This window comes from Sceloporus occidentalis, unplaced genomic scaffold (assembly GCF_023333645.1).
Source record: "Sceloporus occidentalis isolate IW3139 unplaced genomic scaffold, rSceOcc1.0.p SCAF_7, whole genome shotgun sequence".
NCBI classification, from domain to species: domain Eukaryota; kingdom Metazoa; phylum Chordata; class Lepidosauria; order Squamata; family Phrynosomatidae; genus Sceloporus; species Sceloporus occidentalis.
This window is the reverse complement of record NW_028316987.1, coordinates 66,428,079-66,572,257: the sequence shown is the minus strand read 5'-3', so window position 1 is coordinate 66,572,257 and position 144,179 is coordinate 66,428,079. Positions and strand designations below refer to the sequence as shown.

General features: G+C 43.8%; 2 protein-coding genes and 1 long non-coding RNA gene across 3 annotated transcripts; 1 reads left to right on the top strand and 2 right to left on the bottom strand.

Annotated features, from left to right (window-relative positions):
* Positions 1-31,469: 31,469 nt before the first annotated feature.
* LOC149309871 (uncharacterized) lies at positions 31,470-104,096 on the bottom strand. Its single transcript, XR_016281855.1, has 3 exons — positions 103,995-104,096; positions 41,672-41,935; positions 31,470-35,331 (listed from the first exon to the last, which is right to left on the bottom strand). It is a non-coding gene; the product is annotated as an uncharacterized LOC149309871 (long non-coding RNA).
* Positions 94,512-102,459, top strand: LOC149309872 (homeobox protein Dlx6a-like). Its single transcript, XM_089531378.1, has 3 exons — positions 94,512-95,127; positions 98,341-98,534; positions 101,271-102,459. Exons 1-3 carry the CDS (start codon positions 94,512-94,514, stop codon positions 101,520-101,522), a joined length of 1,062 nt encoding a protein of 353 aa, XP_089387504.1. The 3' UTR covers positions 101,523-102,459.
* Positions 104,097-120,410: 16,314 nt separating the features above from the next.
* LOC149309870 (homeobox protein DLX-5-like) lies at positions 120,411-128,032 on the bottom strand. Its single transcript, XM_089531377.1, has 3 exons — positions 127,555-128,032; positions 124,501-124,685; positions 120,411-121,358 (listed from the first exon to the last, which is right to left on the bottom strand). The coding sequence occupies exons 1-3, from the start codon at positions 128,030-128,032 to the stop codon at positions 120,999-121,001; spliced, it is 1,023 nt and encodes a 340-aa protein (XP_089387503.1). The 3' UTR covers positions 120,411-120,998.
* Positions 128,033-144,179: the final 16,147 nt, after the last annotated feature.

Below are 144,179 nucleotides of genomic sequence, written 5' to 3'. Positions count from 1 at the left end.
AAGAGGAAGCCCAGCCAGGAGGACGTTACAGTAATCAAGTCGTGAGATCACTAGGGCATGGACCAGGATCTTGGCAGTAGAGGAGGAGAGATATGGTCGGATTTTAGCAATATTGTACAAAAAGAATCTACAAGCCTTGGCTGTGGTCTGGATCTGAGGGATACACGACAGAGAAGAGTCAAAGATAAAACCAAGACTGCGGGCTTGCTGGACTGGTTGAATAGAAATGTTGTCCACAGAGACAGAAAAGGAATATTGAAGGGTGGCCTTAGGAGGAAAGACAAGAAACTCCGTCTTGGACATGTTGAGCTTCAAACGCCAATGGCGCATCCACTGCGAGACAGCTGTGAGACATGATGAAACTTGCTGTTCAAGTGACATGCACAAGGTTTAACTTTTTAAAATCTTTTTTTTAATGTAAGTTTTTTGGTTAATAGTCTAATTCAGTTTTAATGTTGACTTCTAGTCGTAATTTAATTGTAATCTTTTAAATATCTAAGCCACCTTGAGTCCTAGCAATGGGGAGGAGACCAGATATAAAGATGATGGTGGTGATGATTATGATTGATAGATTCCAGGGATGGTTCCATGGATGGTCCCTTTCAAGTTCAGACTGAAACCCAGAGTGGATTCACCGCTTCATTGCCATGGAAGCCACCAGTTGCTACTGCATGGAAGATGAAACTGGACTTCAAGTGTTGTTGGACGCTAACTCCAATCAACCCCAGCCAGCATGGCCAATGGTCAGAGAGTTATAGTCCATCAGTACCTGGCAGACCACAGGTTCCTCTTCTCTGCTATTAATGGTTGGTTAGGATTTGATCCAGAGATCAGTGAAACGCTCATTGAGTAGGCATACAGAAAAGAGGGAAATTAAAGATTTACAGTTTTGTCATGGTTTTAATGGATAATACATTGCTTATCTGATTTAGAAAAAATAAAATAACAAGGCTTTTGTCAAAAGGAGATTGGAGTCTATTTGTACGGTTTGGCTTCAGCCACTATATTGTCTTGCCAAATGTTAAGGTGAATTTTCCCCCATTACTTCTGACACAAATTTCCAATTGCTAGTGAGGGTGTGTTATAAATGGCTTAACCTCATGGCTGGAAGCTGGAAATGTCAGGTCCTTTAATCAAAATTGTTATTTTATAGATTTATTGCTATTGTCTGCTGCCATGTCATTTCCAACTTATGGCAACCTGAAGACGACCCTACCATAGGATTTTCTTGGCACCATTCACAACAAATTTGCCATTGTCTTCCTCTTAGTCTGAAAGTGTGTAGCTTTCTCATGATCCATGGTTTCCCTGGCTGAGCGGGGGTTCAAATCCTGATCTCCAGGACCCAGAGTATTAGTCAAACTCAAACCACTATACCAGGCTTGCTCCTTTTATTTAGTTGTTCCATTTACATCTTGCTCTACCTCAACAATGAGCTCGAGATGGTTTATGCGGCTCTCTTCCTCCACACTTTCTCCTCACCATAAGTCAGTAAGGTAGGACAGGATGACTGAGCATGATTGGCCCAAACTCACCTAATGAGTTTCATGGCTCAGTGGGGATGAGAATCTGCATCTCCCAAGTCCCAGTCCAAAACTTTAACCACTGCACATTATTGCATCTCATCGAGTTATGTATGCCCCATGATGAGCTTTTAAGGAGCTACCATTTGGCAAAAGCCCCATGATATGAGATGCCAATTGTTCCCATTGCCTTCTTTTCTTTTTTTAAAAAAGACGGGGGGATTCAGGCCTTAGTTCCCATTTACTTCAATAAACTGGGCCCGAGGTGTCTCCTGACTTTTGCTATCAACATAGCGCTTGTTTTGCCGAGCTAGCAGTATTCTTTCTAACAAGTGTGTCCGGAACAGCTCTATCCATCCTGTTCCAACTCCCTTAGGGAATAGGACATGCTTCAATCATGTTCTTAGAGGAAACACCCTTAAAGAGTTATAATTATAAACATACATTAACCCTGTTTACAAGGCAAAAATATGCTGTGGAGGGGGTGGGGGAGAGAAAAGCGAAGGTATCAAAGCAACACTGCAGTCTGTCAAAGGAGACATTGTTCATGATATTATAAAGCTTTGTTGGAGAGAATTAAAATTTCACAAATGGCTATTGTTACTGATCCTTGCCTCATCTTTCCTTGTAACCCCACAAGCAGGTTGTGGCCTGCAGGAATGTGTGGATGAGAAGAAGAAATTCATGGTCCTCATTATTCCCAGCCCCCAACCCATCTTTTGGATTATCTTGAGGTTTCTTTCCTCCTCAGAGACTTTAAAAACAATACCCTGCAAAATCATCCCTGTAGGTGTTTCTCTTATCAAGTCCAGGTTGTAATAGTCTCATTGCATCCTGGAGATCCCACAGCTGGATAAATGGTTAAAAAACCAAAAACTATAAACACCACACACCCATTGCTTAAACCAGCCATTATAGGTGAAATGGATTGATAATCTAAGTTCCAAGTCAGGTTTGATTGTCTTTTGATTTTTCTCTGTGCATAATATTCCTCTGCTGTCAACACCTTTTGTGCATATTTCTTGACAGGAAAGGATCAAACAGCCTTCTTTGTTCTACGAAGATGACATGATAAGGACTCTCATTGTTGTCCCTTTCTCTCTGTTGTCAACTTGTGTCAGGAGTGATACCTACACTACCTACAATATAAGGTGAGTAGTGCCCAAGGCTAAGCTATTTTGGTACCTAAGGCAGAAGATCACTGGCAGTAAAAATGAAGTGATAGGAAATGAAATAAGCAAGCGTTTCATAAAGAAATTTGTTAAATAACTGCCCTATTGTGCAGGGCTTGGAAAAGTTACTTTTTGAACTATAAGTCCCAAAGTCTCCCAGCCAACAGAGCCATTCTGGGAATTATAGTATGAAAAAACAATTTTTCCAAACACTGCTTTTGTGATATCCAAAATCAGCTAGCTGAGGTAGCTGACTAACAATAGAGCCAGCCTTGCCTAACTACAGTGTGCTTAGTCTGATACTTTCTTGTCAAAGTAAAGATTACTATCTGAACAATAGTAATATATTTTAAGCTTTTGTACTGAGGCCCTGAAAAATATGTGAAAGACTGGAACTGGTGGGACGCATCTTTTTCAGTTTAGGAAAGGAACAAAGGCAGAAAGAGAGCTCTCCATAAAGCCATTCAGGACTTCTAACTGTGCTGGTGGCCCAAGAACAGAGTGACATTTCCATTGCCTGAGAGACTAGGATGGGCTGGCATGCTTTGGGCTGGCTGCCTTTCCTTTGAAGGGCAGTGAAATCCTAGTTTTTATTTTCTTGGTGAATGCATGTAAGGACTCTCCTATTTTTGACCCCATATGGAGTCCTATAATCTAGTCTCACCTGGGGCACCAGAACCTTTTAGGCCATCACTGCTGAAATTGGTACTGGAAGGAAAAATAACATCTCTTGGAAAAGTCAAAAGAGACTAAGAGGAAATTCTCAGAAGAGAAAAAAGAAGGAGGGAGGTTTGCTGCTGTTTCTTTTCTATACTCTCTCATTCAAAGTTTAACTCTTTCCCATTTACAATAATGTAATCAGTTTAGGTTTTGACTACAATTTTGTCTAGATTGAATCGCTGTCGGCGGTGCATACACGACATGTTCATTGGAAAATAAAGTCTAAACCACTTTAGAGTGCTTGAAAGAGAGGTGAGCTTTTGTGCAAGAGTCTGATGGGATGACTAGGAGAGACAGTTGATTTGTTTGGGTGAACTGGAAGTGGCTGTTCTTTTGTCATCATTGCTAAGCTGTTGCTTGATTTTGTTATGATTTTCCCTTTGGCAGCTGTAATGAATTTGGCTCTGGTGATGCAAAGAATGGCAAAGGGAAAAAAAGCATTATGACTTTTATTTGGGTTGCAGTTCTGTACTGACTTACCTGGGCGTAAATCCCATTGAACCTGATGGGAGTTACATCTCAGTAGATACATATCAAGTTACATTATGACTTATGTATTTTATCATATGCTCAGCTGTCAAAGATAAAAGGTCTTAGGACTCATGAGTTGAGCAGGATTTATGAAATCTTACCTGAGGTCTGATACTGTCATTTTGGACTTCTGGTCTTGGATTTGCTTTTATATATTGACAATGAACATTCTGCAAAATAAAAATTTTAAAAAACATGCCCCTAAGGTATTTTATGTTTAGGGTGATAATTCTTGAAAAATCTAATCATGGACTTGTAGTATAATGTTCAGAGCTTGTAAAGTATATTTTTGGACTATAACTCAAAGAATCTCCCAGAGTGTGACCATACAGACTGACATAACTGATATTAGGTTGAGCTTTTATTCAGAAGGAACATAGTATTTTTGTAATGGGAAGTCTGTATGTCTTTTCCAGCCTTGGAGAAACACAAGCATGTTTGGCTTCATGCTTATGGAAAAGGAATACAGAAACTTGGCATGCTTCACAGTGCTTGGCATATTTAATACCCTGCGGTATTATTATTCCTCTGCTACAGAGAGGCGGGGGCTTGTATAAGATTGTCTGCTATGATGAAGTGGAGTTTAGACCTGAGATCTTCCTGTTCCCATTCTTAGCCAACCCCTGGGCAACATCAGATCCTAGATGTCAAGTTATGGAAAGGAGGCCACAAGGTTACCAAATAAGAATGTTCCTGAGTGTGTAGAAAATGGTTGCCAAGCTGTCTTACTGGCTCTCGTTATTACCCAATGATACGTCCATTACAGTTTACACATGAGACACAAACGGGAGAAGCATGTGGGGGTGTGATAATCTTCCCCCTAATCTTGCTATTACCACATTTTAATTACATTTTAATGACACTTGCCTCCTCTGTGTGAAAGAGCCGATAGGATTAATCAGGAGTTTCCCTACCAAATCAGGATAGTGGGGGTTATGTATATATTCAGTCAAGAAGAAACTTTATTTAGCAATCATAAAATAAGTACTGCCCCACACAATGAACCTCCTTTCCTCCAAAAGGAAAAAGTTGAAAAAGTAAGAAAACAGATAAATTGAGATTGTCCTTGCCAAATTGGGACAGTTGGAGAGTATGGGCCATTACAGACCGGCACTTTATGATGGCCTGGGCCTGAACTAGGGTTCAAATAGGGCTGAGTGGGCACGCTCAAAGGCCTTCTGCCAGCATCTGGGCACCTTCTTGGCACATGCCCATCCATATGGGGCACGCCATGATGACGCATGTGTGGCACAGCACCCAAATGGCACTGGCCGGAAGAGGTGTCATCATGGCGCGCTTCTTTTAGGGAGTGGGTCAGTGCTGCAGCCCGGGGCATACAGGGGCAGCGTTTAGCCACCTGTCTGTACTGCCCCTATGTCCTTGTTGTATTGGAGGGTTACATGGTCCTCAATGGACCACTGATCTGTTAAATTCACAAAAGATTTACTCCTGATTTAGATTTTAACAAATGTTCAAATTATTTACCATAGATAAGTGGTTTCCACTTGATGCTAGGAAAAGTAGCTCCTAGAATCTTAAACTGGTCATTTTATGTGTTTTGGAATATAATGTGTTCCTTTTTTCTTTGCAAATTCCAAATGTTCCTGCATGCTAAGTAAGTGGCGCATTATGCTATGTTTGTAATGGGTGTGCATGTTATGTGTATATTTATGCAAAGGGAGAGGTAATTTTGGGTTACTTTGAATTTTGCTTTGCTGCCTTAATTTTGATTTTAATGGGTTCTTATTTTAAATTGTATTTAATTTTGTTTGTCTGTGTCTTGTATGCCATCTAGAAAAGTTGATATTATCATTAACTTTTCAGTCTTTGCTCCTCCCCTTAATAGAGTGGATCTCTTCAAATAGTGGTTCAAATTCAACTTCTCACATCAGATTAGAAGGTTATCTGACCTTTAGTGCTGGCGTGTGTGTGTTTTCTCCAGAAAGTCCTACTCTCATTGTAGTGGGTGATCCTGGCTCATCTAAGGAGGTGCCCGCTGAGCAGTAAGTTTCTACCAGACTGATACAGCTTCAAGTACAGCCTCTGCCATTCAAGGATTAGCTGACCAAAGTACGGAATGACTCTTCATCAGAAAGCTGATGACCAAGTGATGAACTATGAACATGGTAGTGGTGTGGAATAGTTGATCTACATCAATGGAGGAATTACTGACTGAGCATGCACAGGGCTAAATCCAATTACTAGCCTTAACTAGAATAGCCCCATTAGCTCAATTACTGAGTTACAAATCAATGCTTATGTAATGAACCCTCCAACTGTCCCAATATGGCAGTGACAGTCCCAATTAATCCTCTGTCATCCCACTTTTTCAGCCGCTTTTAAAATGTCCCAGTTTCTCTCTCCTTCTTCCACTTTGCTTCTTTGTCCTCAACTTACTTCAGTTGCTTCAAACTGAGTTCAAAGTGCAAAAGAAGTTCACACTCATTTTACTCAGCAGGAGGGAGAGGAAAGGAGAGGGTAAGATTTTGTCCTTTTCAGTTGTCTCATGCAAAAAAAAGCAAACTGCTGCAGCATCTCCTAGTTTATAAACTTACATAGATTTGTATGATTCTTTCTTTCTTTCTTTGAATAATTTACATCAGACTTTTCTACTCACTAGATCTGTGCTCAAGGTGACTTACAACAACTTTTTTAAAAAACAAAATCCCAGAAATGAGTACAGGAACAAGTGAAATAATTAAAAATGAAAGCATATCCATAGCATGGCAATTAATTAAATAATAGTATAGTTTCAACACGACAAGGCAGAAATGTGTACCTTTTCTGTGGGTGGCTGTGTTTTGCTTTAGAACTGACAAACACTCTAGATTTGTTTATATATTCATGTATGCATATGTATGTGCATTTTTCTAAGATAAAACTATCATTTTTGAGCCAATAGGAATAGGTGAGGCTTCTGTCCTAAGAATTAAAAGCAGGTTTTACAAGTCACTGCAAGTTTTCCTGTTTCGCACATGCACACCCAATTGTACAAAAAAGACAGATCTAGCTCATAATTCCTGCAAGATGACAGTCATTTGTGAGCATTACACCAAGGAATATCTGGGCAAACATGTTATGGGAGGGGAAGTCATTTTTCTTTTTTACCAGTTATAAATCTATTTCAGTTTGCTTCTCCCAGGTGACAAATAATAATTTTTCATTGAAATCCTTTTGTGTATTAGTTTCTTTTATGCTCAGAATGCACATTTGCACAAATACTTTTTAAAAGAAAGAAGGAACGAACCAAAGAAGGAAGAAGAGAAGGAAGGAAGGAAGGAAGGAAGGAAGGAAGGAAGGAAGGAAGGGAGGGATGTTAATCCAAAATTTGTAACATCACTGATGCTGATCCTGATACAAAATATATAAAGTAGTCATGCTAACAGGAGGTAACTGAACAGTATGTATGTTTATGCCCAAAGAAGATGCTTGGTTTAGCATGAAACACCTCATATTTTCTGTTTATCCATTGGTTCAGCATACATATATTTTAGAAGCATATGAACAAATAATACATATATCTGGGAATGATTGTATTATGGAATCTGTCTGTCACAAGCTGTCTTTCTGCTTTTCCAGACATCACCCCCCCCCCATTTCCCCCTTCCACATGGTGAAGCAAACCAAAGCATCACTCCTGATGAGCCATCCAGGTGAGTCAAGCCATAAAAAATAGGCAAAAGCTATCACTTACCATTGCTCATGGATGTGTAGGTATTTCTTCTGATTAGCAGCCACCCATGAAGGGAGCTGGTTGCTAATGTGCTTCCCTATGGCTGCACACATATTCGATTCAGAAAGTTCAGCTGAATGTTTCACTAAAAGACATCCATTCACAGTTCTGTGCTCCAAGCTTGATTTCACATGGCTGCCATTCCCCTATCGCTCAGTAAAGTTGTGGGGTTAGAGTGATGGCTGTGTCCTTCTTTTACAGTAGATAGTCTTTCTTTGAAGGCACCTTGCTTTGAAAGACTGTGCAAACCAAGTCTGGTTTAAAAGTACAGAATCATATGTCAGGAGAAAGGGGGCAACTTTTCCACATCTAGGTGGTGCACTGAGCAGATACGTAGGTCAGCTCATCACTACCCTTTCCCACAATAGTGTGGTAAATTGCATTTCCATTTAAATTATAACCATGGACCGAGATCCTACATCACAGTCTCTGTTTCATAACTTTAAAAATCTGTAGCTATGTTGCCAAAGTTCAATTAAATGCTGCTAATTAAGTCCAAAGATGTGCATTGGGGCAAGAGCACTCTAGTGTGCACCCGACACTTCTGATGTGCACTCAAGGGCCACTTTGGATGCTTACTGGGCATGTTTGATGCATATCAGGTGCTCATGTTCTGCTCTGGCACTTCCTAGCTGATGTCCAGATGCACATCAGGGAGTGTCCTGATGCTTATCAGTGCCCCTTGTGCATCAGGCCATGGCACACCAGTCACTCCACTGGCTCCCATTAAGCAATCTGTTTTAATGTCACAGCATCTACTAGGTGAATATGGACACTGTAAAACAACTCAATTTGATTTTGCACATACATAAGGCCATGTTGTTGTTATTGTTGCTGTGTGCCTTCACGTTGATTCCAACTTATGGTGACCCTAAGCTGAACGTATCATGGACTTTCATGGCAGGATTTATTCATAGGAGGCTTGTCATTGTCTTCCTCTGAGGGTATCCAAGGTCACCCAGTAGGTTTCCATGGCTGAGCAAGGATTCCAATCCTGGTCTCCAAAACTGTTGTCTAACACTCAAACCACTACACCATGCTGGCCTTCATAAGGCCATTTATGAAGATGCAAGTCCCAAGCAGAATACCAACTATCATTTCTCAATTTGCCTCAATGCATACAGTGGGCTCTTGGTCTCCATTGAAGTTTGGTTTCAGGACCCCTCTGTGAATACCAAAATCCATGGATGCTTAAGTCCCATTAAATACAATGGCATAATAAATGATGTCTCTTATATAAAATGCCAAAATCAAGGTTTGCTTTTGGATTAAACACATGTATTATAATATTTTTAAACCCTGGATCATTGAATCTGTTGATAAAGAAATTGCGTATATGGAGAACTGACTGTAAAAATTAGTATATGAAAATTCTGTGCAAATCAGCATCCTCTCTTTGTCTCCCCAGTTTGGTGAGGTATTAATGGCAATCCTATGTGGGATGAATGTGAAACCAAAGAGGATAAAGTGTGTGTGTGTGTGTGTGTGTGTGTGTGTGTGTGTGCATGAATAAGAGAGAACATAAAAGTGCAAATTGACTTCAGAGTTTTAGAATGAAATTGAGGGTTAGTTTCTAGATGAAAAAAATTAGCTCAGTTTTTGAGCTCAGCACTTTTGCATAAGAATGCAATAGCAGTCCATGGTACTGTGTCGTAGGACCATTTTTAATGACAGCCCTGTAGAATCCAAAGCAGGTCACATAAGAAAGCTCTGGACACATTGCTTTATTTTATTGCCCCCAAGTACTTTAGTTGTTGACATTCTTATTTCTTTATCTATTTCCTCATATTTTATAGCAGGATTGGGGAATATGTAGCCCTCAAAATGTTGGGCCACAGCTCTCATCAAACTGGTGAGGCATCGGGAGATACATTATTTTCTGGAAAGCACTCTCTTGGAAGCTAGTACAAGAAAGTGAGGGATACAAACTCGACACAACTAACCAACCAACCAGGATTATGCAGAACCCTGCTTTGCTAGGACAGGAGACAGCTGAGTGCTAACATTGCTTCTGTTGAAAAACAAGAAGAGCAGATTTCCTCTGAGCTCAGTCTGTAGGAGATGATTGTTTATCTGCTGAAAATGTGGTGAGTGCTTTTCCACAGTGGGATCACTAGCAAAGAGACATCTCTGCATACAAAGTTGCTTAAGATCACCTACCAGGAATTTCTTCTGCCAAAAAGAGTGGTACAATTACATCATTTTTAAAAATGCAAAAATCCAGTTACCATTCACATCAATTGCTGGCATATTAAGAAGTTTGTTTAAGACATTCCCCCACATTTCCACCTGTTTGTTCCTCAAATCATAACTTTCATGGTCTCTGTATCATCTTTTGTTGTTGTTGTGTGCCTTCAAGACTTTTTTTATTTATGTTGACCCTAAGGTGAACCTATCACAGGGTTTTCTTGGCAGGATTTGTTCAGAGGGGATTTGCTGTTCCCTTCCTCCGAGGATATCCTATTTAGACACCCTAAAAATTTGCGTGAATTTTAGCAAGAAGTCAGAAAAAGAAAAAAGGCTTTCTTCAGCCTTTTGCTATTTATTTTGGGCCTCCAGTGCCTTTAAAGAAAAAAAAGCAAACTTTTACTCATCAAAAAGGCATGCACACAGCTCCCTGTAAAAAATTTCAAAGCCACTGCCTCATTTGACCCAAGAGTGTGGTTTGTGAGGGACATACAGAACAAATCCTGTAGTCTCCACTGTGTTGATCAAATTCCTTAAGCCTGGGAGAAGAAATTCAGATTCCACAACTAGATGTCCTGCTTGCAGAGAATTACATTTAGTCTACAGACATTATACTGAATTAATATATGTATCCCCTTGATTGAAATTAAGGTCTATCCCTTCAGGTTGTTCAAATCAATTTAATAAAATTTAGATGTAACATTGGTGTACAATCTTGCTTCCAGCAATATGATGTTCTAGTAATGAAATCAAGCATGTCACTGTTGGGATGTCCATGCAAATGGTTTGTGCATGGCCAGTGGCATCCCTAGGGGTGAAGGGAATGTGGACCACACCAATTGACACCCTCACGGGAGGTGACACCACATCTTTCCATACATTTGCTTTGGGCCAGAAATGGACTGTGACATTCACCTGCATCCCTTTCAAATGCTGAAGAGATGGGGTGAATGGGGTGAGGCTCAGTGGGAGAAGAAAGGAGAAATCCCAGTTTTTTGTTTTTTAAAAAAATAATAATTTTAAAAAACATTTTAACATATTAAAAAATATTTTACATTTTTCTTTAAAAACACCGAATCTTGCAATTTTCACTTTAACCACATGAAACTATATACAGGCCAATACATTTAGGCTGTGTGTATGATATTGTAATTTAAAAGCATAATTTTAATTTTGCTAGCTGTTTTATGTTACAACTATTACCATTGCATTCAGTATTATATCAGAATAATGATTTATGAATAACTTTAGTACAAATAAATTACTAAGGATTCTGCATGGTGCAGTATTAAAAGAGGTCAATGGGTTACACCATGGGTTACTGCACTGGATGATGTCAACCCTAGTGACACAACTGCACATGGCCATCTTTTTCTGCAGAAGCACATCAGGGATAATGCACCCACATTACTACACAGATAACTGTTGTCCTCTCTTCATACAGGCCTTCCTTGGCATCTGGCTTCTTCATCGGAGCAGCATCTAATGTAATCTTTAAACAGGCAGAACAACTGTATGTCTGGGTTGTTATGGATATGAACCCCTGGTATGGCCCTGGAGATGCTACAAGTAGTATTCAGGATAGATTCCTATCTACAGTATAATAATAAGACAAATGACAAAACAACAACAAAAAGAACCAGCCAGATTCCTTTTGGTGTCTTACACAAACATAGGTTCACCTGTGAAAGCAGTTTATCATTTTTGTTCAGTGCAGAACATCTACATTCAGTTCAAGATTGCAGAGGTAGAGTTGTGCATGCAGTGCCATTTAATATGAACATTATGTACAGCTAGGGTTGCCATCCCCGAGGACCTCCAAACCGGGACAAATGTAGGACAATGTTTTAAAATGTAGGACCTTTTAAAAAAAAAAAAATCCTGGCCAGGAAATTTTTAAAAAAAGGTCCTACATGTCAAAACATTGTCCAAGGCCTCGCTGGGGCCTGGGAGACAGCGTCTTGCAGGCCCCAGCGAGGCCTTCGAGGACTCCGCGATTGCGGAGCCCGTTTCCAAGGCTTCGCCGGGGCCTGGGAAACAGTGTCTCCTAAGCCCTGGCGAGGCCTTCCAGGGCTCCGCGATCGCCGGCCCAGACTTCCTCCCAGGCCGGGAAAGAGGCAGGGGCCGCCCCTCATCGCGGCGATTGCCGCGGTGGGAAGCGGCCTCCTCCTCCTCCCGGTCTGGGAGGAAGCCTCGGCCGGCTCCCAGGCCGGGAAAGAGCTGGGGGCCGCTCCTCATCGCGGTGATCGCCGCGGTGGGAAGCGGCCTCCTCGTCCTCCCTGGCCTCGTGGAGGCCTTGTAGGACCCCGCGGCAGGAGCTCCGACCGCAGAGCCGCCTCCAAGGCCTCGCTGGGGCCCAGGAGGGAGCGTCTCCGCGGCTGGAGCTCCAACCGCGGAGAGCCCTCCCAGGCCTCAGCAAGGCCTTGGAGCCGCCGCGGGGGCTGAGGTGGCCACGGTGGACGGGGCCGTCCCGGTTTCGGCGCCAAACCGGACCGGGACTGGGATGGCACCGCCCAAACTGGGAATGTCCCGCCCCCCGGCGGGATATGGCAACCCTATGTACAGCAAACTACTTTTGCCCTTTCAACTCAGGTTACAGTCTGAACTTGAGGAGAGAAATTCAAATTCCACAACTAGATGTCCTATTGGTGACAGCATTCTGGGAATTGTAGTCCAAAACCAGTATTAACAAACTTCTTGAACCTTTGTTGAAACTCCATGGATGAAAATGATGGTTATCAATCTGCACATTCAATTTAAAGGATTTTATCTATAAAAATTAACATTGGAGATGTTTGGGGCAAGACGAGAGAAGACTGAAGCCAACATTTCAAGGCCAAGTGTCTCCTAATTTATATTTTTATATAATTGTTTTTCTCAGTTCGATGTGAGAATTGACATTCATAATTTTTCCCCATAAAGTAATTTCTCAGTTGCTGATGAATTCTGGTGGCAACTTAACCTGTTGTTACGTGTTTTCATGTCATTTCTGACTTATGGCAACCCTAAGGTGAACCTATCATGGGATTTTCTTGGCAAGTTCCTCCAGAATTTGTCATTGCCATCCTCTGAGGTGGAAAGAGTGTGACTTGCCCAAGGTCACCCAGTGAGTTTACATGGCTGAGCTGGAATTGAACCCTAGTCTCCAGAATCATAGTGCCATGCTCAAACCACTACACCATGAGTACTCTCTAAGTAGGCTTCAAAGGGACCTAATGCAATCCTCTGATCTAGGAGAAATTGCCCTCCACTGCTTTAGATATTACTTTGCATTATCATTTCACTTATTTCAAACAGTGGTTGAGACAAACAGCCACAATGGGGTTGGCAGGATTGTGTTCTGCCCATTCTGTTGAGTGGGTCCCTGAACCTCTGCCCCAAAGCCTTGCCTTGTGGCACCAGGTACAGAAGTGGCTTAATACCTCCCTTACTCTCTGGACTTTTATATCTATCTTTCAATGGGTACTGCCAGCATTTTGTCTCTATAAAGGAGAGAGAGTCAGTTCCTATGTGAGCCTTTAGTAGCTCTTATTTATGTGCGGATTCCCACTAGGAGTACTCAAATGCCTAAGGGTTTGCAGCAGCGAGCCAGAAAAAAGACTTGCAAGATTTAGTCTTCCTGTCGTCGTTCCAAAAAAAATACATGTAGAGAAATCTAGAATTATATGTAAGTCCATTTACTTTTTGATATTACCACATCATTTCCACTTCTGGCAAGGAGACTTTGCTGAGGTTAAGGCTGGGCACCGTTTCAGCGAGCACATTGGCACCCTTCTGTAATGTCGACAGAGGCCTCATTGAGGAGAATAGCCATGGTGAGGCGACCCTGCTGCCCTCAGAGCTCCTCACAGACTTATTTGTTGAGTCTCTCAAGATGCTGTCTGAGCACATAAACATGTTGCACAGACAGCACATTAGATGGAGGTGAAATACACATGATTATATTTAAGGGCTTACAATAGTCATTAAGAGCTCTTTAACCACAAGCCCTGGCTAGGCAGAAAGCGAAGGCTTTGACTGCATGTTTTGGCTACTCTTTCAACTGACTTTCTCTTTCTTCATTACTGAAACCTGGCCAATTTTCTCAGCCTGGTGGCAATGAAGAAGAAAGAGAAGGGGGAGTTATAAAAAAAAAATACCAAGAAAAACATCCAGGCCCCTGTTAATAGGATTATAAGATTTGGGGAATATGATGTTGTTGCTTTTGATTTATTTTGAAAGTTGATTTTGTTTTAGTGAAAACAAGCACTGACTCACACACAAGGGAGTTCCAGCCATCATGCCAAATACAATCATTTCTGGTTTGAAAGATGTGATTGCCTTTTAATGTGGAAATTTTACAAGGTTACAGAGGGAGGGGGGTGAAGAGGAGGAGAAGAAGGTGAGATTGAACTCCTTTATTTTATTATAACAAAGTCACTTTGAGATATGTGCTACAACACCCTGACAGTGTCCAGATACCCTTCGACTCCTTTGTGTATCAGAACAGAAGGAAAACGTGAGGTTCACACCACCTCCTCAGCTACAACTTCTGTTGCAGCTCTGAAAAAAATGAGAAAAAGAGAACAGACCAGGAGGAAAGGGATTAAGTGGATGATTTAAAGAAGAAGAAGAAAAGAAAGAAAAATAAATAAATAAATAGACCTGAATTGCATGCCACACGCGAAAGCACCAAGGGGACAGAGATAGAGAGAAGAATGCAGTCAATCCTATCAAGCAACCGGGACAAAATAATCTCCCTCGTTCTCGTTGATAGCTCAACGGCCAAACTTGACAGCCCACAATTTGGCATATTCAAAAGGAGCTTGGTTTTTGAGGCTACTAGACATCCTTCTTCAAATTGGTCAGGAAAATAAGCGATATTAATAATAACCATAATAAAGAGGCCTGTCATTTTAAAAAGCAATCTTCCTAAGGACATAAAGAGAAGGCAAGGAAGGGTGGTGAAGCCCTCTTTCATCCTCCTTTTAGCAAATGTCCATTTCTGGCTTGGTGCGGGGGGAGGCAATCCTCTACTATAGACCTAAATATTGTCAGAAGGGGAAAGCTCAGGAATTGTCTGATTTCTCTTTCGCTTGTTCTTTCCCTTCGCCTCCTCCTTCCCATGGATGAGATCTGACACAAGCACAAATTGTTTTTATTCCTAACCTATGGCTTCAGAATATTGATTTTATATCAGTGTTAGGAATTTTTTTTACTAGGATAAGTGGGTTTCATAATTTCATTGGCAATATTCTCACCCCCAACAGTATCTACTAAGGGCACTCTACTTGTGCATTTTTATACAAAGTGGACCCTTGTTATATGCTGGGGTTTGGTTCCAAGATCCCCCGTGGATAACAAAATCCGTGGATGCTCAGGTCCCATTAAATATAATGACATAGCAAAATGGTATCCTTATAAAAAATGGAAAATCAAGGTTTGATATTTGAAACTTATACATTTTTTAAAACTTTTCAAACCATGGATGCTTGAATCCGTGTATAAAAAATCCATGTATAAGAAGGGCTGAATTCTCACTTAAATTCTTGCTTAAGCTAATTTTTAATATGAATTTGTTAAAATTAGACCTGAGTAGATGCTAGCTTTAGCCAGTACAAGATTTATTGTTGTCTGACACAAAATGAGGCCTCCTTCCATTCTATATACAGAAGTCCACAAGACTGAATATAATCCCATTATATTTACTATTCAGCTAGTGATATCTGGAATGGCATAGCTGCCCAACTCTTTTTTAGAGTCCTCCTGTTTTACTGTCATGTCTGCATTTCATTTGCCTTGTTTTATACCCAAATACTTTAAAAGCACCAGATCCCATTTGATCTTGGAAGCTAAGTGGTGTCAGCCATGGTTAGTAGCTGGATGGGAGACCAATGAATACCAGGTGCTATAGACTATATTTCAGAGAAAGGAACTGGCAAAACCACATCTGAGTATTCTTGGCCTGTGAAAACACTGAAATTCAAGGGGTTGTCATAAGTTGACAGGCAACTTGAAGGCACACACTTGCGTGTGCACAGTTGTTTTACACTTGGTTTAGTGTATGTGATTTTTAATGTTTTATTGCCAATTTCCTTGAGCACTTATGAGCACAGGGATGATTCAGAATTAAATCCCTAACATTTGGGCTTAAGAGATAAGAAAAATCTGGTTGAGTTGGTACATTTATACATATGTGATGGAGCTATCTTAAATTCAAGTCACATTGGAAGAGAACTGAATATATGATTAGCTATTACCATCAACAATCCATGTTTTACATCTGGAAAATACTAAGAAAGCCATAAATAATTGCATCTAGATTAATCAGTGGATGTCCATGGGAAAATATACAGTTTGGCCTTCAGTTATTCATTAGAAAGTGTCAGATCTCTGAATAATGGTTTTCAAAAATAAACAGCATTTATCAATCATGGGGAGTGTAGTGCATGGTCAGCTTTTAAGACAGATGGGTATCTTTTTGCAAAACCTAGAAAAAAGATGGCTTACCCTTTGGTGTCACCAGATCTGGATATGTGGTAGGGCGGGGGGAAACCTCACAATATGATTTTTACTGATTTCATTTAAAAGTTTATTTTTTTAAGAAAAGAACCTCAACACATATTTTCCTTATGAATATTTCCTTCTTTCTGTCAGGATAATGCAGGTTTTTTGTACATATCAAAATAGTACACTCTTCATGATTTACTGTATTGCACCCCACAAACCTATGCCTACCTAAAGCACAACCAGAATTGTAAGCGAAAGGAACACATAGGTGTGGCTTACATATGGATTATCCTGTGTGTTATCCAAAATGCCAGAGCCCCAGAGGGCACCCATAGCAAATATTTGATAGAGGGAATTTTATTAGCTCACTTAAAGCTGCTGAGGAGGTCCTAGACTACTAAAAGCTAATTCAGAAAAACAGAACTGCAAAGTCCAAATGTAGTTTTATTTATACAGTGCACCCACGTCATACACTTTTTGCAGCTCCTTTTTGCACCCTCAAAAGGCCGGATTGGGGCTGCGGCATGAGGTTGTCATGGCCCCGATCCAGCTAGGAAAGGGGCAGCATCCTGCTGCCCCTTAGGGGCTGTATGTACAGCCCCTCACTCACAGCCATTATGTTGCTGGTAGAGAGCAGAGGGGATTATAGTAGCATCTAGCTGTTTCCATAGTCAAATGTAGGCCAATGACATCCACTGAGACCGCCAGAGGATCCCAGAGGATCTCAGTGGAAAGCAGTCTGTGTCTAGCTACAGGGACATAGCCAGGAACTTCTCTAGTCTTTTCTGCTCTCCATTAGCAATGGAATGACTGTGTGGAGGCTGCAACAGCTAATTGGTGAGTTGGGGGATGTGATAAAGGTAAAGGTTTTCTCTTGACATGAATGTCTAGTCGTAACAGACTGTAGGGAGTGGTGCTTATCTCTGTTACTAAGCCAATGAGGTAGCATTGTCTGAAGACAACTCTGGGGGTCATGTGGCCAGCATGACTACACCAAAGGCTGTTACCTTCCCACCAAAGTGGTACCTATTTATCTACTTGAATTTGCATGCTTTTGAATTGCTAGATTGGCAGAAACTGGGACTAGTGACGCAAGCTCACTGCATCATGTGGCATTTGGGCCTAATACTGCCAACCTTACAATCATCACAATTGGCATCTTAACCACTAAGCCACCACATCTGTGCATGATAGGGCAAACATAATAGAGCTCCACATGTGGAACTCTTCAGCTACATGCAGCCATGTAGGATCTCAGCCAGTATGTGCCAAGTGAAGAACTACTAAGCTAGAGTTCATAATATTTTGACAAGGTACAGCAATAAATGATGCCTCATCTTCTCTGAAGTACAGGGTATTCATGGCTAGTCAAATTATCTTGGTGCTTGAGGCAGACAAACTCACAGGTGACTCTCTCTATCCCTGGAATTCTAGGACTGGTAGTAATTTTGCCAAGTTCTGGCTCTGGCTAATGGTAAACCTGTCCCAGACCAAGTCTTTTGCTTACTCTTAGGAGTAGATGGAATACATCTGTGCTAATTTGGAGTTAAAGGATCACAGGCAGACTGTATGAACAGCCAGAAATGAAGTAGAATGAAGAACAGAGGAATTAACACTGAGATCTGGGGTGAGGAAGGGGCTGTATGTCTGTTTATATGCTTCAGATACTCTTTCAATACAATAAAGAATATTTAAGAGTATTTTGTTTTATTCTTAAATAGAGAGTATTTAAGAATATTTAATACATATAATGAAATGTCCATATGTAGAATAAAGGGTAATTATATCTAGTACCTGCTTTGTATGGCCTTTCATCAAAGGTTCTCCTACCGACCTACAACACCAAAGTGGTCATTTAGAAGGGAGGCATAAGAGGGGCATAAATGATGTAGCCCAAATGTTTCCTTGTAAGAATGGATTGAAATGACACATATGCCACAGAACCTTTTACTTTTCCATGTAATTTGCTATCATTACGTTGGTATGGTGCATTCGGAATGCATGTCAGCCTGTTCTCTTTTTTAACTCGGAGGAGAGGAGAAGGTGCTGTTATTGCAGGGTTCCTTGCAAAAAGCCCGGCAGACATTGTTATTATGATATCTGCTGGGCACAGCACAGAGAGCACAAAATAATGCATGTTTATTAAGAGGACAGAATAAGCGTGAATGAAGTGCATTTGGCTGTTGTTAGGGAAGCCTGGGGCTCAGAGGCACAGGCAGGGAGCTTAGTGCTATAAAAAGAAAGAGAGTGAGAAGATGATTCCAGTTTTTTTATATAATACCTAAATGCAACCATAAGCCTCATTTCCTCAGCCTCTGGAGGAATAGTGTGAGTGTCAGGTACTTGCTGACTTTGACATTAGTAAATATGAAGGAGGCTTTCTATCAAAATAGATCAAGTAAGTGGCCTGCAAATATTTTTAGGACCCCAGTTTGGGTGACCTTGGATGAGTCACACACTCTCAGCCCCAGAAAACCCCATGATAGGATCACCTTAAAGTTGCCATAAGCCAGAAATGACTAGAAATAACACAACAACCACCAAGTGCCTCACAATGGCTGCTCCCACATCCAGTCATGTCCTAAATATACCAGAGTTTCATCCATTTTTTTCCTGCTTAAGGTGTGGTTATTCATTGTGTGGGTCAGGTTCTTCCCTCCCCATCAGTCCTTCTATGAACTCAACACTTCTGACCCCCATGCTCCATCTCCAGAATCCATATTCCTGGCTTGTCATGTTTAATTTAAAAAAAATATTTTATATAGTAGTACAAATGTGCAAGAGGAAATAGGATATACAACTTAAGCATTTTATCTGTAGAAAGTTGAAAAAAAGAAAAAAGATTTTACTGTGAATACAAAGCAGCACAGAGGAAGTGTTTAACCTGTTAACAGGAATGTAATGAGGGCATTTCCGTGGCAAAGATCACACCTCCTTTCAACAGCGCATCAGTGGGACCACACAGGAGTACAGAGGCAACTAAAATGATGGATCCAGACATCAACATTTACCCCTTGCCTTACTGGAGATTCTTCGGACAAAAAAACCACCCAAAAACATCTCAGCTCTGAATTTAAAAAGTGGCAGCCAGTCCCCGAAATTGATGAGAAATAGACAGGGACAGGAGTTACATCATATGGATTTTTTAAAAAGGTAAATCCAGGTATAATTTATGCTGCATCTTGAGACTTTGGGACAACTTGGATGAGTTGTTGATCATATTTTTTAAGATGCAGCCTATGAGACCTAAATTAATCAAGTAAGCCCTGTTGCAAAAGATGTCTTTACTGTTGCCTTATTCTCACTTGCATTTTTTGCATTTATATGCCATCAGTGCCAACCTGGGCAGCATCCCAAGGACTCCGGAGCTCCGAAGCCTCCTGGGCAGCAGGCCGTCCAGGGGTTCCGGGAATGGGGAAGGAAATAGCCAATAGCTCTGGCGGAAAGGAAGCTGAGGCAGAGCAGCCTTTGGGGAGGGAAGGAATGACAGAGGAGGAAGGAGGACCTGACCAGTGGTGCTTTAGGATCACCATAGGTCTGAAACAACTTGAAGACACACAACCCACCCACACACAAGGTGAACCCTATCATGGGAGACTGTTACTCAAGTAAGTGCAGAGGAGGGCTCTAGCATAAAAACCCACTGGGTGGCCTTTAGCAGATCACACTCAGAGGATGGCAAAGGCAACCCCCCTCTGAACAAATCTTCCAAGAGACCCCCATGTTTTCTTAGGGTGGCCATAAGTCAGAAAGGACTTGAAGGCACACAACAACAAAGAGGGAGAGTTAGCCTGTCTGAAAACAAGCCAGCTAGCTCTGCTGCAGGGGAGAGAAACCCGGTCCTGGCTTTTCCAAGAGGGTCAGAAAAGAACCGTCCCTCCTCCTCCACTGCCACCCCCATCATCCTCTGATGCCTGTCCTCCCTGGCTGTACCTGAAGGCGCTGAAGTGACTGGAAGGGAAGGAGCCCCTCTGCCTGAAGCCACAGATTTAGGCCACTGAGGAGCCACAGAGGGAGGGAGGGGGAAAAAAACAGAGAGGAGAGATGACAGAGACAGACAGACAGACACACACACACACACACACACAGAGAGAGAGAGAGAGAGACTGAGAGAGAGAGAGAGAGAGAGAGAGAGAGAGAGAGAGAGGAGAGTGGGTTTATTTTCCCAGCCAAACCTTCAACTCAAATGGAGGACCTACCAGCAAAAATGGGGGATAACACCCACACACACACACTAAAAACACACATATAAATTCATGCTTCCTAGTCATGCTCAGAACAGAGGATGTCTGGACAAAAGGTTGGAATGTAGGTCGGGTCCTGGGAAAGGAAGACCACCCTAAGGCAACCCTATCATGGAGTTTTCTTGGCCAGTTTCTTCAGAGGAGGATTTGCCATTGCCATCCTCTGAAGCTGAGAAAGTGGGATTTGCCCAAAGTCACCCAGTGGGTTTCCATGGCTCAGTGGGGTTTCAAACCTTGGTCTCCAAAGTCCTAGCCAAAGCTCAAGGCGCTACACTAGCCTGGCTCTCTACTTGGATATAAATCCCCCTATTGCATTGGCACTTACCCGCAGGTAAGTGGTTATTACGACTGTGGCATTGGATACTAGAGGAACCCGGAGCTCACAGAGAGGGTCTCCCTAGCTAAGCGGGGATTTGAAACCTGGGTCCTTTGCTGGCCGGGCCTTCTCAGGGGTTTGATGGGGCTGGGTCGAGGAGCGTCTCCTTGCCACCACCACCACCATTCAAGTCAGGGCTGGCAACCTCCAAGCGGCCTCCTCTTCACCAAGAGGCCAGCCTTAGTGAGGCTACGCTGGGACTTGGCTTTTCTGAGGGCAGGGAAGGGACCCCACAAAGAGACAAATGCCCTCATCGTGAAGGAGGACATGACACCACCAGCAAATGAGAACATGGACCTGCCAGCAAAAATGGGGGACATCACACACACCCAAAATCTAAAAACACAGCATATAAATTCATGCTTCCTAGTCATGCTCAGAATGGAGGATATTTTGGAATTCCTTCTGGACAGAAGGTTGGAATGTAGGATGGGTTCTGGGAAAGGAGAGGGGGAAAGATGATGGATTTCCTAAAAACCAGGGGCAAGATGGGCTACACCCTCTGCCAGCCCTCTGCCATTAGTCCATCCCCTCCAGTGAGACGTGATTCAGGTCCATCGTTCCTACTTGCTGAACACGCTTTCTAATCGAGTCTTTTCAACAGAACCACTTTTTGATCCATCTTTTAAAAAAGCAATTCTTTTGCATTTGCCTCACTTCATCATGGCTCAGACAAAACATAGGTCTGAAACTGTTTTCCAGCTTGAACATATAAACATATAAACCGATCAGCAAATCGGTTTAAACCATCACGGGAACAGGCTCTCTAAATAAGATAGGCTGCATCTGCAGTGCTGAAATAATGCAACTTGGCACTACTTTAACTGCCATAGCTCAGTGCTATGGAATCCTTGGATTTGAGGTTTTAGGAGATATTCAGCTTTCTCTGTCAGAGAGCTCTGGTGCCACAACAAACTACAAATCCCCAGAATTCCATAGTACTGAGCTATGGCCATTAAATCAGAGCCAAGATGGATTATTTCTGCTCTGCAGATGAGCCCTAACTCTGGATCTGAGAAGCTGCCTTGTATTCAGTTTGATCTTTGGTCCATGTAACTCAGTGTTTTCTACACTTACTGGCAGCAGTTCTCTCAGTTTTCAGGTGGAAGCTTGTTTTCCCTAGAGACTGAACCTGCAAAGCATGTGTTTATCCACTGAGCTATGGTCTTTCCTTTACCAGAATTGCTCTCTTTGATTGTCCCAAAGTGTCACCCAATCAAGTTTCTAAGTGTAGCCAGCCCACTGCCTTCAAGAGCTCTCAAGCAAGGCATGATAGTAGTGACCACCTCTTTTTCCTTGATTTGACACCCAGAGGTCCACTGAATAAAGAAATGAGATGTAAATTCCTTCATTTCTTCAAATGGCCTCTCCTTGGTCAGGTCTCCAAAAGCCACTGAAGCTTTGCCAAGGCAGTAACTGCTCTATGATTTATGTATGTGTAGACCTCAATAACCCAACTCCTATTCCTTCTGGAATCGATCTCACATCCCCATCCAGTCAAGCATATTATAGTCAGTCCTATACTAACCAGTAACAGACTGATTGTCTTTTTACTAGGACTGGCTTGTCTTTGCTGAGATGATTAGAAGCAGAGCCCTTGTGGTACGTAATATTATATGCTGGCCAGGCTGTGGCTTAAAATGCATGGAAGTTACAGGCTGTTCCAGACTGGTCTGAAGAAGTGTGAGTTCTTGCGATATCAATCTTTGGCCTTTCCTGGATTTTTATCACTTGTTGTTGCCCCTGTGTTCACTCATTCCATTATTTTGGCAGGCTGTATACAGCAATCTCTTAGATCTCTTAGATCTGCATGACGGCTCTTTTAAAGTGCTTTAAAAACTAGAGCATGGTTTTCTGTGGTGGCCCTATGTTTTGAAGGGCAATTTTTTCTCCTATTTTTTTTTAATTGCTGGATCATATTACTATCAGAAAGCATCACAGACTTGGAACAATCATTAAAGAAGGTCAAAAAAGAAAGTGTAAATACAGGCGTAATACTGAACCTAAAGGGGGGGAAATGACCACAGAGGACCTACACACATTCAATCTAGACAATGAGTAAATCAAAATAGTAAAAGTGTTCCCATGCCATGGATCAAACATCAATTAGAATGGAGACTGCAATCAAGAAATCAGAAGAAAGCTAGGAATGGGAAGGGCAGCCATGAAAGAGCTAGAAAAGATCCTAATGATTAAAGTTATACAACTGAGCAATAAAGCCAGAATTGTCCAAGCCATTGTATTTCCCATCACCAGGTATGGACATGAGAGCTGGACAAGAAAGCCAACAAACACAAACACCTGGACAACTTCAACAGGAAAAATTAAACCCTGAAAGTAACCAAAATTTGGCTACCAGTTCTAAAAAACACCAAAATCAAGACTCAACATGTGCAAATGAACATCACCCAGGGTCAGGGGGTTTCCCCACTGACAATGGATTGCTAATTAAATAGACACACATATCCTCCCACCCTGAGGCCTTGCCATTCAACAACAGACCAACACAGATTAACATGTAAATCACTTCCACCCAACCAAGGGTCACACAGTATATATACCCCACACACCTCCATGCCACCATTCTCTCAAGATGCCAGCCAAAGATGCAGGTGAAACATCAGGAATAAATTCTTCCAGAACATGGCCAGATAGCCCGAAAAGCCCATAAAAAATTACAGAAATAGATATCCAGCCACTTCTTTCTGTTTTTTGGCTGGAAATGAACATGTTCCCACCCTCTTCTTTCATTTTGAGTGCCTATCATTTGCATCAAGAGAATTATGAGATACTAATTTAAAAAGAAAGAAAGAAAGAAAATGAAGGAAATCCAACAAGCCTGAAATTTTCCCCTTCATGCTTCACATGCTAACACCCAGTTACAGCTGGTGGTTTCCATGTCAGTGGAGCAATGAATCCATTCCAGATTTGACTAGTTTTTGAAAGAGCTGTCCATGGTGTTGAAGGTGTTTGGGGAAAACTCCTTTGAAACCTGGATTAAAATCTGGGATAGATTCACTGCTCTCCTGACATGGGGTGTACCTATAACCTCAGCTGTAAAAAAGACATTACTATACAATAGACACACAGCAGTTGTTTTCAGTGCCAGGGCTACATTTGACATCAGTCTGCAGTTTTTTTAGGCCTCTTAATTCCCAGTAGCCCCCCCCCCTTCACGCTTCATGAATGAATGAAAAACATTCATTAAGATGTTTTCAGGAAAGGTGATTCTCTTTCAAAACAAAATATACATGAGCCAGAGTGATATAGTGATTTGAGCAATGGATAACTTTGGAGACCAGAATTTGAATCCCTGCTCAGCCATGGAAACTCACTAGGGGGCTGTACAGATGGGGAGTAGGATGCTGCCCCTTTTTGCCCTGGATCTGTGCTACAGCAGCTGCATGCAGCATCACCGATCCACTCCCTTTAGGGAGCAAAAAGAAGCTGCTCCAAGCAGCTTCCTGGAAGGGGTGTCATAAGCATTGCGGCACGGCATCGTGACGCCCCTTCTGTGCAGCACCGTTTGGATGCTGCACACAATGTGCATCATCATGGTGCATGCCGGGTGTATGCAAGATGGTGCCATAAATTGGAAGCAACTTGAAGGTAAACAGCACACACAGCAAATGTAATCCTTCTCTTGTTTAAATTCAGCTGCTAGAAAACCTGGTCTGTGATAATGCAGATATAGAGTTGTAGTGTTTTAGTTAGGCTATCCCAGCACATAGCTCATGGGCTCAAGTACAGAATTTGTGTATGCTAACCCTAAATGGCTAGAGATCCTGATACTTGGAGCAGTGCTTAGCTGTATGTACATTTGCTTGAATACTGAGATCAGAGAGGCAGGAAAGGGCCTTCACCGCTGTGGTATCTTTGTTATAGATTGCCTTCTTCTTCAAAGCCCAGTTGGTACCATTGATTGTTTCAATTCAGAACTAAATTTAAAAAAAGCTTCTGGGGCACAGGGATCAAATTTAAGCTCAATTTGTATCATTTTTATTTGTTTTAAATCTTTTGACCTTTGTTGTTGTTGTGTGCCTTCAAGTCATTTCTGACTTGTGGAGACCCTAAGGCTGACCTATAATGGGGTTTTCTGGTACTGAGAGTGTGTGATTTGCCAAATACCATCCAGAGGGCTTCCATGGCCAAGTGGGGAATCAAACCCTGATTTTCAGAGTTGTAGTCCAATATTCATACCACTACAATATGCTGGCTCTTTTTTGACCCTTACATTTTTAAATTATTTTACCACATTTTTCTGTTGTCTGTGCTCTATCCTGAGGTTTTATGATATAAGGCAGGATATAGAGATCTTAATAATCCAAAAAAAGCAAATTCATTTACCCAATCCCTCAAGCCACTGTTTTGCACCTAGTTCCACTTCCCACTTTCTCCTCTGGCTTTAGGTTGATGAATTTCTAGGTTCAAGTGAAAATCAGAGTAGCTTTCACAAGCCTGGCATCTGCCTGTGCTTGTAATAGACACATTTAATCCCTTCTCTCGGCACGTCTATGGTCAAGTCACTGTAGCCCTATGGCTTTTTAAAGTGGTGGTGGTTTATGTCTGTCCACTTTCCTCTCTGATAACTGTCTGACAACAAAGAGAAAAGCCCTGATGCACAGTGCTGATGACGATCCCTGCAATGCTCTTTCCCAGAATAATAGCCTCACTGCATGTCATGTCAACCAGGGAAAGACCATGCCTCAATGCCAGAGTGCTTGTTCTGCCTGCTGGAGGCCCTAAAGTCAGTTCCTGGCATCTTTACATAAGGTGTGCAATGATCCAGAACTTGAAAAATGTTACTTTTTTGGCCTGAATCACCAGAGATTCCTCAGTCAGCATGGCTGCTGGCCATGCCAGCTGTGGGAGTTTGGCAGTTTTAGGCCAAAAAAGGTAAATTTTCCAAGTTTTCAAAATGTTCTAATCAGAAATTCTGACAGCCACCACAATCAGTGATTATAGTACTGAACCTGATGAACCAATGCTCTGATAATATATCCAGGGGTAGCTAAGTCGGCCATGTAGCAAAGTACAATAACATCCAAAATCCACAAAGCAGTAATACCTTTACTGGGCCAACGAAAATGAGAGCCACCATCAGTTAATGTATACAGTACTGAACTAGATGATAATATAAGGCAACTTCCTAGGTTTCTCTTGAAATGAGGGTCAGCCAGGTTAGAGTTTGGAAAGAGGGGACAAAATTGATGTGAGGTTTTGTCATGGTACCCTGAAAAGTTGTGTGTGTGAAGTCTTTTGCTCTAACTCTCAACTCTCTGTTTCTCTCTCCCCTTTCTTCTCTCACCTCCCCTTCCTCTTTTCCTTTGCTTTCTCACTCTCTCCTTCAGTAGAGAAGCCTAGTTTGCCTAATGAAAAACGCAGCCTGGACGGGCGACCACAGCTCACAGGTTTCTCCTGGCATGACAGACGATCGGAGGCCTACTGTCAGCAAGAGGCTGGACAAGAAGCAGCCTTTCATTGGGTTTGTCTTACTGAGAGGAAAAACAGCTTTGTGCAATAACTTTATGGCAAATGTTGGCAGAGGATTTGCACAGCATACTGAAAGAGAGACATTTCTAACCACAACCCGATGAACCGCACTTGTTTACTCTGGCATCCAGCCATGAGTTGTTCATAGGCTTTCTGTCTCTGCTCAACATGTTCCATTCTTGGAGGTTCAGTTATTGCCAGTAGTTTCCAGGACATTCCGCTAGGCTAAGCAAAATTGCCCTGAGCAGGAGTCAGAAACCACGGGGTAGTACTTTTTAAACACAGGCCATTTTCAGAAATATGAAAGATACCGAAGATCTTCCCTGCCTAGCTTGTGGGCTCTCTAAGTGTTTTTAAAGACTATGTAATAGAAGAGATTAACATCCTTCATCCTAGAGATGCAGAGGCACAATATCACATGGAGTGGCAAGCACCAATGAAGCTACAGAAGCTTTGTATGTAAGGCAACAAGAAATAAGAGCATCCAAACTTAATTCGATTTTCTTGATCCATTTCAAACAGGCTTCAGAACCGGGTATGGGGTGGAGACTGCCATGGTCACTTTAACTGATGACCTTCGTCTAGCCATTGACAGAAGGAGCGTGACCCTGTTGGTGTTGCTGGACCTCTCAGCAGCATTTGATACAGTAGATCATGATATCCTTCTGGAACGCCTGAGAGAGTTAGGAATTGGAGGCACTGCGTTGCAGTGATTCCGCTTCTTCCTCTTGGGCAGGTTCCAGAGGGTGATGCTCAGGGACAATCGCTCTTCAAAAACAGGATTTAATTGTGGTGTCCCTCAAGGCGCCATCCTGTCCCCGATGCTATTTAACATCTATATGAAGCTGCTGGGAGAAATCATCCGTGGATATGGTGCCGGATGTTATCAATATGCTGATGACACCCAAGTATATTTCTCCATGTACCAGTCATCAGCGACAACAACAGATGGCATCTCTCCCCTCAACCAGTGTCTTCAGGCAGTAATGGATTGAATGAGGGAAAACAAGCTCAGGTTGAATCCAGACAAAACTGAGGTTCTTATGGTAGGGGCCCCCAAACCAGGGATTGGGCTGCAACCTCCAGTCCTAGAGGGGTTCATGCTCCCCTCAAAGGACTGTGTTCGCAGTCTGGGGGTGCTTCTTGACCCGTCGCTTCAGATGAGGAATCAGGTGAATGCGATGGTCAAGAGCACCTGTTACCAGCTTCGGATGATACGCCAGCTGTGCCCTTTCCTGGAACAAGTGACCTTGAAACTGTAGTACATGCACTGGTACCCTCAAGACTTGTTTTTTGCAATGCACTCTACATGGGACTACCCTTGTGCCTAGTCCGGAAACTCCAGTTGGTACAGAATATGGCAGCCAGGTTGGTCACAGGAACAGCAAGGAGTGACCATATAACACCAATATTGAAGTCACTCTACTGGTTGCCTATTAGTTTCCGGGCACAGTACAAGGTGTTGGTTATCACCTTTAAAGCCCTACATGGCTTGGGCCCAACCTATCTAAGGGATCGCCTGCTTCCATATAATCCGCCCCATACAGTCAGGTCCTCTGGGAGAAATTTATTACAGCCCTTAAAGACCAGGTTGATGGCGACCTCCCAGAGGACATTCTCTGCAGCCGCTCCCAACTTATGGAATGGCCTGCCGGACGAGATCCGTCAAATCACCAATCTAGAGAGGTTTAAAAAGGCCATTAAGACGGATCTCTTCCAGCAAGCCTTCCAGAATAAAATGCTCGGCCACAAATAAGACTTCCCATCCAGTGAACTCTGCCCATGATGACTTTTATTTAGTTTAGTCAGTTTTAATATGTAGTTTTTAATCTTACATTGTTTGATCTTGTTTTAAGGGGGGGGGGGATTATGTATATATGGATGTATTTTAACCTGTTGTACACCGCTTTGATTGCCTGGCAAAAAGCAGGATAGAAATAAATTTTTTATTATTTATTATAATTCTCTAGGTTACTTTCAGTTCCAGCTGACTAGATGAACAGTATGTGTCTGACATGGTGTGCAGGTAACTCATAGACTGATAGATGCATGGAGCTGGAAGGGAACCCAAAGAAGAAGCATCTCTGAGAAATGGTCATTCAACCACTGTTTAAAAACCTCCAACCTGGACTCATCCTCAGGTCAATTGAGGGAGTTGCTTATTTTCATCATATTCAGCTGGTGCTAAACTTTATATCATTATCCTTTACTCTCACCTATGATACAGAATAACATATTATCACATCAGAGCTTGTAAAAGTTACTTTTTGGGCTATAATGCCCAAATCTCTCACCCAGCATGGGTACGGGGAGTTGTAGTTCCAAAATATTCTGCAACTTGTCCAAAAAGATTCTGGCTTTCTGGGGGCTGCAAACCAAAACAGAAACTTTTCCAAACATTGGATGAAACTATATCAGAGACAAATTGGCCTTGTCAAAGAGATCCACACTTCTAAGAGGTGCATTTGTCTCTGTATATACATATATACAGTGCATTCACATTTTTCACTGATTTAAACACAGTTGGTGTCTTTTCCTTCATTTTTCTTGAAGACATCTAAGGAGATGAACAAAATGCAGTAGTAGAACATATACTTCATACGCAGAAGGTTCACTGTTCAATTTCTGCTTACTCTCCAACTGTTCTGATATGACAGGAACAATCCTGATTAATCTTCTGTCATCCCACTTTTTTAGTATTATTCAGCACTCAGTAAGCCTCATGTATAATGGTGGTTTGGGTAGCAAGCTCTGCATGTTCTCCAACTGTCCTGATCTGTCAGGGACAGTACAGATTAATCGTCTGTTGTCCCATGTTGTCAGCTGCTTTTGAAACGTCTCAGGCTCCATTCACACTATGAAATAACCCGGTTTGGAAACTGGGTTATTTCCCTATTGTTCAGACTTGTACCAATTATACTTGGTGCAGTTTGCAGGGGGGGGGGGCAACCGAAAAGCCTATTTAAACCAGTCCATTTGCCCCCAGATCCCTTAGCGGTTCTTTTTTTAAGAACCGCAACAATCCACATCTCCAGTAGTGTGAGTAAGCTATAAGATCAATTCAGAATGTGCAGCCACTGTTCAGGAAATGGAAGTGCTTCCATTTTGATCTGGAACGGTGGCAAATGGAAACTTCAGACCGGATTTAAATGCCACGGAGAGATTTGCTGCCTTAAAATTTAGTGAGAACAGTGAAATGATTTTGAATTGATTCGCAGATGTGAATCTCTCCGTGCAAAAAATGTAAGTGCGACTGGCACCTCAGTTTCTCTCTCCTCCCTTTTCCCTTTTTGTCCTCATCTTACTTCAGTTGCTGCAAAGTGAGTTCAAACTGCAAAAGTAATTTGCGCTCAATTAACACAGCGGGGGGAGAGGAGAGATTAGATAGGAGGGCAGGGGCAGAACCTTGCCCTTTCCAGTAGCCTCTGGTCAAAGAGAGCTGCTTCATCCTGCCCTATCTTGTGTGTTCTTCATCATTAATAACGTTTATCATCTTGACCATACTCTGAGGTTGTTTGGTGACAAGTGCCCCAGTTTCTGTCTATGAAATGTTTCTGGCATCTCCAGGGTATGTTTCTGGCATCTCCAGGTAGGGCTAGAAAAGAATCCCACCTGAAACCCTGGAGAGCTGCTACTTGGACCAATCTAGTATAAAGACAGCTTGCTATTTTCAGACCATTGAAACTACTAGACAAGGTCTGCATCCTGTTATAATTTATGTGCACATTGAACCTTTTTTGGATCAGATGCAGAGAGGTATTCCCTTGCCTTTGCCCACTTTCCACCATCCAGCATCTGTAAGTCCAAGGACAAGGTACTGCTGCCACAAGACAGGGTCCTCTTCCTCCTCCTCCTAGTTTTCTTTTTCTTGCCAGTGCAAAGGGAAGAGAGGGCAAAGATAATTCAGACCATGAAGATCTAGCTGCTCTGAGCAACTAGGGCATAATTCCCAAACTCTGGTGTTTTAGGTGTTTTGGACTTCAGCTCCCAGAAACCCAGACCATTGGCCAAGATAACAGAAGCTTCTGGGTGCTGAAGTCCAAAACACCTGGAGGACTTGAATTTGGGAATCACTGTCCTAGGGGAAGGAAAAGGTGGGTGGACTCCATTTGAGAATACACCTTCATTTCTTCACCTCCCTGACTGAGTTGAGACAAGCTGCTAGCTGCTAGATCAGTGGTTCCCAAACTTTGGTCTTCCAAACATTTGAGACTAAATCTTCCAGAATTCTTGACTGTTGGCCAAGCGGGCAGGGGCTTCTGGGAGTTGAAGTACAAACATCTGGAGGGCCAATGTTTAGGAATTACTGTTCCCTGCCTAGCTTATGGTCTGTCTGAAGTCTCAGCACACTCCATGTAAAAGCCTCCCTAACAAAAAATTATGTATTAAAATTATATATAGATAGGTACTTTATGGAGGTATGTTCTCACTGAATGGTGGTGGAAGAATATCACATGGTTCAGGCGTTGCTTCACATGCTCTGTTATGTATGTGACTGTAATGAGGTGAGTGTGTTTTCTACCAAAGGCCAGAAGATTGTAGCATTTATTGTATTTAAAGGAAAGTCAAAGGAACTACAGCAGTCACCTTCAAGAAACATGAAATGAATTATCTTTTAAAATTGTAACTATAATTGCTCACTACATTTTGGAATGACAGAGTAACTAATACTGTAATTAATTATTTTTCAAACATATATGTCAAAGCTCTGATGCAGTTTCCATTTTAGTAAGAAAACCAATTTCCATGGAAAAGAAGAAACAGGGGTGTTTGTGGGTGGACAAGAATCAACCAACATGAGTTCATATTTCTTTTACTTGAGGACTCGAAGAGGCAAAAGCTACTGAATGCACGCAGACCTTTGAATGTTCTGTGTCCCAGTGCTTCTTGAGGCACCAAAGCTCAAGGAAATGCAACTTATTCCCATTTCTGAAAGTACTGACACTAACAGGCAAAACCAAAGAGTCAAGCACATGTGCCTCTGCTTCAATTTTTATTCACATTAGGTATTTTTATTTTCAAAAGTAGACAGCAGCAGAGAAGGTACATCAAACAAAATCCAAGGGAGGCCAAGGAAACATTTGACACCTTTCAGCTTCCCTCGCTGTTTTTAATTTCACAAAATCACTCCCATCTGGGAATTGTATACTTTCTCCCAATAACATAATGTAGAAGTATTCCAAATGTCAAGGAACATCCATCTGATGTGTGTTTAATGTTTGATAGGCTAGAAGCATGAAGGCTCTCTACTCCACCCTACAATGCTGTCCCCTAGCATCTCTTACCTAAGGGAAGCCATCTTTCTAATGGCAGGAGCAGCCCTCTTAAAAATTTCTGCGAAACAGGACAGACTTAGGTTAGGAATCTAAAAATCAGTAGAGACAGAGGCAAGTGATTTTACCCTGGGGAGGAATTTCACCTCTGAATGATCAGACATAAAAGGCTTGGTATCCATCTTTTAAACTCTGAAGCCTGGTTATCTCAGCATGTTCTCAGACAAGCAATGGAGAACAGAGGCCTTTCCATTGGTCTGGATGTTTCCCTTTGTCCTGTTAAGGTAAATGCAGCAAAATTTAGCAAACAGGAAGCTTTAGTCAGCACATGTGACCAACGCTTGGTAACTTTGCTATGGGTGAGTTGTTGTTGGTGGTGGTGATTTGTGCCTTCAAGTCATTTCTGAAAAATGATGACCCTAAGGTGAACATATTGCTGAGTTTTCTTGCCAAGATTTGTTCAGAGGGGTTTGCTAATTGTTATTGCCTTCCTCTGATGCTGAGAGACTTTGCTTGTCCAGGGTCATTCCATGGGTATCTATGGTAGATGTTGTTGTTGTTGGTAACTGTCCTTAAGATCAACTCATGCCAACCCTGTAGATGATACATCTCCAAGCCTCTCCGTCCTCAACCTCTCAATCTGGGAAGATGTTTCTCATTGCCCATAGTAGAGCCAGTATTCAGACCCCAGTCTCCCAGAGTCCAAGTCCAACACTCAAACCACTACACCACAGTGGCTCTCTTTTCCAAGGTTTGTGTTTAATGAATAGTTTTGCATGCCTTTTCTTACATGGGTGCATGCATACTGGATTTCCAAAAGGCAGTGGTATATCTATAAGGAAATTCCATTATGTTTCAAATTGCCTTTAGGACACCAATTGTGAGTTTCTTTCTCTGAAACAGAATCCTCATGTGTATAAACAGACACAGTGATCCATGCATCTCAGGATGATCTCCCTCCAGGCCAGTGTGAGGAAACTAATTATGAAGAGGATGAGGTGTTGTTGGGATACTAGAAGTAGCAAAGTGTCATCCAGAACTACTCTAGTGGTTTGTATTTCCTAGGAATCATTGGTAAACACATGGCATAGCGTAAACGTGTGAAGAAAGAGACAGAGGAATTTCTTCCCCTTGAATTCAAATGCTAAAATATCACAGGTTCTCCTTAGCAATGAGCTGACAAGCTCCTGTTAGCCCAGGCTGTCTGTGATGTTAGGACAGCAAAGCCAATGTCAGTGAGAGGTTTCATGTGCCTATTGGAACTCATTGTGATGTCACAATTGATTAGTCTCACTGTTGTTGCTTCTGACTTATGGTGACAGTCCTGGGAAAAGGGCAGGATACAAATAAATATAATAAATAAATAAGGGGACCCTCTCATGGGGTTGATTTGCGGGGCGAGGGGGGTGGGGTTTTTTGGCATGTTTCTTCAGCAAGGGAATTTCCATTGCCATCCTCTGCGGCTGAGAGACTAGAGTGTGATTTGCCCAGGGTCACCCAATTGGTTTACATGGCTAAGCAGGGATTCAATCTTCAGCGCCATAGTCCAGCACTCAAACCACTACAACATGCTGGCTCTCTCACTCACTGTTAGACAATACTTTTAAGCAGTTAGGCTGTGAATTTGCTAGACCAAAACTGACCTCACTGAACATCTAATTTAATTTAATTTAATTTTAGAAAAACTATTATCCTGTCTTTCTGCTGCTTACACACCACCCAGAGCAGCTAACAAAAACTAAAAAGCAAGCATACATACAAATTCCCAAATGATGACACTAATATAAAGAGAGCCAGTGAGAGTCAGTGTGGCATAGTGGTTTGAATGTTGGACTATGACTTGGGAGGCCAGGATTTGATTCCTAGCTCAGCCATGAAACCTACTGAGTGACCTTGGGCAAGTCACATGCTCTCGGCCTCAGGGGAAGGCAATGGCAAACTTCATCTGAACACATCTTGGCAAGAAACCTCCTTGATAGGTTTGCCTTAGGGTCACCATAAGTTGGAAACAACTTGAAGGTGCAACTTGAAATTAACAACATAATAAAAGGCAGTCAACAAAACTCTTACCTCAAGAACAAAATGGAATCAAAGAAGGTCCCAACGTAGCCTCCCAGGGCCAAGAATCCCACAAGGTATATCGTAGTTGTATTAAATACATTTCCCAAATATATGATTAATTCTTACTCTGATGTTGTGAAGGCATACATACATTATATACCTCATTCATTGGGTTTTACAGCAGCTTGAAATAGAAGCACTCTGATCCATAGGTGGTGGTTTTAAACAGAGGAAACAACTGGGAGGCTGAGCTGTCCATCCAAATCTGTGCTTCATTTGTACCACATACTGTCTGGGTTGCATTTGTCTCTGCTCTGTGTGGGCTTTGTGCTTCCTGAGAAATTATGAATCTGTGTGTAACTGTTTGCCATTATATTAACTAAAGCAGATGCTGCTCATTCCAATTTCTGCTATCCATTTGTTGCCACATTTGAAGCAGCTGTGAATTGGTAGCATGTTTTGTTTGAAATGAGCAAATAAACAAACATCACTATGACCTTAGCTAATGATATTTATAATGAATTGTGTATAGTTTGTTAGCTAGGTGTTAATGATAAAGCTTCAGAGTATTACATTGCTACCAGGCACTCCAGAAGAATAAGGTCTTTTTACATACAAGGCATCATATCAGAATCAGTACGTATTAATATATACATATATATATATATATATATATATATATATATATATATATCATATGGGAATAATAAGATAAGTTGTGAATTAGCATTTCTGCACAATTTGGTCATTGTTTCATGGAGACATATTTGTATTAGATTTTCTGCCCATAGCTGTCTATTATCTGTCCTCCGACATACTCAAGATGGTATATCTGTCTCTCCTCCTATCCATTTTATTATCACAATAGCCGTTTGAGGTTGATCATCCTAAGAGAAAGTGCAACTAGGCATCCAGTTAGTTTCATATGGGAAATGCAAGTTTCTCTACCCCTGCTATAGACCAGGAAAATTGACAGTTTCCAGTAGATCAAGAAGCTGGACAGGTTGACATGAATAATACATGCTTATTACATGCATCAGCTCATACATATAGAGGACTGGAATTTCAAAAATCTATAATCTGAGAAACTGCGCTTTTGATGCCCTGATACTGCAGATGTATGGGCCTTTAAATATAATGACACCAGATTTAGGCAACATCTGACCCAATAAATGCTTTTTGCAGGGCAGCTTTCATTGTGTTTGAATCAGGCCTTATGGCCTATTGACAATTTCACATACCCATTGTCCATATCATTTCAAGTGACTTGTATAAGCCACAAGGTGGCTATTTTGAAATCAATACAGCTCTATAGATTAACATTAAGTGAACAGAAATAAATATATAAAAGCAACTTCATTGGATAAAATGCTGCCCAATGTATTTCTCATTTTTAGGGGACTTGAAAATATATAATTTATTCTCCTGTATTGAGATGTCATAGAACCAGACAGTGTGAACATTTGGAAGGAGTGACTGAAGAGGATAGATGTTGTGTGTCCAAAACCAGAGGTTTTTTCCCAGAGAAGCTGTAAAAAGAAAAATAAGAAGAATGAATGAAAGAGGTTACACATTTACTTTATAAAATTATAGTTTATTTACTTATTAAATTATATTCTGTCTTTTGACTAATAACAGAACATCATGTGGCTGGTGAAAATATCATCATCACCGTCATCATGATTATCATCAAATTTAAATGAAAGCATACCCAACAAACCCAATTAAAAATGCTATTGAATATTCAACCACTGAAACAAATAGCACCCTAACACCCGAAAATGAAGGATAGGGAAATTTATCATAGAATCATAGAGTTGGGTCTTCATGGGCCTTGGGTCCAACCCCTGATCAATGGAGGATCTCCAGCTAGAACATCCCCAGCAGGCAGCTGTCCAGTTTCTTTCTGAAGACATCTACTGAGGGAGACTCCACCACTTCTCTAAGCAATTAATTCCTTTGCCAAATCACTCTTACTATCAAAAGGTTATTGCCAATGTTCACATGCAATCTACTCTCCTGTAACTTCCAACCATTAGACCTGGTCCTACCCTCAGAGGCAGCAGAGAACAAGCCTGCCCTTTCCCCTCTGTAACAGTCCTTGAGGAATTTAAAGAGTGTGATCATGTTGCCCCTTCATTTTCTCTTTCTTCTGCATTGGCATTTTTAAAACTATGAGTTCTTTCTGTCTTCAGTATAACACTGTCTCCAGTATAACAAATGTATATATTTTGGCACATTCTTTAAAAATGAAGTGATTTGAAAGGCACCAAAAAATTTAAACAGGAAGTGGCTTTCAGTCCACTTCTAGTTTTGGTGTTTAAGGTTCAAAGATTTGGAACTGCTGCCTTTTTTGCACACACACCCTTCAAAAAGTAATCCACACAAAAACATAGAGCAGGAAAATTGAGGGAAGCAAATGGAGAGTGGTCTAGGACCAGCAAAATGACTTTGTGATCATGTCTAGGCCATGGGCTACCCCTGCTCTATGTCATACAAATCCTTCCTTTCTCTTCAGTTGAAGTGAGAATTGTCGGTGGCAAACCTCCTCTGAACAATTCTTGCCAAGAAAACCCATGATGGCAACGTTAGGGTTGCCATAAGTCATAAATGACTTGAAAGCATGCAACAATAATATAAGATAGTGCTGGTCCATCTAGCTCAGTGTTGTCTTCATAATAGGTAGAGGCGGTTTGCCCTCTAATAAGTGTTACTAGATTGTGACTCCCAACAGACCTAGCTCACATGGTGGATGATGATGGGAATCATAATCTATCAATATTAAGAGGGGTCACATCCATCCAATCCCTAGTCTTCATTGGCTCCCAGATTCTTCAGAATCTCAGGCATGTGTCCCGCCTAAGCTGGAGATACTAGAAACTGAAGCTGGGAGCTTTTACATGCAAAGCATTCCCTCCAGCTGTCCCAATTTGTCAGGGACAGTCCCTGTTAATCCTCTATCATCCCACTTTGTCAGATGCTTTTAATATGTCCCATTTGCTCTCTCCTCTGCCATTTCCTCCCTTTGTCCTCAGTTTACTTCAGTCACGAGGACAGGGTAGAATCTTGCACTTCCCAGTAAGCTTATGCAAACTGCTGCAAAGTCTACTAGCTTGTGTCTCCTTCCTCACTAATAACCTTTGCCATCTTAACAACACTCTGATGTTCTTGGCCATATGCGGCCCAGGTTTCCTCTGTGAATTGTTGGAGGGTATGCATGGTGTAGTGGTTTGAGCACTGGACTGTGACTCTGGAACCAGGATTCAAATCTCAGCTCAGCCATGTAAACCCACTGGGTGACTTTGAGTACATCATACTCTCTCAGTCTCAGGGAAAGGCAATAGCAAACCTCCTGTGAACCAATCTTGCCAAGAAAACCACAATCAGTTTGGCTTAGGGTTGCCATAAGTTGGAAAAAACTTGAAGGCACACATCAACAACAACAAATGCAGGGGTATCTTACAACAATATATTAACACTGAGGAAATCCACCATAGTCCCCAATATAATGGGAATTGCAGTTAAACTCAGAAAAGAAGCCTGACTCTGATGTTCCTTGGCCATATGTGTCCTGGATTTCATCTGTGAAATGTTGGAAGGTGTCACAAAGCAAGTGCTGCACCACAGAGCTATGTCCCTTGCCCTGAATTACAGCACTGAATGAGATCACCTTATGCTGATACATCTGCTGGAAAACAACCTAAGTGGCCTATGGTACAGCCACTGTACCTGGCTGTGTGAGCACATCATCAGGGTCAAAATGCAATGCCAATTGGGTAGGTTAGATGTGCAGGGGACCTAAAACTGAACAATAAACACAGGTATAGTCTCAGTAAAGTGGCTCAAGTTTTGCAATCTCAGCTTAGTATTTAGGGTGAGGAGAAGGGAATACCATCTCTCAATAAACTCTAACTTGTTGATGTCAACACTGATTGGTGATGATGCTGATAAAGAGAATGTCACAGAAGAAAGACAAGCATTGACTGACAAAAGCACTCTGTAGATGTATTCCCCACTCTCTTTTTCCCAGAAGGATTTTGCCTCTTTGAAAAACACTGTGCTTTGATGAAATAATGTATTCATTCTCGCCTCTTCCAGAGCTGTGCACCCAAATGAGGAGGAGCTATCAGCTGCATGATCTCTTTGAAACAGCTGTAAGTCAGATCAGATTCACCTGGCAAAATCTTTCCCTCACAAAGATCCCAGAGGCATCTCATGTCCTCTGATCTCAAAACTGATGTCTCAGATATGGAGTTAGTGATAAGAGCTGACAAGTGATGGATGTTTCTCAGACAGTCAGGCTATCATGTAACAGGGAAGAAGAAGAAATAATCCATCCCTGTGAATCTATTTATTCAGCAAGTTTTCATGTCTGCCTGATGGCTTGGTAAAGTTCTTTAGGAGGCTGAAACCACCAGAATCCCCCAGCCAACATGCCCACTGGCTAGGAGAGGCTGGGAGCAGTAGCCCATCAAAAGTAACTTTCCCAGACTTTGCCCAAACCCAGGCTAATTTCACCTCAAAAGCAAAACTTTTCAATGATGGCAGTTCACAAATACAAATTTGTGCACATTGAAGCGAGGGGCTGTGTGCCCCCCTCCACCATTTCTGGGTGTGGTATCCCACTGCCACACATTTCAACATTTCACAAATGAAAACTCCAACACATGAGGCCAAACAACAACATCACACTGTGGTTGGCTAAAGTTATTAATGTAGAAGAAAACACATGCTAGGAGAGGTTTCAGCAGTTTGCTTTTGCCTGAGTCTCCAGGGAAGGTCAAGATTGCATTCCCTCTCCTCCTCTATTCCTGTTAATCAACTTCAAACTGCTTTTGCACCCTGAACTCAGTCTGCAGCCATTGAAGTAAGCTGCAAAAGAAAAAGGGGGAAAGTGGAAGGACGAGAGACAAACTGGGACATTTTAAAAGCAGCAGAAAAAGTGGGTTAGCAGAGGATTAATCAGGACTGTCTCTGCCAAATCAAGACAGTTGGATAGTATGCACTGCTTGCTTTCCAAGCCACCATTGTGCATGAGGCTTGCTGAGTGCTGAATAATGCTTAGCTGTTGAGACACCGAATTGTGTGTGTGAGAATTTATCCTGAGTTAGTCACATTTCTTGGTAAGGTTCGTGTAAACCAGACTAGAGCCTTGGTATATAAACACTTTAAAAATAATAATACAACAAATATAGTTTGAGAATCCCTATTTTAGCAGAAGTGCTATCATTCAAGGGTCAAGACCCAGAGCCCTTGAGGCATTGCTGTTCGGAAGAGAATTCACATCAGTTGAAACTAATGTACATTTCTGTAAATCTGAGGACTTTTATCTGTCCCCCTCATGTCACAGTTTTCTCATTGTCCTCTTTTAGACATGGAAACTAGACTGATTGTAGCTGCTCAGCTGAGAGGCATGGCATTTAAATTACCATTTGCTAAATTCTCCACATTACATGAATTTGTAACCAGTTTTTAAAAGACTCACTTAATCTTAGAAATGATTAATGATAAGATATTTGCCTAACTTGTCAAAACATATGACTTGCTGAAAGTGAGTAGGTACATAAACTTTTTTCCCCATCACACAATAGCTTAGCCTACACAATTGGTTTTACATAATCAGCTTGCTAAAAATCTGCTTTCAAGGGGGAGGATTGTTATTTTCTCTCCACAATCTCACCCACGGTTTGGGGGGTGGGGTCAGTGGAAATGAGCAGGTTTCCTGGAAACTTTTTTAAAAAGCAATATCATCATACTATTTAAAATGAAGCTTGAGAAACTGCTGTTTTTTTCCTTCCTCCTCCTCTTCCTTGCTTCCCTTGACATATAATTTGTCTAGTGAATCAATAGTAATTTAGAAAATAATGAATGGTGACTCTAGCCATTGTCAGTGCCATTTGCCACTCCTTCCTCCTTCTCTTCCTCTTCTGCCTCCTCCTCCACCACTACTTTATTCCTAGCTATGGGTTTATATACCCATGGCAATGGTGCTTACTTCTCTGTGATTATGTGTTGAACAATTCTACCAGTACTTACCATTTCTCTTAGGCTGCTGCCACACTGCACAGTTAATGCAGCTTGACACTGCTTTGACTGTCATGGCTCCATTCTACAGAATCCAGGGATCTGTAATTTGTGGTGACATCAGAGCATTTTTGACAAAGAAGGCTAAATATTTCACAAAACTAAAAATCCCAGAATTCCATAGCATTAAGCCAGTGCAGTGAAAGCATTAATTCTGTAGTGCAAATTCAGCCTTGGTTAAGCTGGACTAGACTCACAAAATCCTTGCGATAAGACCCAGCTGCAGTCTGAATTACACTTCAATTTGGAAAAGGTAAACCAGGTTATTTAAGAGATGTGATAAGGTCCATAGCTACATGCATTAGAAGGCTGAAATCTGTAAGTAAGTGAATGATACAACTGAAACTCACTATCTCAATTGTACTGTTCCATTAGCAAAGAATAAAAAGTTACAAAGTGACCCATTGCAAGAGTTGCACTGAAAGAAAATTTTAGTCAGTAATGCCGACAGTTTTGGAATATTTCACAGTATTTGCAGCCTACAGTGCCTGCAGCCATGTATTTACAAAGAAATTCAATCTTAATTTTCAGTCTTATTTCTGGACTGCTGTGGGAGTTTTTTATGTTGTTGTTGTTTAAATTAAATTTCACTTTCCTTTTGGCCAAATATTCAGTAGGCTTTTCGTCTCTGTCAAAAGTACAGCCACAGATTTGTGCAATCTAATTTTTACTTGGAAACGCAAAGCGGTGGGCATGTTGACATGACATCGAAAACCTGTCCATGCCTCTTAGCATGTTGATTCCTTTCCTGTGTCAAACTTGTCACAGAGATGTAGAACAGTGGCTAAATGATCGTGATTATTTTGAAGTGCCAGATCCTGATCTTTCCCACATGATGCCCCATGCAGGATGAGATTTTCCTAATGCATAAACAATAACTGTGATTATGACTTTTGACAATGAAGGTGTTGGAGTAATGCTATTTTTGTGTAAAACCTGCTATTTGGGGAGTGAGAGGGACAGAACATGGTATATATTCTTTGGAGTTTTATTCCAAAAAGTCTGTGACATCTTTAGCATCATACAGACAATGTATTGTATCATTTGAAGTATTAGTTTATTATTATTACTTCTAAGAACTTCCAGATTTGGAAATGCTCTGGACAAATTGTGCATGGTGATTGTTTGCCCAGCCGTGCAACCCCAATAACTTACTAGTTGAGCAGGTTGCAACATCAAATGCAATCATGGTCTCACTTACCTTCGGTGTTCTAGCCAGTGCAGGGTGATCAGATATCCTACTTTTCCCAGACACATCCTACATTTCAACCTTCTGTCTGTGAGACAATCAAAAATGTCCTCCATTTTGAGCAATTTAATGGCTCAGCCAGTTACTGAAATCTTGTATAGATCAGCATAGCATTGTAGTTCTACACATGGACTTATGGAAGGCTGAGCCGTATAGCATTTCCCTGCAAGTTATCATACAGCCGCTGTACCACCACCAACATAGTAATTCTCTGCTTCACGGGCAGCAGGCAGAATCATAGAAGTGTCTGGCTATGTCTCCATAACTGGATGCAAAATGATTACCTCAGCACTGAGATCCACTGGGATCCTCTGGAGGTCTCAGCACTGCTTTAATCACTTCAGTCTGCCTAAGGGGATATAGCCAGGTGCTCCTCTGATCCTACCCCCACAAGTCATGGAATGACTGTATGGAGAGGGGGCTTCAAAGACAGTACAGTAAGTTGGGGGTGGGGTGAGGATGGACACTGTGAAGAGAGGGGAGGAAATGCCACAGCACTCAAAGAAGACATACACACACATATGTTTCTGTTATACCTGCACATGTGACTAAAAGGACACCAACCACTCATGTTTCTCACGGGGAACTCTTGATTGTAGCTTATGCCTTGCAACTGAGGGAGAGGCTTAGCCACTTCTGTGGGTGCCTCTCTTGGTTAGCTGTTCCTCATTCAGGTGAGCTGCCTTGTCCAACAGCAGAGGGACCAAGCTGGTCTTCAGATGTCTCACTGGATGGCTGTTGGGTTTCCTCCCATTCATGTTGGCTGGGTAAGTCTTGTTCCAGGTCTGACGACAAGTCCTCTAGAGGAAGCATGACAATCACCACCCACATGAGCCATGTCAGCTACAGTGGTAGTAGCAGTGGTAGGTTTTGGTGAACCCACAGTATTTGCCTCACCATGTTGGATGTTGTTGCCAGACCTGATTACTATAATACATCCCCTGTTCTCTAAGATGTTTCATTATTCAAGCACAAATCCTGACTCAGCCATGAAATTCACTGGACCAGTTACCTCCCCACCTTCCACCTGACCTCATAAAGTTTGTGGGGAGTGGAAAAGGGGAGCAATGCTATGTTTGCCACTGTAAACCCCTTGGAGGAAGCTGATGGTACAAATATTAACAGTAATCAACTTCATAAGTTGTAGATTTGAAACAAGTGCTTCCTCTTCCTATGTCTGATACTTGAATAGATACAACACACTAGCTCTTTAACTTCAGCTGCTCAGAGCAAAACTATTCTAAAATGTTGAGAAAATGGGTGGATTACAGGTTTGCTATAGTCCAGAGCATTGTTTTCAGAGGAGAGTATATGTGTTAAAAAAAAACATTTCCACACTTACCACCCATGTCTTGAAACCAATTACCTAACTCTAAGGGCCCCAGGGACTGCTTTAAAAGCATAGGAGTGACAGTCTTGTTGAAGAGAACCACGTCTAGTCAGATCAGCACCTGGGAATGGTATTCATGTCAGTTTGAGTTTCATGATAGAAGAAAAGCAGGAGGAGGGATGAAGAAAAGCTATTTACTGGTAAATGTAATTATACCTTTGATACCTGATTCATAGCCTAATCAACTAACAGCTCTTACACTACTGAGAGTTCCCATCAACTTTCCCCATAAACCTAGGTTGGGGATAATAGGGACTATAGTCTAGCATAGCATTTCTTAAATTATCTGATGTAGGATACTGCATTTTTTTCTCAGTATGCCAGGGACTGACACCATACTAGTATCCAGTGATCACAATGGTGTCTTTCTTTTCTAGAAACAGACTCACAGGCAGTAGACTGAGGACTAGGAAGGCACCAGGTTGTGGAAAGTTGGCTTACATCTTTCATGACCATGCATGGGGACATGATTATTGGTGTGCTGATCTAATCATTGGTATCCAGTGTGGTACACAGACATTGCCCAGTCACATCTTAATAGCTAGATGGAAATTCCTATTGTTTGCAGGTATGTGCTTTCCCAAGTTACACAGAAATATAAGAGGTAGAGGCTTTCCAAAGAAAATTATGAGAGAGCTCAAGATTTCATGCACCCACATTGCCCATCCCTCCTTCCTTAGGCAGACCAATTGCTCCATGTTCAGCACTATGGTGCACAGTCAGAGGACCAGGGTGGGCTAAGCATGGACTTTCAAGGATCAGACTATCAGACTGCAAGTATACACTCTTTGAAGACTCATTCCTAAAGGGATGTGTTTGGGAATCCAATGCCCTGTGCTGCATAATACTTTAGAAGAAGCGTGGGCAACTGGGATCTTCCAAGAGTTTCTTAGCCTGCCAAAAAGATACCATTACAATGAAATAAACAAACAAACCTGGAATAAGCTGGAAGTATCTTTTGCTTTTTAAAAAATGTATTTTAATGCTAAATAGTGCAGGAGGCACAACAACCTATTTAAAAGGTGTATTGTCATGAATGAAGACTTCTATGAGAGACTGTTCCTTTTCTTGAAATGGTAATAAAACAACTTGCTTTACAAGCTATTTCATTACAGAGTTTTAACAGCCATGACCAATGCAGATCACTACTGCATAATTTGATTCCCATGCTAAGGTAACAGGCAGTTTCACCCAGGGTTACTAGAATGAAGGAAGGGAAGGATGATAGGAAATTACAGAATGGGTGACTTTGGAACTGTGCTATAAACATACTTTAAATAATTTTATAAACAGTTAAATGAAAAGAAAAAGAGGTAAACTGATGCAGAAAACAGTGCTTTCTTGAAGAAGCATGTTCCTTTTGCCACAGTTGTTACTAACTGGCAAACATAGCCTAAGCCCTGAGCCTTGGCAAACCACATCAAAAGTCTAGTTCAAGACCTCACTTCCCAAAGTGGCCAACTCACAAACAGGAACATATGGAGAAAATACGCTCTAACTGTTGTACCCCAGTGATCTGAGTGGACTACAACAGTTTTGTAAAAAATTAATAATTATATAGAAGGGCCATGCCAAACGCAGATCTCAGATAAGTTGGTTTTCTTGTTGTTGTTGTTGTTGTTGTTGTTGTTGTTGTTGTGTGCCTTCAAGTCATTTCTGATTTATGGTGATCCTATGGTGAACCTATCATGGGGTTTTCTTGGCAAGATCTGTTCAAAGGAGTTTGCCATTGTCTTCCTCTGAGGCTGAGAGCATATGACTTGCCCAAGGTCACTCAGTGGGTTTCATGACTGAGCAGGGAATTGAACCCTGGTCTCCATAGTCATAGTCGGATTTTCAAACCACTAAATCATGCTGGCTTTTCAGATTACACATCCCAGTATTCCCCAGCCAATATGGTCCCCAAACATGTTACGGGGAGAATTCTGGGAGCTGTAGTCCAAACTTGGATCAAATAGAATAGGGTCCCTTGTTGCAGGACATTGGCTTCAGAAGCCAATTAGCTTCTGTCTTTCCCTGCAGAAACATAATCAATCTGTTTCCTTTTCTTCCTGGAATGCTGAAGCTCAGCAATAACATTTAAAAAAAATGACTGTACCACAGCACTACCGTTTTGAAAAAGGGCAAGGGCTAGAGGAAGAAATATAAAAATGAAATAGTGGTGCAATGGAATCTCAGGGTGAAGGAAAATTACTTTCTACAAGCTGTGTAAACTTCTGTTAGGAGAGAAAAGGCTCTGTTTCTCTTTCTGATACAAGACATGCTTAGATTGCATTCTCTTGATACTGGAGATGAAACAAAGAGAAGAAACACTTCTGCTGCTTGAATCACAGCTGTGGAGAAAGGTGAAAGGCAGACAAGCATTAATGTATTAGAGATATAGTCACCGCAGATGGTAGATACTATGGAACCACAGTAGCCCTGTGTATCCAAGTCATTCCCCTTTTTTGGAGAACAGAGCCATGTGTACCACCAGTCCAAACTTTGAAGGAGCTGTCCAGGGACCCAAACCTATGAAGTTAGCAGTGATGTAAATCTTAGTGCAAATTTCAAGTCAAATCTCTACCTTCAAGTCTCAAGTCCTTGCAAGATGCGTTCAAGTCAGGTCTGAAGGCTGGGAGCCAACTTTTCACAGAAGAAAAGGAGATGAGGTGTTCTCAGAGGGGAACAGCAAGTGCATTAAGCAATGGGCTTTGGGAGGGGGGAGGGTTGAAGTCTGGTTGGCAGCCTCTCCCCACTGCACATCAGAGGAGCCTTCTGAAGCTTATCAAAAGTTTTAGAAGGATCCTTCCACCTCAAGCCCATTGCCTAACACATTTGCTATTACCTTCCAAGTAATGCACCCCATGCACTAGGAACCGATCTTGCCGGCTGCTCAAAATGAATTACGCCAGAAAGTCAGTTGCTAAAAATATGCAAGTCACAAGTCGAGTCAAATCAGTGCGTCATTTATTGCTGAGCTGAGTCCAAGTCAAATCTACTCGAGTCTACATCAGTGGCTGGAAGCTGGTGTCTCTAGATTTGAGGCTAAACTTTAAAGCAGCCATCCAGTTTCCTGTCTCTTGTAGGGTAGAGTTCTATGGTAGGTGGACAGCACCTATAAAGGTCAGATTAGAGCTGCTAGCTTTCTGAATAGGTTCAACACATTGGATAGCTCCTATAAAGTTTGGACTAAACACCAAAGTGGATTTAAAATCCTGCTGACATGGGAGTCAGTATCAACAATTCATGTAATTTTTCACACCCCTCAGCACACTATTTTGCAGCTGAAAATTAGACAAAAATCATAACTGGAGGTCAATTGTGAATATAATTCCTGGTTCCTCGAGGGGAATAAATGTGATCTGCTCCTCCAAGAGTGTCAGATGATTGATTCCGGATGAAAAATATTTCCCCACATGAAATTTAATTTGAGTAGAAATTTAGAGATTCTGGGTGCTCCAATGGGTAGTCCCCCCCCCCCAAAAAAAAAGGTTGTAGTTGTTATGTGCCTTCAAGTGGTTTCTGATTTATGTTGACCCTAAGGCAAAACGATAATGGCATTTTTTCGGCAAGAGTTGTTCCGATTTTTTTTTGCCATTTCCTTCTCCTGAGGCTTAGAGCATGTGATTTGCCCAAAGTCAACCAGTGGGTTTCATGGCTGAGTGGAGAATCGAACCCTGGTCTCCAGAGTTATAGTCCAATACTCAAATCACTACACTACACTGACTATACAAGACTCACAGGCTGCTAAATGCCCACCCCTGGGTTGAAGGCCTGTGCAAATCCATGAGGAACTCTGAGAAGTAAATTTGACTACTGGAGTATTCATTGAAGTATGTTTTGGGTTATATCATTGACTGGAAACAGATGCTCATAACTGAAATGTATTTCCAAAGAAAATACAGCTATTGAGTCCTTGTCCAAGTCTCTCCATTCTTAAATCAGAGATTCCTTAGACCCCACCCTCCCCTGGTTTTGATGACATATGATTGTTTTTCATATCATATTGTCTCTTTAGCTTATTAGTTGGTGGGCCTTTGGTATCTGCTGGGATTTGGTTCCAGGGTCTCCTATGGATACTAAAATCAGTGGATGTTCAAGTCATTATTATTATTATTATTATTATTATTAAACTTTATTTCTATAGCGCTGTAATTATACACAGCGCTGTACAAAGTCGGTAAAATTAGGAGTAAATAAAAGCCTGCCCAAGGCGTACATTCTAAGATAATAACAATTAAAAGAGGAATAGATAAAATTACCATATAGAAAGGAAAAAACAGATTAAAAACATCAAATATCAAACAAATCACATCACATCAAATATTGTCAGACAGCCAGATAACAATCACAAATTCCCTGAGAATGCTTCCCTAAACAATATGGTTTTCAGCTCAGCTTTAAAGCTGGTTAGGGAAGTGATGAGCCGTGCATGCAGAGGAAGAAGGTTCCAGGAATGAGGGGCAGCTAGAGAGAAGGGACGGATCCGGGACGGGGCAGAGAAGATCCTGGGTTGAGAGAGGAGATTTTGGCTACCAGAGCAGAGAGTGCGAGTAGGGATGTAGGGAGAGAGAAGATCAGTTAAATAAAGAGGGGCCAGCCCATGCAGGGCTTTAAAGGTGAGTAGCAAAAGTTTGTACCTGATGCGGAAAGGAAGAGGGAGCCAGTGAAGGGAAGACAACAGAGGGGAGACATGATCATAACGGCGAGCGAGTGAAATAATGCGTGCAGCTGAATGCTGAACAGAAATTAATGGGTGGAGGTGAGAGAGAGGAAGCCCTGCCAGGAGGAGGTTACAGTAGTCTAATCGTGAGACCACTAGGGCATGGACCAGTGTCTTTGCGGTAGAAGCGGAGAGATATGGACGGATTTTGGCGATATTATAGAGAAAAAATCTACAGACTTTGGCTGTTGTCTGGATCTGTGGGATAAATGACAAAGAGGAGTCAAAGATGAAACCGAGACTGCGGGCTTCCTGGACCGGCTGGATAGAGATGTTATTGACGGAAATAGAAAAGGAATAGTGAAGGGTGGGCTTAGGAGGGAAAACAAGAAGCTCAGTCTTGGACATATTGAGCTTCAGACGCCGATGGTGCATCCAGTGGGAGACAGATGTTAAACAGGATGACACTTGCTGCTCTAGCTCTGGTGAAAGATTAGGGGTGGAAAGGTACAGCTGGGTATCATCGGCGTAAAGATGGTAGGAGAAACCAAAAGAACTGATAAGTTTGCCAAGGGAGAGTGTGTATAAAGAGAACAGAAGGGGACCCAAAACAGAGCCCTGAGGAACTCCAACAGATAAGGGGACAGAAGACGAGGTCTGACCACCCGAGACCACTGAAAAAGATCGATCTGACAAGTAAGATGTGAACCAATCGAGAACAAGGCCCGAGAAACCAAGGTCAGAGAGTACATCTATTAGGAGACAGTGGTCCACGGTGTCGAAGGCCGCAGACAGATCGAGTAGGACAAGGATAGAATAAAGGCCATTCGCCTTGGCCCGCAAAAGATCATTTGAGATCTTAGTAAGGGCCGTCTCTGTGGAGTGCCGTGGGCGAAAACCAGACTGGAAGGGATCCAGAATGGAGTTGGTTTCAAGAAACTCAAGACAGCGTGAATAGACGACTCGTTCCAACACCTTGGAGAGAAAAGGAAGAAGAGAGATTGGACGATAGCTAGCCAAGGAAGAGGGGTCGAGAGAGGGTTTTTTCAGGATAGGGGAAACTAAGGCATGTTTGAAGACTGAGGGGAAGGAACCCGAAGAGAGAGAGAGATTAAAGATATAGAGGAGGGAGGGTAACAAAGAGGAGGCTATAGTCCCATTAAATACAGTGGCATGGTGAAGTAGTGTCCCTTATATAAAATGGCAAAATGAAGGCTTGCTTTTTGGAATTGTATCATTTTGGAATATTTTCAAGCTGTGGATGATTGATAAAGAATCCATGGATATGGACAGCCATATGTACATACGGACAGTGGTTTTACTAAGGTTGGCATCACCCGGTGCAGTAACTCCTGGTGTTAACCTGTCAATTGACCTCCTCCCATCCCACACCACACAGAACCCTTAATAAAGTTTTTTGTACTAATGTTACTCACAAATCGTGTGTAGTTTTTTGCCAGAAGATCAATTCAACTAATCAGCTTATAATTTCTGAGGTTCCTTAGGCCTCTTTTTTTAAACAGTGGAATTAGTATGCTAAGCTACCAACCAGTAGAAGAACAGTCTGGAATATTTATATGGGTGAACAGGCCTTCCAAAATGTTGCTACTGGGTCTTTTGGCCAAGATTTTGTGTTTACGTATCATCCTGCCTCAGAGGGAGAGAAGAACCACTGGACTTGATCCCCTTCCCACCACCATTTCCTTCTCCTTTTGTGTCATGTCTTTTTAGATTTTAAGTGTAAGGGCAGGGAATTGTCTAATTTAACCATTTGTAAGTTGCTCTGAGAGACTTTGTGACTGAAGAGCAGGGTATAAAATAGGCCTGCACAACATACAGCACGTGGGCCACATGTGGCCTGCCAAAGGATTTGGGGTGGCCTGCAAGGATGTGGAATAACTTCAAGGCTGAGGAGAGGGCCGTGCAGAGGAAGAGGAGGGGAAAAGGCAAACACTCACCCCAAAATGTTCCCGATGCAAAAACATGGAGACTTGTTGAGGAATCCATTGTTCTTTGCTGACAAAGAGGCCGGTGACCTCACTGGAATGGAGACATATTGGATTGCAAAAGAGGGGTCCCTGTTGAGATGCAAATAGACTTTAAATTTCCTGGACTTTGAAAACCTCCCTGCATGGCCAGAAGGAGGAGGAGCCTGCCTGCAAAAGATATCCTCCCCGGCATAACATCTTTACTAAGGACTGAAACAACATGCAGGCATCTGACTAACATCTCCTATTGTTTTGGGGTTTTTTTTTTCCTCCTGTTTGGTTTGTAACATCTTGCCTGATGAATCCCATGGAGCTTCCAAAGGCTTGCAACAAGTATATTGTGCATTTCAGTTGATGATGGGGTTTTTTTTGTATTTTATTTGTATTCAAATAAATAAATAAGTCAGAGTCAACCTGAAGGCACATCCCAACAACAAATGTGAGACAAAGGGGTCAGGAGGAAGCAGAACTAAGATGAAGAGGGAAGGAGGGAAGAAAGAAAGAGAGAGAGAAAGAAAGAAAGAAAGAAAGAAAGAAAGAAAGAAAGAAAGAAGAAAAGAGACAACCTGGGGGACCACATTAGATGTGGAACCACCCACAGAAAGGTGAACTGGATCAGGGCCACTGGATGTTAGATGGACTTTTTAAAAACTTTTTGTCCCTGCCACAATACTAATCCAAATGTGTTGAGGGGAGGTTTGTACACCTGCTACTTGTCTCAGGAATCACTCCAGGGCAGAGAGCATAAGATCAGAAGGCAGAGAGGTTTATGGACAGAGAAAGGAAAAAGGAGGGGAGTAACCAACATGAAGATGAAAAGAAGACAACCACTATGGAGTTTATCATATGGAGGAAAACTGGAAATTTAAATAGGGTTTATCTCATGAAAATCACACAATTACTATTAAATTGCAATTAAGATTTTCATACACATCAGTCATTATCCTGGGAATAACCAGGGAAAATCCCATGAATGATTTGTTGCTGTTTATTGCCTGGTTATTCATGGATTAATGGCACTTTAACTGCTTTTCAGTGGCACATTGTGTGAAAACCTTTATCGCAATTGGACATTTTTTATGAGATATTCCCGGGATAATGGCCATTTAATCACAACGTTGTGTGAAAATCTTAATTGTGAATGCAAGGTTTTCACTGGATAAACCCCGTTTATATTTTCAATTGTCCCAATATGATCAAGTCTTATGAAAACAAGGTCAAGTGGGGAAAAGAGAGACTCATTTTATGGGAAAAAGAAGAACCAGGGTATCACAAAAAGACCTATCAAGTGCTGAGAGTAGAAAGTGCTATGGAACGCAGACAGAAAACAAGAGGAGAACACAAAAACATTATGCAGAGATATCTTATAGGCAACGGAACAGAAGATGAAGTTCAGAAGTGTATAGGGAAAGTAGAAACAGAAGCAAGCATATGCTAGGGCAGGAGCAGAATTTGGGAAAGTCACTTTTGAGGCTCTGCTCCCAGAATCCACCAAGTAACAGTACCACTGGCGGTGCTACCTGAGGGATTGTAGACCTGGAATCCAAAAAAGCAACTTTTCTAAGCCCTGGAGTAGGAGGATTATTTTATACACTCAAGCAGAAATAGCATTATAAGATTTTACATTAGAACTGCCTAGGGATTTTTTTGCACCACCTCCAGTACCTGGCTCACTTCTTCCAAATTTGAGCCAAATTCGGAAGTTAGGCTGATTTTATCGCACTGGCATTTCCCTCAAAATGGCTTCCCGTCACCTCCAATGTTGAATTCGGACCCCGTAAGTCACTTCGGCAGCCATTTTTTCCAACTACAAAGCTTCTGATTTGGAAAAAAAATGATTGCTGAACTGACTTATGAGGCCTAATTCAACACTGGAGGCAATGGGAAGCAATTTTGAGGAAAATGTCCATGCAATAAAATCAGCCTAACTTGCGAATTTGGCTCAAATTCGGAAGAGGTAAGTACAGCACCAGAGGCGGTGCGATAAAGGTAAGACTAAAAGGTAATTTTAACCTTTCAGCTATATATAAAAATGTAAAGTGATAGATAGATGATAGATAGATAGATAGATAGATAGATAGATAGATAGATAGATGATAGATAGGTATTGTAATATATGTTACCTTCTGTGTATTGTGAAAGTGCCTCAGGAACACTCAGATTCAATGAGTGTAAGAGGCTTAGATATCTATATCTCTCTAAACAATATAATTTAGCATACAGAGGAAATAAAAGGATCTGCACATACACAAATCAAGGGTAAGTTAACATAACATGTAATGTGTATGCGCATGCATATGCACACAGACACAGAAGCTGGTAAACCCATTCCATGTTGTTTGAGTGCAAGGTGCAATCACAATACTCTTAATCTATAGGTTAATAGCCTATGCTTTGCAGCAGCTTTAATCTCCCATCTGAAATGACCAGTTATTCCTTTATACCAACAATTCTCTTGCTGCCACCTGGCAATAGAGGCCCCAGAAACCAAGGGTTATATCTTGCGAAAAGCTTTTCCCCCACAGTGTGATGACCTGATTACTGCTGTGATCACCCTTTATAGATCAAAGAAAGATTAGCGCAATTTTCCTTCCCCCCCCCTTATGTGTGTGTGTTTCCCTGGCACATCACAAACTCATAGAGATGCAATGGAAATAAAGAGCAGATTTTCAGTGGAAAGAAAATGCAATACAGGGAGAATTCAATGAGAACGTGCTGAAAGGGCCATGTTCCATCAGCTCAATAATTTCAACTGGAGTTCAAGCATGTATTCCTATATATTCATTTTAGAGTATAAAACAATCCTCTTAGTATCAATTTGGAATCATTATGTTTAAATACACTTAAATATATTTTCCAACTACTAGGTTATATTACCCATTTCCTTCTATTGATTCTCTTTTTACTTAGTCCACTAACTAAGATTAAATTTTCTGACCAAGGCAAGCCCAAGACATTTTGTTACCTGAGACAGAGGAGTAAACAGTACCTTATACTCACTCATATTAAGCTACCTAGTACCCAAAGCCGGGTAAGTTATTTTGGCATAAAAAACAGAAAACCCATTAAGTACCCATCTCTACCAGTTAAAAACAAAAGCTGTATCAAATTAAACAATGAACAATTTGCTGTTCTTTCATGACACACAAAATATAACCCCTAGAGAAGTTGCACCATTCTGTCTAATGGGATAGCCAGCCCTCAAATGAGGACTGAGGATGTTCAGTGGCCATGAAATGCTGACTGATTCCACACTACACTATTATAGCACTATAATTCCACTTTAACTGCTATGGCTGCTTGCTATGGAAATCTGGGCTCTCTGAATGAGAATTTTAAATGCGCTTCCTAAATTGTAAATCCCAGAAATCCACAGGGGCAGCCATAGCATTTAAAGCGGAATAATAGCGCAAAGCACTCTTGAGAGATAGTTATCCAGACTCTGTTTAAAAGCCTCCAAAGAAGGAAACTCCACCATGCTCAGAGGTAGCATATTCCACTGTTGAACAACTCTTACCATCAGATATTTCTACCTAATTTTAAAGTGGAATCTCTTTTCCTGTAATCTGGATCAAATGGATTCCTGTAATTTGAATTTGAATGTTCTGCACTCCAAAGCCTAGCCTGTTGTCTGCAGCTATAGCAGCAGATGATATCTTTTATTGCCAGTGTTGACATAAAATAAATTCAGCTATCAGTCCAGTCAGTTTTTGTTCTTGAAGTGAGAGGGAGGTGCCATCTTAAACTTTGCTGAAATGTGTGAAATATCTGCCCTGTGCAGATTTCTCAGTCTGAGACGGCTTCTTTAGGTGTTTCAGCCATTCTTGACGCATCCTCGAGTCTGAGTGGGGTTCTGTGGTCAAAGTGCTGGTCTGGGATTTAGGAGATTTAGCTTCAAGTCCCCACTTATCCATTAATCTCACTGAGCAACCTTGGGGCAGTCTGACCTACTTTCCAGGACTGTTGTGTGAGGAAAGTGGGAAGGAAGAGTAATGTGCACTGCCTTGAGCTCACCAGAGGATATGGAAAGTCTATTTATAGTTGGTTATAGGGTGCAGTCTGGTACCATAACAATGAATGGGTAGCATTATTATTATTATTATTATTATTATTATTATTAACCTTTATTTATAAAGCGCTGTAAATTTATCATCATCATCATCATCCATAGGATGGTGCATAGTATAGATTGTGTATGCTCCTGCATCAGCTTCACTGATGTTGCCTCCACACCCACCCTGGAAAACAAAATACATTTACTTGGACTGAAATCTTCCTGATTTTATTGACCTTACTGTCAAGCCAGCCTACTGAGCAGCCTACTGAACATCACAGCCCAAGAGGAGTCAAATAAAACCTTGGGTATCTAGATCATCTGGCCAATTATTTGTCTTTCTTTTTCCTGCTCTTGGCAAGGGAGCCATTCACAGAGGCTTGAAAAGTCAGTGCTCAATAGGAGACCTTGCCCAGTTACAGCCTTCTGCTGAGCAAAGCAGAACTGGCTTGATTTCAGTTTGACAAGCAGCTGCTATAAAGGCAGAGGTGCACTGCCAGCTTTTGAAAAATATAACCTATGCCTTGTCCTCCTTCACAAGAACATTAGAAAAGCTATATTGGAGCAGTCCGGTATTCTATTTCCACAGTGCGCTCAAACATAAGGAAGCTCACAAACAAGTCACAAATGCAATAGTACCCTTCATCTCAGGTTCCCCAGCTACTTGCACTCCTGGGTGTGTTGCTTCTGATACTGGAAGTAATATATAGCCATCATGATCACAGCCCCTGGAACTGTTTTTAAAATCTGTGAGGAGTGAGGTCAACACCGATAGGAGATTCCTATTAATTTGGCTTATTTGCTGGTACTTGCAGCAGGAGGGCAAAGTACTTTTCTCATCCATTATTACTGAAACATTCTTAAATATGAAGGCTCTTACAAGCGCAATGTATGTTTAAAAGTGTTTTCCATGTGTTCAGTGTAGCTAACTCTTTATCAACCTTTATTATTTCTGCAGGGGTTTGTCTTAGTGCTATGCTTTCTTATTATGTCTTTGTTGTTGTTGTTTGCCAAGTCATTTCTGACTTATGGTGACCCTAAGGTAGTTTTCTTGGCAGAATTTGTTTGTATTAAAATATTTATCTTAAATATTTGTATTGTATTGAATTTGGATTAAAATATTTCTATTTCATCTTTGCACACATTGCATCCATTAAAAACAAAACAATACCAACTTCCAAAAAGACAGTAATACCTTAATGAGAATTCCCAGTGGCTCAGCCTATACCAATTTTCTGACTTATGATCTATAAAGGATTTTCCTAAACCTTCCACAACTTATTCACCTCCAAAGAGCCCATCTCTTGCAAACTCTCAGACTGGATGGGTCATTGCTGCAATCAAGTGGAATAGACTGTCATGAAAGCCCCCTCTTTGCCCAGGACCAAAGACTAATGCCTCAAGTCCACCCCAACTTAGGGAAGTGGAGAGGAGGTCAGAGAGCCAAAAAGAGATGGAGGACAGGCAGTGATGCAAAAAGAAATTTGAACAGGTGTGTCAGGAAGTCAATCTAAGCTATGAGCAGCACATGGCTTTGTCCAAGGAAACACCTGTCAACGTATGTCAACCCCATGAATTTAATAGGGTTTTCTTAGGCAAGGTGGTTTTAGGCAACCAGAGGTGGTTTTGCCAGTTCTTTCTTCTGAAAACTAGCCTATAGCCCCTGGTATTAATTGATGGTCTCCCACACAAGTATGAACCATGGCTGACCCTGCTTAACTTCCAAGATCAGTTGGGATCTGGTGGCTTTAGGGAATTTCGGCCCTAGAAAATGATGTAATAGCCAGCAGGGTTAGTTCCCTATGGACCAATGATATTTTTACAGCTTTGAAGACCCTTTGGGTTGCTAAGAGCCTTCTCTCACCAGTTCCACCATTCCATTCCCTTTTATGATTATTGTACACTCTTCCCTTTGGGTATTTACATGATGAAGTCCACAGCACCGAGTTCCCTTTTAACCAAAATGGCCAAAATGTTGGGGCTGATGTTGATTCCAACCAGGATCATCTATTCTCTTTCTCCTCTGCTATCTCTACATCATTTACACACCAAGATGAAAAAGGCCTTGGGGCTGAACTTTGTCTAGACCAGGGTTTTCAACCTTCCTAATGCCACAACTGTTTAATACAGTTCCTCATGTTGTGGTGACCCCCAACCATAAAACGTGTTTTCCAATGATCTTAGGCAACCCCTGTGAAAGTGTCATTCAACCCCAAAGGGATCACAACCCACAGGTTGAGAACCGCTGGTTTAGACCAATGGAACATTTTGGAAGGAGAGGGAATTTGATTTTCAATAAGAAGTTGGGGTGCGGGGAGATAGCATCTAGAAGCAACTTCTGTGAATATCCACACAGAACGTATTGCCACATTCTTCCGTTTTTGCCCCATCTCAATGACTGGGGGGTGGGGTAGAAACCCAACAAAATCCCAACAAAACCAAACCCAGATCCCAACAAAAGCAAAGCCAGATCCAAAAGTTATGAACAAAAGAATCACACTGAAGAGACCATCAAGGAGCCCTTATCTTCTGCCCTGCAATATCCAGACATCAGCCTTCCAACCCACAGTACTAAGGGCATGGAGCAATTTCCTTCTATTGAGCAATTCTCCTATATATGTGTGTGTGTGTGTTTGTATATAAGAACTGAGGGAGGTACTGCTGCATTATTGCCTTACGTATGGATTTTTTTATGCTTAATAAAATTTATTTTTGAAAAAATTAAAAGGAATTTTTGGTATATATACATATGTATGTACGTATATGAAAACTCAAGGAGGCACTGCAGCATTGCTGCCTTACGGATGGAATTTTTTATGTTTAATAAAATATTTTAAAATTTAAAAGAAAGGAATTTTGGTATGTATTTATGTATGGGAGAACTGAGGGAGGTACTGCATCATTGTTGCTTTATGTATGGAGATGTGTGTGTGTTTACACACACACACAACCTGGGAAGAGGGCATAATAAAACTGGTGGTTGTGTGGGACCAAAGAAAGGGCTGGAAGGGAAAAGGAAAGGACCTCGATTTCTCTCTCCTTCCCTTCTCATTTGTCTCTCTCTAGTCTTCCAAACCAGCCAAGTCGTAGTCATGTCCCCCCCCAAACACACACACACACCCTTTCCCTCCCCAGGAACACCCCTTTTCCCCTACGAATTCATTTGAATAGCTTTCAAGCAGTAAAATGGAAATGTAGCTCCTGCCCTCTATTTCAGCAGCAGCCTCAGCAGCGTCCTGGCAACAGAGCAATTTTCTATCATCAAGGATAAATGGCATCGAACAGAACATTCTGATAAAAAAGAGGGGGGGGGGGAGAGAGAGAAAGAAGAGGGGAGTAGGAGAGAGAGGTGTGTGTGTGTGTTGGAGGGGGAGAGCTCTAGCCCAGGAAAGACTGTGTGATTGCTGCCCTTCCTGTCTGTCATCCCATTACAAAACCTTCTCCTCCAAACCTGAGCTGCATGCTGTCAGAACTAATAACGTCTCTGTAATAAAGAGTTTGTGTGGGGAAAGGGGGGGGGGGTTGCATTCAGGCACAATGTTCCCATTTATGACATAGAGCTCCTTCCTCTCTCCCTCCTTCCCTCCCTCTCTCTCTCCACCTCCTCCTCCTCCCTTCTTTCAAAAGAAAGAGGACCAAAAATTGCATGCATGCATATATACACACACACACACAATACATACATATATCTATCTGCACATGCACACTCACACCTGCAAGTATATGTGTCTATACATATACAAGTATATGGATATGGATACTTATATACTATTTCCGCCAGCAGCTGAAGACATTTTTATTTACACAGGCATTCAGCGGATGAATTTTACTTGGGTTATGCTGCTGTGTGCTGTAAAGGCTTTACACGGTTTTTACCATGTTTAACCATATGCTCTTAACTTATGTTTTAATATCAGTAATGTTTAATCGTTTTTAAACTTTGGTCCTTCTGTTTGTTTGTTTTCAGTTCTTGTAACCCGCCTTGAGTCCCTCTGTGTGTGTATAGGTAGTCCCTTGGCATGAACGTCTAGTCATAACCAATTGTAGGGGCAGTTCTGATCTCCATTCCTAAGCCAAAGAGCCACTGTTGTCCAAAGATGACTCTGGTGGTTATGTGGCCAGCATGACTGCACCAAATGCTGGTACCTTCCCACTGAAATAGTACCTATTTATCTCCTTGCATTTACATGCTTTTGAACTACTAGTTTGGCAGAAGCTGGGACTAGTGACAGGAGCTCCCTCCATCATGCAACATTCAGGCCTCAAACTGCCAACCTTCCAATCGACAGAACTGGTGTCTTAACCACTAAGCCACCGCATCCCACCATATATATATGGTGGCGGCTGGCTTGCAAACTATACTCAAAAAAGCAGACCCCTTTCTGCATGTCATAGCAAAGCACTACGCCTTCCATACCCGACTCCCATGTTCAGGTTGTTGTTATTATTGTTGTTGTTATTTAAAGTCAACATGTCTATTGAGGATGAGGATGAGGATGGTAATAATAATAATAATAATAATAATAATAATAATAATAATAAATTTTATTTCTTTCCCACCTCTCCTCAAGGCCGGGTACAGCCTGTTCAAATACAAAACGCAATTAAAAATATATAAACCAACAGTTAAAATACAATTATATCAGATCATTAAAATGCACTCATAAGAGTTCATATACAGATTAAAAAGTCATGATGCCACTGAAGGGAGTGGAGGGAGGGAGGATATAAAGGAAGGGAGGACTACTCACAACTTTGATCTCTGTGTGCTTAAAAAGAGATTTATCATCAGCAAAAGTGGACCAGGGGTTCCACAAAGGGCTGACGTGGATAATGCCAGTGGCAGGAGCACACTAATTTGGTAAAGGCTGTTCCAATGCTCCTAAATGAGGATTTTTGCAGTTTCTCACTTAGGCAAAGATTCCACTTACTAGGCCTCTTGGGTAACAACTACTCAGTCCATAGCACCATTAAAAATATTTGCATTTTTGCACTGATTCACTCACGGAAGCCTCTACTCTATGAAACCAATCCACAGTCTTCAATCCACATAGGGGTAGGAATACATTGGAAATATGGAAACTGCTCTCAGTTGACAGTTACTCAAGCACTGTTGTTGTTATCTGATCTTGAGTTGACTTTGACTCATGGTGACTCTATGGGTGAGACATCTCCAAAACCCCCTTCAGGCTCCCTGATCCTCTAGTTCATCCATTTGGCATGGAGTCTTCCTCTCTTTCTGCTGCTTTCCAGAATAAAGGAGTTTATATTCCATATACCATATACTCCAGCATAGAGGAACCTAAAACACATGAGCTCCACTGAAAATTCAATCACAGTCCAGTTACTTTCCTGCAAACTACATGTGAGAAGAAGGAAAGGAGAGCCTTCTTGTTAACTGCTCTTGACCACAACTCATGGTGATCATGATGATGAGACATCACCAAGCCCCTCTGTCCTCCACTGCTCTGCTCAGGTCTTGTAGATTCAGGTCCATGATCTTCCTGATTGAATCTGTCCATCAGGTGTGCGGCCCATCTTTCTTTCTGCTTCCTTCTACCTTCCCTAGCATCATCTTTTTGAGTGAGTCATACCTTCTCATGATGTGACCACAATACAACATTCTCAGTTTAGTCATCTTGACTTCTAGGGAGACTTCAGGCTTTATCTGTTCCATGACCGATTTGTTTGCATCCATGGTATCCTCAGCACTCTTCTCCAGCACCACATCTCAAATGAGATGATTTTTTTAATCCACTTTCTTCACTGTCCAGCTCTCACATCTGTACATGGTAACAGGGAATATAATGCCTTGGACGATTATAACTTTAGTTCTCAGTTGTACATTATATCTTTTCACTTGATGATCTTGTCTAGTTCCTACATGACTGTCCTTCCCATTCCTAGCCTTTTTCTTATCTCTTGACTGCAGTCTCCATTCTGTTCAATGTTTGATCCAAGGTATGAGAAATTTTTAACTATTTCGATTTCTTCTTTATCTGGGTTGAACCTATGTAGATCCAGTCTGTAGTCATTTTTTTTTTTTTTTTTGCTTGCTTTATGTTCAGCGGTAATCCGGCCTTTGCACTGTCTTCCTTAACCTTCCTTAGTAATTGTTCCAAATCTATGATGTTTTCCGCTAATAGTATAGTGTCATTTGCATATCTTAGATTGTTGATATTCCTTCCTCCTATCTTCCCTTCTTCTTTTTCTGAGTCAAACCTGTGCTTCATATGATATTTTCTGGGACAAGCTGAACTTTTGTAGAAGTTGTACAACTTGTACAAGTTGACTTGTAATGTAGTTACGGTCTAAGTGGGGCATTAGTGAAGACCAGTAAGTCCAATGACTTCTTGTTAACTGTCTTGTAGATAGTACCATTCACTATATTTGTAGGTCACTTGTCAACTAATGGCAACCACATGGACACCATAGGGTTTTTAAGGCAAAGAATACTCAGAGGTGGTTTCCTTTTTCTGAAATATTGCTTACAGCACCTGGTTTTTTTTAACAGTCCCACCTCCAAGTGCTTACTGAACCTGAACCTGTTTGGCTTCCAAGATCAGAGGGATCTGGTGCCTTCAGGTTTCAAAAGACCTTAAATTGTATGTTTTCGCCCCACCTACTTTAGGCAGTGATCTCCCAAGTTGATGTCAGGCAGACAGCAGTTTAATCATGAGGCTAAAAATAGTTTCTCACTTCTGTCCTCTATCACAAACATTATGTTGACAGCAAAGGGGGATATATATGTGTGTGTGTGTGTGTGTATTCAAGAATGCATTCACTGTGATAGTTCTACCTTGTCAAATAAGTTCTGTTGAACCTAGTCTCCCCCTGCCACTTTATGCATTACCCTGGTGGGGTAGGCAGCCTGCACCTTCCAGACATTTAAGACTGCAGGGATCATGATCCCTGCTGTTTGTGGCTTATGTAAGTTGTAACCCAAAATATCTGGAGGGCATTCAGTTGCCTATCTCTGTTTATATGGGAGTAGGATATTAATCAGGTTTTATAGCTACCAAAACTGAGTTGAAGTTTTGGGGCTGGATGCAGACCAAATTATATTTGGTATGGTCAGTAGGTCTTAAGTACTGGCTAACACTCTAGAGCTGGGTTCAACCCATGTGTTATGAATCCAATTTAAAGAAACGAGAAAATTGCAGATTGGTAGTAGTTGGAACAAGATTTCCTGCTCTGTGGCATACAGCTAGTTAAAATATGGCATCCCAGCTTTAAAAAAAAATGAAGATTTTAAAAAAGAGCCCACTTCTAATGTGTACAAGTGAATAGGTGGGTGGGTAAAAGGAAATTTCCATTGCTTTCATACTACATCTTACTGTGAATTAATTTCAAATCAATTTCACTTCATTGACCTCAAGCACAATTAATTCCATTACCTCCTACTAAAGAAGTAGCAGTTGTAACTCTGTTATAGCAAAAGTAATACACACAAAGAGAGGTGTAGCAGGAAAACATATAGAAAGTAGAGTAAATGACTATGGAAAGCAAGAGACAAGGCTTCTGCTATTTATTTGCAAAGTACACAAGACAAATACAGTGACCATTCACAAGTACTAGAACATGACACAATTTTCCCAACCTTGCTGTGCTGATCAAAATATATAAGTTGATTTCCTGTTGTATTGTTTTTAACTTTTTTAATTAATAAAATTATTTTTTAAAAGCACAAAAAGTCATATATAGAGATATATAGATATAGATATATGGAAGAGTTTAAATTCCATTAGATCCAGTGGGATTCTTACTATTATTTACACCTGTAAGATTTCTCTTTAAATGACATCTCATGCATTCATAAATTAAAGTGCTGGCTTTAGCTGTTGCAATGGATGATGCAAGAGTGTCGAGGACACCTGATTACTTAACCTCAGCTCATATAGTGAACTTTTCCTTGGCAGTTTTATGAAAATTAAGAGGGGGGAAAACCCACAACTGTATACAAATACTAATGAGTGTGATTATGCAATCGAATAAAAATCTTTTAAAATTATCCTCACTTTCTCAGACTCTTCTCTGGCTTCCCAACATTGACTATTTAATAACAAAGGCCAAAGGTAAAGGTAGCCATATCAACCATAAGAATTTTTTTAAATCCATTTTAATGTAATACTTATATTAAATCAAACAAAGGGGCACAAGACTGGTGTACATGTTTTGAATATCTCCAGTCCAATAGCCAACTAACAATCAATGGAAACTTGCTGAGTCAAAACTGTGGCAATATGTCTACTCTAGTTAGAGCTAATAATTCAATTTAATTTAGCCCATGATGTCGTGATGTCTATATTAAGGTTTGAGATGGAATAAGGGAGGAGGAATATACAGACATTTAGCTCTAGCAGATGAGGGGATGGTTTGGGGTTTCACCTGGAATCACCTCTAGAAGTACCAGGAGCAAAAGATACAGAAACATTTGATCATTTTTTTGAAATATAAAAGCCAGGCAGCCACTCAGAATCTCCTCATTATGGGCAAAACACACTAGCTCTTTTGTTGGCAGAAAACAGAGAGAAACTAGGCAATCTTTATAGTAACAGGGCTGGAGATGCTAGATTAGTAGTAAAAGTCAATCGAAACCAAACTGGATAGCATAATTTGATGAATGGAGGACATAAAGCCCCCAAAACAATTATTTTCATGAAGTGGAATGTTATCTGCAATGATTAACTACGATCTGCAAGCCTAAGTAAAACAGGTCCATACTCTAGACATCTACACATTCACCTTGCATCCTTTTCCCTAAGAATGTTGTTGATATTATATATAAACCTAATAAAAGCAAAACAAAGCAAACAATAAAGCAGCAACTAAATATAACAAAACATACATAGATTTAACAAGACTAACACTCCAGTCTTGGTTTTAATGTCTCAAAAGAAAGTTCACATAATTTCAGCAGAGCTCCCAAGCAGGGATCTTCTGGGCCTGTGCACATTTCTTTGGAAACAAGCTCTACTGAACTCAAAGAAAAGTGTTTCTGACTTAACTTGTTAGATCTGTCTGCTCATTCCTCTGGGAAGATCTCCTTTTCAGCTTTACCTGACCTGCAGAATGTGTTCCTTGCCAAGTCAAACATAACTTTGCCCAACAGAGACAGGAACAAATAGATATTTATGGGGCCATAGTGTAACAGGTACAATATACTAAGTGGCCCAGCAGCCTTTGGGAGGCCATAATATATGAATTGTGGGATGAGGTGAATACATTGTGCAAGCCTTATTTCCATGTCCTGTCAGTGAACCAGGGGCTCATTCCCACTATGCTTTAAAACAAATTTCTGATCTGTTTATATGACCGTCGTTCCCATTTGAAACTAGTTCTGATCCTAGTGTGATCAGTTTCAATCACGATGAAGTGAGACAAATGCAAAAAACCCACTCTTTCCTGACTTTAGTTCCCTCTCTCAGCGCTGCCTTTGTGCTTGTGGTGTGACCTATGGGTGTGTGTGTGTGTGTGTGGGTGTGTGTGTGTGTATTTCATAGAACATTTGATTCGTTGATTTTGCAGTTACTTGCAAAGGCAAGTAGTTGCAAAACCAGTGAATCGAATCTTTGATCAATTTATTTTTTAAAAAATCTATTAAAATGCCATGGAGCCCTTTGAGGGTTTTATCATTGTGATTCTGAGCACCTCTTTGGGGGAAGCACCTCCTGAGTGATGCCCGGCCAAGAGGTCCAGTGCCTGCCAGTGCCCTCTCCCCACCCAGAGCCCGTTCTGCCACTTATGTCACGGATGACACACAGATGATTGACATGCATTTTGAAGCGGCACAAACTAGTGGGGACAACAGTCGTGCCAAAAAAGAAGCGATTACAAGGACATAATGAAAAGATTCACATTCATAGTGTGAACGACGGACCTTTTGGAATTGATTTGCCAACACAGAGAGAAAGCGAATCCCAAACCGGTTTAAATGTAAGTGGGAATGAGCCCCAGGACACTTTGCCCTGCCTTTTGTTGTTCTTGTGTGCCTTCAAATCATTTCTGCCTTATGACAACCCTATCATGGAATTTTCTTGGCAAAATTTATTCAGAGGGGGTTTGCCTTTGCCGCCCTCTGAAGCTGAGAGAGTGTGACCTCAAAGAAATTCAGCTCACCTTACACTCACAATAAACCTATGAGGTAGACTAATCAGATAAACAACGGCTGGCTCAAAGTCGCTCAATAATCTTTATGCCTGTGTAGGGATTGAACCCAGTCAGTTCTAGATGTTCTAGTCATTACAATACTAAGACACTGTAGACAGGCTTTTAGTATGTAATTACTCACATGGAGGCTTCTTACTGGAGTGTGTGCTTTATTTTTAAAATTTTGTATGCCTTTTAAATAATTTTATGCTATTTTAACATGATGAATTTAATTGTTTTAATTTTTTTAATGATTCCTTGTGTGAGCCACCTTGGGTCCTACTCTGGGAAAAAGTGTCATCTAAATGAAACTGATCATCACCATCAGACATGCTGTGAGGATCAAAGACTACAAACTATTTTCGTTCCATTGAAGTTTAACAGGAGTCAGACACTAATGACCTAAATACATTTCTTAAATATAATTCCCTTATTTTAGTGGAAATTATGTGTACCAGTTCTCTATGTAAGAAAGTCTGAACATAAGCAAGCAAGCAAAGAAATGTTTGCTCAAAGTTTTATGACTCATGAGAGGAAATATGTATTTAAAGCATGGTAATATCTGTATTCCTATTTCATGTGTCGAAGCATATCAAAAGAAAGTTGTATTTCAGCACATATATAATCTTACAATACAAACCTACTCATGTTTACCTAAAAATAAGTCTCATTGAGTTTAATGAGAGGCACTCCCAGCTTAGTGAGAATGATATCAGTTTATCTGGGAGTAATCCCCATTATGTTTAATAGACTTATTTCTGAGTAGGCTGACACACTTAATCTATATTTGCCAAGATGTCTAGAAGACAAATGCAATGGGAGTTTTCATGTTACTTTATTACCATGGAGAATAAGTTGAAGCTATGTGATATTTGCATTATTCAGATGGCAAATGGTTAGCCGGTACCTAGATCAGATGCTACGTGTGAATCCCTATATAATGCTGCTCTGAACTCTTTGGATATGGAGAGATGAATCACCAGTTTAGTAAGAAACAGCACATTTTGGTTATAAGAATACACACAGATCTTAGTATCTCAGATGAGATGTTCAGAGACCCATTAGAAACTGTGCTACCAGCTGTTCTTAGTTACTTCCATGGCCTATCTTTCGTGACTGGTGCTTTGGGAACATTTTTGACCCCACTAGCATGGTATAGTGGTTTGAGTGCTGGACTATGACTGGAGACCAGGGTTTGATTCCCAGCTCAACCATGGAAACCCACTGGGTGACCTTGGGCAAGTCACATGCTCTCAGCCTCAGAGTAAGGCAAAGGCAAACCCCTTCTGAACAAATCTTGCCAAGAAAACCCCATGATACTTTTGCCTGGTGGTCGCCATAATTAAATTAAACAAAATTTAATTAAACAAAATGAAACAAAAAGGTGGGGAACAAAGGAGAGCTAGATGTTTTAGAGTCAGGGGAACAAATAATGATGGAGGGGTGGAATTATTGGCCATATTGGTTAGTCTGTAATATTTAGACCTATCTAATGAATTAGAGAGCCAGCATGATTTGAGCATTGGACTATGGCTCTGGGGACCAGGGTTTGATTCCCCACTCAGCCTAGGAAAGCCACTGTTTGACCTTCTTAGGACCAGAAAACTCTGTGACAGGGTCAATTTAGGACTGTTATATCAGAAATGACTTGAAGGCAAACAACAACAGCTACAACAACATTTAATAAACTGATAAATGGTGAGTCAGCACAAAGGTAAATCCAGTTGAATTCATGGATCTGCTCTAGTTGGGATTAACATTATGCCATGTTCGTTACTCTGAGTTTGTAGATTTTCTAGGCACACTCGTGGAAAGTGATTTTATTCCAGAAGCCTATAGGATTCAGAAAGCATTTGCCATAAAAAGATAGCAGGGCACTGAGTGGGCTAACCTATGAATGTGTTTAGAAAACAGAATCACCTGTTCATACACTTTTGGAAAACACTAGGGCTTTCCTTTTCCTTGCCACACAGCCTGAAAAGTCTGCTGCTATTATTACTACTGGTTATTACAACTCCCAGAATCCCCCAGACAGGAATTCTGGGAGCTCTAGAACAAATATTGAGTTTTCCATGTTCTCTTTGCCTGCTCTGACAAAAGCCAGACACACTGTGCTATGTGGAAAGAGCTGAGATTTATCCAGAAACCCAGTAGCCCCTTGACAGTATAAGCCAGACACAAAAATCAATCTCATGAAAAACCTCAGAAAGTGTTTGTGGTATTGCATTGGAAGGCTGAAGTCCCAAAGTCTTCTATCGGATTTAGGGGAAAGACTTTCATATATCTCAAGCTGAGCATGTTAACACCGAAAAAGATCCCACTGAGTATAGTGTCTGCTAGGCAAGTTTCTTTTGTGGTATCTGAATGTCACCGTGAGGATGTGTATAATGGAGCAGAAGGAAAAAGGTGTACAAGCACCCAGGTCACCATCTTCTCCCTGTTCTGTTCTGGGGGCTGTGTCATTATATTCCATTGTTTGAAAACAAACTTTCCCAGGTCTTGTTTAAAGGGTTTTACTCCTAATAAATATAGAACTCTAGGGCCTAACCAAATTATCAACTCCATGATTTCATAGGATGCAGCCACAGTAATTAAAGTGACAAGAAATCCAAGTCCTTCACCTCCATGTTGATACCACTATAAAGAAAAGAACACAGTCTACAAGGTAATTGTGAGCCAGCGTACAGGAACGTAGACAGGATTTTGGGAAGGGGGCGGTCCAGACTAAGTGCCACCATCATATTGGAGCTTGGACACAGCGGCGTGGCAGCACACACCATTCATTGTATCTAAAGGAAGAAGAGTTCAGGCCCCCTGGACGCCCCCCCCCCCCTTGGCTATGTCCCTGCAGTGTAGTGTAGTGGTTTGAACATTGGACTAGGACTCCGGAGACCAGAATTTGAATCCCAACTTCATATAAACCCACTGGTTGCACCTGGGCAAGTCACTCTCTCTCAGTCTCAGAGGACGGCAATGGCAAAAACCCGTCTGAAGAAACTTGCCAAGGAAACCCCATGATAGGTTTGCCTTAGGGTCACCATACATTGGAAATTACTTAAAGGCACACAACAACAAAAACAACAGTTACAAGGTAGTGCAAGGGATCCTGTCACACTAGACGATTATAACACTATGATTCCACTTTTGCTACCATGGTAACATCCTATGGAATCCTGGGGTTTGTAACAATACTAGAGCTCTCTAGCTGAGAATCCTAAATACCTCTAATTAAACTACAAATCCCAGGACACATAAGATGGAACCATGTTGGTTAAAGTGGACTCATAGTGCTAGTTTCAAAAGGACTCAGGAATTTTATGGTGACAGCCTTCCCTGAGCCAATCTGTGTTTTCAGTGATTCCCATTTGCACTCACAGTGTAAATCTGAAAGGCAACTGGGGAAACATCTTCTATTTTAATGTAACTTAATTCTTTTTAATGTATCAGTTTTGTATGCTTTTAAATGAACTGTTCTTTTAATATGGTGAGCCACTCAGGGTCCCAGTTTGGGGGAAAGAGCAGGATACCAATAAATATCATTATCACCATCGTTGTCATCATCATCATTAGCTTACTTGCTAATTAGCTTACTTATTAGCTATGATCTTTGGAATAGCGGTATATAAATAAAACAAATTATTATTAATTATTAAATCATCAGCTGGCTGTTTTCTGCAATCAAATATTTGCCCCACACCTCTATCCTAACCAGAGACCAGAACAAACTACTGTACAAATCCAAGGATTGCATAGCATAGCATTGAGTCAGGGCAGTTAAAGCACTGTCAGACTGGATTATTTCTGCAGTGTGGGTGCAGCCAAAGTCTTGTCTTATCTTTTCTTTCCTTCCTTTTCCTCCCCCCCCCCCCCTTCTTTCTGAAAGCTGTTGACATGGACAAATTAAAACTGCTAATTACTCCTCGGTGGAGACTAACCAGATCCTTCCTTGCTTGGCTTTTGACTGCAGCAATGCTGGGGCAATCTATTAGCCTACTGATGACTGCTGGCTTTTCACACTTTTGGAAATATATTCCCAAAGACCTTTCAAGACAAAACCCTTGGCATCATCCGCTGCTGCTTTCTTGAGCAGGGCTGATTTGGATTAGGTTGGCATGGTTTGCTGGAAGGAGGATAGAAGTGACTTAAATGCAATATTGATCTAATGCTTCTTTCTCTTTGGAGAGGAAAGGAAGAGTCTATCCCCTCTTCTTAGCTACATAATTCGATGGTGGGTCAGCATAAATCCTACAAACCAAAAGGAAAAAGGCCAAACTTTTTTTGTCTTTCAAGCACTCATTTTTGAAGTGCAAAGGCATGAAAAGAAGAGCGAAAAACTTCAGGACTGTAGCTAAAGCAGTATTGTTATTGTTGCTGACTTATAGTGAGCCTATCATGGGTTTTCCTGGAAAGTTTCTTCAGAGGGAATTGCCATTGCCATCCTCTGAGGCTGAGAAAGTGTGACTTGCCTAAGGTCACTCAATGGATTTCCATGGCCGAGCTGGGATTCCAACTCTAGTCTCCCAGTGTCCTAGTCCAGTGCTCAAACCACTACACCATGCTGGCCCATCATCATCATCATAATCATCATCATCCCAGTTTTTTCCCCTCCAAAACTGGGACTCAAAGTGGCTTAACTCTTGTATGTAATATTTTAGCCAATTATTATTTTAATTTTTGTAAGCCGCCTAGAGTCCATTGGTGGGACAAAGGTGGATTATAAAATGAATGAATGAATGCACACTTTCTGGGATGACGCACCATAGAGCATAATGAGATTCACTTAATATGAGTAAACCCTCATAGGACTGAGTTGCACAAAAGAGCATGTAAGAAGCCACTGACTAGGGATACATTCCTAGGAAAGTGCAGTCCTACATATATTTGAGAACAACAGGGGTAATGGGAGAATCCCTCCACCAAAGTGATGTAGACACGAATGTGCAGCTCAACACACTTTGTGCAGTAGGAAAATAAAATGTGCAATGGGAAATGGGTTTTTGGGCAATATGAACTTTAATCAGGAAGAAGTTAAAAGTTAAAGGTGATAGATAAGTTTAAAAAAATCAAAAGATAAAATGAGCACTGTTACCTTTCAGTTTTCATAATCTTAAATTGATTGTCTACTATTGGGAGTCCGTGCGTAGTAGTGGTTTGAGCACTGGACTACAACTCTGGAGACTGGGGATCAATTCCCAGCTTGACCATGGAAATCCAGTGGGTGACCTTGGGCAGGTCACACTCTCTCAGCCTCAGAGGACGGAAATGGTAAACCCCCTCTTAAGAAACTTGCCAAGAAACCCCTGTGATAGGTTCACCTTAGGGTTTCTGTAAGTTGGAAATTATTGAAGACACACAACAACAACAACAAACCATTGGGCCCAACTGTCTGACGGCTCCATCTCTTACCAAGGAGAAACATTCATGAGCATGGGCTTTGTAGTAGATCCATGTTCAAGCCCCCATTGAGCCATGGAATTAACTAATTGCCTTGTACTATGAACTCTTTCTCAGGCCTGATCTACCTTACAGAACTGTTGTTGAGAGGATAAAACTGAGAAAAGAAAGGAGGGGCAGGTATGTAGCCTTGAGCTCCTTGGAATAAAGGAGATAAATCACAATAATTGATGAAGAAGTAGAACAAGTGTAGTGTAGTGATTTGGCCAGGAATCTGGGAGACCAAGGTTCAAATCTCCTCTCAGCCACAGAAACCCATTGGGTGACTCTAGGCCAGTCACATTCACTCTCTCAGCCTCTAAGAAAAGCAATGTCAGACCTTCTCTGAACAAATCTGGCCAAAGAAAATGCTAGGATAGGATCACCAAAAAATCAGAAACAACTTTGGAGGCACATGATAAATAAGGTGATTGCCCTGCAGTAGGACTTCTTCCAATGGTTCATTTCTTGTCACAAAATGAATTAGGTGGGACAGTGAATAGGAAGTGCAAGCACAAAATCCAGGTGGCATGGAGGAGCAGAAAGAACTCTTCTTCTCACTGCAGATAATCATAGGGCACAGACCCCAGGTTTACCTTGAACTAGATTTCCTATGGTCCTTTTAGAAGTAGTAGTATTTCCACCCTCATATGGATTCAACTACCTGCAGTTGTCATGATTATGGAAATTCCATGCCTTCCTCTCCTCCACTTCCATCCTTCCCTCACATTCTCCTCCCCTTTCCCTTCCCCTGACAGATTATACCTTCACCTCCACACAGATCTGCTGCTTCTACATTTTTTTTGGCTTCCAAAATAATAAATGTGTCCATTTGTATCATGGTAGGGTTAAATTAATACAAGCTAATAGCATGAATAAAAATGAATAAGAACAAAAAAAACCTAACCATGACAAAATTAGACCCCAAATCTTTTTCATAAAAACACAATGGTGTGAAAACCATAACAAGAATGATGGATCCATACATATCCTGCACTTTCTTATTTTAAATTTCTTTCAGCAAATTTAGGATGGCCTACAGAGGTTTCCAAAGCACTCTTGCCATCCTAGAGTCTGAGCACACAGACACACAAATAAATTCCAACAAAGATATGACACCACATAGTTCCTGTAAACTATGTCCTGGGTTTTAGATTACTTTTCCTATCTTCTAGTCTCCAGATGTGTCAGATGATAAGTCCCATCATCTCCAACCAATACATCTCACTGGCTGTGAGGACTAGTGGTGATGGGCAATGTAGTGGATCACATCTAAAGGGTATCATCCCCCCTTCATTTGGACAGGCCTAAGTAGAAACCTATCAGGAAATGTAATTTTTAAAAGTTAAGGGTATCTGTAGAAGAGAAAGCTGGCACACTTCTGCAGCTCAGCTATAAAGCAGTGGTAGAACTTGATGTTCTCTTGCCTTCCTCTTCTGAAATATGGCTTTCATTACATGCCTTCCGACTCAGAACAGTTGCACAAGAGATCCTAGCGTGAAATGGATTTTCACAAACCAGGACTACTGGTAAATGTGGTTACTACTTAGCAGCAGGGATATTTAAGTAATGGGAGTATTTTTAAAGATCAGTGACAACAGTGTGTGCCACCCTAGGAGTTTGCTTAGCCTTATCAGGCAGTGAGCATAGAGTAAGAAAAGCAATCTGGGTCAGTTAGGCCTGGTCAGAGGTCCAAAATGCACTGCAGAAATAATCCAATATGAGACTGTTTTAACTGTCCTGGGTCAATGTTAGGGAATTCTGGGTACTGTAGTTTTGTGAGACATTTAGCCTTCTCTGTCAGAGAGCTCTGGTGCCACAATCAACTACAGTTTCCAGGATGCCCTAGCACTGAGCCAGGGCAGTTAAAGCAGTCTCAACCTGGATAATTTCTGCAGTGTGTTTTAGACCATAGATGTACACAGTTCGAAGGAACCTCAAGGCCCATGCAGGAACACACAAATAAAGCACTTCAGAAAGATGTCCATCCAGCCTCTGTTTAAAGAAGCCCAGAAGAAGACAGTCCACCACCCTCCCAAGGCCCTTTCACACAGCACAGTTATAGTGCTATGGTTCCACTTCACTGGACACGAATGTCCTATGGAATCCTGTTTGTAATTTAGCCAGTGGCACTAGAGTTCTCTGGCTCAGGATTTTAAATAGCTCATGTAACTACAAATCCCAGGAATTCTAAGGCTGGAACCATGGTTGCTAAAGTGCAATCACAGCTAGAAGTTCATCCATGCAAATTACACATTTTAGAAGAGTCTTAAGTCTATACTGATCTCTCAAAGACTACCAATAAAACCCTGAGGGAAGGCAATGGCAAACCCCCTCTAAACAAATCTTGCCAAGAAAATCCCATGATAGGGTTGCCATAATTGGAACTGACTTGAAGGCACACAACAACAGCAATAGGTTGTTGATATAAGTTGTTGATATCTATATAGATGTAAATGTTTGGGGCTGGGTTTCCTATCCACCAGTCATAAAAGACAGAAGGAAGGGAGCAAAAATGAAACCCCTATGAATTAACCATGCAGCAAAAAGTATTAGTCCAAAGCTGTAAGCTGATAGGAAGTGAAAGGCCAGTTGAGTGCCACTGAAGTCATCTGGGCTGATTTCACTGAGTTTCTGGATCACCAATAAATCTGGAACTGTCTAGTTGATGGAGATACTACTTTTGAGACTGAAATTAAGTTGGAGGTGAAGATTCTCTGTCACAGACACACACACACTCCTCCTTCTTTCTTCCCAGAGCTATTTAGATAACGTGTGTGCATAATTGATTTGCGCATACATTTTGTAGCCTTGCTGAGATCGCGAGAGAAAAAAAGAAATAGTAGCTCAGTTTAGAGGGAAGAAAATTTAGTTGGATCTGGAGGGGGGGTTGCACCCATAAGGGGACTTAGGGCAAGAAATCAAGCCTTTGGCAAAGGAAACCTTTAGAGCTGGGCTCCCCTCCATCATTTCAAAGGTTTCATTCTCTCTCTCACACACACACACACAGTTATATATGAATGACACAGTGCTCAGAGACAGACAGACAGACATAGATGTGTATGCACACACCTACAACTGTATAATGAAAACTCAGAGAAAGAGAATGAGAGGGAGAGAGAAATGAATTTTCATGGCAAGCTTTTTCAGAGGGGGGGGTTGCTATTGTCCTCCTCTGAGGCTGAGAGAGTGTGATTTGCCCATGGTCATCCACTGGGTTTCCATGTCCAAGTGGGGATTTGAACCCTGATCTCCAGGGTCGTAGTCTAACGCTCAAACCACTACTTCACTCTGGCCCTCAGATAGATAGATAGATACATAGATAGATAGATAGATAGATAGATAGATAGTCAGTCAGTCAGTTTAAACTGATATGGGGGGGCGATGATGATGATGATGATGATGATGATGATGATGATGATGATGATGATGATGATGGTGATGATGGTGGTGGTGGTGATGATGATGATGATGATGATGATGATGATAAAAGTTTTAAACTGATATGGGGGATATCTGTAGAGGATATAGATATTGATGATGGTGGTGATGGTGGCGATAAAAGCTTTAAACTGATATGTCTGTATACAATATAGATATAGATATATGATGATGATAATAAAAGCTTTAAATTGATATGGCTGTATATGATATAGAGATAGATATAGATATATGATGATGATAATAAAAGCTTTAAATTGATATGGCTGTATATGATATAGAGATAGATATAGATATATGATGATGATAATAAAAGCTTTAAACTGATATGGGAGCTATAGAGATATAGATGATATAGATATAGATGAGGATAATGATAAAAGCTTTAAACTGATATGTGGGCTATAGAGATATAGATGATATAGATAGAGATAAGGATGATGATAAAAGCTTTGAACTGATATGTGGGCTATAGAGATATAGATGATATAGATAGAGATAAGGATGATGATAAAAGCTTTGAACTGATATTGGGGCTATAGAGATATAGATGATATAGATAGAGATAAGGATGATGATAAAAGCTTTGAACTGATATTGGGGCTATAGAGATATAGATGATATAGATAGAGATGAGGATGGTGAAAGCTTTAAACTCATACGGGGGCTTTAGAGATATATAGATGATATAGATAAAATGATGATGATGATGATAAAATCTTTAAACTGATATAGGATAGCTATAGAGATATATGGATGATACAGATATGAGAGGGCTTTCTTTCATAGCTATATACAAGTCCATACACAGAGAGAGAGAGAGAGACTAGTATACATCTATGAATGGAAGCCTTCGTATACCTATATCTATAGATTTGCCCCCAATCAGCTTAACGCTTTTACCATCTCATTTATAGATAGATTAAGAATGGAAGTTCTCAAATAGATATCTAGATGAGAGATGGAAAGGAGAGGAAGAGAGATTTGATTACAAGACATCATAAAACGATTATCCGTGTTACTGGGGTATTGAAGTTTTGTGAGCCATAGAGAGCTCTGGTGCCACAACAGGGCTACAGATCCCAGGATTCCATAGCAAGGAGCCGTGGCAGTTAAAGCGGTGTCAAACTGGGTTATATCTGCAGTGCGGAGAAAGCTGCAAACCCCGAGTTATCTTCGTTAATTAAATCAAATTCTTTTCTCCCCCAAAAAAGAAAAATTAAATAAAACGCTAGTCCTTTCTCCTCCCTGCCTTTACCCTCCGACGCTGGGTAAATGCCTTCCTCTATAGTCCTGTTGTTGTTGTTGTTGTTGTTGTTGTTAATGTTTATTTATATCCCGCCTTTCTCCCAGTAGAGGGACTCAAGTCGGCACTGCAGAAATAATGCAGTTTGACACCGCTTTAACTGCCCTCCCCCCCACTCAATGCTATGGAATTGTGGGAACTGTAGTTTTGTGAGACATCTAGCCTTTTCTGTCAGAGAGCTCTGGTGCGTCAACAGACTACAATTTCCATAATTCCATAGTATCGAGACATGGCAGTTAAAGTGGTGTCAAACTGGAATATTTCTACAGTGTGGATGCAGCCCAAGGAGAGCCACCGGGATCCTTAGAGGCTGAGGAAGTTCGTTCCCCGAATTGGTGGTAATTGGGCACCAGTTTGTCCTTTAGATATTGGCCAAGGAGGAGGAAAAGGAAAAACATGTGAAAGGGATCTAGGAGTCCTAGTAGACCACGGATTGAACATGACTCAACAGTGTGATGCAGCAGCTAAAAAAGGCCAATGCGATTCTAGACTGCATCAATAGAAGCATAATGTCTAGATCCAGGGAAGTAATAGTGCCACTCTATTCTGCTTTGGTCAGGCCCCACCTGGAATATTATGTCCAGTTCTGGGCACCACAATTCAAAAAGGATGTTGAGAAGAAACTGGAATGCGTCCAAAGGAATGTCACCAAAATGATGAAAGGTCTGGAAATCATGCCTTACAAGGAGAGACTTAGGGAGCTGGGGATGTTTAGCCTGGAGAAGAGAAGGTTAAGAGGTGATATGATAGCCCTGTTTAAATACTTGAAGGGATGTCCTATTGAGGAGGGAGAGAGCTTGTTTTCTGCTGCTCCAGAGACTAGGACCCAGAGCAATGGATGTAAGCTCCAGGAAAAGAAATTCCACCTCAACATTAGGAGGAACTTCCTGACAGTAAGGGCCGTTTGACAGTGGAACAAACTCCCTCGGAGTGTGGTGGGGTCTCCTTCCTTGGAGGTCTTTAAGCAGAGGCTGGATGGCCATCTGTCGGGGATGCTTTGATTGAGAGTTCCTGCATGGCAGAATGGGGTTGGACTGGATGGCCCTCGGGGTCTCTTCCAACTCTAGGGTTCTATGAATCATATCCTGATGATGGAGACAGAAGGGGAAGGATGGATGAGGAACCTATATCAATAAACATTGGGAACAGAGTATGTTATGTGCAACAGGGCATGGAAGGGGGTGGCTGGAATCTTTTTCTAAAAAGCCCTTTGCTCCTGTATTTGCCACCTCTCTCTTTCCTCCTCCACCATCCTCAGCTCCCAGGAAGGTTTTAGAGAAGTGGCAGAAGTCCAGAGATAAGATCTGATCTGAAGGCGGGGTGTGATGAAGATGGAGAGAGTTAGTTTACCGACCAGGAGGAGGAGGAGAGGTTGCTTTCGGCCCCTGAAATATTGATGGAAGGGTTGCAACTTGATCGGAAGAAGGGACCCGATCGTCGGACGGAGGAGCACTCCTGCCTTGGCTTCAGGGCGGCTTAAATAAATAAATAGATCGAGGGGGGAAGCGAAGGAGGCTGAGCCTTGCTGTTCCTGAGCGAAGAAGGGGAGCCAAAGGGCTGGATCCGGAGTCAAGCCTACATAGAACTTGGCTTCTTGTTGTTGTTGTTGTGTATTCAAGTCTTTCCCGACTTATGTCGGCTCTAAGGACACAGGGTTTTTCTTGGCAAGTTTCTTCAGGGGGGTTGACATCGCCTTCCTCTGAGGCTGAGAGAGTGTGACTTGCCCGCCCAGCAGGCATAAGAAAGCCACCCACACGGATTAAGAATTGGGATCAGGGCCGAAAGGATCCCGTATAAAAGCAGAGAGACGGAGGGCAAGTTGTAGAAAGAAAAAGTAGGCTGGAAAATACCAGGGAGCAATTCCACTCTTCCCTTTTTCAAAGTTACTACGGCTTGTCTTTTAGCCGAGAGCACCTTCTTTGCGGGTGACTTTGGGTGCAGGGCTGTCCCACCTCGCAGGGTTGTTGTGAGCTGCGAAGGAAAGAAAGGTCCAAAACACACTGCAGAAATAATCCAGATTGAGACCTCTTGAACTGCCCTGGCTCAGTGCTAGGGAATCCTGGGAAGTGTCGTTTTGTCAGTAGAGATTTTGGAGCACCTTTGAGACTAACTGGAAGAAAGAAGTTGGCAGCCTGAGCTTTCATACTTCAGTCTACTTCCTCAGAGGTCTAGTAGTTTTGTGAGACATTGAGCCTCCTCTGGCAGAGAGCTCTGGGCCCACAATAAACTACAACTCCCAGGATCCCCTAGCCCTGAGCCAGGGCAATTAAAGTGGTCTCAAACTGGATTATTTCTGCAGTATGTTTTAGGATCCTGTGGGAATGAATCCGATTTGCGATTCTATGATTTTGGCTCTCAGCCCCCTTTGGCCCCTTGCTTAGACAAGTCCAAATCCAGCCCAGAAATTTGGAGCAAAGGCTGGAAGGAGCAACGACTGACTGGTCAAGGAAGTAATTTAGGGACTCGTTTGGATCATATAGGGACAGAAACTGAAAGACACCCAGACATTTTGCTCTGCTGACAGAAGCGGAAAGGCTGTTGCTTTTGTTGTTGTGTTCCTCCAAGCCGTTTCCGACTTATGGCGACCCTAAGGCAACCCTAGCAGGGTCTTTTCTTGGCAAGTTTCTTCAGAGGGAGTTTGCCCTGACCATCCTCTGAGGCTGAGAGAGTGTGACTTGCCGAGATTTGAACCGCAGTCTCCAGAGTCATAGTAGAAGGCTCAAACCACGACGCCACACTGGCTCATAGATAGATAGATAGATAGATAGATAGATAGATAGATAGATAGACAGACAGACAGACAGACAGAGACAGATCTCTTGTCCTCATTCAAGATATTCTCAAAAAATTAGATGGATGATTTTAGAAAAAGACAGACAGACAGACAGATTTTTTTGCCAAAATATCCTGAATGAGGGCGGGATCTTAAGAAGAAGGGGAGTCACGAAGAGGGGGATCCTCCAAGAACAAGGCAAGATGGAAGGCAAGATGTACTGATTTCAGCACGGGTGACTTTCAAGGAAGCATAGCCTGCCAATAGCAGGCTTCCCCAGGGACGCGGCGGGGGAGGATGGACCCGTTTACACGGAAACCAAGCCAAGGCTCTTCGGATTCCCTCTGCGGGGATTCCCTCGGGCAGGAATCGATTGGGAAGCGTTAGGATGCATCCGCACTGGAGCAATAACCCGGTTTGGCACCTTTTTAAGTCTTTATGGCTGAAGGCTATGGAATTCTGGGAGTTGGAGTTTGTTGTGGGGCCCAGAGCGGAGCTCAGCTCCGCTCTGGGCCCACAACAAACTCCAACTCCCAGAATTTCATAGCCTGTAGATTTAAAAGCAGTGCCAAACCTAGTTATTTCTCCAGTGCGGATGCAGTTTTAGGAAGCATGCTAATCCCGACCCCCAAATCTGAGGCTGAAGGCTTCGAAAGCTTGGGCTGAGCAACACACATTGAATTCATCTGAAGAAAAAGAAACAAAAACCAAGCTGGAGGGGTGGGGAGTGGGCTTCCAAAAGGATCCGGTTTAAATTACCGGGACAAATCTGTACGAGAGACAGAGGAGGCTGAAGTCTGGCTGGATCTTTTTTTTTTTCCCCTTCTGCCTTCGATTACTGGGACCCAGAGAGAGCTGTGCGGGTGGGACAGATCCATCTGGAGGCTTTCCTCGTCTCCATAGGCAGCCTACAACTCCCCACCCCTTCATCCAGACCCCCATCCTCTCCCCCATTGCCTTTCCAATCGGGATAGAGGAAAGCCCTTGACGCCTGCCAGTCTGTTTCAATCCAGAAAGGGAGGAAAGGGGAAGTTGAGATGGAAGAGGCAGAGAAAAGAGGGAGATATAGAGCAGTGGGGTTGAGAAGCTCCTTATTTCCTCCTCCCTCCCTCCCCCCCCCGGACTGGCCCCCTTTAACACCCTTTTCCCTAAAGGAGATCGCTTTCCTAAGGAGGAGAGGGGAGTTGACCTGGTTTTGTGGGATCTTTTCCTTCTCACTCGCTGGCTTTGAAGGAGATGGCAAGATGAGAGACCCTGGGAGAAGGTGAAAAGCAAATGAGTGGGGTTTTTTTTGGGGGGGGGAACAGCTTGGGGGAGATCGATAGAACTGGGAGCCAGCAGAGAGGAAAGGAGGGAGAGGGGAAGGAAAAGAAAGGGAAGGAGACGAGGTCAGAGGGGGAAAGAAAGGAAAAGAAAGGGCGAAAGAAGGAGAGCAGGCAAGAAAGAGAAAGGGAGGAGAAAAGGAAAGGGAAGGAGAACCAGAGAAGGAAGGAGGGATAGAGGAAGGGGGTAGGGAAGGAGAGGAGGTGAGAGGGAAAGAGGAAGGAAGGGAAAGAAAGGGTGAAAGGAGAGCAGGTAAGAAAGAAAGAGAAAAGAAGGGGGGAAAGAAAGGAGGAAAAGGAAAGCGATCCAGAGAGGGAAGGAGGGAGAGAGGAAGGAAAAAGGAAAGGAAGGAGGGGAGACCAGAGAAAAAGAGGAAGGTGAAAGAAGGAGAGCAAGTAAGAAAGAAAGAGAAAGGGAGGAGAAAAGGGAGGGAGGGAGGGAAGGAAGGAAGGAAAAGAAAGGGTGAAAGAAGGAGAGAATGTAAGAAAGGAAGAAAAAGCGAGAGAGAGGGAGGAAAGAGGGAGGAAGGAGGGAAGGAAGGAAATAAAGAGTGAAAGAAGGAGAAATGGTAAGAAAGAAAGAAGAAAGGGATAAAGGAAGGAAGAGGAACGAAGGCAGTAAAGGGAGGGAGTAAAGAAAGAGGGCAGAAGGAAAGGAGTTAAGAAAGGGTATGGAAAGATAAAGGGAAGGAGGGGAGAAGGGAGAAGAAAAGCAAAGAAAAGCGTAGAAGAGAGAGTGGGTAGCAGATGTGAAGAGGCAAGAAGGATGGGAAAGGAAAGACGAGAGAGGAGAGAAGGAGAGGAAAAAGAAGGCAAGCAAGCACCCTTCTTAGCTTGTGTTCAGATAAATATTCAGCGAAGGGTCAGCTGAGCCCTGGGAGCACTGACAAAATAAAGCAAAGCGGGGGAAGTGTAGTGTTCGAGCTGGTCGGAATCTACTCAGGAACATTGCAGCCTGTCTCTGGACCGGGGCCCAAGGCAGAGGCCAGAGAGATGCCCCGAGGAAGGTCGCAAGCAGGGCATACATGGCAGACAGACAGACAGGTCGGTCTTGTCCTGCCCAGAGGCTTCATGGCCTGGCACGATGTAGTGACATAAGCTCTGATGCTGCGCTGTGTGCCCATCAGGCAACTTTGCAAAGGCCACCCAAGACTGAGGCAGATTTCCAGCCTGTCAGCGTGGCCTCGTTGTTACAACTCTGGAGGTTACAATCCCTCCTCAGCCATGGAAACCCACCTTGGGCAAGTCACACTCTCTCAGCTTCAGAGGGAGCAAAGGCAACCCCACGCCGAACAAATCTTGCCAAGAAAAGCTTGTGATAGGGTCGCCATAAATCGGGAAGGACTTGAAGGCACACAACAACAACAACAACAACAACAACAACAACAACAAATCTTCTGAAGCAATGGCAATACCACATACCAACTGTGGGCTGTGCAACTTGCGTGTCAATAGGTACACACATTCGCCACCCATCACAGAGTTAAATCCAGGCCTCATGATGACCCTTTTTACATTGATGGGAGCTCTGGTGCCACAACAAACTCCACTTCCCAGAATCCCATAGCCTTGAGCCCTGGCAGTTAAAGCGGTCTCAAACCGGGTTATTTCTGCCTAGAGTCTCCGCCTAGATTCGACTATTTTGGAAGGCGATGATGACTTTTCCGGATTCCACAAGTTTTGCAAGAATGGTGCAATGGAGTTCTACATTTTATCCATTCCTGTATTAGGGGTTTCTTTTGGGGAGGAATGGGATCTCAACTTTATTTGCCCTGATTCTCTGCTCCAGAGCTGGGCTCAAAAGGAAGGAGAAAACAGAAAAGGGAAATCGATGTCAATGAGACAGAGACCTAAGCCAAGCATTAAGGTTCCGCTTATAACCGCAGATAATAACCAACGCCTTCCCGTATTTTTTAAAAAGTAATATAAAATCTTAAATCTTTTTTTAAACACCTGTAAATGCCTAGTCAATTGGGTTGGAGCAAGCCACTGATTTGGGGCGATGCTTGAATATTACCTGTTAGGCAACAAGACATGCTGTATATACCGATCCTTGTCTATTTGGAAGTAAACTCCCAGGTGTGTATAGGTTTGTTGTTGATTGAGATGTCCTTGTGTGCCTCCAAGTCGTTTCCGATCTATAGGGACCTTAGAGAGGAATGAAAGGAAAGAAAGGAGAGGGTTTTCTTGGCAAGATTTGTTCAGAGGATTGTTTTTTTCCCTTTGCTTTCCTCTGAGGCTGAGAGAGTGTGACTTGCCCATGGTTTGAACCAGTAGTCAAACACTCACGCCACTATGTTGCATACTGGCTTATTTGTATATATACCTTTTGTGTTTATCTCTACGATCCAGTACACTACGACGATTCAGGAAAAAGCTTATTTTTCGATGCTCTTGGGTGCTTTCCAGGATTCCCACCTTTTATTTCCAGCCCCCTCCACTATCATTCAGGGTCTGGACTATTGCCTTAAAGAAAGAACCAGTGGATCCAAGGAGACGATTTGAAGGAAGAGAAGAAGGAAAGTGGGTCGGAAATGGGGGTGGTAAAATGGTATTTTATATATTAAGCACAGCAGCAGCAGCTGCAGCCTCTGATCTAACAGTATATATCTGAGCTTCTGGTAAATAAAGAGGATACATTGGTAAGGTAAAAAATGAGGCTTTCTTTATTGTTTCAGAGACTCCATCTAGCATCTAGGAAAGTAAGCAATCAGTAGGAGAAACTAGGGCTAGGTCCTCCACATTGGCGGCTTTGACTTTTACAGATTTGATTAATATGTCTTGGCATCTCTAATATTTTTATTATTATTATTATTATTATTATTATTATTATTACCCCGCTCTTCAGCCAAAAGGCTATCTCTAGGGACTTGTAGGTCCTCCAGAGTAACTCTGCCGGAGGTTGACCATAGAGTTGTGCTGGAGAACCTACATGTCCCTAGAGAAAATGCTTCTCTAGGCATTTGTAGGTCCTCCAGCATGACTCTATGATCAACTTCTGGCAGATGTTGACCATAGAGTTTTCCCAGAGAGGTAAAAATAATATATCTATATGTATCTATATTTGTAGTTTTCCACATTCAGCCCCAGACAATGTGGAAGTAACCACTGTATACCTTGGTAGAGGGATTCCTATAGCTGGCCCCTATGCATGCAAGTAAGAAGTAAAAACATCTTCAGATGGGTAGCCTTGTGGCTGCATCCATCTTGGGCCAAGGCAGAAAGGAGAAGACCAAAGAGTCATAAAACTCTTAACTTTTAGTAGAGTGGGAGGAGGTAGGAAAGTGACCTCTTCCTAGTCACATTGACCAAAAGGCCATAGAGTAAATGGATGCAGATATGAGGAAGGCCCTTATTCCTAATTCTACTGATACAATATCTGCAACTGGTGTGAACCATGGTCACCATTGCCATTATTAGGTGACTGATGGACCTTAAAGGTTGCATTCCGCCTTTCTGTCTTTGGCTGCCAAGGAGCCTGGCAGTAATAAAGAACTGTATACCACCAGAGCAACCACCTTGTATATACATTTTGTTTCCAGCTTGTTTCCAGAAAGGTACGAATGATTGTGTTTATTCCCCACCACCAAGAAAAGAAAAACGAGAGCCAATGTGGTGTAATGGTTTGAACGTGGGACTATGACTCTGGAGACCAGGCTTGGAAAGCCCCACAGGGCACACAAGTCACACTCTCTCAGCCTCAGGGGGGGCAATGGCCAGCCACCTCTGAACAAATCTTGCCAAGAAAAGCCCATGACAGGGTTGCCATGAGTCAGAAAGGACTTGAAGACACACAACAACAACAACAACAACAACAACAACAACAACAACAACAACAGTGATCTATAAGGGAAAAGCTTTCCCCCAGAACTCTCCCGGATCTGTTTTAAGGATGCAAATAAAAGGACAACGCCTTGCCTTAACCGCAGAAAGAATACAAGAGAGAGCTCTGAGGAGGTTACCAGGTATTTTGTCTGATTAAATTGATTCTCATTCCGCATAAATTCAGGCTAAAAATAGCACCCTGTTTCCTGTTGATCCTGGGATGTATTTTATTCCCCAAAGCAAGAAAGGGGAGGAGGAGGAAGAAAAAGAAAAAGGTGGTGCGCATTCTTCTCTGGAGCAGTTCGAAACTCGCTTTGGCGTTTATTTGGAGGTGCCAGAAAGGTATTTTTGCTTTGGACATGGGCAAGGAGGTCAGGAAAAACGAGGAGTTTGACAGGTTGGGCCATTGGCATCCAGGCGATCCCTTCCAAATAATAATAATAATAATAATAATAATAATAATAATAATAATAATAGTGTGAGGAGTGCGCAAAGGGAGGGGAGTAGCTGTGGTTTGGCTCCAGATCGGCAGATTTACTGCCTTCTCTAAATGGTTCCATTTATAGACGTGTGGAGGCGATAAAAGTCACACACCCCACCGCCCCCCGATTTAGGATCGCTGCAGAAAATATGCTAACTGGAAGGAAGAAATCTAGGGTGAATAGATTCCCTTTTGTGTCTATCTGAGACCCTTTGATCCGACGAGGGGAAGCAATCGGTATTTCTCTCCCTATAAATCTGGTGGAAGAAGTTTGGGAAGAGCTAGACTGCGGCAGAGAAAAGGAGGGAGGGAGGGAGGGAGGGAGGGAGGGAGGGAGGGATACACCTTGGGGGAAAATATTATTAAGATTTCTGGGAAGTCATTCCAATACAAAAAGCATAATCTGCTTCCGACTTGCTTCGGATCAAGCGTTTTGCACCTCCAAATGAAGCAGACGATTCTTCTAATTCTAACACCGTGTTTTTATGTAGAGGTAGCTCCAAAACACACCTCAGAAATAATCCAGTTTGAGACCGCTTTAACTGTCCTGGCTCAATTCTAGGGAATCCTGGGAACTGTACTTCTAGCCTTCTCTGTCAGAGAGCTCTGGTGCCACAATCAACTACAGTTCATATGATTCCCTAGCACTGAGCCAGGGCAGCTAAAGCGGTCTCAAACCGGGGTTATTTCTGCGGTGTGTTTTGGACCTTATATTGTCCAGCGTCGTGTAGGGCTTCTGATTCTGGAGACCAGAGTTCGAATCCCTGCTCAGCCATGAGTCCCACTGGGTGACCCTGGGCAAGTCACACTCTCTCAGCCTCAGAGGATGGCCATGGCAAACCTCCTCTGAACCAATCGTGCCAAGAAGAAAACCACGATTGGGTTGCTTTAGGGTCGCCATAAGTCGAAAAGGCACACAAAGCCAAGCAGCCCCATGGCTGGGAATGGACTTCGACCCGAAGTGAAACTGACTGGACAGTTCCATTGGGACTTGGTTCATAGCCTGAATCCCACTTGTCCCATTCAATATCGGAATAGTTTGTTATAAAAACAAACCTTTAAGGAAATTGGCGGAAGGTCTGTGAATTGGTGGCTCTGTTTGGCTCAAGCAGTGCAGAAAGAATGCAGTTCGACACCGCTTTAATTGCCCGGGCTCAATGGTGTGGAACTCTGGGATTTGTAGTTTTGTGAGCTATTTAGCCTTCTCTGTCAGAGAGCTCTGGTGCCACGTTGTTGTTGTTTGTTGCCGTTGTTGTTGTGTGCCTTCAAGTCATTTTTGTGACTTATCATTTCTTAATAGGTTTCTTCAGAGGGTGTTTGCCATGGCCATCCTCTGAGGCTGAGAGAGTGTGACTCAACCAGTGGGTTTTGATGCTGGAGCGGAAATTTGAACCCTGCCCAGAGTCGAAGACTTGGGCTGCATCAGTGCTATATAAATAATCCAGGTCGACCAATTGCCCTGATTCAATACGATGGGATTCTAGGAACTGTAGCTTTGAGAGACATTTGGACTTCTCTGTCAGAGAGGTGTAGCGCAACAAAGTACCATTCCCAAAATACCATCGTATTGAGCCATGGCAGTTAAAGCGGTGTGAAGCTGGATTATTTCTGCAGTCTAGATACAGCTTAGGGGTGGAAAAAATTATTTAAAGGGGAAGAAAGGAAAACCACGCAGTCTTTGTTTTAAGGATCTAGTTTGTGAATCTTGCTTTTCTGATTCAGTGACTGAAATCCAGATATTAGCCCCAGCTAGAGCTCTGAATCCGTGGGGTTTACTTACATATCGACTTGCCCTCCAGCGGCTGATTCCTTGGGCCGGCCTACTTCGGAATAAGGACTGGATTTAGGCCTGTGGAAGGAGGGCACAGTCACAGCAATCCCTAAGAAAAAGGAAGGGATCCGAGGGTGAGGAATGAATGTTTGGACTCCGCCAGAGCAGGGTTCGAATCCTGTTCCACTAAGGAAAGCCAAAAGTTGGCTGATTCAGGGCAGATCACACTATCTCAGCCTCAGAGGAGGGAAGCAGTGGCTTCCTCTCTCCTCTGGATAAATCTTGCTAAGGAAGCATTGTGACAGGATCCATTTGGAGGCACACAACAACAACAACACAACAACGTGTTGCATGGGTAAACATGTTGGGGGGGAAATGACAATAACCAGAACTGGGACCGAAAAGCCGCTCTGGAATCCTTCCCAGTCTGTGGAAATAGGTTTGCCACACCGTTTAAAAGGGCAATTTGCAATATACGCTCCCAATAGCCCACCTCCTTCCAACTGGGGAATGTTGTAACTAACTCAGCTATAGAGCATTTACATGCTTTTTCACATGCAAAAAGTCCCAGATCCCTGGCTGCCTCTGCTATAGAAAGTCTAGAAAAGCTCTTGGCTGGAAATCTTGGGTTCCCACAACCGTAACAAGAGGGAGCAGCTAGGGGAGACTTGAGTATATAAGGCGGCTTCCTAGGTTTCTCAGTGTTTTAGAAAGGCTTTTCGGCTAGGAAGGTAAGAGGCAGGGATGAGATCTAGGTCTGGGGCCTTTGATCTGGAAAGGTTGCTTTCTGTTCCTGTCAATCTCTCCCCCTTCCTTTGCAAAAAAAAAATAATAATAATAAGGAAAAAGTCGCCGGAGGGAAAGTTGCCAGCTTTCTTACACTGCGCGATTCTTTGGAGACCCGTGTAAACGAACACCCAGCGATTCCGACGGATTGGAGAGCTCCTGATCCAGGTCTAATTTCTTTAGCACCGACCCTTGTAACTGAGCTCATCGTAGCAACCACCAGCCCTTCCTTGGAGCACGGAGGGAGGCCTAAGAAAGCAAGGGAGGAAAAACCAAGGCCAGAGAAAGAAAGAAAGAAAGAAAGAAAGAAACGAGGGTTATGGAGAGAGAAACTCAGAGAGAGAGAGAGACCAGGGGGTGAAAGAGAACGGAGGAAGGGAAATCTGGAGTGCTACAAGAAATAGATAGATAGATAGATAGATAGATAGATAGATAGATAGATAGATAGATAGACAGACAGATAGATCTAGAGAGAGAGAGACACTAAGGGATGAAAGAGAGTGAGAGAAAGGAAATCTGAGGTGTTACATGATATATATATATATATATATATATATTAGATAGATAGATAGATAGATAGATAGATCTAGAGGGAGAGAGAAATTAAGAGAGAGAGAGAGAGACTAAGGGTGAAAGAGAGTGGAGGAAAGGAAATCTGGTGCAGATAGATAGATAGATAGATAGATAGATAGATAGATAGCTCGATCTAGAGAGATAGAGAAACCCAGAGAGAGAAAGGGACTAGGGGGTGAACGAGAATGGAGGAAAGGAAATCTGGAGTGTTACAAGAAATATATATTTATCTTGGTAGATAGATAGATCTGTCTGTCTGCCTGCCTGCCTATCTATAAATATGTATGGATATATATAGATATCTTTCCGTGTGTGTGTGTGTGTGTGTGTGTGTGTGTGTGTGTGTGTGTAAAGAAATATAGGAAAGGAAATCTGGAGTGTTACAAGTAATATATCTTGGTATATAGATAGATCTATCTGTCTGTCTTAAATGTGTATATATTTCTTGTAACAGAATTCTCACGAGGAGTGATGCCCTTATTTTGCCTGCCCTCTGGTAGCTACACTTCTGGGGGCATTGCAAATATATTTCCGTGTGTGTGTGTGTGTGTGAGAGAGAGAGAGAGAGAGAGAGAGAGAAAATATATAGGAAAGGAAATCTGGAGTTGTGTAAGAAAGATGTATAGCTATTTCTTGAGAGATCTATCTAGCTACTAAGAAATGTGCATATTTCTTGTAACACTTCAGACTTCTTTTCCTATATATATATCATTTTCTCTCTCTCTCTCTCTCTCTCTCACACACACACACACATATACACACACGAGAAAATATATTTGCAATGCCACCAGGGGTATAGCTATCACAGGGGAGGCAAAATGGGGGCATCGCTCCCCTATGGAGAATTCGCCCCCCATTAAATTTTCCTCTAAGTCCCCAGATTTCTCATAGAGCAATAACCTAAATCTCCAGCTGAGCCTTTAAGAAATACAGTTTAGGCAGCCCAAGAAAAGGGGCAGCCAAAGTTAGCCAAGGGACTGCGAACACAGCAAATGTCAGAGTTCTAGGTGTCAGGAGTTATCAATCTCTCTCTCTCTCTCACATACACACACACACACACACACACACACACAGCAGTGCTAGAGATTTCAGGGCTGAAGGAAAATTAATGGGGGGGGGGGGAAGTAGACTTTTTTATTGTGGAGCAATAGTTGCCCCCTTGAAGCTACACAATGCCATTTACGGTTTCCCCTCTAGTGTCTGCGAAAGCAAGGGACCTGAATTCAAGCCCAGTGAAATCAAAACATTTGGACGTTATTATTCCGAGCAACGGATCCCAAAGCAAAGTACAGCGCGGTTCTAACTAAGCATGAGTACTCAGAAGGAAAGCTTACTTAGGGGGGTTTGCTACAGCGTTGTATGCGACTTGTTCCTTAGGTAAAGCTGCTCAGGCATGGATACTTTTAGTGGCTGACCTGGGGCAAGTCACACTCTCTCAGCCTCAGAGGAAAGGGAAAAACCTACTCTGAATACATAGTGTCAAGAAAGCCCCAGATTAGGGTCGCCATGACTTTAAGGTACACAACAACAACAACAACAACAACAACAACAACAACGAGAACTAGTAGAGGAGTTCTCGATGTGAACGATGTCCAAGAGCTTCACTCTCTGCAATGCTGGAAATCTGGGGGGAAATTCATTGGGAGGAGAATTTTTACTTGGGGGAAGACTTTAATTTCCCTCCCTCCCTCCCTCCCTCCCTCCCTCCCCATCATTGGGAAGGGCAGTGTTGCCTAAGGGTTGCATTTACTTGCAAGGAAACCTACGAAGTTTGCTGCCACAGAATTCCAGTGCAGCCGAGTTATTTCGCACGAAGGTTTCCTTGGAAGGCAAGGGCTCCTGGCAAAAAATCTCAGCTGCTGCTTCCCTTCTAGTTTAAAACGTTTCACTCCAGATTTAACCAGGGACCAGGGAAAGAATGGAAAAAGGGGGGAAGAGGGGGAAGGAGAAAAAGAAAGAGGAGGAGGATGGAGAAGGTAGGAAGCAGCCACGATCTTCCTCAGATAATCCGTATTTTTACACAGATCAAGTACAGAAAATAGGTCTTGAAAGTGAAATCGTGGGAACAGTCTCTCGCTCCCAGTCCCTGTAATAATCCGGTTTCACACCACTTTAACTGCCCTGGCTCAAGGCTATGGGATTCTGGGAGTTGGAGTTTGTTGTGGGGCCACAACAAACTCCAACTCCCAGAATCCCATAGCCTTGAGCCAGAAATTGTTAAAGCGGTGCCAAACCGGATTATTTCTCCAGTGTGGATGCAGCCTCACAGGGTTTGTCTTGAACTTGCCAGTTGATGCGAGTCAGAAGGAAAACCTAACGGTGAAAACATCGCCCAGGGAGACAAGGTACTTCCATCCCTCCATTCCTCAAGCACAGAAAAGCAAGAGACACACTGTCCCTGCGAAGATGTGTTGTGGTTATTGTTGTGTGCTTTCAAGTCCCTTTTTGATTTATGGCGACCCCACGGCACAACCTCTCCTGGGGTTTTCTTGGCAAGTTTCTTCAGGGTTGTTGTTGTTGCTGAGGCTGAGAGAGTGTGACTCGCCCAGTGGGTTTCCATGTGGATTCGAACCCTGGTCCGTAGAGTCCTAGTCCAAAGCTCAAGGCATGAAAATACCGACATGCTTGACTCGAAGGGGAGCTACATAAGCTTTTCATGAGAGAGGATTACATAATAATCTCAAGAAAAACAGCCAGAGATGCTAGTGGTTTGACTGTTGGACTAGGACTCTGGAGACCAGGGTTCCCAACTCGGCCATTTAAACCCACTAGATGACTGTAGGCGAGTCACACTCTCTCAGCCTCAGGGGAAGGCAATGGCGAACCTCCTGTGAACAAATCTGGCCAAGGATAGGGTCGACTTTAAGGTCGCCCTAAGTCGGAAAATGACTTGAAGACACCCAACAACACCAAATGGCTAGTTAGGGCCCATCTGAATGGCTCCATTGTTGGTTGAGAGAATGAGAATTGGGAAACAGGGTTAGAAAACAGGTCCCTCTTATTAGGACAAGTTCTGTAGATGTGGGGCTATGGCACTTTTGCAGTGGCACCCAGCCTGAGGAGGACTGCAGGTTGCAAACTGGTGCATTTTCCCATAAAATGCGGAATGACCTTACCGGAGGCGTGGGCCTATCTATCTGTCCCTCTCGTAGTGGTTTGAGTGTTGGACTACGACTTTGGAGACCAGGGTTCGAATCCCAACTCGGCCACGAAACCCACTGGCTGGCCTTGGATGAGTCACACTCTCTCAGCCTCAGGGGAAGGCGATGGCCAACCTCCTCTGAACAAATCTGGCCACGAAAACCCTGGGATAGGGTCGCCTTAGGATCTCCATAAATCAGAAAACGACATGAAGACACACAACAACGACAACAACAACAACAACTGCCTCCCTATCACAGTAGAGGGCACAGGTAAAGGAGACAGGTCCTGCAACTAAAGCAGACCATGGGATTAAAAGGGGGCAACGTCATAGATTAATAGAAAGCATCATTTACTTCTCTTCTCCTCCCATCCATGAGAAATCCTCGAAATCCCCTGCGCAATGCCTCCTTCAAAGAATTTGGGTTTAAACATCCCAAGGATTTCACCTCGCAGAGGGATTTCATACAGCCCCTGGCCCTCGAGATTGTTAATTCGGGTTTGTGTTGTCACGAATTTCTCCCTAATATTTGATTTCTGGGCAAACCAGGTCACCTAGGAATCCAAAATAGGCTTCATCCGCACCGCAGAAATGATCCGGTTTGGCACCACTTTCACTGCCATGGCTCTAGACAATGATATTCTGGGATTTGCAAATTTGGTGGGGCACCAAACTAAAGCTATGGGGTTTCTGGGAATTGTAGTTTGGTGGGCAAATTCTATGGAATTCTGGGATTCCAAATTCTATGGAATTCTGGGATGTGTAGCTTTGTGGGGCACCAGAGCAAAGCGATGGGGTTTCTGGGTTCTGTAGTTTGGTGAGGGAAATTGTATGGAATTCTGGGATGTCTAGTTTGATGGGGCACCAGAGCAAAGCTATCTGGTTTCTGGGATTTGCAGTTTGGTGGGGCAAATTCTATGGAATTCTGGGATTCCAAATTCACCTTTCAGATTGAGCCATGGCGGTGAAAGTGGGGTCAAACCGGATTATTTATGCAGTGCGGATGCGCCCACAGCCTTAGACGTGTAGGAAGAGCAAGGAAAGGTACAGAGGCAAAGGACAGAACCGCAACCTCAGAGTCTTTCTCTTTCTCTCTTTCTCTTTCTCTTCCAGGGGTTTTGCATTCTCACGAGTCCCGAAAAAAAAATGTCCGAGGCTGCATCCACATTGGAGAAACAACCCGGCTTGTCACTGCTGTAACTGCCCTGGCTCAAGACTATGGATTTCTGGGAGTTAGAGTTTATTGTGGGGCCCACATAGCCTTGAGCCAAAAGAGTTAAAGCGGTGCCAAACCAGGTTATTTCTCCAGTTTGGATGCAGCCCGGGACAACTCCTGGCACCTCCACAAAACAGAGCTTTCCTGACGGTTGTTAACAACAAGCTGGAGGGCAGAAAGCAATAAACCTGCCAAACTCTGCCTGGGCGCCAGCTACAGACACCCCAAGTATACAAACATCTCCCAAAAAACCTGGCAGAAGAAAGCTGAGAGAGGCTTAGCTTCTCCACCAAGATGGCCCAGAGCTGGGTGACCCGACGTCCTCACTCCAGAGGACGAGGGACTGTAAAATGGAGGACAGTCGAGAAAAACATAGGACATTCCTTCCCAAAGAACACCGACAAACACTTCTGTAAATAGGAATCCATGCTCATTAGTTTTGCTCAAAAGGGAGGACCTTTGGGCATTCCTCCTGGACAGGAGGTGGAAATGGAGGACACGTCCTGGAAAAGGAGGACATCAGGTCACTGATCCAGAATCAATTTTTTCCTCCCTCATCCCCTCGCCATCCCCAAACCCCGGCTTTAGGGTTCCTCCCTATGCCTAGGAAACATTTTTTTAAATGCAGATTTAAAATGCAGATTCATTGCAGATTTGCAAACTGTCCGAGGTTTCACACGTGAAAGTGGGGGATCCGTGTCCCCAAAGCCGGCCAAGAAGGGTCAGAGATACTTCCAGCGGCATTCAGAGGTGCAGAACCAGGAGTATTAAACGTCGAGAAAGAAAAGAAGGCCAAGGGGATGAGAGAGAAAGAAAAAGGAGAAAGACCCAGCAAGGAAAGCAGACCATCCGATCCTCCTAGATCTACCATAAACACGCATCCTTTTGCCTGTCCGCACAACCGAGTTCCCCTTAAAGGGCTGTGTCTCTCTGTGTGTGTTCATTCCCTAGCATAGATAGATAGATAGATAGATAGATAGATAGATAGATAGATAGATAGATAGATAGATAGGATAGATAGATAAGATAGATAGATCAGAAATTCTGTTTATCAGGAGAAAAATGGCAAAGATCTTGGATATCTAGAGAGTCACCTAGGTTTGTCTTGAGCGGAGAAAAGGGGGGAGAAAAATAAAACGAGAAGGCAAGGGAAGGGAAGAAAGCAAAAGAGAAAGAGAGATAGAGAAAGATATATAGAGAGGGGAGAAAAATAAAAAGAGAAGGGAAGGGAAGAAAGAGAGAGAGAGAGAGAGAGAGAGAGATAAAGATGCACAGAGAGGGGAGAAAATAAGAAGAGAAAGAAAGAAAGAAAGAGGGGGGAGAAAAATAAAAAGAGAAGGGAAGGGAAGGAAGGAAGAGAGAGGGGGAAATTAAAAGAGAAAGGAAGAGAAGGTAAGAAAGAAAGAAAGAAAGAAAGAAAGAAAGAAAGAAAGAGAGAGGGGGAGAGAGTGATATAGAGAAAGGGGAGAAAAATAAAAAGAGAAAGGAAGGGGAGGGAAGAAAGAGAGAAAGAAAGAGATAGAGGGGTTGGAAAATTAAAAAGAGAAAGGAAGGAAAGAGAGAAAGAGGGAAAGAGATAGTTATAGAGGGGGGAGAAAAATAAAAAGAGAAAGGAAGGAAAGAGGGAAAGAGTGAAAGAGAGAGAGAGAGAGAGAGAGATTGAGACTACCCCCCTTCTTAATGTAGGGCCCTTATTTATAAAAATCCTCCTAGATCTAGATTTTTTAAAGTCCTTTTCCTGCCATAGTTTTCTAGGTTTGGGTCGAAACCTCTTCCTTGGTGGAATCCTCAACAACCTCTCTCCAACTTTGGCTTTTCCCAAACCACCTTGTTTTATGTCCTACCTGGCTCCTCTTCGGCAACATCATCTCCAGAGATCCTGGGTGTTTTTTGGGGGGGTTCCCCTCCCTTTAGTGGAGGCCAGATATTTTTTAAAACACAATCAAACAAATAGATGAACTGCAGCCGCCGCCACCCCCAAAGAAAGAAAGAAAGAAAAAGCAAAGCCAAAGGGAAAAGGCCATATAGATCCTCCTGGGCGCTGAGTCCCAGCTCCTGGTGTCTTTCCCCGGTCCATCTTTGCGCGCGATGTGGCGATCCCACCTGGATGTTTCGCTATAAATCCCCCTCGCAAATAATAAATGGATTAATAATAACAAGGTATGAAGTTCTTTTTATAGAGGGGGGGGGGAGAGAGAGAGAGAAGCAGGGGGAAAAAGAGAGGGAGAGAATTGAAACTAAATGCGGCAGTTAGACAACCATTTTGATAAGAGGATAATTGAGGCGACACTGGTGTATAATTAGAGGATAATTTATGCTATATCCACTTTTATTCCACCTCCCAAAATAAACCCAGTCCATAATCATTACAGGCAAATTGTTCTGAATTTTATAGCGGCAATTTGAACAAAGTAGTGCAGTTAATCATGGGAGATTTTTTTCCTTCCTTTTTCTTTTTCTTTCCCTCTCTCTCTCTCTCTCTCTCTTTTTCCGTATGTGTGTGTATTCCTGATTAGAAGTCTAATTGCCTCCTTTCGGAAAGTAAAAAAAAATAATAAAATAAAATAACGGCGAAGCGACGCTGCTTTTTTTTTTTTTAATCATTAACAATGTTGACAATAAAATAAAATCAACCGGGATTGTAATCGAAAGGCAAATTTAGGGCGAAGGCACATTTTCCTCGGGTAGTTTATATTGCAATCAAGAGTTGCCAAACCACGAACCGCACGCCTCATTTGCATAAATTTGAAAGCATTACAGACGCTTCTGTTTTCAGTGCTGGGGGAGGGAAGAGGAGAGGAACGTATTGCTGACGGATCTCTAAGGATTCGCCCTCGAAGGAGGATGCTGACAAGCGGAGATGAGGCTCTGGATCAAGAGCACGCCCCGACATTCGGGTTCTTTGGAGTGAATGGTTCCCACGAACACCATGACACGCTTTTTTCTTAAAGCACGGGAAGAGAAAGGGGACTAGGTCGAGTGAAGAGCTACAGATCTTTTTAAGGCCCTCTGAGCAAGACGTCTGAACGTCTTCATCACACACGTGTTTGAGACCAGTGGCGGGTTAAGGGTCTGATGGAATGTCAATACGGAATGTATGCAGAGGGATATAGGCACTAAGGCTGCATCCGCACTGCAGAAATAATCCTGCCTGACCCCACTATGGTCCAAAACACACTGCAGAAGTAACCCGGTTTGAGACTACTTTAACTGCCCTTGCTCAATGCTAGGGAATTCTGGGAACTGTAGTTTTGTGAGACACAGAACCTTCTCTGTCAGAGAGCTCTGATACCACAATCAACTACAGCTCCCAGGATTCCCTAGCACTGAGCCAAGGCGGTTAAAGCGATTTCAAACTGGATTATTGCTGCAGTGTGTTTTGGACTTTTAACTGTCACGGCTCAGTGCTATGGAAATTCTGGTACCCCAACGAACTACCATTCCCAGAATTCCATAGCATTGAGCCGTGGCAGTTAAAGTGGGGTCAAACCCCACAGATGGGTCCTATATGTGTGTTTACACACGCGCGCGCGCACACACACCCACACAGCATTTTTCTCTCATAGCGCCGGGGGTATGTAAGCGATTCTGTTGCTTCCAAGTGCAGCCTTTGTTGCATTGCACTACAACACACACACACAAAGAGGAAAACACACACACACACAGCGCCCGAGGCTCTGGTTGGCTGCTTCCAGGTCGCTCCAAGCTTTGAAGTTGTGCAGAAGGTGGGCTCGCGCAGACGCCAGTAGAACTGCCCGGGCTTGGTGACGTCACGGGTGGGTTGACCAATAGGGAGCCGCTGCCCTTTGGAGGCCAACCACAGGACTCTCTCTCTCTCTTTCTCTTGGTTATAGCTCTGTGTGTGTGTGTGTGTCCCCGCGCCTGTATTGTGTCCTCCTCTTCCTCCTCCTCCTCTTCCTCTTGCCTCGAGTGTAAAAGGAGAAGTCCAACTTTTGAGAGAATCCCCCCTTATGGGAAAAATAATAATAAAATAAAATAATAAAAGTAATGATAATAATAATAAGTTCTTGTCAGTTAGAAGGCCATACAGGGGAGGTGGGGAGCTAAATCATCCCGGATAAATCTCGAACTGAGAAGAAAAAGAAAGAATGCACGAGGTATGAGAAAGGAGAGAAAGGAAGGAAAAGAGAGGGAGAGAGGAAGAAAGAGAGGGAGGAAAAAAGGAAAGAAGAGAGAAAGAGAGGAAGGAAGGAAGGAAGGAAGGAAGGAAGGAAGGAAGGGGGAGAGAGAGAGAGAAACGGAGAAAGGAAAGAGAGAGAAAAGAAGAGAGTGAGAGGAAGGAAGGAAGGAAGGGAGGGAGGGAGGGAGGAAAGAAGGAAAGAAGAGCGAGAGCCAGAAAGGGAGAAGGAAGAGAGAGAGAAAGGAAGGGAGAGAAAGGAAGGAAGGAAGGAAGGAAGGAAGAAGAAGAGAGGAAGAGAGAGAGAGAGAGAGAGAAGCCCCCAAGTTGGGGCTGGAGGAGGGGGAAAGAAGCGGGAGGAGGAAAGGCCCAGGGAGGCCTGCGTGTGCCTCTGGTGCTCCCTCCTCCGTGGCCCCTTCCCTTCCCTTCTTCCCTTCGGCTGCTTCGCCTTCCTTCCCTCGCCTGCCTGCCTGCCTGCTCTCCCTCCCCAGGCGCTGGCACACTCCTCCCCTCCTCCCCTCCCTCGGTTAACAAGGCCCCTCTCCCCCTCTTCCTCGCCGGCTCCCTTCCTCGCTCCTTCGCTCGCCTCCCAGCCCCCCCTCCACACACACACACACACACACACACACACACACACACCCTCCCCACACACACACTCTCAGGCGCGCAAAACAAAAAGAAGAAGAGGAGGAGGAGGAGGAAGAGGAGGAGGAAGAAGAAGAAGAGGAAGAAGAAGAAGGGAGGAAATTAAAAAAGAAAGAAAGAAAAAAGAGGAGAAAAGAGGAGAGGAGAGGAGAAGAGAAGAGAGGGAGGAAAAGGCGGCTTGATCCCGGGGGCTAGTTCCCTGGGAAGGGACCGAGGGGGGGAAGAGAGAGAGAGAGAGAGAGGCGCGGAGCTGGGTGAAAGAGAGGAGCCTCGCCTCGCCTCGCTTGGCCCGACTTGGATGATGACCATGACTACGATGGCGGAGGGGCTGGAGGCGCCGGACTCCTCCAAATCCGCCTTCATGGAGTTTGGGCAGCAGCAGCAGCAACAACAGCAGCAGCAGCAGCAGCAGCCCTCTCAGCAGCAGCAGCATCAGCAGCAGCAGCCACCTCCGCCGCCGCCTCCCGGGGCACAGGCGCCGCCACAGCAGCAGCAGCAGCATCAGCCACAGCAGCCACAGCCACAGCAGCCACAGCAGCAGCAGCAGCAGCAGAGCTCTCCCGCCGCATCGGCAGCCATGGCAGGCGCCCACTACCCGCTGCACTGCCTCCACTCCGCCGCCCCGGCCTCCCACTCCCACCCGCACTCCCACCAGCACCCGCACCACCACCACCACCATCACCACCACCACGCCGCCCCCTACCCCCCGGGACCCTCCGCCGCCGCCGCCAGCACCAACTCCTACAGCCACCGATCCCTGGCCGCCGCCGCTGCCGCCGCCGCCGCCTACCCCTACGTGAGCCACGCGCAGCACAGCCCCTACCTCCAGCCCTACCACGGAACAGCAGCAGCCGGAGCAGCCGGAGCAGGAGGAGCAGGAGGCACCGGCAGCCAGGCCAGGAGCGACGACGCAGGTGGGTCCCGCGCCGACAACGGAGTCCCGGGCCCCGAGCCAAGGCCCACCGACAGAGCCCGACTTCCCCGGTCCCGGCCCGGCCTTCCATTGTCTCGACTTCCCGGGCCCTTCCCGCTCTCCTGCTTTCTTCCTTTGCCTTCCTTCCATCCATCCTTAATTTCTTCCATCCTTCCTTCTTTCCTTTCCTTCCCCTCCTTTCTCTTTCCCTTTCCCCTTCCTGCCTTGCCTTCTGCTTCCTTGCTTCCCTCTCTTCTTTCCTCTTTCTCTTTCCCTTTCCCTTCCCCCTTCCTGCCTTGTCTTGTCTTCTCCTTCCTTGCTTGCTTCCTTGTTCCCTTCCTTCCTTGCCTTGCCTTCCCCTTCCCCTTCCTTCTTTCCTTGCCTTCCCCTTGCCTTGCCTTCCCCTTCCTTTCCTTTTCCCTTCCCCTTCCCTTCCCCCTTCTTTCCTTGCCCTGCCTTGCCTTCCCCTTCCTTCTCTTCTCTTCCCTTCCCTTCCCCTTTTCTTTTCTTTCTGTATGTGGAGAGATCTTGTAGCACCTTTGAGACGAACTGAAAGAAAGAAATTGGTAGCATGAGCTAAGGTGCTACAAGATCTCTCCACATACTGATTCTACAGACTGACACGGCTATATCTTTGAATTCTTTCTTTCTTTGGATATCTTTGAGTTCCTCCCTCCCTTCCTTTGTCTCTCCCTCTTCCCCTTCTCCTGCTTCCCCTTCCCTTTCTCCTTTCTCTTCCTGCTGCCACTTTGTTTTCTCCCTTGCCTTTCACCCTTCCCTTCTTGCCCACCTGCATGAATGCCTGCTCCAATGCCACCTGAACCGAGAGCGGCTACAGCTTGACAAAAACGCAGACTTGGGACTGACACTGTCACTATTCCGTTTTTTGTTTTTTTTGTTTTTAAAAAACACCTTTGCTTGACGAAGAAGCCATGTATTTGATGCCTTTGGGTCGGCCCAATAAAGGTAGCACTGTTTGGTGGCTTTGGGATGTGATTGTACTTTGGGCCAACATGGCTATCCCTGGATGTCTGTTCAGTTTTCTTCTCCTTCTCCTCCTTCTCTTTCTCCTTCCTTCCTTCCTTCCTTCCTTTTTCCCTCTCCATTTTATCGTTTCTTTCCTTCCCTCTTTCTGACCCCCTTCCTTCTGTGTTTGCTTCCTTCCCTTGCTTTCTCCCCATCCCTTCACCATTTCCTCAGGAGAAAGTTCCCCTGGCTCTTCCAGATCCATCGGGGATGCCAGTCTCGCTCTTTCCCCTTCCTCTCCTTGGCGCATCTTTCTCACCCTTGACATCTCCAGAGCCCGATCCGGGCCCAGTTTATTCGGGGAGGGGGGGAATTCCTTTGCATGGGATTTACTCTCAAATAACGGCCCCTTCCTTTTGCGGCCTTTCCCTCCTGGTGGGTGGCACCTGGGCGCATCCTTTCTGCTAGGGCCGAGCCATTGTCACGGGCTTCCTCCTTGCTATGGATTGCCAGTCCGAGTCCCTTAGTTAAGACCCTCCTGCGACGTGTGTGTGTGTGTGTGTGTGTGTGTGTGTGTGTGTGTGTGTGTGTAAAATATATATTCTCCTGCTAGGGTATTTGTTTGCTTAGCCCATAGATGCCCTCATCACGGTGGCTTTTCCCTGCAGAAGGGCTCTTCCAAAGAGCCGGCGGGCCTTTCCTTTTCCTCTTGCCAACGCCGCACGGTGGGCATCAATGCCAGCCTCCCTAGGAGAGAGGCAAAGGCAGAGAGAAAGGCCACAACGGTCTATCCTTTGTTGCTTGATGCAGGAGGACAAGGGAGCGAAAGCGAGTTAGGAACGGGATTAGCACCCGAAGGAGAACAATCAGATCCTGGGGACCGTGGCTGCTGCTGCTGCTGCTGTTATTGTTGTTGTTGTTGTTGTGTGCCTCCAAGTCATGTTTGACTTAGGGAGAGCCTAAGGCGAACCGATGCTAGGGTTTTCTTGGCAAGTTTCTTCAGAGGGGTTTTTGCCATGACTATCCTCTGAGGCTGAGAGAGTGCGACTTGCCCACAGTGGTGTATTTATGCTGGGACTCTGATCTCCAGAGTCTAGTCAAACGCTCATACCCTTTACATACCCTTAAATAGCTCTTCTAGAAAGGAGATGCATTTCTTCTGAGACTCATGCTACATTGTCCCAACCATTATATATTGGAGGTACACTATCAACAGTTAAATCCATGCATCCCAAGGCTTATCTGATGGGCTGATCAGTAACTGGTAGTTCAAGGAACGAAAGACACAACCCCAAAATACTGCCCTTGTAGTATATAAGCCGGTCCTTGATATTTGACAGTGGCTATATGTCTGTCTAAGCAGAGCTCAGTGATAAATATTGTCATGTATTTAGTGAGAGATCTTCATTTCTCCCTTCCTCCCTTTGTGATAAATTAACCTGTGTTTGTATGTGTATGTGTAATAAAGGTATAAGTAAATCTTGAATTCAGACATCCCCCTGTTAGTCTGGAAAATCAGGATGCCAAGGGATCTTGTAGCACCTTTGAGATTAGCTTCTTTCTATAAGATCCCTTGGCATACTGTAAACCTTTAAGGAGAAGATCCATATCTTAGCTTGATGCCTAAATAAATTCAGTTAGACAGGATGAATGAAAGAAATGTAGGAGCAGAAACTCGTTTACAGGATGTTTTTACGGATATCTTAAAAAGAACGAGGTGTGACTGGGGAGCAACGCTGTTGTTGTTGTTGTTGTTGTTGTTGGCGCAAAGCAGTGCTTACAAGAAGTTTACTTGACCTTCTGAACTGTTAACAGGACTCATAAGCCAAATCTATCAGAGAAGCCTGTGTGATCCTTTTGGTGGCGAAGGGGAATCCCAGGTAGCCAAAAGAAGAAAAAGAAAAGGCCTTGTTTAGATGACATTGTCTGTCGCCTGGCCCATACTTCTTCTGACCTTTTAAATAATGGCAAGGGGATGGTTTTGTCGCTAAATGATTACAGGCACACACGACACATTTTTTGTGTCATGTCTTTTGGAGTTGTAAGCCTAAAGGCAGGGATTTGTCTAATTAACAATTTGTAAGCTGCTTTAAGAGCATTTCTAAAGAGCGGGTATAAATACAATAAATGATGATGGTGGTGATGGTGGTCATGATGATGATGACGACCCCCCAAAAATTTTGGGACTGGGTTGGGATGCTGGAGTAGCCGCCTCCTTTGACAACCTGCTTTCCCTTTTTGATTGCAGATCAGCAAAAGACGACAGTCATCGAAAACGGGGAAATCCGATTTAACGGGAAAGGGAAGAAGATCCGGAAACCTCGGACCATTTACTCGAGTCTCCAGCTGCAGGCTTTAAACCACCGTTTCCAACAGACCCAGTACCTGGCGCTTCCTGAGAGAGCAGAGCTGGCGGCATCACTAGGACTTACTCAGACCCAGGTAATAGTGATAATAATAATAATAATAATAATAATAATAATAATAATAATTGCGGGCGAGGTCCAGACTCTTGCAGTCTTGGATTACACAACTGCCTGAGTAGCCCTTTCACCTCAAAACAACACAACAACAATGACCCCAGGGTAAGGATAAAACTGGAGGTCACACTTGGGTGAACTGCAAAACGAAGCAAAACCAAAACCAAAAAAGCACTAAATTTAACCTGGGTGTAATGTATGTTTGCGCATGAATAGCCCTCTTCGGTGTGTTTGAAGGTTTGGGTCCACCAGATCGAAAGGTGGGCATTGATTTATTCCCTTGTGATCAGTTCCCTGGTGATCAAAGAAGCAAAGGTAGTGGAAAGCAATGGGGAGAGTTTTAATGTTTGCTTTAAAAGGAGGATGGGGAAAGGGAACACATCCTCTCTCCCAAATTCTGGCCCAGTACAGTGGAGAGAGAGAGTTAAATGTGGTTATTAAAGACACAGCCTCTGGGCCCATAGAAAGCACACCTTCCTCAGTAATATCCAATAGTAAATTATCCTGGATGAGTAAGTGGAATTCAGTGGGTGCCCTCAGGCGAAATGTACTGGAGGTGATGATAGAGCTGACGATCAAAGGGAAGCGTGTACAAAATTAGAGGAAGTTAAGCCACAGTTAAATGTGGTTGGTGTGTTCTGGGTTCCCCGGCAAATATAAGCCTGAATGACACACCGAGTAGTACTGACTGAGGAGGAGAAAATAATAATAATGATAAAATAAAGCGATTATCTGGATTCACAACTAGAGGTTGTTGGTTATATATATGTACGTATGTATGTATGTATATGTAACGGTAGCATTTATATTTTCCGGGAGATAATCATGCTGCAGGTATTTCTTGGCTGCTACTAAGGAAAGAGCCTTGGTGACTTTACGGTGATAGTATATTTTAATAGCCATACTTTTCTGTATAACTTGAGTTTAGAAAGCTGGACCTACATGAAAAGGGAGCCGGGACATTTTTATTTGTTTGTTTGTTTTTGCACAGCATGCAATTCCCTTCTGTGGTTGCAAAGGTTTTTGTAGGTTTTCTATCTTTTTTTAAAACAAAGTTTGGTCTGGCTTTTCATTCATTTCCCCTGCACGAGAAGCTGCTTTTCTTGTTGTTCTTCCCGCTGGCTTGATTTAAAGACACTGAGATTATTCCAGCTGTAAACTACAGAAGATCATACTCCTCCCTGGAATATTTCAACTCTCCAGGCCTTTCTTGGACCTTAGGAGGAAGGCTGCTGGAAGTGCTCCCTTTCCCTCCTGCCTTGCTTCTGTATAGGCCGCATTGGGATCCAGCAAAACTGACTTTTTGAGCCACTACTTGAAACCGACTGCAGTGCCAGACCTTTTTAGAGCCTGGTCTTAGTGTCCCTCTTCCAAAGCCTGTGGACTTGGAAATAAATCTTAGGCACTCTGAGTATGTGAGGTTAGGGATGCATTTGTATCCCACTGAAATGAATGGTGACAGTGGTTGTAAGTGTTGCAGCATTGAGGGGGAAACAGGTTGGATTTTTGCTTTTTACTAGAGTGAAATTCCTGGCCTAGTGGTTTGAGCATTAGACTCTGGAGATCATAGCTCAGCCATACAGTCACACTCTCTCAGGCTCAAAGAAAGGCAAAAGCACGCTCCCTTTGAATAAATCTTGCCAAGAAGACCCCATGATAGGAATAGGGCTTTAGGGACGCCATACATCGGAAAGGCACATAACAATAAAGAGTGAAGCTCAAGGAGCTAAAACTGAGATGGGCAAGGTAGGGGGTCTGTGGGACTGCAACTCCCATCATCCCTCCCCACTGGATTTGCTGGGCAGGGCAGATGGGAGATACAGTTGCCCACCCAGCCAGCCACCCCCTGAGCTCAAAGATGGGGGAAAGAACCAGGTGGAGGGGGGAAACTCCTGCATATTCAGGGACAGCGGATCGATGCCAAGAATAAATGCACTGACGCTGCTCCCAATCCGATAATTATCAAAGGGTAATTACGTGTCGGTAATTATGCCGCACAGTATAGGCCCGATGCCTATCGGGTCTGTGCGCGTCTGCAGGCTGGTCTACCTGCGTAGGTGGCTTCAAGTGGATGCGTGGGAAAGAAAGGGACAAGAATGCCCGACTGCGTTGTTCACTGTCCCACGGCAAGAAATGGCCAGTGAGAGAGAGAGAGAGAGAGAGAGAGAGAGAGAGAGAGAAGGGGGCGGGAGAGATTAAACCAAAATGCAAAGCGCAGCTGTACCTAAGCAGGCCCTAATTGCAGGCGGTTGAAACAATGGCCAGAAAAGACAGGAAGGGGGGGGGCGGCTAAGGTTCGTGGCACAGCCATAGGTAGGGCATATTGAGCCACAGATGGGAGCAAGAGAGGAAGGAAGGGCAAGGCAAGGCAAGACAGGAAAGAAGGGAAGGGAAGGGATGGGAAGGGAAGGGAAGGGAAGAATGGAAAGGAAAGGAAAGACCGGAAGATAAGGTAAGGTAAGGTAAGGTAAGCGGAGGAAGGAAGGAAGGAAGGCAAGGCAAGGCAAGGCAAGGCAAGGCAAGGCAAGGCAAGGCAAGGCAAGGCAAGGCAGAAAGGGACGAAGGCAAGGCAGGAAGGGAGGAAAGAAAGGAAGAAAGAAAGAGGTCAATGAGACTCTCTCGGGCCTGTTCCTTCCTTCCCCTTGACCTGGGCTCTCTGCAGGCCTCTCACGCCTTCTTCTGCCTTTTTCTGTTGCAGGTGAAGATCTGGTTCCAGAACAAGCGCTCCAAGTTCAAGAAGCTCCTGAAGCAAGGGGGCAACCCCCACGAGAGCGACCCCCTGCCAGGCTCCGCCACCCTCTCGCCCCGATCTCCGGGCCTGCCTCCTGTCTGGGACGTTTCAGCCTCTGCCAAAGGAGTCAGCATGCCCCCCAACAGCTACATGCCCGGCTATTCTCACTGGTACTCTTCCCCACATCAAGACACAATGCAGAGACCGCAAATGATGTGAGCGGGCCAAGAGCAACACGACGGTCCTGGAGCAGCCGCCCAGTCTGCCAGCCTGGCCTTGCCAAGAGGGCCAGGCCCCGGGTCCTGGGGGCAAAGTGGAGTTGTGTGGCAAAGGAAGGCGGGCCGGGAGGGGGGGTCTTTGCCTCCCCCTTTCCTTTAACCTCAGCGATTGATCTCGAACTGAAAGAGACCCACGTCAGATGCTCCGCTTTCGGATCTTTTCTTTGGGACTCGGAGGCACCGACCTTCTCTCTGGGAGTATAAGTCCAAGCAAAAGAACAACAACCACGACAAGAAAACCCAAAAACAACAGGAAAAGGAGGGGGGAAATGTACACACTTTTCTCACCGGTCCAGGCAACAACTTTTTAAAAAGAACAACTGGTTTCATGCAAAAGAAGCGAAGGGAAGCTCTCCTGTGTTTTTTTATTCACCGAACCGAGATGAACAGATTTGCAAAAGGGTAGGGAGGGATCCCTTGTTGTTCCACGGAGAAGAAAACACCGTTTGCAAAATCAAAACAATGGAGACGGGGGAGGAAAACTGGCCTAAAACCCCACGTTTTCTCAACTGACAACCAGCTGCGAGGTTGCATCCAGTCCCTGTCTCGCTTTTTCAAAGCTACAAGGCCTCTGAAATAACCTGTTGAAGCCCGACATTTAGAAAAAGAGGGAAATGATCCGGTTTGGCACCACTTTAACGGGCATGGCTCAATGCTATGGAATTCTGGGAATGGTAATTTGTTAGGGCACCAGAGCGGAGCATTGAGCCATGCCTGTTAAAGTGGTGCCAAACCGGTTTATTTCAACAGTGCGGATGCGGCTTCACTTAGCAAAACGAGAAAAAAAAACACACCCGCCCCAATCCTAAAGCTACCATTTCACTCCCAATCCCTGTGGTCTCGGTCCCCTTCAGCTGCCCAGCAAACCTGCTGTACATATTGTTGAATTTTAGTTGTATATATATACTTTGTATGTTTTGTCTCCTTTCATATATAGAGTAAAAGCCAGAAAACGTCCAGGAGGGTCCTTGCCTTTCTCTCTTTCTCTCTGCTTTGAAAAGTTTCTGTCTCTCCTTCGGCATTCCCACTCTCCAATTTTATTTTTTTTAAAGCAGGAAGGCTAGAAATTAAATACATCCCGATCCTAAAGCGTTTGTCTTAACGAGAGTGACTGGGCAGGACTCCTCGAGAGTAAACATGTCCTGCCTAAGATCTGAACCAATAGAAGGGACCACATATTAAATGGCAGGAAAGAATGCAGAAAGGTGTCCCTATATTTGCCTATATTTGCTATGTATGTCAGCAGGTGGTGCGTAATGACAGGCGAATATTGTATAGCCGCTAAACACACACGGACACAAAGTAGTCCAAAAACAGTGTCTGGTATTTTGGCTCTCTCATTATCTAAGAGATAATCTGTTTCCTAACTATCGAATTGGGGGATTCAGGGATATCATCATCACTATTATTAGTAGTAGTATTCGTATTATTTCAAAAGTACACTCTCCTCCCGGCGGACCTGAGCGATTTCCACTGTTTCACTTCCAACAAGTCCCTTCAACTTCAAAGGGGTCTTTGCCTGGGTTCTTAGCCCCTTTTCGACTTTCTGGCAAGACTGGGCCGTGTTTTCCCCTTCTCTGTTGAAAGGGAGTGTCAGGAAAGCGGACCCTTTCTCCTGACGATAGCATTCAAAGATATATAGCCGTGTTAGTCTGTAGAATCAGTATGTAGAAAGATCTGGTAGTAGCACCTGTGAGACTCAGTGAAAGAAAGAAGTTGGCAGCAGGAGCTTTCGTAGACAAATGCACCTATGTCTACGAAGGCTCATGCTGCCAACTTCTTTCTTTCAGTTATAGACAAATGCATCTGTGGAATTTAACAGATGAATGCATCTGAGGAAGTAGACTTTAGCCTACGAAAGCTCGTGCTGGCAACTTCTTTCTTTCAGTAGTCTCAAAGGTGCTACAAGATCTCTCTACATACCCTTGCTCCTGATCTGAGACTTTTTAGTGATTCAGGTCGTTGGAAAGAGTCTCTGCTCCATCCCAGAGGTTGTCTGGCTTTTGTCTGGGTGTGTGTGTGAGGTGATGGGGAAGCTGCTGGTTGTTGCTTTCCCCTAGAGCTGGCTTTCTAAGAGGGCTTGGAGACCGCTCCCCCAGATGCACAATGCGGTGCGTCCAGGGCGAATGATATCCCTTCGTAGGTTGCACACATACACACACACACACACATATATATACACACACACAACCCTGGAAAAAGCCCCCTTTCGTCACACAAGCAGGATGGCCCCATACTGGGAGAATTAATGGCTAGAGCCCTGGGCATCCTTCAAATTATGAACCTTGAAACCACTGAGCCATTGATCAGAAGTCAATGGAGATCCTCGGAGTGCTCCCTATAATGACAGCTACATACAGTCGCGCAAAAAGGACAGTCACTATAATTAGACACAAAAGCCAAGACTACTTACCAATATACCAGCGCCGGCTTTTTGTTGAGCAACTTCCACGCTCAGTCAGTCTTCAGAATGGCTTAAAACCGATCAAGTCTTGTCATTTTCTACCATTCGCATTGTTACATTCGGAGGGGGAAGGCGAAAAAAAATATGTTTTCTTTTCTCTTTGCTCCCCCCAGCCCCCCTCCCCGTTCCCACTGTGAAACTTTGGGTTCAGCTCTCCCCAGGTTCAATTGTGAACAAAGACCCCAGCTGCAGTGCCATCCAATTTGAAGCAGACATTGGGGACAATTTAAGGTTTTTATCCCTAAGAAGGGCTTTTTTCCCTTCTCCCCCAGTTCTCCCCCATTCTCTTAAATGCAGCCATAATTAGAGTAATTTTTCATGTAGCCCGCTGATTACAGCGTTTTTACCGTCAAAGATAATTACCTGTAATTTTCTTCCACTTTTAATACTAAAAAGCCATCTTTATTTAGATTCAGGAACAGGAAAGGCGAAACAAAAGAGGGAAATTATTCTGTTATTCATACACAAATTGCAGAGACGTAGGACCTAAAATTGAAAATTAACCCAAATTATAATGCGAGGGAAGAATGGAAGAGGCTTCGGAGGTACAGCTGGTTGCGGGGTTCGCTGAATTATGCAGAGCCGGGTGAGAGGGAGAAAGCTACCATACATTTAAACCTTTCGTAGTCCCTAAAGATTTCTTCAGGGAGGATAACCCTAAAACCAGCCGAACCACCAGATAAAGGGGAGAGATGCTGGGAAGAGAAGCCACAAATCCGGTCCAGTCTACACGACCACAATCCTAAATGTTTTCCAAAAACGAGTAGCACCGCTGCGATGCAGTGAAAGGCCTTAGTAAAGCTGCTAAATAACTAAGTAAACCAGTTTCGGATCATAAGAGGATCCGACTAAAATTAGAGGCCAAACTCTCAGCAGTTTTAACAGCACTGGACCTCGGGAAGAAATCCACCAAATCCCTAATATTTTTGGATTCGCTGGTTCCTGGGGTGGGCAGTTTGATCCAGATAACCCCATACATACATACATACATACATACATACATATCCCAAACCCTTTCCCCATAACAACCGACCCCACTTCCAAACCCCCTATCCATCTTCGGACAGCCTAGATGTAAATTTTCACTGCTTTTCTTCTCATTTCACTGGCTTTGTCCCCTTTGGTTTGGATGTCCAGTTTTTGGAGAGGGTCCTTGGGGAGTGTCATCAGAGGGCACTTGGGATCATCTTCCCTGAGAGCCCTGATCTCCCTTCCTTTAGGAATCTGTTACTTTCCTTGTTTTCGGCTCTGCGACCCTGTATTCCATTTTCACGGGAGCTAAATAAAAGTTAAATAGTAAAAGGATAGAAGTCGGCCATGTAAACCCACTGGGCAACTTCTTTGGGGCAAGTCACACTCTCTCAGCCTCAGAGGAATTGCAATGTCAACACCCCCCCCCCCCCAAGAAAAGTGGCAAGAAAACCCTGTGATAAGTTCATTTTAGGGTTGCTATAAGGAGAAATGACTTAAAGACACAAGGGCAATAACCAAAGACAGAGGTCCCAGGATTGGTTTTTAGAGCAATGGGTCAGATAGTTTCAAAACCCAACGGAGGGAATGAACCGTTAAAGGAAGGAGAGAGGGAAACCCAGAAAAAAGCGGCATCTGCAGATATGAGGGAATCCGTCCCGTCCTTCAGTCCGAATTAAGGACTTCTTAGCTTTCTTCCTCATCAGTGCTGATGGTACTGATGCAGGTCTCAACCATCACACTGTAAACACCCAATGTCCAGTTCTAGGAAAAGTGATGGTGGTGGGGATAATAAAGCCGGGCTTTGTGGAGGAGAGAGATTGAAGGCAAAACGCCAGGCCTTGAGCCACAAAACCTAGTCGCCCAGATCCTGAAACCCCCAACCCCCGTCCCAGATCCCACCAGCCGCATTGATAGGACCTGAAGCCGCAAAAGGACCGCTGAAGCCCAGCCAAGCCCCTGAAAGCCCAGCCTCGTTGGCACCTCCGAGGCTCAGCCAGGGAAGCCAGGCGGCCCTCTACTCGGATGCGGTGAAGGAAGGATCGACGCGGTCTGGCCTAAACGAGGGGGGGGGGGTATCTTTCCTGAAAATAGTTAGGACAGGAGGAGCCCATCGACATACATGAAAAGTAGAATCGGTATATTGGCATGATTGGAATCCTAGCTACTGACTGTCTCCAACACAGGTAGGTAGGTAGGTAGGTAGGTAGGTAGACAGACAGACAGACAGACAGACAGACAGACAGACAGGTATCTCCTGGGTGCTAGATTGGGGTATCCTAGCAGATCTCTCTCTCTCTCTCTCTCTCTCTCTCTCATTCTCTCCCATAGAGATGGAGTGCCGTAGCAGATAGAGAGAGAGAAAGAGAGAGAGAGAGATTTCCTAGCTGCTGGGTTGGGCTGTCCTATCAGATCTATCTGTCTGTCTGTCTGTCTGTCTGTCTGCTAGGACACCCTGATCCAGCAGCTAGGATGGATGGATGGATGGATAGATAGATAGATAGATAGATAGATAGATAGATAGATAGATAGACAGACAGACAGACAGACAGACAGACAGATATCTTAGCTGCTGGATTGGTGTGTCCTAGCAGACAGACAGACAGATGGCTCCATATGGAATGAATTAAACTCCATTTCGAAAGATACTAAGGCAGAGGGGGGAAATACCTGGGAGAAAACCTGAACATGTTGGCTGACTCTTGAGTAAGTGTGCCTAGTAGCGCGTGGCCGCCTTAAGGAAACCTGTCGCATCCCCACCCAGCCCACCCAGCCCAAAGCGGTCTCTCTCGGTGGGCTAGACCCTTTGTAGGCAACGGGGCTTGGAAACGCAGAGCTCGACTGCAAAACTGCTCGGAGACCTTGGAACCGGGGGGGGGGAGTTACTTCTTAAGACCCCCCCCCATAAAGAGCACCTCGTGGATGATGACAACACAGCGTCCTGCGATCCTAGACAAGCTTTCTCAACCCCCCCCCCCCCCGCGTCTCCCTCTTTCTGGGCTTCGAGGTGAGTCACTGCAAACGAAAATCTCCAGACGAATTGGGGGGGGGGGGGAAGAGACCCGAACTTCGAAGCCTCCTACCTAAAAGCCCAGAGACTCCCAGAAATTCATAAGTTTCACAAAGGTGACAAACAGAAGGAAGGAAGGAAGGGAAAGAGGAAAAAAGGAAGGGGGGGGAGGAAGGAAGGAAGGAAGGAAGGAAGGAAGGAAGGAAGGAAGGAAGGAAGCCAGGCTCATCCTGATGCCTCGATTAAAGATCTAAGAAGGAAGGTTAGGAAATCATAAGGAGCACTTGGGGAAAAATAATGATAAAAACCAGATAAAAGCAACCCTCCCTTCCAAAGCGCGGAAAAGCTATAGCTTCAACCTAGGAACCCTGAATCCAAACCAAAGTCGGACTTACCCCCGTGCAAAACTCTCTTAAGCAGGGATGAGGGTCTAAAGAAATCTATAGTGAAGAGAAGCAGAGGAGAGAATATATCTTTTTCCCCCTGCGTCTTGGGGCAGAAGCTCTTTTCTCTATATTCTTGGTTGACTGAGCACATCCAGGTGTGAAATTGTTTGCACACCCCAGCACCTCTTATATTGCCAGCAAAATTAGCTGTTATTACTGTCACTGTTTAGTGATGGTTAGCTTGATAAAAAAAAAAAAAACCGCTGTAATCAAGACCTGGCGCATCTTTGCAAATTACAGATAATTGTAAACGTCCAGATTATGATAATAGCATCCTAATCCAGCCTGCAATATAATTATTACAGAGTGTTGCATCTGAAACTGTCCAGTAGGGCTAATTCGGCCATTATTTAGACCTCTCTCTCTCTCTCTCTGTTTTTCTCTCTCTCTTTCTTTTTCTCTCCCCCCCCCTCTTTTTTCCCCTTCCCTCCCCCGTCCGCCACTACAAATGGGTTGCTGAGCTGAAAATGTACGATTGTAATTTCACGGGGCACTCAATGAGTAATGATAGAGGAGGGAGAAGAAGAAGGGGAAGAAACACAAAAGTGAAATGTGAACAGGCGCGATCAAATCAACATCCGAGGGCCAAAAAATAATAAAAAAAGGAAGGGAAGAAAAGCAAAGAAGTCTGGGTTGGTTCAAAAAGAAAGAAGGGGGGTTAAGAGGAAGGGAAGGCTGGCGTCCCCGAGCGAAGGAGGCTTTGTTGTGCGTTCAAAAGGGGACGCTTCTTTGGTGCGGATGCGTGAAAGCCGCCTTCCCAGATCCACTTGCCTCCCGTTGGCTCCAGACGGAGGTCCATCCCTCTCTGCCCCCATCTCTACACTCACATAACACCTAGGCTTTCTTCCTGAGAGGGAAAAGGGCGATCCTCCAAGCAGTTAAGCACAGCAAGAATAATAGAATCTTAGAGTTGGAAGAGACCCCAAGGGCCATCCAGTCTGACTCCATTCTGCCATGCAGGAACTCTCAATCAAAGGATCCAGTCCAGATGGCCATCCAGCCTTTGCTTAAAGACCTCCAAGGAAGGAGATTCCACTACACTCCGAGGAAGGAGTGTGTTCCACTGTCGAACAGCCCTTACTGTCAGGAGGTTCTTCCTAATATTGAGGTGGAATCTCTTTTCCTGGAGCTTGCATCCATTGTTCTGGGTCCTGTTCTCTGGAGCAGCAGAAAACAAACTTGCTCCCTCCTCAATATAACATCCCTTCAAGTATTTAAACAGGGCTATCATATCACCTCTTATCCTTCTCTTCTCCAGGCTAAACATCCCCAGCTCCCTAAGTCGTTCCTCATTGGGCTTGGTTTCCAGACCCTTCACCATTTTAGTCGCCCTCCTTTGGACATGCTCCAAAGGAGACCCACTGTATATACTCATATATAAGTCTAGAAATTGAGGTCCAAAAAAATTGACGCCCCCCCAAAAAAGAAACCCTGAGTCGACTTATACATGGGTCAGTGTCAGCATTGTATCTTAACTCTTATTTAAAAGAAGGAACCATCTCCTGATGAAAAGCAAAAGAGTATAATATATGAAACACCGACCCCCCCCCCTACTCTCTCATCAGTCCAGTCTTAAGAGTAAGCACAAAGAGTTATGTCTGTTGGACTTTTGTAAGTTCCTTGACATTGTCTTGCTTTGCTTCCACTTTTAAGTCCTTTGCTAAACTGCCCCTAAATTTTATCTTCGACTTATCCACAGGTCATAGCAAAATCTATAATTTTGGGCCCAAAACTTGCCCTCGACTTATACATGAGGTCGACTTATTGTCGAGTATATATGGTAACTTTAAGCCTCTGCCTCAAGTCACCCAACCACAACCCTGTAGGTCTCAAAGGTGCTCCCAGGATCCTTCTGGCAAAGGGGTCTTGGGGCACCTTTTGAGACCAACTGCAAGAAAGAAACTGGGAGCAAGAGCTTTCGTGGAGTTGAGCCGACTTCCTCAGATTATGATGCATGCGTTCTTTCTTGCAGTTGGTCTCAAAGGTGCTCCAGGATCCCATTGCAAAGGAATCTTGTAACTGCCAGAAAGAAGCTGGGAGCAGGAGCTTTTGTGGAATTGAGGCGACTTCCTCAAATCATGATGCATGCATTCCTTCTTGTAGGTGGTCTCAAAGGTGTTCCAGTATCCCTTTGCAAAGTAATCTTGTGGGAACCTTTGAGACTAACTGCAAGAAAAAAGCTAGGAGCAGGAGCTTTCCTAGATTTGAGCCATGTCTACGATCCCAGCTTCTTTCTTGCAGTTGGTCTCAAAGGTGCTCCAAGATCCCTTTGCATAGTAATTTGCCAAACTAACAATGCTAGGTCTTGCAATTCTACAAGATCCTTCTGCATATCCAGAAGGTTAAGTCTATGAATCCCAGCCACAAACGTATTAGTGCTCTTTATTGCTCTTCAGCATTCAAACAGCCACGCTCCTTCTTTGGAACCCAATGTTCATCAGGTCATTTGCTTCCCAAGGAAGTCCTCCCCGCCTCGTTCATTTTCAGGGTGACCAGATGTCCTCACAGCAAAGGAGGAGAAGGCACCATAAAACTCAGGGCATTCCAGACAATCGGAGATGACCTAAGAATAGCTTTCCTAGAAAGAGAAATGCATGCTTCTGAGTCCTGCTCAAAAGAGAGGACCTTTGGGGAATTCTTCCTGGACTAGAAGGTTGGAATGGAGGACAAGTCCTGGAAAAGGAGGACGGCTGGTCACCCTGTCCATTCTAGGGAGATGATTCTCAAAGGCCGACCCAGAGGATATCTAAATGGGTCAGGTCAAAGGCCCACCTAAGCTCTGTCTCCAGTGGTGGATTCCAGGAATCCATAGACGGGAAGAAGGCATTGGATCTCTCCTCCTTAGCATCTTTTTGGCCTTCGCACTGTATCCAAGGTGTCCTTGCTAAAAGTGGAACTGCTAGTTAGCTGATAGCAAATGGCCATCAATTCCAAGGGACTTATCCTGGTGTTTCCAGGTGATTTAAGACCTACAGGACCTTCAATTCTGTATCCACTCATTGCAAAACAAGCTCCATTGAAAAGCTTGCTCACTCCTGCCTAGCCTTTAGGATCGGGTTGTGTGTCTCAGAAGCTTTGTTCCTGATGCTTGTGCATCTCTCTCTCTCTCTCTCACTCTCTCTCTCTCTCTCTCTCTCTCTCTCTCACTCACTCTCTCTCTCTCTCTCTCTCTCTCTCTCTCTCTCTCTCTCTCACACACACACACACACACACACACACACACACACACACACACACACACACACACAGAGGTATCCTTGTCCTATTCTTACAAAACTAGAGGGAATCTCCTTGCAATCCGTCTCCACGTACCAAAGGCTTGTTTCCTTCTTTTGCATTCCCTCATCGGACAAGCCCTGGGGACCTCAAAAGGCAATTAGCCTGGCACGGCTTTAATTATTTCAATTAATTAAACCAAGCAGCCCTTGTGGAGGATGTTGTCTTTGGTGTTTGGTAAATGTCCAAATGCAAGGTCTTGCTTTGGCTGTTCCCACCAGCAAAAGAGCACCTGGATGTGTAACTAGTACACACGTACGCATCTTCACTAAGGGGGATGCTAAACTATTTCTGTTTTGGAATCCTCTTGAATAAAATAAATCTCATAAAATGTTTTGTTTTGTTTTCCAAATGGACAGACTCAGGAGTATTCCCAACCCAGTTACTAGCAGAAAGAAAACCTTTTCCAAATATACATGCAGGGGGTAGCTGTGTTGGCCATTTAGTAAATTCAAACAAAATTCCACCAAACAGTGATCCCTTTATTGGCCAACCGAAATGCACAATAAACTTGCTGCAAGCTTTCGGATCTTCGTCAAGTAAGATGTTACTTACCAAACATGGGGGGAAATTGGAGATGTTTGTAAGATACCTGCATCTTGTTGTTTCTGTCCTTAGATGGTATGGGGAAGGGTATCTTTAGCAGGTGAGACGCTCAGAGTTACTGGTAGGAAGACAGTCACTGGAACCAAAAAGATGCTCAAGTCATTGTCAGCTCCTGATGTTGCCAGGCTTAGGCCTGAGTCTAAAGTAGGCAGAAAAATATACCAGGACTTTGAATGGTGAAACTACTTCCGGTGGATCCAGAGTTGGGCGATATTACTGACTGACTGACTGACTGACTGACTGACTGATTGATTGCTTGAAGCAGAGCTCTTAAAAAGAAGCCTCTGAGTGTTTCAAGGGCCCCAAGTGTCGAGGATCTGTGTTCTTCCTCTAGAGGAGAAAAGTGACTCATAAGTGGAGAAAACATTAGCAATGCTTTGGATCTCTTGGGTGCTTTGGGGAATAGGATCCTTTTAATCCTTTGCGTTTCCCTTTCCTTGGATGCTTCATCTCTAGACATTTCTGCAGTCAGTGAGGGGTTCCTTTTTGCCTGTTCTCTATGGGAACCTAAAAGGAACAGGGTCGGTGTGAATTTGCAGGAGAGGACCCCTGATGAGAACCAGCATGGCTAGTGGTTTGACCAGGGTTCGAGTCTCAGCTCGGCCATGAAACCCACTGGGTGACCCTGGGGCAAGTTACACTCTCTCAGCCTCAGGGGAAGGCCATGGCAAACCCCCTCTGAACAAATCATGCCAAGAAAACCCCACGATAGGGTGGCATTGAAACGACTGGAAGGCACACAACAACAATGTCAATCTGTGATAGAAAAAACAACAACAGCCAGGAGCCTCTCAGTAACATGTTTTATTCAGCATAAGGAGCGTGTGGATGGAAGGAGCGGAAAATGAGTATTTAATCAAATTTTGGGGCAGGTGGGGGCACAGCCTTCCCAAGGAAGACCCGTTGACTCCAATAGCCCTTACTCCCAAGGAAGCACTTCTTGCATTGAAACGTGGGCAAGATTTTCCTGAGCTCTTTGCCTCCGGGAGGCCTAAAACTGGTTTTGACCTCATCCCCAAGAAGCCCGACTTTTGGCTTTCTCTCTCTCCCCACCTCCCTTGAATTCCTTTTCCTCTCATCAGGTTGAGGAAAACGATGGGTTAAAAAAAATAAACCAGACCCACCGCTCAAGGAACCCAGGTTGAGGCTACAGACCACCGAAACCTGGCCAGATGGCTGGAGTTTCTGCGCTGCCAGGGTGTAAAAGTCTTGAGAAGGTGTTTGCTTTTGGTTAAGAGGTCGTAACGTCTGGCGTTGTGTGGTTGGCTGTAAAACACACACACACACACACACGTCACTCCCAGCTGCGGATCTGACTGCCCTCTCTCGAAGACTTGTACATCTCGGACAGATTGTGTGTTGCCCTTAAAATTATACAGAGAAAAAGATCACGAACCCCAAGGAAGAGAGAGAGTATTTCTTCTATTGCATGGAACAGACCCCACGGAATTGCAGAGGCTCTACATAGCTTTTTGTGTGTGTTGTACATACATGCACAAACAGTTGGCCCTCCATATCCACGGATTTATTTTTATTCACGGATTCAACCATCCACGGCTTGAAAATATCCCCTCCCCCCCCCACAAATATAAATTCCAAACAGTAAACCTTGATTTTATTATTTTATATAAGGGGCATCATTGCAATACACCACTGTATTTAATGAGACTTGAGTATCCACTAATTTTGGTATCCAACGAGGGTCTTGGAACCAAACCTCAGTGGATACCAAGGGCCCACTGTGTGTGTGTGTGTGTGTGTGTGTGTGTGCGTACACAATCAACAAACGAATGAACAAATGAACAAATAGAGTGGCCCCTTGCTGTCTGCAGAGAGAAAATCTATATATCTCAATCTATCTATCTATCTATCTATCTATCTATGTCTATTGATATGCTGTAGATAGATAGAGATACAGATATCTATCTATGATAGATAGTGTTCTATATAACTGGACATAGGCTCAGTTCCAAGGATGTAGAGGGTCTGGATGAGAATCCCAGGAGACCAACCCAGATTCATGGTCCCCTCAAAACTCCCAGAAATATGGAGATGTCCTGTCGAGGCCTACCTTTGAGCTGCTGCTCTCCAATTTTGAAAAGGCCTATAGATCTGGATGGATTGCATTGGGAGGGGTGGGGAAGGGTTCCCCCCCCCCAAGAAAAACCCCTCCCTAAATGTTTATTCACTCTAAACATTTTGTTACTAGGGTGGTGGTACTGGAAAGGATCTCTGTGCTTTGCAGTGAGAAGTTAAAACTGCCAAGTGGATGGGAGGAAGATTATTTAAAAACCACAAGTTTCTTCCAAGGACAACTTTTGGTTTCATTATTATTATTATTATTATTATTAGGTGCATTTGATCTCTACTAGTCACAGGATAGGACAAAGGAGGCCACCAGAGAGAGGATAGCAGTGTGACCAGGAGTCCTCCTTTTCCACGACTGGTCCTCCATTTCAACCTTCTGTCCAGCAGCAATGTCAAAATGTCCTCCATTTTGAGCATCACAAAGAAGCGTGGATTCATATCTCGACCAGTGCTTTCAGTTTTTATCATTATTTGGTTATGTCCGACATTTGTCTTGAATGTCCTCCATTTTGCGGGGCCTTGTCCTCCTTGGGAGTTAGGATGTCCGGTCAGCCCGGTCAGGAAAGGCAAAATTGGAGTGTGTAGGAGGGGGAGAAGTAGCTTCCCCATCAATCCAAAAGCAAAAGAGGAGAATAGCACCTCTAGAGACCTCCAGAAGGCACCTCCTCTATACTTGACTATAGGTCGACCTCATGTATAAGTCTAGGGCAGGTCAAAATTATACATTTTTATATGGCCCATGGATAAGTCCCGGGTAAGTGAGTCCTGGATCATGACTCTACAGATCAGGGTTCGAATCCCAGCTCAGCCATGTAAACCCGCTGGGTAACTTTAGGCAAGCAACACTCTCTCAGCTTCACAGGATGGTATTGGCAACCCCCCTCTGAAGAAACCTGCCAAGAAAACCTCATGACTAGAATCGCCCAAAGTATGAAACGACTTGAAGGCATAGAACAACAACAAAGCAAAGGATGTAAAGGACAAAGCGTAACTGTGCCCACCCTAAAGGTAAGAGTTTAAGTACAGTACCCAGTGGGATCCTTGGCATCCACTGTGGTTTGGTTCTAGGACCTCCCAAGTGATACCCAAATCCATAGATGCTCAAGTCCCATTAAACATAATGGTGTAGTAAAGTTGTGTTCCTTGTGGCAAAATCAAGGTTCGCCTTTTGGTACTGATTTTATTTTTTAAAATATTTTCAAGCCATGGATGGTTGAAACCAATCTGTGGATAGAGAGGGCCGACTGTACTTAAAGACAAATCTCTTCCTGCAGGCCTACCCAGGCAGTTTTAAATCATGACTTTGGAACTGGTATATTTTAAAGAATGTATTATAAGAGTATGTAGAGAGATCTTGTAGCTGAAAGAAATAAGTTGGCAACACGAGCTTTCGTAGATGAAAGTCTACTTCCTCAGATGCATATGGAAGTAGACTTTAGTCTACAAAAGCTCATCTGCCAACTGCTTTCTTTCAGTTACAAGATCTCTCTACATACTCTTATAATACATTCTTTAAAATATACCAGTTACAAAGGCCCTATATGATCTCTCTATATAGTGATTCTAACACGACTCATATGTATTATATGATTGTTTGTTGTTGTTGCTGTGTGCTTTCAAGTCGTTCCTGAATTATGTTGACTCTGAGTAGAACCTATTACAGAGGAGGCTTGCCATTGCCTTCTCCTGAGGCTGAGAGAGTGTGGCTTGGCCATTTTAGCCCTCCTGGCTTGCTGGTCTGTGAAGGACCGAGACTGTGGACTCCAAGTCCAGAAAATGGAAGGTTGACTGTATATATGGCATTACAACTGTAGGTTTTGTGTGGGGTTTTTTAACTTGTATTTTGTATTTTAACATGTTGGAACTTGCCTCCAGCCTTGAGGAGAAGAGGGAAATAAATTACTTACACTGACCCATGGATAAGTCGATGCTGGGTTTTTGGGGGGATGGGTGGGTAGTGTGTGTGTGTGTGTGTGTGTGTGTGTGTGTGTATTCCTAGCCCCATGGCTGCCCTCGCCCAGATGCCAGCCATCCTGGAGGCTGAGAAATCCCCAAGGTCACTTTGAAGGCCACCGGAGGAGCTCTCAAAGCCCAGCCTTTCCTTGCAGGCTTTGCCTCTGCGGGTGGAGCTCCAGGCCAGAAGAACCAGATCAAGGCAGAGGCAAAGGCTGTGGGCTGGGCTCCCTCTCCGGTTCGGGTCCCCCTGGAAGGCCCTTGCGGCCAAGCCCTGGAGCCATCCGTATCCGCAGGAATGCGTCTCCTCCACACTAAGGCACCCCCCCCCCAGTGCCTCTCCCCCCCAAAAAATTCCCTTGGAACCCAGGAACAAGAGGGAAGGAAAGGAAAGAGGAAGACAGCACAGCCCACGAGCCTCAGGATCCTCTTCTTTAGTCCCAGCTGGAGCTCGACTCATTCAATCGTTAGTATTTTAACTCTGGGGCTGCATCCGCACTGCAGGAATAACCCGGTTTGACCCCACTGTAAACTGCCTTGGATCCATGCTATGGGATTCTGGGAACGGTCGTTTCGTGACACATCCATTTAGCCTTCTCTGTCACAGCCAGTAGTGTATGTGGGATGGTTTTAACTACGCATGCCATTTTGATTATTTTATGACAAAAAGCGGGGTATATAAAAAAGTTTTATCTATGACATTATTACTTAAAGCCCACTGGGTGACCTTGGGAGAGTCACACTGTCGCAGCCTCAGGGGATGGCCCTCTGAAGAAACCTGCCAAGAAAGCCCTGTGATAGGGTCGCCATAAATCAAAAATGACTGGAGGCACACAACCCCACCGTGCGGAAATAATCCGGTTTGACACCACTTTAAACTGCCATGGCTCAGTGCTATGGAGTTCTGGGCATTGGGATTCAGAGCAAAGCTCTGGTGCCACAACAAACTGCAACTCCCAGAATTTCATAACCTTGAGCCAAAAGTGGTGTCAAACCGGATTATTTGGGATGGACAGTGGGTTGTGTGCCTCTAAAGTCCACTCCTGTGTTGCTGTGGGCCTGTGGGGACCCTAAAGCGAACCGATCATAGGGTTTTCTTTGGCAAGTTTCTTCAGAGGGGGCTTTGCCATGGCCATCTTCTGAGGCTGAGAGAGTGTGACTGGCCCAAGGATGCCCAGGGTTGTTTCAGGCTCTTACGGGGAATTGAACCCTGATCTCCAGTTATAATCCGACTCTCTAAGCATTACACCACATTGGCTCTCACTCTTCAATCACTGAGAGTCAATGGGTCTCTTTCTAATTGGTCCTGACCAATCAGATGCGGACAATTTCCATCTGTTTATTTATTCATGGTTAGGGAAGAGCCAATGGAGCAACCCTCACCGCAACGTTTCCACTCCCTTGGATCTTCCATATCTTAGTTATATATGAATGTATGAGACCTGGAATGCTGTAGTGGTTTGAGCCTTAGATTAAGACTCTGGGCTCGAATCCCTGCTCGGCTAAGTAAACCCAGTGGAGGACCTTGGGCAAGTCACACTCTCTCAGCCTCAGAGGATGGCAATGGCAAACCCACTCTGAAGACACTGGCCAAGAAACCCCTCTGTCTTAGGTCGCAAACGACTTGAAGGCCCACAACAACAAACAGAATACAAATCATAGCCGTATCAGTCTGGAAAACCAGTATGCAAAGGAGACTTTGCAGCGCAGATTCGGTGCCTCAGCAAACTACATTTCCCAGAATTCCATGGAACTCAAAGTGGGAGCAACCCGGATTGTTTCTGCAGTGTGGGTGCAGCTTTAAGACAATCATAGAATAATAGAATCATATAGTTGGAAGAGACCGCAAGGGCCATCCAGTCCAACCTCATTCTGCCATGCAGGAACTCTCCATCAAAGCATCCCCGACAGATGGCCATCGAGCCTCTATTTAAAGACTTCCAAGGAAGAAGACCCCACAAAGCCCTGGAGAGCATGGAGCTCAAAGTCGACCAGACCAAAAGCAAAACAAAAGCAAAAAACGTGGTGCTCCTTTAAGAAAAATGCTGGTAGCCTACCTAGGAGTCCTGTTTTGCTAAAGGGAAAAAAAGAAGATCATTTCTCTCTCTCTCTCTCTCTCTCTCTAGGTATTATGTCCAGGAGGCACAGAATATCCACATCGAGCCAGGCCTGTTTGGCAATGGCAAAAACCAGAGAAGCTGGGTTGGAGTAGCATTATCGATTAGAGGAGGAAAGAGAAAGAACCCCTGGCCTTTGGAAGGATTGTTGTAAAGAGAAAGTAGAGCACACACAATATAGGGCCAGGCTGGTGGGGTTTTGGAGAAGAGGGGAATCCCCTAATGTTTAGCAGGTCAAAGCCTCCAGAAGATATACCTGTTTGGCTGAATAGCCGTGGAAACCAACCGAGGCACTATCTGCTTGCGACTAATATATACAGGGAAAGGGCGGGGAGAATAATAGAGAAAGGCATCCAATGTGTAGCTTTCTCCATTCACATCCACATTCCCTCTCCCACCCACCCACCCACTACTTAAATCCAGGGCAGTTCCAAACCAACAAATCATTTTATTTTTCTCCCCCCTCTTTGTGTCTCTCTCTCTGTGTGTGTGTGTCTCTCTCTCTTTGTGTGTGTTGTGTCTTCTTCTCTTTTAAAAATTTAAATCTGCAACTGTTCTTGCAAAAAGCCACCTCTGAGTCTTCCTCTCCTAAGAAATAAAATAAAACAATAAATGCAATAAATCGACCGAGGGCTTCAAGGCACATATTCTCTCTCACACACATCCCCCAAAGTTGTTGCAACAAGGCCACCAGGATTTTTTACCCCTTATTTTAAAAGCCAATCGATTAATTTAAAAGGAGAGATTGGGAGGTAAAATGGAAGAAAAAGGGAAAAGAAAGAAAGAAAGAAAGAAAGAAAGAAAGAAAGAAAGGGGTGCTGGGAGGAAGAATGGCGAGAGATTAGAGACAGGTAAATTCGCTCGCGGCTACAAAGCGTGCCTTTTCAGGTTTTTTGCCTCCAAACCCTGGAACATTTCTTACTGAACTCCTCAGATGACAGGATGTAATTTTTACGGTGTTCCTTTTTTCTTTCTTTTTGAAAATGTTCTAAGCTTCTCCTTTTTTTTTTGGGGGGGGGGGGGGAGAACACACATATAGACACAACTGTCTGTCACATTTCCTGCTGCTGTTTTACCTCGAAACTCCGAAATGTTAACCCAAGTAAGGTTTGGAAGCCAAACCATCATCATCATCATCATCATCATCATCAGTTTGGCGATCTTTATATATTGAAAAAGGAATCATCCCAGGTAGGTTAGGAAAGGGAAAGAAGGTAGAAAACACCCCTTCCAGACCACTGTTGTTGCTAGTAGTAGTAGTGCTGGTAGTAGTAGATTGGGGATCTTTACAAACCGAAAAAGGAATCATCAGGCATGAATCAAATGCGATTAAAGCAAGATTCAGAGGATTATTGCCATCAATAAAAATAAGAATTATTCTTATTTCTCTAACTGCTGCTTTGATTATTCAGCCCAAAGCCAAGCCAGCATTGCAAGGGAAGACTCTGCCTCCACTTGCTTCCATTGCTGTCGAGACCCAGGCGATGGGGGAAAGGAGGCCTAAATGGACTTCGGAGGCTAAGGTTTCCCTGGTCCTCCATCCTCCTCCGATCTCCTCCAGCAGCACTAGTCCATTTGGGACTGGGGAATTTGGATGGAGCCAAAGAGGCTTCCAATGGGCTCCGATCTCGGTTCAAAAAGCTCACTCTCCTCCTCCCTTGCCTTTCCAGATCGCCTTTTGTTTCGAGCCAGAGGCGAAGGGAGGCCTTTCCTGCCCACTTCCAACGCCTCTTCTGCCCTGTTTAGGGGAGCTGCTTTTGAAGGGGACCTAATTTGGATAATTAGCCAAAGGGATTCTCCCGGGTAATTGCTTTCATTGTCGGCTGGAGGGGCAGAGAAAGGAGGAAAGAGAAAGAAGGAGCCATTTCCCTGCTTTTACTCGGGAGTAGATGATTACTCTCCCTTCCCTCTTTGCATCCCCGCCATCCTCGCATTGCTTTCTTTCTTTTCTGTCTAAATTACTTTAACGTCCTGCTCTTTGGGAAGCTACTCGCTTTTGTAAAGGTCGCTTTGCAGGCTTGGCTGAAAAGAACAGAAGAGGGGATGGGTGCTTTGTATTGAAGAGAGGATAAGTGCCTTTTTTATATATATAAAGGGGTGTCTCAATTCCATCTTTGGATAATTTTTAATGTATGGACTGTTGAGTTTCCACTCGTTTCCCTCCGGACTACAGGAGAATTTGGGACCTGGAGGATTGGGCCCTCCTAGGTCAAAAACACACACATCCACACGATCATGCGACCCAACACGCATCTACTCAGAAGCCAGTATCCTTTTCATTGGAGAATCAACTCCCAAGTAAGTATGTGTGGCTCTAAAGGACCAATGCAGAGGTCAGGGGTGAATGGTTTTAACTCCTCTTTCTCCTTCTAGAAAGGATCGTTTCTATTATCTCATGAAATTAATTTAATCCCCCCTTTTCTCCTTGTAGAAAGGACCATTTCTATTATTGCATGAAATTAAGTTTCTCCTTCTAGGAAGGATCATTTCTATTATTTCACGAATTAATTTAATCCCCCCTTTTCTCCTTCTAGGAAGGACCATTACTATCATTGCATGAAATTAATTTAATTCCCCCTTTTCTCCTTCTAGAAAGGTTCGTTTCTATTATTGCATGCGCTTCAGCATCTGGAAAGCCGGCCCTTTAATGATTTGGAGGGGCACCACCGAAAATAATGAATGCAAAAATATAGGGAGGGAGACAAGAAGCAGAAAAGAGTCCCATCATCCACCCTCTGGCTTCTCCCACTTTTTTTTTTTTCCAAAGAAGGACACCATTTTCATTTCCCCCCCGGTTTTTTTTTTCACCTTTCCTTTTCCTTTTCCTTTTTTTTTTTTTTTTTTTTTTTTTTTTTGATCCTGTTCCGGTGGTGGAAATAATTTTTATTTTATTCAGAATATACATTTAAATCCCTCTATCTACAGCTATGTACAGGGCGAAAAGGACATTGGAAAAAAAGTCTCTTGGAAAAAAGTGTTGAGGTCGTCGAGATTTCAAGGCACCTTTTGAAAAGTGTCCACAGCGGCGGCTTAAAAATCAAAAATCAAATTTTAAAAAATCCAAAAAAATAATAATAATAGAGAGACAACAACAACAACAGCCAAAAACAAACCCCAAAACGAAACGAAAACCAAAACGAAACAAAACCACCCCAAAGTCCGTTTGCATGTTTTTAAAAACAAAAAAACCCAACAACAGCAACGAAAAGAGGGTTGGGGAAAAAACGTTCCTCGGGAATGCAATAAGTTACATGCACAAGCTTTACACAATTTCATCCTGTATAGGTTCCTTTTCCCTTATTTTCATTTATGTTTTTAAAAAGTGCCCCCCAAATGTATTTTGTTTTCCTTTTAAAGAAAAAAGAAGAAGCAAGAGTCCAAAAAGGAAAAGCCGGGGCCGAAGAAGGAACGACGATATTATTATTAATATTATTATTATTATTAAAAAAAGAGAGGGAAGAAGAGAGACAACCACCACCGCCCTCTCCTAATAAATAGTCCCAGCAGCCAAGGCTAAGGGGTGTTGTAGGGAGCTATGGGGCTGCAGGTGGGCAGTGAGGGGGTTACCGCTGGAGTACCAGGAAGCTGCCGCCGAGGTGTCCAGGTAGCTGGAGGCCGACGATGGGTTGGAGGCGGCCCCGTGGAGGTGGGGATGGTGGTGGCTCAGGGACCGGGCGCTGCCCCCGCCGCCCCCGCCGCCGCCGCCTTGCGAGTCCCACACCGCCGGAGACTGCGGGGAGTTGCAAGCCATCGGGTCGCTGGCGCTGGGGCTGTGCTCCGGGGGCATCTCCCCGTTCTTCATGATCTTCTTGATCTTGGACCTCTTGTTCTGGAACCAGATTTTCACCTGGAAAGAGGGAGGTGTGGGGAGGGAAGGGAGAATGAAAAGAGAGAGGAAAACACAGGTGAGGAAGGAAAGAAAGGCTGCATCCCCACTGCAGAGATAACCCGGGTTGATTGCCACTTTCACTGTGGCACCAGAGCAAAGCTGCCTTGCATGATCCGGTTTGGACACCACTTTAAACTACTGGGCATTGTAGGTCGAGGTGGCACCGGAGCAAAGCTGCACGACAGAAATGGTCCAGTTTGGATTGGCTCCATGATAGGGGATCTTAGGGTTTGTAGTTTGTGGTGGTACCAGAGTAAAGCCTGAGCCCGTTTGACACCACTTTGTACTGTAATGGATCCATGCTAGAGAGTACTGGGGTTTGTAGTGGCACCAGAGCAAAGCTGCACGGCAGAAGCGATCCGGTTTGACACCACTCTGAACTGTCATGGTATCCTGATAGAGACTCCTGGGCTTTGTAGTTTGTAGTGGCACCAAAGCTGCACTGCAGAAATGATCCGGTTTGACACCACTTTGAATTGCCATGCCTCCATGATAGGGGCTCCTGGGGTTTGTAGGTTGTGGTGGCATCAAAGTAAAGCTGCAGGGCAGAAATGGGCCAAGTTGACACCACTTTGAAGTGCCATGGCTCCATGCTAGATACTCCTGGGCATTGTAGTTTGTGGTGGTACCAGAGCTTTGCTCTGAATTCCAATTCCATAGCGTTGAGCCAGGGCAGTTAAAGTGGTGTCAAACCGGATCAGTTCTGCAGTACAGCTTGGCTCTGGCGCTGGTGCCACAGCAAACTGCGCAATGCTCAGAATTCCGAGCCAAGTGGGGGTCAAACCGGGTTGTTTCTGCAGTATGGATGCAGCCTAAGGACACTGAAGGAGTTTTAACGCATTCCCAAACGCGTTTATTGGCCAACGAGGCCCCCCTGGGTTGCAAGACAGCAGGGAGCAGGAACCCAAGGGAGTCTGCTCAGGAGTCGGCCCAATTTTGTTCATTCAAGGGAGGAAAAATGTGTCAGCGAGCACCGGCCCTGTTTCCTAGACACAAGAATCTGGATTGTAAGTGAAGTCGATTGAAGTCTGGATTTGTAGACCTCCGGAGGTCTCCAGATCCAGGGTAAACAGATGTCCCAATCGCCAAGGAAGGCAAGGCACCGCAAAATGTAGGGCCTTCCAGAAAAATGGAGGACATTCCAAAGGAAAAGTTGGAACACAGTCAAAGAAATGTAAATTCATGCTTCTTAAGAATGCTAAAAAAGGAGGGGGGGGGAGGACGTTTTGACATTCGTCCTGGACATAAGGTTGAAATGGAGGACACGTCCGGGAAAAGGAGGAGGTCTGCATCTGAGGAAGTTCACATCTAGGAAAGCTCACACTGCCAACTTCTTTCTTTCGGTTAGCCTCAAAGGTGCTACAAGATCTCTCTCTCTCTCTACATATGAGATCTACTCCCGGATAAACTATTTCAAAAAACGGAGGACATTTTAACATTGCTCCTGGAGAGAAAGTGGAAATGGAGGAACAAAAATGAGAGGTCTGGTCTCATCCTGGCCAATTCAAATCTACTCCCGAGTAAACCATTTCCCAGAGAAATGAAGGGAGAGGTTCGTTTTCGATTTTTATAAATGACACTTGCAAAAGGCCCTTAAACACACACAACCCTCCAAGGTTGGAAAACTAGATCTCCTCCTCCTCCTCCTCCTTTTCCTCTTCCTCTTCGAACTGGATCCCTGAGATCTTGCTTGCTGGCTTACTACACAATCTTCCTCCTCCAGGCCCTTGGGAGGAGGCTCTCCTTTGGGCTGGGAGGGAAAAACCTCCTTGCCTTTTTCACCTGGTAGTAACTACGCCTAAGGCAGGGCGGTTGGGAAAGAGAAACAAGCAGGAACAAAGAGGTGTGTGTGTGTGTGTGTGTGTGCTGGGGAAAGAAAAGTGTAATATCTGCCCAACACCGACCTGATCCGTGACAAGAGACAAAGCCCCCCTTCAAATGTTCAGTCGGAACGCGTGTCTCCCCAAACCGCAGCCCATTTGGGCCTCACAGGCAAAGAAAGCTTTGTTTCCCACCCAACACACCAACACACTTCTTGCCCCCGCCCACACAAACACACAACTCTTTTAGTGCCAAGCGATCACGATTTGAACCCCCCCCCCCCCCAAACGAGAAAGATCGTGCGGGTTTGGTGAACAAAAAACAACAGCCTGCAACACTAGTAGAGAAAGCCAAGCCGCCTTTTTCCGCCCCCGAGGGTGGATTTGAACTCGTACCCGGTGCTAAGATAAACTCCCCGCCCCACAAGCTGCTCAGTTTGGACAGATGGTCGTAAAACCATCTTCAGAGGTGCAGAGAAAAACACCAACGAGCCCCCTGCCCCTTGGTTTCGGCCTTAAGCAAAGCGACCATGAGTTGCAGGAGGACAAAAGAATTCTGATTTTTGTCGTTTTCGGTTTTCTTTCCAAAGGAGAGAAACCTTAGAGAAACCCATCCATCTCCAGGGTCACTTCGATGTCCTCCCTGCCAAGGAGGACGAGGCATCGCAAAATGGATTTTAGAAAATGTAGGACGTTGCAAAATAAAAGCAAAATGTCAAATGTCGCGCTTCTTAGCCCTGCTCAAAAGGGAGGAGCTTTGGGAAAATTCCTCCAGGACAGTAACTATGGGATTTATAGGCAAGGTGTCCTCCTCACTGCAAAGGAGGACAAGGCACCGCGAAATGGAGGGCATTCAGTCAAAGTGGAGGGCATTCCAAACGAAAGCTAAAAGGCACTCTTCTAAACTTGAAAATCATGGTTCTCCATAGCCCTGCTCAAAGAAGGCATTTGGAAATTCCTCCAGGACGGATGGTGGAAATGGAGGACCATGTTCTGGAAAAAAGAAGGACGTCTGGTCACGCTGGGAAACATAGGCAGAGTGGCCCGATGTCCTCCCTGCAAAGGAGGACATGGCACCTCAAAATGGAAAGGGAGGCTGTGGCAAAACAAAAGCGGGGGCATAAAAGCACTTCTCTAAATGTGAAAATCATGGTCCTTTGGAAACTGCTCCAGGACGGGAAGGGGGGAATGGAGGGCCTGTCCGGGAAAAGGAGGACCCAGTCTGGTCACCCACCCAACCAACCAAGGACCGGATTTTCTCCTGCCAGCCGACTCCTTACCTGGGTCTGCGTGAGCCCCAGAGAGGCGGCCAGCTCGGCTCTTTCCGGCAGGGCTAAGTACTGGGTTTTCTGGAACCGCCTCTGCAGGGCTGCAAGCTGGAAACTGGAGTAAATCGTCCGGGGTTTGCGGACTTTCTTTGGTTTGCCGTTCACCATCCGCACCTCCGGCTCCGCCACGTCTTTTTCTATGGGGAGAAAAAAGAACATTTAGGACAAATAAGGAGGAGGAAAGCATCATGTGGCAGTTCGAGCGATGTCCAACCGGGTCATTTCTGGAGTGCGGACACAGTCGCGATGTTGGGTCTGCGGAGAGTCCTTGGAAAAACGGGCCCATGAGTGAGTGTGTGTGTGTGTGTGAAACTTGGTTCAGGTCACACTCTCTCAGCCTCAGATCATGGCAAGGGAAGAACCTTGCCCAGAAAACCCAGTAATAGGGTTGGAAACGACTTAAAAGCACACAACAACAATAACAACAACAAGGGTCAGGGGAAGGGGGTCGGGAAGATGAGGGACAAGCCTGTGGTCCATAGTTTTATCAAGAAATATTATTATTTTTTGGGGGGGGAGAAGGTTGGAATTTAAACACCATCCAGGGGTCATCTTGGCTTGGCTTTTATAAAAGAAGGTGGAGGTGGAGGAGAAAGGTTGAGGAGCAAGATCAGTCTTTCCAATATCCCCCCCCCCCGCCAATGTTGGAAAGAGAAGCAGTGTCCATCCAAAGGCTGTCTTCACCAATCCCCCTTTCCCCGGCAAGAAAACGGTTCCCCTCCATTTCAGCCCAAAGGAGCCAAATCCGGCCCAGACAGAGAGTCAATTATACAGGATCAACTCGCCGCCGATGAAGGAAGGAAAGGAAAAGCCGGAGGGGGAGCAGGGGAGAGAAGGCGCTGGATGTGGGGTTTTTAAAGTGAGGGGGAGATGCACAGAGGAGAGCCGTTTTGCAAACCCTCCCTTTGCAGGAACAGGACAAAAACACACACAACAACAACAGCCCATCGCAAGAAAGGCATATGCCCTCCCCCAGTACTTCTTCCCAAGCAAAGGATAGATAGATTAGATAGATTAGATAGATAGATAGATAGATAGATAGACAGATAGATAGATCTCTCTCTCTCCAGGCATTCAACCATCCACGGCTGGAAAATAATTCAAGAAACAAAAAACAAAGCCCAAACATAACAACAACAACAACAACAACAATAATCCAAACCTTGACTTTGCCACTTTCATATAAGGACACCCTTTTCTTTTTGGAGCTGTCTCATCCACAGGGTCGCCCTGAGTCGAGATCGACTCGAAGGTAGTTAGCAACAGCAAACGCCCTTTTATGAGGATGTTGTCTTTCATGGGATTTAAGCACCCACGGATTTTGGGATCCATACATATACTATATGTATAGTACAGTGTGTGTGTGTGTGTGTGTATAGTAAATCCCCCCTCCATTGAAACCTCACTTGGGCATTCTCTACACTTAGCTCTCTCCTGTGTATGTATTTATGTGTGGATGTGTGTATGTATGCATATTGTATATACATGTATTTTATCTGTGCATATATGTGTGTGTGTGTATTGTGTATGTGTGTATCTAAACTGGGAGCCAGGATGGCATACTGGTTTGATTCTTTGGACGACGACTCTGGAGATCAGAGTTCGAATCCCCCGGTTGGCTATGAAACACATTGGATGACCTTAGGCAAGGCACACTCTCTCAGCCTCAAGGGAAGGCAAGGGCAAACCTCCTCTGAACAAATCCTGGCAAGAAATTTCGCCTTAGGGTTGCCATAAATGGGGAATGGCTTGAAGGCCCACAAAGACAACAAATATGTGTGTGTGTGTGTGTGTGTGTGTGTGTATAAGTCTCCAAAAATGACACCGAGATCGAGAGAGACAAGGGTAGAGAAGTGTAAAGAAGGGGTAAAAAAATCCCACAACATTTAAAAAATGTCTCAGTGCCTTAAAGGCTAAGCGGCCAGGAAAAAAAAACGAGCTCCCGGAGCCACGTCGGATCTGCGGCAGGAAGACTTTAAAAGTCTGGTGCCAGTCTGGGTTTTGTGTGTGTGTGTGTGTTTGTGGAAGAGGGTTGTGTTGCCTCCCAGGCAGCTGGGGAGTTTTCCAGAGGAAGCAACCGCAAGGCAAAGGCTGGATCGCGCATTCTTTGTGTTGAAATACTCCGTTTTGGCACCGCTTTGTCTGCCCCGGGTCAATGCTATGGAATTCTGGGAATTGGAGTTTGTTGCGGCACCGGTGCCGCAACAAACTCCAATTCCCACAATTCCATAGCATTGACCCGGGGCAGACAAAGCTGTGCCAAAAAAGAGTATTTCAACAGTGCAGTTGCAGCCGATAGGACTCAATTTTTTAGGCGATGCTTTTTCTTTTGGAGTTGCGGAAGGAACAGAGGAGGCAAGAGATCAAAATCTTATCCCCTTTCACACACACAACACACACAACCCTTCCGCCTCTTGTGACCCGCAGCTATTTAGAAGAAGGGGGAAAAAGAGAAGAGAACAGACGGAAAGAAAAGGCAATTCCTGCCCGTGTTTCCCAGTCTTTGGGAAAGCTAACTTTCTGTGCGTAAAAAAGGAAACGTCTTCAAAAAACCCTGATCTGTTTAGATTGTCACGACTGTCGCGATAGTTAAAAGGGAGGGAAGGAATTCAGGCTCAAAATGTTCCGGTTCCCGGTTTCGTCCCAACTTTCCAAGTTGGAGAGAAGAAGGAGACAATCCGGATCGAAGCCTTTTCCTTCTCCTGTGTGTGTGTATATATATATGTATATGTATATGTATATTGTGTGTGTGTCTATATGGCTTTGGGTCCCTCAAGGTTTGGGGCATCCTTGGCTTAAACGAAAAAGGCAAAAAAGGGGGCGAAAGGGGTTAAAAGGGTTGAAAAAAGAAAAAGGGGAGCCATTCCGACGTGACGCTCGCTGCTCCGGCGCCGACACGTGTCCGTGGCCTCCCTCTTGCTGGGCTTCCTCCCGAGGCCTTCCCCCCGTCCTCCCCGGGGACCCTGGCAGGCTCTGGGTTCGGATGCTGCTGCTGCTGCTGCTCACCTGGGTGTCCGGCGAGGGCGGCGCTGCCCTGGGCCCGGCTGTAGGGCCCTCCGTAGGGCTGGGGGTGGTGGGGGTGGTAGGGGCTGGCGTAGGCGGCGGAGTAGTCGGCGTAGGCTTTGCCCGGGTAGCCCCCTGCTCCTGCTGCTCCGGGGGTGCCGGCCATGCCATGCTGGTAGGCCTGGTACTGGTGGTAGGGGTGGTGCGGGTGGAGGGCCTTGGCGAAGGGGGCCGAGGAGGAGGAGGAGGAGGAGGAAGGCGAGGGCGAGCAGTAGCCGCCGGCGTTTGCTGCTCCAGGGGAGCTGTAGTAGTCGACGTCGGTGGCCGAGGACTCCGGGAGAGTAGGCGAGGCCTCCTGGGGCGGGGGCCCCTGCTGCTGCTGCTGCTGCTGCTGTTGCTGCTGCTGCATGGCCGGGAAGGGCGCCGGGAAGTCCGCCGAGGCTCGGATGGAAGGCACCCTCCGGTCGAAGACCCCCGTCATGGCCCCCGAGAGAGAGAGAGAGAGAGACAGAGAGAGAGACAGAGAGAGAGATGGAGGGAGTCCGCTCCTCTAGGCAGCCATGGCAGGATGGAGGGAAGGAAGGAAAGCTGCAGGAGGAGGAGGAAAGCAGCAGGAGGAGGAGGCAAAGGCTGGAGCTCCCTGGCTCCGAGGAGAGAGAGAGAGAGAGAGAGAGAGAGAGAGAGAGTGCTGCTGGCAGCCGAGGCAGAGAGAGAGGGGGGGGGGGCAGAGGCTGGGTTAAGGCTCTCCTGGCGCTCTTACGCACCGAAGGAAGGAGGGGGGCAGGCGGCGCCATTGGCAGCAGAGACCCAGGCAGCAGCCCCGGAAGACAGGCACCCAGACACCCCCCCAAAGACAACCCCCCCGAAGGGATGGCCCCTCCACTCTCTCTCCCTCTCTACACACACACACACTACACATATAAATACACACACGTAGACAGACACGGACACACATGCACACACGCACATTCATAGATATACAAACACACACATACATGCATATATAGACACACATTTATTACACACACATGCATACATACACATTCATACACACACACACACACACACACACACACACACACTGGGGACGGGGACTCTTCGCTCACAGTTCTCTCTCCCTTCTTTTCTTTTCCATCCTGAACGAAGGAAGGAGTAAGAAAGGCTTTGGGGGTTTTGCCTGCGAGAGAAGGGCATTCTTCTCTTCCACTTCTCTCCTACATATACTACACAGGCACAGATGTACTCTATAGGACAACTATGTCCTATAGTACACGTAGAGTAGATGTGCATGTACTGTACTGTGTGTACATATATGTGTGGGTATATATTGTATGTGTAGTACGTAAGTAGAAGATGTATAACTCTCTGTACATATGTACATGGTACATATAGCACATGTACACACACATATGTACAATATATATGCATTTTATTGGATAGACGTACTTTACTGGCTAGACCGTATGTGTAATATGGAACTAGATGATATATAACTCTGTACTTACATTCATGGTACATATAGTACTTGTACTATATGTAGTATGTACATATGTACAGAGAGTTACATATCTTCTACTGCAGTACTACATATACCCAACAATATCACACACACACACAGCCCCAGAACACCCCTAGACACGGTCGCCTCAGGTCAGAAATGACTTGAAGGTAAGGCTGCTTCCACACTGGAGCAATAACCCGGTTTGTCACCGCTTTAACTCTTTTCTGGCTCAAGGTTATGAAATTCTGGGAGTTTCAGCGGCTTAATCCGGAGCAGGCGCTTTGAAAACTGTTTTGGAATAAAACCAGGGACTATAGGTTTGTCGAAACGACTTCGGCAGAGAAGGTGCCTGGGCTTCAGATTGTAATAGAGAGCCCTGTCTGCATTGATTTGCCTTGGAAGTCAGGCCCGTTGGCAGCAGAGAGAGAAATCCCGGTTGCAATGGGGATTTCTTTGGGGGGGTGTTTTTACCTCCAATGTACCCAGGAAGTGTTAGGAAACTCTGCGGTTAACTATTGTAGCCTTCCTTCTCGATCAGGGGAGGGGGGCATGAAATAATGATTTAATACTAATAATACTATATATATATATATATATATATATATATATATATATATATATATATCCATCCCACCTTTCTCCCAAGTTGGGACCCAAAGCAGCTAACAACAGATACACACACACACACACACACACACACTAAAACAACACTTTAAAGACAGTTAAAATAACCCAATTAATTAAAACAGTAAAAATTTGAAAACATACAGTATTAAAATATACAATGTTAAAAATAATCTAAACCATCCTCCCATCCTCCAATAAAACCGGGCCTGCATGATGATGACGACGATGATGATGATGATGATGATGTGTGCTTATTGAAACTTCTACATTGGTTTGGAAGCTGTGCCCACCTTCCCCCCAGAGAGAGGGAAAAGCACAAGTCATCCCCAGAGCAAGGCTATGTCGGCTCTTCCTTCACTGTGGCCCCCTCCAGCATTCCTGACCTGAGCAAGACCCATGAATGCCTGACGCTAGGGATACCTGCAAGGGGTGCATTGAAATGTCCTCTCCCCCTGTTTTCTTACCATGTCTCTTTCAAAGGAAAATAGACCATCACCTAGACCACTGATGGTGAACCTTTTAGAGGCCGAGTGCCCAAACTGCAACCCAAAACCCACTTATTTATTGCAAAGTGCCATGTCCCTCTGGCTTTCTAGTAACAAACTCTGGCAAACTCTGTGCTGGGGCAAAGGCACATGTGCCCACGGAGAGGGCTCTGAGTGCCACCTCTGGCACGCGTGTCATAGGTTTGCCATCACTGCCCTAGACACTAGTGCACAAAGCTCGCTCTCTCTCTCTCTTTTCCAGAAACAGCTCCAAATGCCACACAAGGATTGCTTGTGGGAGTGGGCAATCCACGGGTCTGTTTTCACCAGAAGAAATCTGAGGCTCTTTCTACTGCTGCAGAATCTTTCTTTTTTTAAAATAAAATTCTCTCCAAGTTGTTGACCGTCCAGATTTAGACTGGTTTGCTTTCTGAAGACCCTCTGGCCAGAAGTTCACCAAGTTCTGGCCTTTCTTTCCTTTTCTCTGCTGAGTGCATGGCTTCTTTTGGGAAAAGGCTCACCGTTCTTCTTATTTTGCCTCCATTCCCCCGACTGTAACCCAAACTCTCTGCTGGTGTTGGGAGAAAAGTCCCTTAGGAAGGGGATGGTAAGGTGTCCACTTTGCACCTATTTGGGAGGAAAGGCAGGCCTGTTATGAATCAGGAAGGAGGGCAGAAGGAGGGTCACACAAGATGCCAATGTCATAAATCTTTGCCCAGAGCGTATTTTGTTTTTAAACTATCCATACCAGGAAGACTGAGTGAAGGACAGGTCCAAGTACAATGGTCTCTCCACATTTGTCAGGGTTAGGAGTGAAGGACCCCTGTGAATGTGGAAAAATCACATTTAAAATAACAACAACAACATCATTCTTTTTACCTGAAAGAACATCTTTTTAGGAATCTCCAGGTCCTCCAGTGCAGCTCTATGGTCAGCGTCTGCCAGATGTTGATCATGGAATCATATGCTGGAGAACCAACAAATGCCTAGAGAAGCGTTTTCTCTAGGAACGTCTAGGTTCTCCAGCACATTTCTATGGTCAACTTCTGGCAGAGTTGCGCTGGAGGATCTAGAGCTCCCTAGAGAGGACATATTAATCAAAACTGCAAATAATCAAATCCACAAAAGTCAAAGCCTCAAAGGTGGAGGGTCAACTGTACACAAGAGCTGAGGATGGTGGCTCTCTTGGCCTGCATCAGGGGTGATGGAAAAGCCACCAAGGCTGCATGCTGTTTGTTTGTGGCCCTTGAAGCCCCCAAGCTCTGGGACATTCTCCCAAATCTGTATGCTGAATCTGTTAAACCCATCATCCATGTATCTTGGATCAAATCAGCTCTTCAGTCCTCCCAATGTGTTGGATTACAGCTCCCATGATGACTTCATCTCCCTGACATTCTGCCCACTTTATATGGTGGCTGATGAATCCATTGTTCCCTCCTGACCTTTTGGACTACAATGCTCATCCGCACTCTGTGCATCAGATGGGATGAGCTGTAGTCAACTAAGCTTCTGCTGGGAAGCTATTGGCTCCATTGACTCCAGATGAAACAGTGAAAAGGAATGAGTGCAGTCTGGATTCTTGGATAGCTAACAACTTTCGTTCAAAGTGGTACCAGGTCTGGATTAAAATGACTGAAGCCCCCAATTAAATTGTGTTTAAGAAAATTCATAACACACAACAATGTGTGTGATTCTGCCTTGTGCAGCTATTTACCAGTTCCACAACATCTGGGACCCTAAATTCGTAGTGCATTTAGTTGGTAAATAAATCAGGGCCTGAGCAGAGCTAGCCATTTAGGAAAGTCAGTTCTGAGGTCCTTTGGGCAAGATGCATGTGTGATGGTCAGGGAGCAGGAAAGAAGGGAAAAAGAAAAGAAAATCTAACATACAGTTGTTGACCCTCCACACTTGTAGCTTTGACCTTTGCAGATTTGATTATTGGCAGATTTGATTAGTACGTTCTCACTAGGAATCTTTAGGTCCTTTAGCATGACTCTATGACCAAATTTTGCCAGACATTATGCTGGAGGACTCTCTCTAGGCATCTGTAGGTCCTCCAACACTATGCTATTTTCACTTTCCATCCCCATACCTGTCACCAGGTGTAGGTTGTGCCTCCCTGCACCTTCCCAGTGGCCAGTGCTTTCCATCATCCACCACCATCAGCTCCGCAGCTGTTGGTGACAGAATGACTATCTTTGACATGTGTAGTTGATTCTTCTGCTGCTCCAACTCCATTTACACACACATACACACCCAGTCTCTCTCTCTCTCTCTCTCTCTCTCTCTCTTGCTCTGACTGTCCCATGGTTTATATTTGGCACATCCGGAGCCGAGAGTCCAGGCAGGGCTTTTTCAGTAAGAAAGCTGGTTTTGGCTTTGCACAATCTCCTCATTGTTTTGCGGTGGAGGAACCAAGGAGGGCAGGCCAGCAGACTCTGGCTGAAGTGGTCAAGGCCGGAGCCTGTGGCCTCGGTGGCACTACTTGGGGCTGGCCAAGCCTTCACATCGACCCAGCTCTGATGCCACAACAAGCTGTACTTCCCAGAATTTCATAGCATGGAGCCATGGCCTTTAAAGCAGTGTCAAACTGGATGATTTCTGCAGTTCAGCTGCAGCCTTGGGAGTTTGCCTTGTTATAGCAGCTGCTGCAGCAGCAGAAGCAAAAGCAGAGGCAGCCACTCTGTCTACAAATAAGGACCCTGATCTGGAGAGGAAGGAACCTCAAGGCCACCCTTAAGGCGTGACACGTAGGAAGAATATAATTCCTTCTTTCCCCTGTTTCAGAATAACATGTATTTTCAGCATCACCAGGTGCTGGCCAAGGAGATGCTGAAGCCTTTACTAAGAGTGCCATCTTGTGGAGCGCAGGTGCATTGCGCTTTATGCGCTGTGCAAAAGGACCAGAAGCCTGGATGGAGTAAAAGCAGAGGGAGCAGATGTCCTCACCGCAAAATGGAGGACATTCAAGGCAAATGGAAGACACGACCCAAGAAAAGCTTAAAAACACTCCCCAAAACCCAAAACCACTCATGTAAATATGAATTCATGCTTCTTAGTCCTGCTCAAAATGGGAGGGCATTTTGGAATTCCTCCTGGACAGAAGATGGAAACATGGGACATGTCCTGGAAAAAGAAGACATCTGGTCACCCTGGGAGTAAAGAGAGTTGTTTTATTTAGTTAGCTATTTTGTTTTTTACGCCACCTTTCTCCCAGAAAGGGACCTAAGGAGGTTCACAAATAAAAACCACTTTGATTGTTTTATTACAGAAAGCAGGGTATAAATAAATTTTATTATTATTATTAAAATATTTCAAAAGACTTTACAATAAAAGTTAAACCAATTTAAAACAGCAAATAAAAATAGTATAAAGTTACATAAATTAAAAACAACAATACACATGCCATTTAGCAAACAAATTGTACTTTACTAGCCACAAACCCTTGACTTAATGTACATTTAAATTATTCCTTTCATTTGTCCATTGGGCGGAAATGAAGGGGGGGAACACTTTCAGCATTTGCACTGTGTCCACAATCAGTCAGTTGCCTAACATGTTTGCTGGGCTTTTCCCCATCCGACAAACAAATGTGATCTGAGCTCTGGGTCCAAGTCTTGTCTGATGCTGATCCTAGGAAAAAAGAACTTTAGAAGGATCCCTCCATCTGCTTTGGTCAGGTCTCACCTTCAATACTGTGTTCAGTTCTGGAAAAGGATGCTGACAAGGTGGAGCGTGTCCAAAGGAGGGTGACCAAAATGGTGAAAGTTCAGGAAAACATGCTTTATGAGGAGCAGCTTAGGGAGCTGGTTATGCTTAGTCTGGAGAAGAGAAGGTGAAGAGTACCCAGATTGTTGGGGGCAAATTAGCTTACTTGCTAATTAGCTTACTTGCTGTTCACCGCTATGATCTTTGGAATAGCGGTATATAAATAAAACATATTATTATTATTATTATTATTATTATTATTATTATTATTATTATATGATAGCCCTGTTTAAATATTTGAAATGGGTGTCATATTGAGGATGGAGCAAGCTTGTTTTCTGCTGCTCCAGAGAATCAGATCTGGAACAATGGGTTCAAATTACAAAAAAAGAGACTCTACCTCAACATTGGGAAGAACCTCCTGAAAGTAAGAACTATTTGACAGTGGAAGATACTCCCTTCGGTTGTAATGTAGTCTCCTTTGGAGTTTTTAAACAGAGGCTGGCTTGTCAATAACTGCTGAGCCCAATAACTATTGGCAGAAAAACTGCTGGTTGCTTTGACTGTGTATTCCCACACAGCAGGGGGTTGGATTGGTTTTGTATGTGCCTTCAAGTTGGCTGGCGAGTTATGGCGACCATATGAATTTCTTGGGGTTTTCTTAGGCAAGAAATGCTCAGAAGTGGTTTTGCCAGTTCCTTCCTCTGAAGTACTCCAGCACTTGGTATTTGTTGGCCATCTCCCATTCAGAGCTGCTTAGCTTCCAAGACCAGAAGGGATCTGGAGGTATGCTGTTTAAATGATGTATGTGTCCTAAGGACTGGAGCGCAGCTTTGGCATGGTTTCCAGCCTCTTACATCATCTAAACAGCATATCTCCAAAGTGACCTGAAGCAGCTTTATTTTGTCCTGTCTGTTTAGGCCCTCGGCCATCTTAGCAGGGTTAGCAGGGTTAGGACAGCCAAGTAGAGTTGCCTTTAATACTTGTGTAGAAGAGGGAATTTCAGCACGCATTTATGTGACAAGCAGCACCTGCTGAAATTCCCTCTTCTACACAACCATAAACGTCATGCAGGCAGGAGACATGAGGACCTTCTCTTCTGCTGCTCCCAGATTATGGAGCAGCCTGCTGGAAGAGATCCATCATATTACCAGCTTAGATAGCTTTAAAAAGGCTGTCAAGATGGATCTCTTTTGGAAGGCCTTTCTGGAATAGAAAAACCTGGCCATAAATGGAGTTCACTCATGTTTGTGTCTCCTGCAGCCCCTTCGCCAGTCTGATAAGCTGAAAATGTTATGTATAATTTTATTTTACTGTTTGTTTAAAAGATTACTTTATGTTTAATTCTCATGTTAAGGGGGGGGGGGGAGGAAAGATTGGACTATTACATAGTGTATTGTTGGAATTTTAAATTGTAAGCCGCTCTGGTTGTTTTTGTAACAGAGAAGCAGGATATAAATAAACATTATTATTGTTATTATTATTAATTCCTTTTGTGGTGGAAATGTGAGAGAATGGAGCACTGCCCATGGTTAGCCTCTGCTCCCATTCCTGCCGGCCTGTGGTCCTAAATTGCACTACTTCATTCTACTTTAATTGCAGTGACTGTGTACCCTCCATATTTCACAGATGAAAACTAGGAGATGTGAGGCCAAGCAACATCAGATTGTGGTCAAGGGGGCAAAAGTTAGTAATGAGGAACAAAACACACACTGGGAATGTTTCCAGCAGTTTGCTTTTGCCTGACTTTACTGGGAAGAGCCAGATTCTGCCTCTCTCCTCCTCTACCTCCTGCTGAGTTAATAGATCCCTCATCCCAAGATGAACAGAAAATGACATCCTCTCACTTCCTGATGTTAAAAAAAGTCTCTCCTATGACTATAACACAGAGTTCTGCAGATATCATGGACTGTCTAAAGATAACTAAATGGGTCTTAGAGCAAATCAAGCCAGAACTCTCCCTAGAAGCCAAGATAACTAAATTGAGGTTGCCATACTTTGACTATACCATGAGAAGAGGTGACTCACTAGAAAAGGCAATAATGCTTGATAAGGTAGAAGGCAAGAGGAAAAGGACCTCATTTCAGATGGATGGACTCCATCAAGGAAGTCAGAGCCCTGAGTCTCCAAGACCTGAGCAGGGCAGCTGATGATAGGGTGACTTGAAGATCTCCCATTCATAGGGTCACCATAAGTCAAAATTGAATTGAAGACAGTTAACAACAACAACAAAATGCCTAAAAAGGATTAAGAAGGCCACAAAACATGGTGAAAATGTTCCTGTGTCCCCTAGAGGGCATTTGGGCAGTGTTTTCTTTTTCAACTGACAGAAGAGTGGGAGGGGTGGTCCACCAAGCTTTCCTAGGGGTCTGGCACAGCTCCGTAGCCTTCCTGGTCTGTTGCATTACCTTTTTGCTTTGCACATAATAATAATAAAATAAGAATCTGTGAAACTTCAGACAGCTTTCAGTGTTTACTATACAAGAGAATGGCTCAATTTTAAACATATTTGCTCTATTGAGTCTAGAGCAGTGGTTCCCAAACTGGTCATCCAGGCATTTTAAACTTCAGTTTCCAGAACCCCAGATGCCTAGGCCAATAGTCAGAAACTCTGGGAACCAATGTCCAAAACATCTGGAGAACCACGGGTCTAGAGGGATTTACTCCCAGGTAACTGTGTATAGCTGTTACATTGGGTTATTGGAAGGGCCTGTGTTCATAGAAATAGACCTGTTCTATCTGTTTTAGCACAATATAGTCAGAAGAATAAAATATTCTTTCAAATATAAGCAAATTTAATCATATTTAAACATGAAGTACAATGTCCTCATGACAACACTATTCTTCCCTTGTTTCCCCTTCATATTTTTAAAACTACATCATCTATTTGGAAAAAATGGAAGATTGATTTGACAACATTGTCTTGTATGTTTTGTGATGTGTCCTCTTTGTAATTTCCTTGTATTTGTAAGGCCCATTATAATTTATGTGCAGTTTGTTTTGCCATAATTCAAAAGCATTTTGGAGGATAATAACTATAAATGTGTTTTTTCCTTAAAATGAGTCATTTGAAATAATGTTTTTAAAACCCAGTAATAGCAAATTTGGGGAGAGGAATATCTGATATTTTGTTTAAAAAATAATCATGCAGAGAATTATTTTTCAGTTAAATCAATCACTCTGTTGCATAAAGTGTTCTTCCTAAATGAAATCAAGGCACAAATGCTGTCAAAGGAAGAAGTGCATTGTTTAGTAGGTACAATATGTTTGTTTTTGTTATGTGCCTTCAAGCTGGCTCTGACGTATGGCAACTCTTCCATAGGATTTTCATGGCAGAATTTGTTCAGAGGGAGCTTGCCTTGGCCTTCTTCTGAGGCTGATGGAATGTGACTTTGTCAAAGTCACCCAGTGGGTTTCCACAGCTGAGTAGGGATTTGATCCCTAGAAGCTCAAAATCAACTATGCCAGACTAGTTTGTATTTATGTGTGTGTGCATGCACATGCACTTGTGTATGTGCCTACAATTTTCCTGTTGACTTATGGTTTCCATGAACTTCATAGTGTTTTTACTAGGCTGTATACTCAGACATGGTTCGTCATTGCCTTCCTCTGAAATATAGCTTACAGCACCTAGTATTCATTGGTGGCCTCCCACCCACTTACTAATTGGGGCTGATGCTGCTTAGTTTTCAAACTCAGATGAAATCTGGTACCTTTAGGGTATTTAGGCCTGATACATTGATTCTTACCGAAAATGTTCCTGAATATTGACCAGGAGCCCTGGTGGCATAGTAGTTAAATGCCTGTACTGCAGCCACTGACTCAAAACCATAAGGTTGTGAGTTCAATACCACGAAAAGGGCTCAAGCTCGACTCAGGCTTGCATCCTCCCGAGGTCACTAAAATGAGTACTCAGATTGTTGGGACAATTAGCTTACAGTTGTAAACCGCTTAGACACTGTTAGTTCAGTATGGAGAGGTATATAAATGAAGCTGTTTGTTTGCTTTGTTTGGATGGCCCTTTTGGTCTCTTCCAACTCTATGATTCTATATGTAGAGAGATAGTGTAGCACCTATGAGATCAGGGCCTGTTACAGACTGCCAAAATAAAGCTGCTTTGGGTCTCTTTGGAGGTATGCTGTTTAAATGATGCATGCATCTGAAAAATCCGGAAGCTGCACCAAAGCTGCACTCTAGCGCTTAGGAATGGAGTGTGGCTTTGGCACGACCTCCGGACTCTTAGGACCCATGCATCATTTAAATAGCATACCTCCAAAGAGACCCGAAGCAGCTTTATTTTGGCAGTCTGTAACAGGCCTAACTGAAAGAAAGAAGTTGGCAGCATGAGCATTCATAGACTAAAGTCTACTTCCTCAGATGCATAGTCTTTAAAGTAGACTTTAGTCTACAAAAGCTCATGCGGTCAACCTCTTTCTTTCAGTTAGTCTCAAAGGTGCTACAATATCTCTCTACATACTGATTCTGCAAACTGACACGGCTATATCTTTGAATTCTACCACTATGATTCTGTGTTATCTGAAAATAAAACTATAAATAAAGAAATCAGACAGACAGACAAACAGGAATATACCCCCCACCTCCATATTTTATATAGTACTGTTAGAGAGTCCCTTAATAGTTTTTGGCCAAGTTGCCAAGTATCTGTTCTGTTAGTGGGGTTGCTTGATTTCTCTCAGTGGTTGGTTTAGAAGATACTAGAAAGATGGCATGCCTTTCTTCCCCTTGTCCTGCTGAAGGATGATGTCATGTAAGTCTCTGTGTGAAAAGGAACAATACGCTGCTGTTCCTGAGTGGCTCAGAGGATGAAACAAGGAGACCTCTTTTTGTGGGGGACGCTGGTCTGTAAGCTAACCGCGTTTAGTTTATGGCTGACTGCTTCTTTCTGATGTAGGGCTATGGAAGTGGTGGTATGAAGCCTCAACCCCATTTTTAGTCCCAGCTAGAAGAGAGACATGAAATCAGTGACTCAATGGCAAGTCAAGACTTTTGTAAACCACACTGATTTTAGTTGGAACAATCAGTAGAATAGAGGTCAGAATGTTTAAGCCGTGCCTCCATCTTTGGTCAGTCTTTATATTTTTCTCAAAATGTTACAAATGCCATCAATCAATCAGTAAGGAAAACCAAGCCAAATCCAGGTAAATGCTACATCTGTGGAATTTCCTACCCAGTGGGGAAGAAGATATTTACATGTGTGCTGGGTGTGTAAAGTAAATACATTCTGAATGTTCATTTCCAGAACTGTTTTAGGCCTTCAGACAGAGATGATATAGTTGATTTATGAATGGGAAAAGGCACCCCTGAGACAGATTTCTTAAACTCAAGCCAAAAAAAAAAAAAAAGATTTTGTATGAAGAGAATTATTCCCTGTTTCAGTTGGCCCTGGGATAAGGCAGGCAGGACCTCCTGCGAACAATCCAAATGGGCATCAGAGCCACAGCTGGGTCAAAATGTTTTGCTGTCAGAGGCAAAGGACAACATGGTTCCTCCACTTCCAGCATCACATGTAGAGCACTGAACTGGACTGGCAAATAAATCTTACTTCAACACTGGCAATAAAGAGTCTTCCACTGCTTACAAAGACAGCAGGCATAAGACAGGCCATGTGGCACACCTAGCTCTGTCTTCCAACAGATGGGAGTGGTTGGAGGTGGCTCCCAGGGTGACCAGATGTCATAACCACAAAGGAGGACAAGGCATCATAAAATGTGGCGCAGTGGTTAAATGCTTGTACTGCAGCCACTCACTCAAAACCACAAGGTTGCGAGTTCAAGACCAGCAAAAGGGCTCCAGCTCGACTCAGGCTTGCATCCTTCCGAGGTCGCTAAAATGAGTACCCAGATTGTTGGGGGCAAATTAGCTTACAGTTGTAAACCGCTTAGACACTGCTTAGGCAGTATGAAGCAGTAGATAAATGAAGCTTGTTTGTTTGTCTGTTTAAAGAAAAATGTAGGCCATTACAAACTAAAAACTCTAATATAAATATAAATGCATGTTTCTTAGTTGTGCTTAAAATGGAGGACATTTTGGAATTCCTCCTGGACAGAAGGTTGAAATGTAGGACATGTCCTGGGGAAGGAGGATGCCTGGTCAGCATGGTTGCTCCTGCTAACCCTCAACATCACCCTTGGGAGACAGTTGCCTCACTCTGCCTAATGGAAGGGCCACTGTTGATCTAAGCAGACTAAGCAGGGAGAGTTGACAGAAGGGACTGTATCCTGAGACGCCTTCAGCCTTCATCCAGTAACCAGAAGACTTTGCTTCCAGGATCTAATTAACTTCTAGGATCTTTCTTTGTTCCACCTTTCTTCAGTGTCATTACTCACAGTGAAGCTTTGCTTCAATACACCCTCTTCTACCTTCAATACACCTTCTGTGCAGAGCCATAACTTGACCCTTGTTTTACTTTGATATTTTTCTATTGTTTGTCCCTGCTTAAGAGGCCAATGACAACATTTATTTGTTATTTTGTTTATTAAAACATATCTAAAACATTTATTTGTTGCTGTGTGTGTTCAAGTCATTTTTTACTTTTGATGACCCTAAAACAAACTTATCACAGGGTTGTCTTGGGAAGATTTGTTCAGAGTGGATATGCTCTTGCTTTCTTCTGAGGCTGAGGGAGTGTGACTTGCCTAAAGTCACCCAGTGGGTTTCCATGGCTGAGCAAGGACTTGAACCCTGGTTTGAAGAATTCTAGTCTAATGCTCAAACTACTATTCCATCCTATATTACAGGGACAGGCAACTGTCCAGTGTTAGAGGGCCATATTGGACATCTGGAGCTTTTTGGTGACCCACCTCATTTCGATCACTCCTACATTTCAGAGTTTGTTCCTTACAATCCAACAACATCTGGAAGCTCAAAAGGTGTGTGCTAACCAGTGTTGCCAACAAGCCTCGAACATATTCCCCAGAATGTTTTACCAAAATCCAAAATCCCCGGAATTCCCCTATATTTACTGGAATATTCAGTCAAAATCCCCGGAATGAAATTAATTAAATTCCCCGGATTCCCCAGAAATTGGCAATGCTGGTGCTAACTGCCTTAAGGAAAACCCTGCTACCGGACTGTTGAAATTATATATAAACCACTCAAGTATAAATATTAATGTTGCAATATCTGAAAAATTTCTGTTCAAGCTACTTTTTTGCACTATAGATCCCAGAATATGTCAGCCAGATAAGTAGGAGGGGACACTGGAAAAATCAAAATACCTTCTTGTAAAGTAAAGGAGTCCAACATCTGAAGAAGCAAAAGTCACCCACCACTACTTTATAAGAAGGTATTTTGGTCCCCCCCCCCCCCAATGTTTCCCCCTACTTAGTTGTAGAATTTTGGTTCATTAAGGCAAAACAAGAATGCATGGGTGGGGAGACCTTACTACTGTACAATGTGCCCCTTCCCCTTCTCATCCATAGAAAAGAGATTCCCCAAGACAGTATAATCAGTTGTACATGAAGAACATCATGCATCATAGTGACAGTCCAAGCCTAGCAGAATATAGAAGTAGTAAAAAAAAAGTAATTCCTTCTCCAACAAGGGACAACTGATAGGCCAACAGATCTACTTGTTATTTTAAAGACACATGTAGGAAAGACCTTGAAGGAGTAGTTTTCACTGGATGTTGTGATTGTGTAGGAAAATAAAGAAATGGTTGATCAGTCTTTAAAAAGAATTCACATCTGCTTCTTACTACATCGCTGACCTGAATAACAATGTAAGTCTTTGTTGTTACTTTTGTGTGTGAATTTGGCATTTCCAAAGTTGATGATTAAAGGCATCATACAATTCAGCTGGGGAAATATCTTGTCATAACATTGACATTTTCAGACTCTTTTATATGTATGTTTGTATGTGCGTGCGCGCATGCACATGCACGTGTGTGTGTTCAAAGTACCATTTGTGCCCAAGAAAAATACTAGGCTACTTTTTGATAGAGGAAGAACAATCATATTTTAAAATCAGTTTCAACAATATGAAGTTGAATGAATAGACCCCTTAGATTTTGAGATATTTGGAGGCATTTTTGTGCATTATTGACCCCTTTGGGGCCTCTGGGAGCCCCCAGATGTTATGGAAATGCCCTCCACATCTCCTAGCCCAGGTGGAAAGCTCACTCCTGAGCTAGAAAGAAGATGAGAAGGAAAAGAGGGGATGGGGGTGTAAACATTTTTGTACAGTGGAGCCTTCTTATTGACACCATGAGTGACGCCAACCCTAGTGATGCCACTGCTTAGGGCTCTACTTTAAACTTTCTGGCCAAGAGCGTACATTGTGTTTGCATAGTGTAAAATCTACACTTGTGTAGTAACATGGAGGTTGCACTATTCTCGGATCCCATTTTTGGAGAAAGGTGGGATATGAGTGCAATAAATAAATAAAATATATAATAATTCTGCAGCTGAATACCAACATTGTGCCAGTGTACCTATTTATAGTCACAGTGAATAAAGTGCTGCACCAAAGACATTGACGGGAAGCTATGCACCATCCAAAAACCTGCAGCAGAATGGCTGAAATTCTGTTGGCTACTCCCAACTAGAGCAGACCCAGTGAATTAACTGTTGAACAGAATGTCATCATGTGGGTAGATTTAATTGGTTTGGTGACTCTACTATAGAATTAATAAATTATATAACTTCTGTATCAGCTTTCTCCCAACATAGGGCATAAAGCACCTTGTAACAAAGATTAAAACACAGATCTAGGATGGGTGACACCTGGCTTGAAGGCAGTATATGTGAAGAGGATCTCGGAATCTTAATGGACTATAGGCTGAACGTGATCCAGCAATGTGATCCGGCAGCTAAGGAAGCCAATGCAATTCTAGGCTTCATCAATAGAGGTATAGTGTCTAGATTGATGAAAGTAATAGTATCACTCTATTCTGCTTTGGTTAGACATCACCTGGAATATTGTGTCCAGTTCTGGGTACCACAATTTGTGAAGAATGTGGACAAGCTGGAACATGTCCAGAGGAGGGTGACCAAAATGGCAAACAGTCTGGAAACCATGCCCTGTGGGAAGTGGCTTTGGGAGCTGGATACATTTAGCCTGTAGAAGAAAAGTGTAAGAGGTGACAATATAGCCATGTTTAAATATTTGATGGGATGTCATGTTGAGGATGGAGCAAGTCTGTTTTCTGCTTCTCCAGAGAACAGAATATGTAGCAATGGATTCAAGCTACATGAAAAGAGATTGTCCCTCAACATTAGAAAGAACCTCCTGAGGTTAAGAATGTTTGATAGTGGAACACGCTGCCTCAACGTGTGGCAGAGTCTCCTTCTTTGGAGGTTTTTAGACAGAGGCCGGATGGCCATCTGTTGAGAGTGCTTTGAGTGTGTATTCCTGCATGGCAGGGGGTTGGACTGGATGGCCCTTCAGGTCCCTTCCAATTGTATGATTCTATTATTCTAAGATGGCAAAAGTTATTAATAAGAAAGAACACAGAAGCTAGGACAGGCTTTAGCAGTTTGCTTTTGCCTGAGCTTCCTGAGAAGGGCAAGATTTCACTCCTTCCTCTTCTCACCCATCCTAGCAGAGTTAACTGAGGGGCTCTACAAACAGCCCCTAAGGGGCAGCATGCAGCCGCCCCTTTACTGACTGGATCGGGCCCACGGCCACCACATGCCACAGCCCTGAGCAACCTCCAGAGGGTGAAAAAAGGAGGCGCAAAATGCAGCTCCTTTTTGCACCCTCTAAAGGGCGTCATGGCTGCAGCATCACAGTTTTGTGCTGCCCTTTTGGCACTGCATCATCTAGATGCAGCACCAGGGTAGCACCATGATGCCGCCTGCCATGTAGAATGGTGCCTGGCATCATGGCGTAAGGAGGTGGAGCCACAGCGTCCAGTATACAGATGCTCCACCGTGACTCCACCCACAGGCCAGAATGTTATGCAGGGATGTAGCTAGGATGTTAGGAAGGGGGGAGGGTCCAGACTAAGTGCCACCATTACAATGGTGCTTGAGTCCGGCTGCGCAGCAGCACACACCATTTGTTTTTCTAATGGAAGGGGGGGTCCGGACCCCAATACCCCCCCCCCCCCTTGGCTACGTCCCTGTGTTATGCCAGTCTGTACCGGGCCTGAATTCAAAGTACTTTTACACTCTGAAATCACTTTGCAGCAATTGAAGTAAGTCACGACAAAGGAGGAAAGTAGGATGAGGGGAGAGAAACTGGAATATTTTTAAAGTATCTAAAAAAGTGGGATAACAGAGGATTAATCGGGACTGTCTCTGCCAAATTGTACCAGATGAAATGTATACTGTGTGATAATGGTG

What these genes read in the sequence shown, in the direction of transcription:
- LOC149309872 (XM_089531378.1), top strand. Translation starts at nt 94,512, where the DNA reads ATGATGACCATGACTACGATGGCGGAGGGGCTGGAGGCGCCGGACTCC. An exon ending in GGCCAGGAGCGACGACGCAG is followed by an intron (nt 95,128 to 98,340) that starts GTGGGTCCCGCG and finishes TTTTGATTGCAG; the next exon opens with ATCAGCAAAAGACGACAGTC. An exon ending in TAGGACTTACTCAGACCCAG is followed by an intron (nt 98,535 to 101,270) that starts GTAATAGTGATA and finishes TTTCTGTTGCAG; the next exon opens with GTGAAGATCTGGTTCCAGAA.
- LOC149309870 (XM_089531377.1), bottom strand. Translation starts at nt 128,032, where the DNA reads ATGACGGGGGTCTTCGACCGGAGGGTGCCTTCCATCCGAGCCTCGGCG. An exon ending in CGCCCTCGCCGGACACCCAG is followed by an intron (nt 124,686 to 127,554) that starts GTGAGCAGCAGC and finishes TTCTCCCCATAG; the next exon opens with AAAAAGACGTGGCGGAGCCG. An exon ending in TGGGGCTCACGCAGACCCAG is followed by an intron (nt 121,359 to 124,500) that starts GTAAGGAGTCGG and finishes CCCTCTTTCCAG; the next exon opens with GTGAAAATCTGGTTCCAGAA.